Genomic DNA, 144,179 nt, shown 5'->3' with positions numbered 1-144,179 from the left:
GGGTTGTTTTTTTTTTACTATTAAAGTTTCCTTTTTATTATTATTTTTTAATGTTTCTTTCTTTACTTATTGAGCTGAGCCAGATCTTTGTTGTGGCATGCAGGATATTTAGTTGCATCATGTGGGATCCAGTTCCCTGACCAGGGATCGAAACCGGGCCCCTTGCACTGGGAGTGCAGAGTCTTAGCCACTGGACCATCAGGGAAGTGGTCCAGTGGTCCAAAGTGGAAGTGGACCAGGGAAGTGGTCCAAAATCCCTGGAGGGGTCCAGGGATTTTGATTCTGCTGCAAACTGCTTATTTCCTAGAGTCAAAGATTTACCGGATGACACCAAGAAAAACATTTTAGCATTATCATTTTTATTAATTAATTGAGAGTAGCTACCACTGAAGAGCCTGGCGTGTTGCAGTTCATGGGGTCACAAAGAGTTGGACACACACACAACAACCACTTAAGAAGTCAGGACAGTGTGAGGGTTGGCCTGCTTTGGAACCCCAGCTCTGCCCCTTCCTGACTGTGTGATCTCGGGCAGTTGCTTAACCTCTCTGTGCCTGGCTTTTCTCACCTGTTAAACAGGCACAGTGCCATGAGGTTGTCATGAGGGCCACATGATCTTATCTAGATCTAGCCCCTGGTCCTGTGCCCGGCACTGAGCAAGCACGCAAAAAAGGGTGGGTAGGCTCCCGTGGCTAGTGACCACTGCCATCACCCATTCACCCCAGCTTTCACACATATTAAAAATTGCTCAGTGCTCCCCACACACCAACAAGCCTGCCCAGTTATTCTGATCCCAGAGGGAGAAAATTGAGGCACTCAGGACTCAAGTCATCTCAAGGTCACAAGCCAGGAAATAGAGCTGGGACAGGAACCCAGGAAGCTGGAGCCCCGGGCCCACATTCCTTCCCTTCCCTACATCCCCCAGGCTTCCATTTCTCAGAGTTCCAAGACAAGACCTGATGCACATTTCAGGCTTGGCAAGCCAGCTAAGAAAGGCACCACCATTTATCACACCTGTCTAAACTAATAGTCATGTGTTCGTATTCATTAATAGCCAGTTAATTACAGTAATTAAGATATTAGTATTTATATCAACAGGTTCTGCTCTTTGCCGACTTAACTTCCAAGAGTTTCAAGCAGGCCCTTAGGTACCAAGACGCCTACAATCACACCAGGTTTTTTCATCAAGGTTCAAACACCAGTATGTCATGCGTCTGGCAGGCACATACCGCAACTTTCACCAGCTTGGGGAAAACAAGCCCATCAGTCATGCCGGCCTGCCTGGCATTCCAGGAGCCCCAGCCCACAGGCGGCAGAGCTAAGGAAAGGCAGGGTGCTCTGGGGCGCTGAGGGAGGGGCTTAGGGCACTCCTGGAATGTGGGCTTCAACAGATCAGGTGGGGAGAGGAAGGCATGGAGGTGGGGGGCGGCGGGAGGTGGGGCAATGACCAACACCCGGGCTCGTCAGGCCCGCCTTCAGAGAAAAGTGTGGGCTTCCCTGGTGGCTCGGATGGTAAAGCGTCTGCCTGCAATGCGGGAGACTTGGAGTTCAGTTCACTTTCTTTTCTTTCTTTCAAAGAAAAGCAGAATCTTTCAGAAGGAAGGATCTGCTCAGAACCCCAGAAACAAACGTGAAGGACAAAATAACATGAAAGAAAGTGAAGTTGCTCAGTCTTGTCTGACTCTTTGCGACCCCATGGACTATAGCCTACCAGGCTCCTCAGTCCTCGGAAACTTTCCAGGCAAGAGTACTGGAGTGGATTGCCATTTCCCCCTCCAGGGGATCTTCCCGACCCAGGGATGGAACCCGGGTCTCGCGCATTGCAGGCAGACGCTTTACCATCTGAGCCACCAGGGAAGCCCATGTGAGGCCAAGGTTAATGGCCCCTCCTCTCTTTCCTAACGGTACTTAAACCAGACACTGAGCTGTCTCGAGGCAGAATAAGGTTTCTCTTTTCGGGGTGCCCGTGAGAGTCCTCTGAAGTTAGTCTGTTTTAAATTTAAGACACAGGGACATCCCTGGGGGTCCAGGGGCTAAGACTCAGAGTTCCCAGTGCAGGGGGCCCGGGGTTCAATCCCTGCTCAGGGAAGTAGATCCCACACGTGGTAACTAAGAGTTCAAGTGTCAAAACTAAAAGATCCCACATGCCATGACTGAGACCCGGCACAGCCATGTAAATTAAATATTTTAACTGTAAACAAACAAATAAATATTTGAACTTAAAGAAATAAGTGAATTTAAGACACAGACAGACATCGACGTCCTGTTACCGACCTGGGTGTGAGTGACATCATTCGGATGCCAATATACTTCTTCTTGGTGATGGCTTTGCCTGGTGGGGCCACAGAAGGAAGCAGAAGGTCAGCCCAGTTGGCGGCTGTGCCGGGGACACCAGGAGCAGTGGGGTTCCATCCCCCCAGTTTGTCATGTGGTCAGGGCCATACAGGGATGCTCTCAGCTTGTGGTTCAAATCCTGATTGGGACACTACCTGCCTCCTCTCTCCCCCAGGTAGAAGGTAAACAGCACACCTGACAGGGACCCTGTTGAGCTTCGAACCCCCAGCCTGACACTGAGCAGAAGAGTCACTAAACATTTGTGGACTGAATGAGCTCCTTGAATCTCAGTTTTCTCATCAGTAAAATGGGACTAAGTCCCACCTGATCAGGCAAAGGAATTAAATGACATTAATGAATGATGCAGTGAAATGATGTACAGAAATCACCCAAGATCATGCCTGGAACATAACAGATTGAAGCATATGAAACATGCATGATCATAGGCCAAAAAAAAAACAGTCAGACATCGATGACCTCGTGACATGCATTCCTTTCCCTTCTTGATAGGAAAGGTGTGGCTGACTTCAGGGGGTCACTTTCCCTGCCCTCCAGTTTCTGAGGGGCAGCCAAGCCCCAGGCCTAAAATCTCTGGTGGGCTGCCGGGGGCATTTGCTTTACCTTTGGCTTGTCGGTCATGGGATTCCGTTAGGAACTTTTTAATCTTATCAGATGGAATTGCAAAGGAGATTCCAGCTGTCACTTTCAGTGTGTTAATTCCTATCACTTCACCATCCTGAAAAGCAAAAGGCAAATTGCTTGCTGAATCCATGAAGATTCACCTGAAGATACCCACCGAGAGAGAGTGGAGAATTTGCACGGAAGGAGTCTTGGAGCTTCTTCAGAGACATGATTGGGGTAGGAGGAGACGGACGGATGGGGCTTCTGCATCGCAGAGCGAGAGGCCTGACTCGTGCACAGCATTAAGCTAAGCTGAGCAGTGGAAGAATCAGTACCCACTGGACTCAGGACTGAGTGATCAACACAATGAAAGCACAGCATCAGAAAGTTTCAAAATGCACAATTGCTCCTTGGGCAGGGAATACATGTCCAAAAGCCCCAGAGTCCTACTAATATATAGCACAGTGGACTCTGCTCAATGTTCTGTGGCAGCTGGGACAGGAGGGGACTTTGGGGGAGAATAGATACATGTGTATGTTTGGCCGAGTCCCTCTGCTGTCCACCTGAAACTATCACAGCATTGTTAATCAGCTATACTCCAAGATAAAATAAAAGTTAAAAAAAAAAAAAACAAAAAACCTCAGAGACCTTTAGGTAGCTATCCACACCTTCCTGCTTCTCCCGTTTCCAGGAATCTTAAGATTCCTCTGCTGACATCAGGGAGGAACCATCTACTGCTCAGGGAGGACAGATTTCATCCCCAGGAAAACAAACCCTCATCTCCAAGCAGCCTCAGGGATCTGAGAGAGGCGGAATCTCACAATCAAACCTCATTTCCTCTGCTTGTTGCAAACCAGCTTTAAACCATGGAGGAAGCCAGTGTGTGTGCTTCCATTCAAGATAAATTCACAGTTTAGCGAATGCCACACTGAAACCATCCTGGAATAGGCTTGCCTCATGCCATCCAACCATTATTTTGAACACTATTCTTAAAGGTTGTCCAACTCGGGCTTAGAGGGGAAAACTGCCAGGAGTGGGTAAGTCGCTCCTTGCACACTTCCAGTAGCACTGAGAATTCAGTCCCCAACTCCGAGGGACCATCCAGGAGGCACTGCCCTCCTGGGCTTTGCTAAACAAAGTGGCTTAGATTTCATCATCTGTAAATGAGGGCTGGGATATGGGACCCTGAGCTGCAACCTGGCTCTGACAATCTGATTCAAAGGCTTCCCTTTTCATGTTTAAATAAAATACAAACTTAGGTGACATCTTTGTGAGTGGGGTAACTCCTCATTCCAAGCCAGGTCTTAAGGGAGGCTCCTAGCCAAGACAAAGCCTATGGATGAGCCAAGTCAGCTCCTCAGGCAACTGAGGGGCAAACCAGAACTGCTGACACCTTCAAAATAAAGACTGGCTCCTTTAACTGGTCCTGGATCAAACCTGAATTCCAATGCCTTTACTTGTAACGTGGAGACACAAGCATGTCCGCTGGCATAGCATTTCCAATCCAAACACCAGCATGCCTTACTCTTTCCAGAAAAGATAAGAAGAGACATTTGCAAGGTACAGTGCAGTCACAGATTTCAATTTGAAAGGATTAGATAATATGCTTTGGCAAGTTCATATCTGAAAAGAAATCAAAAGGGGGGAAAAAAAGACATGTAGATAGATTTTTTGAAAGCCTTACCAGGTTTACTAATGGGCCTCCGGAGTTTCCATACTGAAAATAAGCAAAAATTAAAAGGTTATGAGTTTATATAATTACATGGTCCAATCTACCTCCCTGCCTGGCAGGCCCCTGAGTGAAAATTCTTTCCTGACATTTCTTCCTGTCTACCTAATATTTTGCTGGCAAAACAAAGGACCTTAACAGTTTTCAGAGAGTGTTAAGTACCATAAATGGGGTATTTACATATTGATATATATTTTTTTTTTTTTCTCCAAAGCCCAGAGGCCAACAAAAAATTCCCAAAACACCTAATACATCTTCCCTCTCTCGACAATAAGTTGGCTACCCACTTGCTCAGTGTCATGGTCTTTCAAATCTGTGCCATCTCCCTCCACGTCTATGTGACCCCTACTTTGCTGCTGGGGCTGAAAATCCACACAGTTTGCACTATTTCCATTACTTCATGCAGATCACAAGAAGGTTTGGGAATAAAGCCTACTAGAGGCAGTGAGTGCACAAAACACGCTGTGTTTCTTATTTATTAGACAGATGGAGGGGAAAATGCTTTTTGAGAAACGTCAGTCCTAAAGGGAAACAGCTGAAGTGGAAAAATGTGACTTAAAATTAAGATTCCACTGATGAGATTGTGTGGGACAATCCCTGACCTCACTGGACATCGAATGGGTTGGCCTGGTGCTCAGACTGTGCCCCCCCAAAGACAGCGGAAACACCTCTGGGGGCTGCAGAGCCTGTGCAAAGCTGAGCATCCCTCCTTCCACAAGGTTGCACAGGCAGCTCGACACAGGGGTGGCTGACCCTGGGGCAGGGCAGCGGGAGGATGGAGAACTTCTCCAGGCCGCAGACTTGGGCAAATCTCAAGTGCCCGTCACAGGAGTCCCTGGAGACTGCCAACAGTCTGAGGACCAGCCCTCCTGTCTTGTCTGCTTTAGGGGTTCAAAAGGACCCTATTGGAAGCACCATGAAGATCCTGACTCCACCCCGGTGTCTGAGCCCAGCCTAGCTTCCCAACTGCAGCCAGACCCTGTGGCAGACGGGCTCACGTTGATAATGGCGTCTGTCTGGATGTAGTCCATGTCTGAGTTCCGGAGCCCCAGTTCTTTGCCACCACGCTGGGTGGTGCTGACGATCCCCGTAGTGACGGTGTTTTGAAGAGAAAACGGGCTTCCGATGGCGACCACGAATTCTCCCGGCCGCAGCTCCGAGGAACGGCCAAGCAGTAGCACGGGCAGCTTTCCCTGGAAACACAAGGTTGGCGTTGCTGTGTTGGGTTAAGTGAACAAAACGGGTAAACGCACGGATGTCACAGAATACCAGGCACCAGGGGCCACTCGTATTCACCGGGCCTTGCAGGAAACCGAGGTCGGGCGTGACCTCCCTTCCCAGCTGAGGACTAGGGCAGGTCAAGTGCACACTGCCGCCGCATGCCAGGAAAGACGTGGGATGGATACTGGAGGCCACCAGCTCAAGGTCTCAACACATCTTGAACCTGTCAGCACAGATTTGCTCTGAAACCTTGAGGCCAAGAGACAGAGGGGGACGAGTATAGGATTGGGGCAAGCCTGACCGCAGGCATGGTAAAGATTGAAGTCCCAAGGAAGGATCTAGAGCCCACAGCCCCGGGGGAGAGGAAGAGTGGATCGGCCCTCTCTTATTGTAGGCACGTCCCTCCTAGGTCTTGAACAATCAGGAGCTCTGAGGGCTTGGAGCTGCCCTGACTCAGTCCGGGGCATCTCTGTGCTAATCCTGGTGACGGGCAGAGGTGGGGTTGGGGACAGCAAGGCATCCAGGGCCACTGGACACCAAGACCCAAGAGGCGGGCTCTCTCCTCTCCTGGTAAAGTCTTCCGCCACTGTCTCTGCTCCCTCCGCCCCTAGGCAGGCTGATTAATCCAGCAAAGCCTGCTTGATCCCCAATGACCTGTGACGGCCAGTAGAGTCAGGAGCCCCAAACTACTCTTCAAACCAAAACAGGACGAAACAAAGCCAGCTCGAGTCACAAGGGCTGAGGAGCGCGGGGCTTCCGTCCTGGAGAGCTCTAAGCTCTCCTCCCTCCCTTCCTCCCTAGGGCCAGGCAAACCTCCCAGTCCCTCTCGCATTTGCTTCCTGAGTCAAAATGAGCAGCTGCTCCGAGAAACGGGGACCAGCCCAGAAAGCAAAGACCTGGCCCAGGCCTCATGCTAATTGCAATGTAAGAGTCCTCCTGTTTGTCTGCCTCGAAAACAAAGGAAAGAGGAGAGGAGGCTGGGAGGGCGCGGTGGGTGGAAACCAGCGGTTATTTCAGCATCGCCTCTGCCAGGGACAGAGCAGAAACCAGGTAATAAGATGGGGAGGTCACTGGGCCCATTTCACTGAAGAAGAAACTGAGGTTCCAAGCAACTGGGTGACTTGAGATAGGCCAGGGGCTTAAAACTACAACACTGAACCCAGACTCTCATCCACTACAAAGGTACTGAGCCACAAAGACCCCCTCTGACCCCAAATAAGGAAGATGCTGGTCAGGAACATGTTGGATCAGAAAACTCAAGGGCTTCCCTTGCGTGGTTCAGATGGTAAAGAATCTGCCTGCAGTGTGGGGGACCTGGGTTCAATCCCTGGGTTGGGAAGATCCCCTGGAGAAGGGAATGGGAACTCACTCCGGTATTCTTGCCTGAGAATCCCATGGACAGAGGAGCCTAGAAGGCTGCAGTCCACGGAGTCGCAAAGAGACATGACCAGGAGACTAACACACACAGAGACACGTGAAAAATGATCCCCCTCAGATCACAGACACTAAGAGGCCTAGAAGAGCACCACAGTCCAGGGCTCAGACCACGCGGCCTGATTAGACTGTGGCCGGACCTTACAGCCATTCTGGTCCTCAGTGTTCTGACCTGGAAAACGGGAATAATGCAGTTCACTGATCTCATCAGTTTGATGTGAGAATTCAGCGACTTGGGATCTGAACAGCTCTGTGAATGGTACCTGTCAGTGAAACATCATGTAAGTGGAGCATATAAGCATCAGCTGTGTTACTGTGATTAACGTCAGAGTCTGTGCAGACTCTGTGGGGGAAACCCCACCAAGTAAACTCCCATAGAGTAGGCCATGTCTCCCAGCCCTTACTGTCCCCACTCCCCACCCAGGAGGAGGCTGGGGGCACAGGTCTGCCCTGACAGTAACACTGTGCCCTTGTGGTCCCCCAAGGCTGAAGTGCATGGCCCTGCTCTGGAGTGGGGCAGGCCTGCAAGCCCCCACTCCCGAGCTCATCTAGAAGTGCGCCAATGAGCTCAGCAGGGCCTGTTTACCCTGGGCCCGTGCCAGCTGCCTCTGCCAGGGATGACTTCATCCAACAGCCACAGGGGGTGAGCGGACAGGAGTCAGAGCTGGTGATGAGCACTCGGCCGCCCTGGGGGAAGCCTGCCGGGTGACACTGCCACTCCTTCGGGACCCAGGGACAGCCTTCAAAGCTGGGCTGGAGGGCTGGACAGGGCGGCCATGGCTCCCGGGCTGGGTTCTCCAGTTGCTTTTCACCAATTTCAAGGTGAGAGGTCAAGTTCAAACCCAGAAGGTGGGCCCAAACCATATCAGTGCAGCAGCAAGCCGGGAACCACATCAGAAAGTTACATGGGAGGACTCACTGTGGGGTCTTAATTAGCATCCGCTCATCTTCCAACCCTGTCCCTTCACCTCCACCCCCTAGGAAAGGGGGCCAGACTCAGGGGGCCACATCACAGTGGGTTTCGAAGGAAGAGGGGCCTGAAGACAGCACTCCCTAGAACTCCTGTCTCCAAGTCTGAGCTCAGAGCCAGGCACCAAGGAAAGCAGGCAACGCTGTGGGAGCAGAAGCCGTATGGATGAAGGAGAGAGCCCCCGGGAGGAAGGAGAGAATCGAGGGCCCACGTACGGCTCAGGTCAGCTGCGCTCCCTGCAGAGGAGCAGGCCTGCAGCCAGGAATGGGGCCCAGAGGACCCCATGTACCAGCTGGGCTCCAGTGCAGTAAAGTCGTTCACTGGAGTGACCATGCAGGCTGGGACCGGTGGGCACCAGCAATACAAGCCCAGAGTCTCCCCAGGGGCCACTCCTCACTTCAACACAAGGGAAGAAATTCAGCTCACAAGCCATCATGGGCCAAACCTGCACCAATGGCAGCACCGGGTGTCACCTTGTTTAAGTTTTATTCACAGAAGCATCTCCTAGATTCTAAGGGACAATCATTAGACAGAAATAAGCAAGTGGACATATCTCAAGGGGGATTCTTAGACTATGAAGCTTGGACTGATGTGGAAGGAATGATTTTTTACCCCTCAGGTGACAAAGCCCTTTTCCACAACCGCCTTGGCAGTTAGTGCATATTTTTCCCCATTTTACAGATGTGGAAACTGAGGCTCAGAGCCGAATTGACTCTTCACAGCTTGCAAACAGCCTGGCTAAATGAGAGAACAGGCTTCCCACCTCTTAGAGCTTCACTCTTTGTCGGTGTTAATCTGCATTCTAATTGTAGGCAGAAATCTTTGCAACGGAGTGACAGGGGCTGGAAACGTGGGCCAGGCCAGATTTACAGCCCTTCAGGAGGTCAAAATGCCTCCTGTGGGCCATTTGGCTTCTGCTCTCCGCAGGTGCTGGCTGGCCCTGCGAGCGCCAGGCTCTCCAGCCTGTTTTAGATACAACAGGGGCTCGTTCTCAGCCTCTCTCCTCATCTTGGGCCTGTCTGCTCGGTGCAGCGATACCTCCGCTGGCCAAATTCCTACTTGGTAATTGAGCATTTTATTCCATAGCTGTCTAGACACACACACTCCACGGGGGGACCTGGGGAAGATACAATGCAGATACAGTGGGAAATGCCAAGACATGCCTCAGCCTAGACCCGGGGATGGAAAACCCTGGGGCCGACCCCCTCAACCCCCTCCCAATTCCCGGTTTAACCCTGCGCTGCAGTCCACAGGCTGGTTCCCACGCCGCCCACATCAAAGCTGTCTCCAGGCTCCTGGTGGCAGACACTCTGTCTGAGCCTCGATCTGCAGCGAACCGGCCACAGGCCATCTTGGAGATGCCAGCCTGGCTCCTGACAGCCGCTGCCCACATCTCATCACCTCACTGGAGCCTCGCAGCATGCCTGTTAAGCAAAGGCGCGGACATTCATCCTCCGTTTGGCAGGCGGGAGGAGGAGGGGAAGGAGGAAGAATGGGCAGATGCACAGCTCCTGTTCCTTGTCTTCAGGTTCTCCAGCTGTTGCAGGGGGAAGGTGAAATGCAGTCGGGCATGCAGCAAAGCAGGCGTGGAGAGCTCGTAGTGGCAAAAGCTCAACCCCAAGGCTCCAGACCAGAGCCGAGCAAGAGCCCTTGGACCTCACCAGGAGAGCCTCATGTTATCCCAAACCCTCCAGCACGAAGGGCATCCCAAGGTGAGTCCATCATACTGCTCGTTCTCAAGGTCACGCTCTTGCTGATGACAGGGAGGAGGCTGGGAGGCCAGTGGGAGAGGCAGGAAATCTAAGTTGAAAGGCACGTGGCCCTCAGCCTGCAAGTGACTCACTTGTGCTAAATCCCGGACCCACAGCAGAGTCAGCAAGAGGGGCTGGAAGGGAACATGGATCCCCCGGGTCATCGGCCATGCCACCCAGGTCAACAGAGAAACAGCCCAGACGAGGGTGTCAGAGTCTTGTGTGTGGACTCCAGACACGCCATGTCCACGTTAAGTCACTAACAATAAGCTGTAGGCAGGATATGAATGGTGTGATAGATTTACTGCTAAAGCATGGAGGCATGTTTTACTGCTAAAACATACATAGCATGACTAAAGAAGGCTCTTACCATTCGTTTAGATGACAACAAATGAAGGACCCACAACCAGCAGCCCTGCCAATACGCCTCCCATGAAATAATGCCTACACTGAAAGAGAACCTTCTCAACAAGTATTCACCAAGGGCCAGGCCTGGCACAAGGATCACAAAAAATCAATGAAATCCACCCGTGCCCTCTAGGCTTACTGTCTGACGGGTGGGTAGACACACAAATCATCAAGACACACATCAAGGCAATAAGAAGAGCTAAAATCCATCTCCCTCCCCTAGGGCAACTCAGCAGAGACTCTTCCGTAAGGGCTAAATATAGATCAACACTAAAAAATGATTTGAGTGCATTAATTAGGGTGGTTTTTTTTTTTTCCAGCCGCAAGTAACAGAAAAACCAGTGCAAATAAAATAAACATCCACCTGCTCAAGGGCAGAGTGGTGGGAGGACTGATCTCTTCCAAGGCTCAAGGGCAAGGGCGAGAAGCAGCTCCTTCCTTCCAGCTCATCAACAACAGCCTGTTTCACGGCCACAAGAGGGCCACCATCATTCCAGGCAGGACATGAAGATGCGACAATACCAACTGGAAGTAATAGGCTCTCTGCTCCCTTGTGTGTCTCTTCAGAAGGGCTGAGAGTCTAGAAGGGCCCAGCACATTCCATTCTTCCCTGGGGGTCAAGGTAACCCTCAACCATACTTTGGTGGGGGCTGGGGTGATCATGGCCCCCATGGCTGCCTTAGCCCCTCAGGATGTGCCTGAGTTAGGTGCTGGGGCGGGGGCGGTCAGGACTGGACTGAAAACAAACTCAGGGCTGTGTCAGCAAGACGGAGGAAGGCTTCGTGGTGGGTAACCATCAGTGTCCACTGAAGCTTAGGGAAAAAATGGTTCTTTTTACAGTGGTGATCCTAATACACGTCTGAAAAGGGCTGCAAGTATATATTGCTTCAGGCAGATTTTTGGGGAGTGGAGGGAGGAAGAGGAGAGGGAACGGAAAGCATTGTTTCAAAGGAAAGCAATGATCACAAAGCGCCAGGGCCGTCAGCGTGAGATACGAGTGGCTTGTAGACAAACCTCCCCCTGTCCACATGCCCTACATGCGTCATGCTCTGTCCTGAGGGCGTGAGAAATGAAGTACTTCCTGCCATATCAGTAAACAAGGATGCCACAGTCATCAGCGGATACAGCCCTCTAAGGTGAGCTAGAGAGCCCTAAGGGCACTCAGGAAGGAGAAGGATACCAGCCATCAGATTGCAGCCACTCCCTATGGTGAGCCCCAAAGCAGCTCACAATGTGAAAAAAAAAAAAAAAAACACACACAAGAAACACCCAGGATGGCAGAGATGCATAAGAAAGGAATGATTTCAGTGAACCCAGACTCTTGCACCATCCCATACATTAAAAAAAAAGCACTCAACTCCCTAACTTGGGATATCTGGTTTGCCTTTATTAACAATAATCTTTTGATGTGAAGACTTTGCTGTTTAGTTGCTAAGTTGTGCCAGACCCTTTGTGACCTCATGGACTACCAGGCTCCTCTGTCCTCCACCGTCTCCTGGAAATTCACATCCGTTGAGTCAGTGATGTTATCTAACCATCTCATCCTCTGCGGCTCCCTTCTCCTCCTGGCCTCAATCTTTCCCAGCATCAGGGTCTTTTCCAATGAGTCAGCTCTTCAGTTGATACTCAGGGTTGTGACAACACTAACTGGAAGTAATAGGCTCTTTGCTCCCGTGTGTGTCTCTTCAGAAGGGCTGAGAGTCCAGAAGGTCCCAGCACATTCCATTCTTCCCTGGGGGTCATCAGCCACCATCTGGTCACAAGGTTACCCTCAACCATCCTTTCATGGGGGCTGGGGTGATCATGGCCCCCGAGGCTGCCTTAGCCCCTCAGGATGTGTCTGAGTTAGGTCCTGGGGAAGGAGGGCATCAGTCCTTCCAATGATATTCAGGGTTGATTTCCTTTAGGATTGACGGGTTTGATAAGTAAGACTACCTGCCTTTTGTTGCAAAACTTCCATATAATCTGGCTCTTCCGCTCTCCTCCTCTGAGCAATTCCCTCAGGATCACTTGAGATGCTATCTCCCTGGACTGAAGTCCTAAAAATTCCCACCCAATAAAATGTAAGTCTCAACACCTAGGTTGTGACTATTATTTAAGTCAACAGGCAGATGGGACAGGCATTGTACCCAGTCTACACACTAGGGGACCAATGGTCCCACGGCTGATGGCAGTGATCTCACTGAGATTGCAGGTGTTCTCACCAGCCCCCTCTGCCCACTGCCCAGATGCAGCACTAAAGAGCTGCTAGTGCCAGACCTTGTCACAGAGCAGGAGGCGGGAGCAGAAATGACACACAACAGGGCCGTGGGAGAGCTGGGGGCAAGTCAGAACAGAGGCGAGACGGAGGGAGCCGAGGCCACGCGTCCTCAGGGTGAAGACCCAGGCCACACTGCTTCTCCCAGTGGGAGCCCAAGTTACACTCAGCCAAGCCTGGGCTGGGCTTGGAGGCAGTCTGTGGGGCACCACTTGCTTCATGAGCCCTCTGTGTGGCCTGGCCTCCCCCTTCAGGGTCATCACAACTCTGATTCCTGCAGGAAGAAATGGCCTGTGGTGAGCAAGCACCCTACCAGTGGCTGGCCACAGGCTTATCCCCCAGCATCCACAAAGGGTGGTGCAGAGTGAAGACACAGACAAAACACACACACACACATGGCCACCCTCGCTCTCTAGATAGACTGGGAGCACAATTTCCCAGGGAGCAGGATGTCTGTATTAACTCACTCTGACCTTGGGTCACTTGACAGACTTCTCTGGGTTTCAGTTTGATCACTTCTAAAATAAGAGAGTTGAGCCTGGTGATGTCCAAGGTCACCCCAGCTCTGACAATTAGGGATCTTTCCAGAAGACCTGGTAGATTTCCAAAAAACCTCTTAGCAGCCAATGGTTAAATTGGTGAGATCAACACAATCCTCAGAGCCCTTAATAAATCTCTTCTCATACGACTCCCCAAAGGGGTCAGATGATTCTTGCAGACTCTCACAGCCCAAAAGGAAAGGGGATTCCTGGAATTCTCCAGACGCTGGCTCAGCCAGTAATCATCGAGAGCAGACCTCAAAACAACGATCCATCAACATTTCAGCTTCTGGCCACCCTGGGTTTCGCTTAAAAGCCCTTGAGCGCTCCTCTCATTGCAACCTCATTCCCCAAAGCTTGGAAGGAAGGGCCATAAAACAAACCAATAAAACTAAAAGAAAATTGGCAACTTTTTTTTTTAACCTCATGACGCAAGCCAACAACTTCTTTCTCTTCCTTACAGAGTACAAAGTGCTCCTGTTACAAAAATATTTTTGTTGCTGAATCTGCAGAAGCCACCATGTCTGCCAGCCGCCCAGCACATGCATTTCCAAGGGGCTGAGGCTCACGGGCTGGTCCTGTGTCCGATGAAATTTGCTTCAAAGGCTGATGTTGCAGGAACTGGCTGAGACTCAGCTAAGTGATTCAACGTGGTCTTCTGGAAGCAGTTATGCTAACGTTTCATTTTCTTTAAAAAATATGCAATGGGAGGAAAAGGGCATGTACCCCAATCACAGCAAGGAGCGATGCCACTGAACTTGCGTGCTTCCTCGGAACGGCAAAGTAGACCATCGAGTTCAGGGGGATGTCAGCAGCTAAGACTTGCCTGAGACATGGGGATCTGGCAAGGAGAGAAGTGAGCCCACGAGGGGCTGAGGGACAGTGGATGAACCAGGGATCTGCTACATAATTTGCAGAGCTCAGGACCAAATAAAAATGTAGACTCCCTTGTTCACAAAGTACATAAGAAGTGCCATTAAAGGCACAAAAATATAAGGCTTTTTTCTCCCTTCCGCATGCTCTCTCTCTTCATCTGTCCTGATGTTTTTCTTTGCTCTTTAGTGTTGTGCTCCCTGGGGCATGGAGTTGTTCATGGGGTGAGTACAGACCCAGAGCCTCAGACTCAGTACTCTGCTCACCAGCTACTGGACAGACCCACGCACCGTGCCCCAAGCAGGGGCTCAGAAGTTGAGCCAGCCCTCTCCCCATCCCAAGGGCCCACTGCCCCAACCCACAGAGGACAGACTACCCCCAAGGGTGCTGCAACTTCCTTTGGCGCCAGGATGCACCAGGTACCTGGATGGGGTGGGCAGGGCTTGGCCCTGCCTTGTTGCCAGCAGAACGAGCTATAGAGTCATCTATCTGCTGCCCAGGATGCTGCAGGGTATACGTACCCCATGTCTGTATGCCCTGGGGAAGGAGGGTAGCTGTGACTGCCGTGTGAGGCCAGGGGTCCCAAGGGCCAGAGGAGGAGGGTAGCTGTGACTGCCGTGTGAGGCCAGGGGTCCCAAGGGCCAGAGGAGCAGGGTAGCCCAAGAACCCATCCTGGGGAAGTGGGGAGGCAACAAGAAAAGTGGGAAGGCTCCAGGCACCCAGCATATACTCCGCTCATCAGACTTCACTTACAAAGCACAAATTCAAAGATAAAACCCAAATGGAGAGGACATCCCTGGCGGCTCATGGTAAAGAATCCGCTTGCCAGTACGGGGGACACGAGTTCAACCCCTGATCTGGGAGGACCTCACATGCCGCAGAGCGACTAAGCCCACGTGTCACAACTCTGGAGCCGGTGCTCTTGAGCCCAGGAGCCAAAACTACTGAAGTCCTCCCAACAAGAGAAGCCGCTGCAGTAAGAAGCCTGCGCCCTGCCGTGGAGAGTAGCCCCCTCGCCGCAACTAGAGAAAAGCTCTAACAGCAATGAAGACCCGGCACAGCCATAAATAGTAAAATCATTTAAAAAATTAAGAGACCTCAGAGCGTTAATTGGAGAAGGCAATGGCAACCCACCTCCAGTATTCTTGCCTGGAAACATCCCATGGACAGAGGACCCTGCTAGGCTACAGGGGTCACAAAGCCTACCAGGGAGTCCATGGGGTCACAAAGAGTCGGACACGACTGAGTGACTTCACTTTTCAGAGCGTTAAACCCTCAAGCAGGGTTCTCTTCTGTGAATGCACAGGTCCTGTGATCACAAAGCAGCGGTGCCAGGGGAGGAGGAGGCGGACCAAGAATGAGAAGCTTGGGATTCAGATCAGAGAGGGCGGAGGTTATCAGTGATGACAAGGTCAAGGGTACAACCAAGGGAGGGGGGGCTGCAGGAAGCAGGTGAGTCGAGAGGCTGGGCCAGGAAGGATCTCCTACATGGCACTGAGATCACAGCATACACAGAACTCGGAAGGACAGTGTCATCAAATTACCACCATCTGTTTCCACAAACTGACATCTTATTGCTGCTGTACCGGGAGGGGAGGAGAAGAGGTTCGATGTGCGAGGTGGCGGGTGGGGGTGACTGGAGTGGGGGTGTTCAGGTGGGACAGATAAGAGAAGTGATGGAGAAGGAGGGAAGGAGAGAAAAGAAACAGAGGATGGTTACGGAAAAACAAAATAGAGAAAAAGCAAATCAATCAACCTAGTCCTCCTCACTGTTTACGCACACCACCATAATGTTTCGTCTCCCTTAAGCTATATCAAGAAACGCGGGCATTTCAAAGATCCCCTTCCTCTTGCTGTTTAAACCGCAAAAGTCAACATTTTGATATGGAAGCCCAAGGGCCAGCGACTGTATATATTCTCTGGCATCAAGAGGAGGAAAAACATTGTCTCATTGAGTGCAACTTGCCTTCCCCATCCGCCAGCTCTTCTGCTTCTATCCGATGACTTCAAGTTGGCTAATGCTGCTACAGTGGTGTTTGACCAATAAATATTTATGAAAATCAAGGGATATGAAAGTGAATATATGAATGAATACACAAATCAGATCTTAAAAGATCCACCAGGATTCTACAATTGGGATTAGGCCAATACCGGGGGTTAGCCAAGGCCTGGCATTTCAGTTTGGGTAACTGACTCTGGATGCAGCCTGGTTTTCAGTCGTCTATGAGGCTGCAGGCTTGGGGCTCAGGTGATAGGAGACAACTTATACCCACCAGTTCCACAAAGGGAAGGGTGTGGCTTCACTCTGTTTGGTAGCTTCAGTGCTCAGCTTCTTGGTATCTGCTGAGCTGAATTGAAGGCAGAGTGGATCCCTCCTACCCAGGACCACTTAGGGTGTGTGTGGCTCCAGAAGCAAGGAAGTTGCCCAGGATATATCATTTTCATATTATTTATTCTAAAAAAATCTTAGAGACGTATGCATGCTAAGTCATTTCAGCGATTCTAGGGACTATAGCCCGCCAGGCTTCTCTGTCCATGGGATTCTCCAGGCAAGATTACTGGAGCGTGTTGTCCTGCATTGGCAGGTGGGTTCTTTACCTCTAGCACTACCTGGGAAGCCCAAAGATGTATAACTTTCTCTATATAAAAATAATTTGGGTTGGTCAATGACACAGGGCTTATTACAATAAATTAATCCTTACATATCCATGATATAAAATGGCAGCATAAAAAATATTCTAGCCACAGGGCCAACAGTTTCTATGAGTCTCCTGGCAGCCAAAGCAAAGAGGGAAATACCATGAGTCACAGCTTCTCATTATCAGATTGTGGTGTCTTATTTAATAAAAGTGACTCATTAATTAGCACAATTATTATAATAGCCAGTCCTCAACTCACCAGAATGTCTTATTTATGCCTTGCCATGGAAAATGGTTGGTTTTAGGAAAGCACTTTTGGGAAACTACTTCCATCCTGCCATGAATGAGAGGCAACCAGCTCATTATGAACCCTCTGCACTTCTAGACTCTCAGAAACTGACTGCATAAGAAAGTGGAGCTTTCCAGAGTGAGACCAGGAGCCCCAAGGCCAATAAGAGACACAGACAATATGCAGAGGAACCAGTTAACTTGTGTTCCGGAAGCCTCTAGTAAACTCACTGGGAAATAAGGTTGCACTTTGTCCAAGGTCCACATCCTCAGGCTGGGCAGAAAAGGAAAACTAATCAACTCTAGGCCTCCCACTCTTTGCCTTGGCTGGCCTGTCTGTTCTTCACATCTCAGTGTGGATGTTATCTGCTCAGATAAGCTGACAATACCTTCAGAGGGCACCCCAGCCTCCATGCCTCCTACTGCTTTCTCTGTTCCTTCATTGAACCAATCGCCATATTTATCCAATCTGCCTGTTTCTACACCAAACAGTAAGCTCCATGGCTTCTGCCCATTGCTTTTACATCTTCAACACAGTATTTGGTCAAATACATGCTTATGTTAGAGGCTCAGTCCTGGCTGATTCTTTGTGACTCCATGGACGATAACCCGCCAGGCTCCTCTGTCCATAGGATCCTCCAGACAAGAATACTGAAGCAGGTTGCCATTCCATTCTCCAGGGTATCTTCCCAACCCAGGAATCGAACCCAGGTCTCCTGCATTGTAGGCAGATTCTTTACTGTCTGAGTCCCCAGGGAAGTCCCCAAAATAGATGCTTAACAAATATTTATAGACACCATGTATGAATAAAGAATAAGAGAAACAATGAATAAACCAGACCTTAAAAGATCATTAGGATTTAAAACTAGATAATAATTCAGAATTCACAAAATTCCTCTCTATCAATGTTACAGAGAAAGAGGTTAAAACTAAAGCCTCTCTGCTTAATACAGCAAGACCAAAGCATCTTCTTCAGCAAAGAAGCACAGTCCCCACAAGAGCAAATGAGATCAGCTTCTCTGCCCTTTCCCCTGTGTTACATCGGGCTTCACCTCACTTGGATCTAAAGAGTATATTTCAGTCCAAGCACAGTTGGCTCCTCTAGAGCAAGGTGTTAATCATCTCACATTGGAGTTGGCAATTTTTATCTGTGAAAGGTCAAAAAGTAATAACTGTTGGCTTCATGGACCAGGTGGCTTCCATTCCAAGTACTCAACTCTGCCGCTGACCAGTAAGAGCAGCTGTAGACTCTACCAAAGCAAATGGGTATGGCTGTGTCTCAATAAAACTTTATTTACAAAAGCAAATGGAGGGCCGGATTTGGACTGCAGGCCACAGCTGGCCAACCCTGGCTCCCAACACACTGCTACACACTAACAAAACTAGCGAATGGAACCAGTGCATGCCCTCCCCCTCGGTGAAGGGGACGTCCCCCATGGGACACCTACAAATTCAGTCCCAACAACCTGAGAACTGCTTTGCCAGAACCATAAATAATAGTCTTGGTTGAATTCCCTGAAGAGAAATCACCAAAGTGAAAAAAAAAAAAAGCATTACCATATTAAGAGAAAAACATAGCCAAAGAATTTCCTCAACAATCAACTAAGTTCTTGAAATGGGGCCAGAAAACACACTAGGGCTCTGGTTTTTGATGGTTTGGGGAACTGAAATATTTTCACATTCCATGAGAAGCTGCAATCAGAACAACGAGGAGCCTCGTCCCCATGAGCCCCTGGGGGAAGGCCGACCCAGAGCAAAAATGCCGGCTTCCAATCCAGCGTCTGGATGGACATCATCTAATGAAATATTGATCTGCATCCCCCAAAGATGGTAAAAAAAAAATCAATAAGGTAACAGGAGCCTCTTAACATCGAGAAGAGTCTGCAGCCTCTTTAGCCAATGCAATGCCAGCCTCTCAGTTCAGGGAGAAAAAAAGAGAGACCACAGGACGCCCAGGACAGAGGGAGTGGAGAAAAGAATTCAAAATGGAAAAACACAGAAGCAAAATACCAGGGTAGCTATGATACTGGGAGCCGCATTCCAGCCCCTGGTTACTTTACGAGGGTGAGTGACAGACTCCAGAAGACGGGGAGCCGGTCCAGCCCGCGCCCTGTGTTATCTGATTCACTTTTGGACAAGCTCGGGCGGCTGAGTCAGCGCCCTCTGACAATCAGGTTGTCTGAGGACTGGCTGGAGGCGGGGGCGGGGGCGGGAAGGGGCATGAGTCACGCCTGCACCCGCCGCTCCCCTCTCTTGCCACCGTTCCCGGGTCACCTGGACCCTCCTCGCTCCGAGAAGTTGGGGCAGGTCGCCACCAGCGGGCCAGGCTCTGAGAGACACGCCTAGAGAGAGACAAGAGCTGCTCAGCAGCTTCTGAGACTCGGGGATGAAGGGTCTGGGACCCTCACTCTCCCAGAGCCATCCGGGTTCTACATTTCACAGTCAGGGGGCGGGGGGCGGTCAGCTCTTCTGGCCCCAGCAGCCAGCTCAGCAGGAAAAGGACCCTCTGCCCACAGAGCAGCCCCCCAAGCCCAGAGGTGTCACCTTCAGCCACTTCAAACAGCAGTAGGTGGCATCTGGCCCAAAGATGGCGGCGGACAGTTGCAGGCCTGGCCTGGAGGTGCAGGGAGAAAACCATTTCACAAGACAGGACAAGCCCACTTCCAAATATCCCCTGGGGGTGCTGGCGTCAGGGAGAAGTGCCCACAGAAAACCTCACTGCTCCCAGGGCTCTGAATGACCAAGGACCACAGAGCCCCCAGGGCCCGGCAAGGCCACACGTTGTCCCAGCACCAGGAATCAGACGAACACTGGCCTCATGGAGTCTGAGGTGGAGTCGGAGGTGCTGCTCTGCAGTCTGCCTGCTGCGTGGTCACCTCCACCTCTGAAAGTGGGGAGCAGCCACTGCGGGAGCCCCAGCACCTTCCAGCCCCCCACCCCACCCCCCAAGCCCACAAGCAGCCAGCCTTGCCTCCTCTGAGCAGAGGACTCTGAATTCATCCTCTGCACACGGCTGCTGAGCCCCTACAAGAAGACAAGTGACTAAGACAGCTGTGGCCCTCACACCCCAGCATCAGAGAGAAACTGGAGTCCACAAGTAAACACGACACCTGGGAGGGAAATAAGAACAGTGACGTGAGATCCCCTCTGGGGTTATGCATCCCCAGAGTGAGGAGGGGAGACAGCGACATGGACCCTCCCGGGGTGGGTGTCAGGGAAGGACTGTCGGGGGCAGAATTTAACCTGAGGCCTGAAGGACTGGGGGCTTCCCAGTGGCTCAACGGTAAAGAATCGGCCTGCAATGCAAGAGCCGCAGGAGCCACAGGTTCAATCCCTGGGTCTGGAAGATCCCTGGAGGAGGGCATGGCAACCCACTCCAGTATTCTTGCCTAGAGAATCCCCATGGAGCCTGGCGGGCTACAGTCTGTGGGGTCGTGAAGAGTTGTACGTGACTGGAGCGACTTAGCACGCACACAAGCTGAAGGACCGGAAGGCCACCTATGGAGGAGCTGGAAGGGGCTACACCCCGGGGAAGGCAAGACCAGGGCCCCTAGAGAACAGCCCTGCTTTGTGGGAGGCGGTGGGGGTGTGGAGCAGTGGGGGGTTAGCAGAATGGGGGATGTGTAGAGAGGAGAGTACAGAGGGGAAAATGGGACCCCCAACTGGGTACACCTTTAAATCTCTGGTTAAGTCTTTAAGTTTTCTCCATAAGCACAGAGAGAGTGTGAGGGGCTTTGTACAGGCAGACAGGACCTGATCTGAAAGTTGCAGTCCTGGGACAGGGTGGCGGGGGGGGGGGGGGGGCGGCACAGATGCTTTTCCACTTCCTGTTTCCTAATCAACACAGCTGGAAAAACAGCTGCAACAAAAGTTACTTTCTTACCTTCTTCAGTATATCCCCAGTACTTATTTCTGTCCTTCACTCTGACCTAAAGAAACCAAATTTTTTTTTTTTTTCTCTTTCTCTTTTCCTGAACTACTCAGCAAAATAACGCTGCATGGACAAAACACGGCCTCTGGAGAAAAACATTTTTAAGTGTTCTGCACACACGGCCAGCGTCATGTTCAACACATTTTGGAATCCGTTTTTATCTGAGGCTGAACTAGTTTGCCCTCAAAGCTGCTTTCTATTAAACTGTTTGCAGGCACACTGTCCTTCCTTCCTGCAGCTGGCACCACCTCCCCAGCCCCGGGCGAATGCTGGCCCCCGTCCGTGGCCCCGAGGAAAGGGCAGTGGAAAGACATGTCTGGGCAGGCAGGCTGCCTTTGGAGGGGACCCCCTCCTTCTCCAGCTTGGCGGGGGCAGCCGCCCTGTTCAGGGAGGTTCCCCCCAAAGGTTCTCCCCTGCTCAGACTCAGCAGGGGAAGTGAGTGCACACGAGCCCGCTCAGCAGTGAGGAGCAAAAACGGTCTTTGGTCACAAGCCCAGAAATGTCTCTGGCAAGCTCAAGCCAAGGCGGGTTTACAGAAGATGTGAGGGGGCCTTGAAGAATGAAAGGGAAAGTAGGCTGGCTGATCAGGCTCTGAAAAGGCAGGAGCTCAGACAGCCCTGGGGTCCCCGGCGGCAGGGGCCATACCGGCTTCCCCGTCATTTTCCTGTGGTTGGCATCCAGTTCCTGCTCCAAGTGAAGGATCTGCTTGGTCTGATGGATCTTGTGTCCCTTGGCCCCAGGGGGGTTGCGGGGGGTGTGCCATGACTGGTGCCCCCACAAGACTGTCTGGTGGGGGGCAGAAATAGATCCAGAAGGAGATGCTGGCCTCTGCGCCCAGAAGACGTGGGCAGTGACCACAGGTGTCCATAGTAATTTCCATTCATTAAAAGTGGCAGGAATAGCACACTCAGGAAGGAGGGTCTCAGTGTTATTGATGGAGAGCCTTTCACATGAAATCCTGGCACTGGAGGAGGAAAGGGGCCCACATTATAAGGCACCAAGTTAGCCACTGGGCCGGCGTATGTGGGGGGCAGTCACCCCAGTTTCACTGGGTTATGAGCAAATAGCCCTGGGGAGAGTGAGCCATGACCTCAGATGGCAAGCACCATTCGGAATGAGTTCGATCCTCAAGTTCAAGTTTTGCTGGGTCTGTTCTGCCTCCTCTGAGATTCCCTGCTCTGTTTCTTGCTCCCGAGGTGACACAGTGCAAGGTAAGCTCACTGCCCCCCAACCGCCATCCCCAGCACTGCAGACACATTTATAAAATTCTGCACTGGGGCACCATAGTCGTCACTGAATCAAGGGGCTCCTCCCAAACTGAGCCTCATTACAAACCAGTCCCTGCCCCCCTCTCCTAAATAATCAATCCTCCGACTAAGGGAACAAAATGGAAAGAGCTGGAAGAGATGTTTTCACTTTCCCCACTTCCAACTACTATCAGCAAAAAAAAAAAAAAAAAAACAGTTTAGTCATTGGAAACCAGTCTCTTGTGTGGGTGTCTGCAATTTAATATCCTTTCATTTCCGATTCCATTTTGCAAAGCCACATTAGTTCAACTTTAAATTTTCAAGCTCCTTTTTCTGGGGCTAGAAACTCATCTCAAATAGCCTGCTGCTGGCAGGAAGGCTAGCCTCCCGGGAACAGCAAGAGCCAGGTCAGAAACACCCTGCAAAGCTGGTCCATCGAGATAATCCACATCCTGCCGGGACCTGCCAGGGATGACAGGAGAACCCGCTCTCCACCTCGGCTCAGAAGCTGAAAAGAACATCCCCCGGCCACAGCAGCTGCATGGGATGCGCCCACGAGTGCCAAACATGAAATTACTCAGCGGGAGCAGCTCACGCAGGGTCCAGACCAGCGCCCTGCCTGCAGAGAGAGCCCGCATGGCTGGCTGCCTCCCCAGGGCTGGGGGAGCTGAGTCCTGCGTGTGGCCACAGGATGTGCTATTCTGGCCAGCCTCCTTCCGGTGAGACTACCACATCCTGGACACCTTGCGAGCTGTATGATCCTACACCGGGGTGTGCCAGCCTCCCCATGGGTTATTTAAAGCTGAGCCATCTCATCACACCAAAAGGTCAGGCTTCATCCCTCCGTGGCACTTGGGGAGCCTGGCAGGCTTGCCTGTGTGTGCCCAGTCACTTCAGCCATGGTCGACTCTTTGCGACCCTATGGACCACAGCCGGCCAGGCTCCTTGGTTCATGGGACTCTCCAGACATGAATACTGGAGTGGGTTGCCATGCCCTCCTCTAAGGTGATCTTCCCGACCCAGGGATCCGAACCGCGTCTCCTGTGGGAAGCCCTCTGTCCAGCTTAGGAGGCTATAATTTCACCACAGTATTAGCTATGTGGTCTCAGGCGGGTGACTTAAGCTCTCTGAATCCCTATTCCTTCCTATGTAAAATGGGAATGATAAAAGCCACTGACAGAACAGGTGAAAGTTATAAATGAAGGCAGAGCCTGGTCCGGTTTTGGAGCTTATCAAACAGAAGTTAGTATGACTATACTATGACCCATAAACACATTTTGAAAGATGAGTTGTTACAGAAATCCCATGGTAACCTAACAGAAATAGTATGCAATCGAGACCTCTCTAGAGGTCAGTTACCTACGCTGGGCACAGGGCCTGTTTCTGCTCTGATCAACAGCACAAACGAAAACAGCCTGTGTTATTTCACCGTGGTCTGACTTCACAGCTCAGATCAGGTAAAAGACACAGAGAGCCGGAAAAGAAGACCACTCTCTGCCTCTCAGTTTATGACCTTATCCTGGTCCAGAAACAAGATTCCAATCTATCCCAATTTCTCCTTCCAGATGAAGTCTTAAAAATGACAAAGTGTGGAAAAAACAGAAAATTCAATCTCACTAGGTACCTGCCGCTTAGCAAACCAAACCTCTGTTATCAACATACCAACAAGTGGAAACTGTTGATGGTCTGATAAAAACTGGACTTGATTTCAGCCAAGATTTTGGGCTTCCCAGGTGGCACTAACGGCAAAGAACCCGCCTGTCAAATGTAGGAGCTATAAGAGACACGGGTTCAATCCCTGGGTCGGGAAGATCCCCCAGAGGAGGGCATGGCAACCCACTCCAGTATTCTTGCCTGGAGAATCCCACGGACAGAGGAGCCTGGCGGGCTGCAGTCCATAGGGTCGCATAAAGTTGGACACAACTGAAGCAACTTAGCATGCACACATGAAGATTTTGCTAAACAAATCAACAGAACAAAAATGACTACAAGGAGAATATTTCAACAGAAAGCAAGCCATTTCCCAAACTGAGTTCTTTACATCTCAATTTAAAAAAAAAAATTCTATGCTCAGATAGTTGTAGTTCAGAGTCACACTCTTGCAGGAGGGTCCTATGCACATCAGCATATGAAAAGCTTTGAGGAATGCTATGAGGACAAAATCTATTAGCTTTAATTCAAGGTTTCCGAAACTTTTTTGAGTGTGAAATACTGTTTTAAAACAGATCTAGTAACTTTGCAAAAGCCCAGTGTGGGAGACCTGGTTTGTTTTCAGAGTAGCTGTTTCCATGCTAATGATGGTTAACTTCAAAACCCAGTAAATTCTTTATACATGGTGAGTGCACGGAAGAACACAAATCTGTAGCAACAGTTGCCTGAGGGGTAGGAATGGAACGGAAACTCAGTTTTCACTGCTTACCTACCAATTTCTTCATAAGCCTACTGCTTTGATAAAAATTTAGAACACTATTATTAAAACTCTGACCTTATAGCCTGCTTATTCAAGAAGCTTCCGCGCAATCCCACCCTTTCCCGACCCCAGGCCACACTCAGCATCTCCCAAATGCTCTCCTTTGATCCAGACCTAACTGGCTCCGTCCCACTTGAGAAACTCACAAAATCAGGGAGTTCTGGTGTGTCTTTTGAACTCTCCGGACTTAGCCAAGCGTCAGCCAAGGCACCTGAGAACTTGGTCCTGCAGGTGGGGAACACACCTACCTGGTGGTCAATTTTGATAAGGGCAATGTCCGCCTTCTCGTCCACGTCTTTGATCTTGGCCTCATAGGTGGCACCATTCTTCAGCTCGACTTTGACCCGATGCTTGTTGGTTACCACGTGGGCGTTTGTCACAATCAGTCCATCTTCGGACACGATGAATCCAGACCCACTGGCCACCGGCACTTCCCTCTTAGAAAAAGGAAGCCTAGAACCAAAAAGAGTACCTGGTTAAAGCTGAAACATTTAAAGTCAACCCTCTGACACACTGATGCGTCAGTTCTATAACAGCAACAGACACTTATCACTAGCAATTGTTACTCTGCACAATGGCTTTATTAAACTTTAAAAGATAGTATGTTAGACTGACTTTTATTCACATCTCAAACTTCCACTTAGAAAATATTCTTAGGGAATCTCTTCAGAACCGGAGGCTCTTAAAACATCTTAGAAGGGTCAAGAATGTAGATTTCAATAGGCAAACAGGAAAACATCCCAAGGGAGAAGAGCTTATGTTCTTGTAGGACTGTATTCAGTGACACTTTAAAGTGTCTCAGAAATAGCTCTGATGTTTTGCTTATGGCAGCAGTTTTGGTGGGAGCTTCAGAGACTGGGGGAAAAAACGGAAGGCGCTCTTTACTTGCGAAACAGTTCGATGTGAACCACGGCAGGAGCTATCTTCTCCACGACATCGGCAATAAAGTTGTATTTATGGCGCAGACTGTTGGGATCTTCCTGACCTAAGAACAGAAACAAAGGCAAGACACTTAAAGATCCTGTGCTCTGTGTTGTGGGTCAGAAGAACTGAAAAAGGAGGGTGAAGACAAGATCCCAGACCTGGGCTCACAGACAAAGATCTTTCCAGCACTTGAGGAAATTCCCACTCACATGCACGTGCGTCTGTGCTGAGTCACTTGCGTTGTGTCTGACTCTTGGCTCTTGAACTGTACCCTATGAACTGTACCCCACCAGTCTCCTCTGTCCATGGGATTCTCCAGGCAAGAATACTGGAGTGGGTTGCCATGCCCTCCTTCAGGGGATCTTGCCAACCCAGGGATTGAACCTGTATCTCCTATGGCTCCTGCATTGCAGGTGGATTCATTACCACTGAGCCACCAAGGGAAGTCCCAGATGAGACAGCAACACCCACCAAAGATGACCGTTTACTTGGCTTCCTTGGTCTCAACTGTTTCATCACAAAAACGTTGACCCAGAGGCATCAGCAGATACCTGGGCCACCTCCAACAGCGGGTGGCCCAAGGGTCACCTTGACATACCATCCACCAGTGTCCCTTCCCCGACTCCCCCAGAACCACACAGCAGCCCTTCTCAGCATACCACTGCCATCGAGGGGAGGGTTGAAGCTGTTTCTGATGAGATGCCCTTCAGATGTTAGAGATTTAAGAGGCTACTATGAAAAAGCACTAAGGCAAAGGCACAGATAGTGTCTTCCCCTCTGTCTGTCCCCACAGCAGTTTTCCATCTTAATCATTCACTCCACTCCTCCCACCCCAGGACATCCCAGGCCAAAAGATGCCTTGATTCTATTGGGGGAAAAATCCAGTGACCAAAATTCTCTATGTAAACATATGCACTATAATTAGGGAATCCCCATACCGTGGGCATTTACAAAGCCACTTTCAGACAAAGCTATCACAGATCCCACATAGGGTTTCGAGGAATGCAAGAAGTTAGCTGCCACCAACCCGATGCACGCACCCATAGCACCTGACTCAGAAATGAGCTACTGGAGACTCAGGGTACCGAGTCCCCATTCTGCGGGTACCTGAGTGGCAGAGGCAGTCTGAGCCTCTTACTTTGACCCCAAACCTGAGCCACCTGGTCATACCCCTAGTCTTTCTGCTTAGATGGCAGAGGGGGTCCAGGTCAGTCTGCAGCGAAGAATCCCACACCCTGCCTTCCCCTCCTCTCTGCCTCAGCCATGAGTCTAGCTCAGGGCTGCACCCAGCGCTCTGCCAGCCACATTGCCACCCAGCCCGGGGGGAGGGGACTCACAGGGAGATTCCAGAAACCTACAAAGAAATTTGACAGAGAAATCTAAAAATTTTTAAATGGGGCTGGTTGTGTCTTTTCTTATTACATCTTGGTAGTAATTCATTTTTAGCGTATGCTATGAACATATTGATCCATGATGGGTAGGAAATAACAAGGAAAGAAACCCTGATCCTTCACCACAGATGGTCTGAGAGGCCCTGGTCTGCCTCTCTGCCCATTCACACAGTGGGGTTCACAAGAAGCCTGAAGTTTCAAAGGAAACCACTGGCCTGCAAAATTGCCACTCACGAACAAAGGGTCTGTGCAGCCCACCCCCAACGCACACACACACTAAAGCCCACACCTACACTTACACATACATGAATACATGCTCACACACACATATACACACACTCACTCTCATACTCATGAGCACACATACACACACTCACATGTACATACATACACACACATATAAAGACATCCACACACCCTCATGCACACACATATATACAAACTCCATCTGACTCTTACAGAAACACAGCTTCATATACACACACACTCTTACATTCTCACATAGACCCAGTTATGTTCACATATACCCACATACATGCACTCCTACACTACATACACACAGAATGCTTCCACGCCTGGGGCACAGCCATGGCTCCAGGCTGTGAAACCTGTGACATTCTCAAGTCCTCTATGGCTCTCAGAACTGTATATCCACAGGCATCCCCAGTGGCTGTGTGACCCCACCAGAGACCTCAGTTCTCAGCTCTATACTCCTGGGCACAGGGACATCTTGGGGACCAGCCTGCCTCTCCCAACTTTCCTTCCTGGAAGTGAGAGACCATCAAAAACCAAAGGGCCCCTCTCTGTCCCAGCTCCTGGACTCTGTACTGCTTTGTTTCAGGGCTGGAATCCACTCCCCTTCTCCACAGCTTGATTTTTCTAAGGTACAGGAAAAGGTCTGCAACTACTGGGCAAGATTAACTAACTCAGCATATTTACAGTAGCATCATTTTTGTTATTTTGGTTTTCAGGGCCCTTTCATATTATACTATCAGAAAACCTTCCCTCGTGATCCCCTCGGAGAAGGCAATGTCACCCCACTCTAGTACTCTTGCCTGGAAAATCCCATGGACACAGCAGCCTGGTGGGCTGCAGTCTATGGGGTCGCAAAGAGTCAGACACGACTGAGCGACTTCACTTTCACTTTCCACTTCCATGCATTGGAGAAGGAAATGGCAACCCATTCCAGTGTTCTTGCCTGGAGAATCCCAGGGACAGGGGAGCCTGGTGGGCTGCCGTCTATGGGGTTGCACAGAGTCGGACACGACTGAAGCGACTTAGCAGCAGCAGCAGCATGATCCCCTTTCTGTGGAAGAGGAAAATTGGGTATTGTTCCCATGTGCTTTAGAACTGTGGTGCTAGAGAAGACTCTTGACAGTCCCTTGGACTACAAGGAGATCAAACCAGTCCATCCTAAAGGAAATCAACCCTGAATATACACTGGAAGGGCTGACACTGAAGCTCCAATACTCTGGCCACCTGATGTGAAAAGCTGACTTGTTGGAAAAGATCTGGATGTTGGGAAAGATAGCAGGCAGGAGGAGAAGGGGTTGACAGAGGATGAGATGGTTGGATGGCATCACCGACTCAATGGACATGAGTTTGAGCAAGCTCCAGGAGATGGTGAAGGACAGGGAAGCCTGGCAAGCTGCAGTCCATGGGGGTCACAAAGAGTCAGACACAACTGAGCAGCTGAACAACAACAACAACCTTTAGAGAAACTCAGGCTCACAGACAATAAATGACTTCTACATAGACACTAAATTTCCTTCACAGAGTGTATGAATCACAAAAAAACCCGAGCAAAAATACATTTCCAGCCCCAAACATATCTGCTGTCCTCCCAGGATTCCAGGTAGTGGTGGTGATTTAACTGGTGTGTCTCCCCAAGTTCTCCAATGGGAGAAATAAATAAGGGCATAGAAACATTCCTCCCCGACTCAGAACCTGGCAAACATCACCCAGAGACAGCTGTAAACAAGTACCTCTGGGCTTCCTTGGACCTGCTCCCTGGGAAAGGCCAAGAGAAGGCTTAACTCCAACAAGACCTGCAGCCCCAGGGAAGTGTGGAGATTCTGAGAACCTCACAAGAAGGACAGTTACTAAAGCCCTGCCACTAAAAATCATCCCCTCGCTTCCTCTTTCTACTTCCCACAAAGGCCTGGGAGAATCTGCCCACATCAGGGATGAAAATGAGCATGGGTTTTTCCAGCTAAAATGAGAAGCAGTTGTTTTCTCACACCCACTAGAGAAAGGGGCTCCAGGGTCTATCCACCTGGGACAGCAACGTGGGAGAGCAGTGTCCAGAGCTAGCTTGGACACCAGAAGGCCCGGGTTCCAGCCACAGCCTACTGGGTGGTCTCCATTTCCCCATCTGTAAAATGGGGCCAATTACCTCTAGAATGAGCTGTGAAGTCTATTCCCACTCCAACCTTCTATGATCTAATCCCTGTCTCCCTCTCATTCCAACATGCTACAGCAAGAGAAAGAGATAGTGGAATCTGAGATTGGGCACAGTTCAGTTCAGTTCAGTCACTCAGTCGTGTCTGACTCTTTGCAACCCCATGAATCCCAGCACGCCAGGCCTCCCTGTCCATCACCAACTCCTGGAGTTTACCCAAACTCATGTCCATCAAGTCAGTGATGCCATTCAGCCATCTCATCCTCTGTCATCCCCTTCTCCTCCTGCCCCAATCCCTCCCAGCATCAGGGTTTTTTCCAATGAGTCAACTCTTCGCATAAGCTGGACAAAGTACTGGAGTTTCAGCTTCAGCATCAGAGGACTCGCCTAATTCTGCAGATGAGTAAACAGAACACAGGGGCAGTGGGAATACAGACCACACTGAGAAGCCCAAGGGACAAGTCTTAATTGTGCAGCTTAGATGAAAATGCAACGAGTTACCTCTATTATCATTGGTGGATCCGTGTCAAGGGAGAAATAAATAGAGCAGAAACAACTGAACCAAAGCAGAATCAACCAGTAGTCCAAAGATGGGCAAAACGTCAAGCCAAAGAAGTGTTTGCCTTCTCCAAACACAATTTTCAAATGAGGAATAAAAGGGTCGCTGCACTCAATATGCCAGCAAATTGGGAAAACTCAGCAGTGGCCACAGGACTGGAAAAGGTCAGTTTTCATTCCAATCCCAAAGAAAGGCAATGCCAAAGAATGCTCAAACCACCACACAATTGCACTCATCTCACACGCTAGTAAAGTAATGCTCAAAATTCTCCAAGCCAGGCTTCAGCAATACATGAACTGTGAACTTTGAGATGTTCAAGCTGTTTTTAGAAAAGGCAGAGGAACCAGAGATCAAATTGCCAACATCCGCTGGATCATCAAAAAAGCAAGAGAGTTCCAGAAAAACATCTATTTCTGCTTTATTGACTATGCCAAAGCCTTTGACTGTGTGGATCACAATAAACTGTGGAAAATTCTGAAAGAGATGGGAATACCAGGCCACCTGACCTGCCTCTTGAGAAACCTATATGCAGGTCAGGAAGCAACAGTTAGAACTGGACATGGAACAACAGACTGGTCCCAAATAGGAAAAGGAGTACGTCAAGGCTGTATATTGTCACTCTGCTTATTTAACTTCTATGCAGAGTACATCATGAGAAATGCTGGGCTGGAAGAAACACAAGCTGGAATCGAGATTGCCGGGAGAAATATCAATAACCTCAGATATGCAGATGACACCACCCTTATGGCAGAAAGTGAAGAGGAACTAAAAAGCCTCTTGATGAAGGTGAAAGAAGAGAGTAAAAAAGTTGGCCTAAAGCTCAACATTCAGAAAATGAAGATCATGGCATCCGGTCCCATCACTTCATGGGAAATAGATGGGGAAACAGTGGAAAAAGTGTCAGACTTTATTTTTGGGGGGCTCCAAAATCACTGCAGATGGTGACTGCAGCCATGAAATTAAAAGACACTTACTCCTTGGAAGAAAATTTATGACCAACCTAGATAGCATATTTAAAAGCAGAGACATTACTTTGCCAACAAAGGTCCGTCTAGTCAAGGCTATGGTTTTTCCAGTAGTCATGTATGGATGTGAGAGTTGGACTGTGAAGAAAGCTGAGCACCGAAGAATTGATACTTTTGAACTGTGGTGTTGGAAAAGATTCTTGAGGGTCCCTTGAACTGCAAGGAGATCCAAACAGTCCATTCTGAAGATCAGCCCTGGGATTTCTTTGGAGGGAATGATGCTGAAGCTGAAACTCCAGTACTTTGGCCACCTCATGCGAAGAGTTGACTCATTGGAAAAGACTCTGATGCTGGGAGGGATTGGGGGCAGGAGGAGAAGGGCACGACAGAGGATGAGATGGCTGGATGGCATCACTGACTCGATGGACATGAGTCTGACTGAACTCCGGGATTTAATGATGGACAGGGAGGCCTGGCATGCTGGGATTCATGGGGTCGCAAACAGTTGGACACGACTGAGCAACTGAACTGAACTGAAGAGCAGCTTGACTCAGTGTTAGAGTCTGTTTCCATTTAAAAGTTGTCCATCAAACTAGAGGAAGCTGCTGCTGCTGCCTCATGGTCTTTAGAAGCCCTGGTTGGCCCCATCTGCTGTGATTTCAACTGTGAGTCAACCACCTTCCTCCCAGAGGGGTCAGCTTGGGTGGAGAATTCCAGAGATGGACCTGTCTCTGCCATGACCCACTCTCTGAGTGATGGAGACGGACAGAGACCTGGGGCATCCAAGCCAGTCAGCATGGGGAGGATGGGTCACAGCACCAGCTCTGGTCTCAGAAGGATCAGAGTGAGACACCTGGTCCAGGACTTCCTGGCTGTGTGACCTTAGGCGGAAGGCTCCTCCAAGTCTTATCTGGTGGCCTAGTTGCTAAGTTGTGTCTTCACTCTGATTCTTGTGACCTCATGGACTGTATAGCCCTCCAGAGACCTCTGTCCATGGGATTTTTCAGGCAAGAATACTAGAGTGGGGTGCCATTTCCTTCGCCAGGGGATCTTTCTGACCTGCATCCCAGTCTCCTGCACTACAGGAGGATTCTTTACCAACTAAGCTACCAGCAAAGCCCATCTACTTCCGTGTGTATGTGATTTTTTATTTCAAAGATTTTTTTTGATGTAGACCATTTTTCAAAAGTCTCTATTGAATTTGTTATAATATTGCTTCTGTTTTATGTTTTGGGGTTTTTTTTTTTGGCCCCAAGGCATGTGAGATCTTAGCTCCCCGATGAGGGACTGACTGGCACCCCATGCATTGGGAAGTAAAGTCTTAACCACTTGACCGCCAAGGAAGTCTCCTACTTCCACGTGTTTTTGTCACTGACTTTATGAGCTACTGTGTATGATAAAGTGCTGGGCCAAGTTACAGCACAGCTTAAAAATAAAAAAAATTTTTTTAAAGAACTGGCAGAGCTGCTCAGTAGGCAGCTCCAGATAGGGTTGAGTCCCAGTTACCTCTGCAACACAGCAGAAAAGTAAAGAGAGAGGTGAATATGTCCAGAGAACCCCTCTCCCAACCTCGGCAAATTTGTGCATGTCTTAGGAGACTCCTCCTAACAGGGCCATTACGGCCACCAGCGCAGAGGCAGAGATCAAAGGGAAACGGTGTGGTAAGCCAGTTTTTCTGGCTTTGATGTGTACCTCCATTCCCCAGCTTGTAAGAGCACCCCATAGCCACTGCAAAGCTAGATGAGAGCTGGGTCAGCAGAACAGCCTCACCTGAACCGAAGCCCAGTTGCACTCTCAGATTCCCATGGAGCAACCAAGCTGCCCCAGAAGACAAATATAACTCCCTCTGCAAAGTGAGGGCCTTGTTTAATAAGGCCAGAACTGACATGGCAGAAGGTAATGAGGTTGGGAAATCTCAAGCAGAGTCAAGACCTGGAACTTCTAGCTGCTCCCTTATCACAGAAAGCTAGAATTGGCTGGCATTCAGTAATGGCCAGGCATTTATAGAAAGCTGGCAACTCAGAAGCATGAAAGTAAGGTATTATCTACATTCCTGATTAATGTAAAAAAGATAAAAGACAAAAAATGGCCAACGTACGGGGTCCAAAAGGGAGCATCACTACAGATCCTACAGACATTTAAAGTATGATAAGGAAACATCATGCACAGCATCATGCACATAAATTCTACAGCTCACATAAAATGGACCGATTTTTTTTTAAGCCATAATCTATCAACACTCACTCAAGAAGATACTGATAATGCAAACAACACTATATCTAGTAAAAAAAAAAAAAATTATATCTGTAGTTAGAAACCTTTCCACAAAGAAAATGTCAGGCCCATAGGACTTCACTGGTGCATTCCACCAAACATTTAAGGAAAAAACAATACTAACATTTCACAAACTTTCTCCAAAAACAGAAGAAGGAAACTACTATCCAACTTATTTTATGAACTCAACATTACTCTAATATAAAAGCCAACAATATCATAAGAAAATTATAGGCTAATATCCAATATGAACATAGACTAGTATTAGTTGCTCAGTCATGTCCCAATTTTGCAACCCCATGGACTGTAGCCCACCAGGTTCCTATGTTCATGGGATTCTCCAAGCAAAGATACTGGAGTGGGTTGCCATGCCCTTCTCCAGAGGATCTTCCCAACATAGGGATCAAACCCAGGTCTCCTGTATTATGAGTATTCTTTACCATCTGAGCCACAAGGGAAGCCTGAACAGAGACTAAATGTCCTTAAATTTTTTAACAAATAGAATTTATCAATATAATAAAAAGGATACCATATCATGATTAAATGAGGCTTATCCAAGGAAAAGATAAATACAGTTGGTGTAACATCTGAAAATCAAGCAAGGTAATTCACTATTCAGTTCAGTTCGGTTGCTCAGTCATGCCCGACTTTTTGCAACTGCACATATTAACATATTAAAAAAGAAAACCTGAACAATCATCTCAATAGATACAAAAAAAAAAAACACTCTACAAAATTGAATATCCATTCATGATTAAAAAAATAAAACCAACCTCAGCAAACTAGAACTAAAAGAGACTTTCCTCAATTTGACAAAAGGGATCAAAACAAAAACCCCTAAAACTAACATCATACTTAATGGTGAAAAAATAGATGCTATGCAAGAGACACAGGTTCTATCTCTGGGTCTAGAAGATCCCCTGGAGAAGGAAACAGCAACCTGCTCCAATGTTCTTGCCTGGAAAATTCCATGGACAAAGGACCCTGGCAGGTTACCATCCATGGAGTTTCAAAGAATGGGACATGACTGAGTGACTAAGCATAGCACACACAGCTAAAGATGAGAACAAGGCAAGAACATCTATTCAATATTTTATTAAAGTCTTAGAATAATTAATTAGAAAAATAAATTTAAAGGCATAGAGATTGGAAAGGAGAACATAGGACTGTCTTTATTTGCAGATGACATTAAGGGTCTACAAAAAAAAGAATCTATAAATATATTACCTAGAATAAGTGAGTTTATCAACATCACAGGGTAACACATCAATATGTACAATTAATTGTATCTTTATGCATTATCAGTACACAACTGGAAACTGAAATTTTTTTAAATATCAATTATACCACCACCAAAAATATTAAATACTTGGGTGCTGTGCTTCGTCACTCAGTCATGTCCAACTCTTTGAGACTCCCATGGACTGTAGCCCACCAGGCTCCTCCATTCATGGAGTTTTCCAGGCAAGAATACTGGAGCAGGTTGCCATTTCCTTCTCTGGGGGATGACTCTGACTCAGGATTGAACTCACGTCTCTTGCATCTCCTGCATTGGCAGGCAGGTTTTTTACCACTAGCACCACCTGGGAAGCCCATTAAATACTTAGGAAAATGTTTAGTAAAATACGTGCAAGACCTGTACACCAAAAGCTGCAAAGCACTGCTGAAATAAAGAAAATGTAAATAAATGGACAGAGACATCATATTGTGTCAGAGGACTCCCTCTTATTAAGCTATCAATTTCCCTAAAATTGATCTATGGCCCAGGTTTGATCCCTGGTCAGGGAACTAGATCCCACATACCTCAACATAGTCCCAATGAAAAACCCCAGCAGGAAATTTTGCAGAAACTGACAAGTTATTTCTAAAATTTATGTGCAAAGCAAAGAATGCAGGATATCAAAATGACTCTCGAAAAGAGAGAACTGAAAGGTTCACTACGTGATTTTATTTCAAACAGAAAAATTTCCAGTAACTAAGATTAGCAGAATGATGTCATGACATTTTACAAAGACGGAGCTTTCCACTTACCTAGTAAATATTTATCATTACTGATTTTCACATAACCAATGACCCATTAAGAGTAGCCATTTCCTATAGTTCTATGAGTTTTAAAATAGATTCCCATCCAAAGATAATAAATGATTCATCTTTCTTCTTTATAAACCACTGCTGCTGCTGCTGCTAAGTCACTTCAGTCGTGTCCGACTCTGTGTGACCCCAGAGACGGCAGCCCACCAGGCTCCCCCGTCCCTGGGATTCTCAAGGCAAGAACACTGGAGTGGGTTGCCATTTCCTTTTCCAATGCACGAAAGTGAAGAGTGAAAGTGAAGTCACTCCTAGCGACTCCTAGCAACTCCATGGACTGCAGCCTACCAGGCTCCTGCGTCCATAGGATTTTCCAGGCAAAAGTACTGGAGTGGGGTGCCATTGCCTTCTACTATTAGTCATGCACAAAACTCCGCAAATGTTGCTTCCTTGGAACCCTCATCTCTGGGGTTTTACAAGTAATACTTCTTAACTATTTTCAACAACCTCCTAATAGGAGGAGAGGGAAACGCACACATACTATTGATAAGTTCCAATGTTTATTATCAAAATTAGAATAACAGGGACTTCCCTGCTGGTCCAGTGGCTAAGACTGCATGATCTCAATGCTAGAGGCCCAGGTTTGATCCCTGATCAGGGAACTAGATCCCACAAAGCTCAACAAAGAGTAACAATCCCCTGTGCCACAACTAAGACCTGGCACAGCCAAATAAATATTTTTGTAAAAAAAAAAACTAGAATAGCAGACACTTCCATTATAAAGTGTTTACTGAAAAAAGGCCAGGCAGTAAGTTAAGTATTTGACATACGTTATCACATTGAAGTTATCACACTGGCTGCAGTGAAAATGAAAATCACAGTGAGGGGGCTGTGAATCAAAGGACAGACTTTTATCCGTGTTTCTCTCCAAAGATTTGACACACAACCGCACATGTGCTTTAAATACATTAAAATATGTGCTTCTTTCATCTTTAAGGCAAAACAGTCAGGTAAAGATAAGGTGTGAAGCAGGAAGCAATCTTTCCAATCCTAATGCATTCATTTTCAAACTCAGCCCAGAGACACCCCAGAGTGTCATAGCAAACTCCCAGGATATTTCAAGTTTCCTGGGAAAACACTGTTGGACACCTTGTGAACAAGCTCTCGGCAGTTTACAATCTCAAAATCACATTGCATTACATTTTTTCAGCCATTCTGTACGTTTGTGAATCTGGATGTCGGGTGGTGGTGGTCTCTGTGATTAAAAGCAAGTACCATACAAAAATCAATGTTGAATTGGAAATGGGTGGAACTGTCCAATCTGAATCTAAGATTTGAGAGGCTGTGTGGCTCCCAGTGAGTGTGCATAGATCATTTGTATTAATTTTGTAAGTAATTGTGGAGAGTGACTAGTAAGATTAAAATGTCGTTTTTCTTTCTTGTTTATTTGGCTGTGCCAGGTCTTAGTTGGGGTACTCAGGATCTTGGCGATCTTCGTTGCAGCCTGCAGCATCTTTAGTTACAGCATGCAAACTCTTAGTTGTGGCATGTGGGACCTAGTTCCCCTGAGCTGGGATCAAACCCAAGCTCTCTGCACTGGGAGGGCAGAGTCTTATCCACTGGACCACCAGGGAAGTCCCTCTTTCTTTTCCTTTTTTTGTCAAATGACTACTATGCTACAAGGACACAAAAACTTATTAAGTTGTTGAGACCTAACTATCAGATAAATGGAACTGTCAGCTCCTTTAGGCCCAGTGTTGTTGTTCAGTCACTCTGTCCTGTCCGACCCTTTGTGACCCAGTGGACTGCAGCACACCAAGCTTCCCTGTCCTTCACCATCTTCTGGAGCTTGCTCAAACTCATGTCCATTGAGTCAGTGATGCCATCCCACCAACTCATTCTCTGTCTCCCCTCCTTCTCCCGCCTTCAATCTTTCCCAGCATCAGGGTCTTTTCTAATGAGTTGGTTCTTCGCATCACGTGGCCAAAGTACTGGAGCTTCAGCTTCAGCATCAGTCCTTCTAATGAATATTCAGGGTTGATTTCCTTTAGGATTGACTGGTTGGATCTCCTTGCTGCCCCAGGGACTCTCAAGAGTCTTCTCCAACACCACAGTTCAAATGCATCAATTCTTCGGCATTCAGCCTTCTTTACCGTCCAACTCTCACATCCATACATGACTGCTGGAAAAACCATAGCTTTGACTAGGTGGACCTTTGTTGGCAAAATAATGTCTCTGCTTTTTAATACATTGTCATAGCTTTTCTTCCAAGGAGCAAGCATCCTTTAATTTCGTGGCTGCAGTCACCATCTGCAGTGATTTTGGAGCAATTACTAAGACACCCAGTGTCCACAAACCATGAAACTATGGGAACCTCAGCCTGGTCTCCTGGGCTCTCTCCAGTGGATAATGCTGCAATCCAGCACAGCTACAATAATCAAAGTAGAAGAAGATTTATAGGGAAGGTAGACAAGGTTTTGGCCTAGAGCCTGCATTTGCCCCATGAGGGCCCTAGCAAAGCATTCAGTTGTCAAAAGCTTCTGGAAAATCTGCAGAAGTGAAATATTTAAACTGCAGTTGGTTAAAACCTTGTCTTCTTCACTCTGTCATCTCCCATCCTGTCAGAGTGCTGTGGACATTCAGGTATATGGCTACAGGGAAAGTAAATCTAGAAGGATCATTTTTTCTTTGGGTTTAGTTAATAAATACAGCTAGGTGCTTTGAAGCCACTTCCGTGTCTGTTATCTACCCTAGGACAGAAATGGTTTGCAGGGGGACTTCCCTAGTGGTCCAGTGGTTAAGACTCTGTGCTTCCAATGCAGGGGGTTCGGGTTTGATCCCTGGTCAAGGAACTAGGGATCCCACATGCCAGGAGGCCAAAAAATAAAATAAAAATAAGTAAAATTTTTAAAATATAAATAACAATTTTTTAAAATTTCAAAAAGAGACGGTTTCCTGGGAAAGACAAGAAGACCAAGCTGGACTCCAACTCCAGAACATTCCTGAATGAGAAACACAAAAAGCGCTAAACCCACCCCTGTGTCGGGCCCACAGGCTGGGTTATCACTTCCCAGCTCTCCACCCTACACTCAGCCTCCCAGGTACATCTCCACACCTCCCAGAGTTTCCTCCGCACTTCTGAAACTTTTAAGAATCCCACTTGCACATTCTAATTCAGGCAGGTCAGTTTTCAACGTCTCCCCTCAGTAATTACCACTTGGGGTGCATGAAGTTACTGCAGGGCTCCCACGGCCATCCCCATCTCATCCACAGCTCCCTCCATCACATGAGCCCCCAACTCTATCTCCCAAGATTCCTTAATGCACGCTCTCCACGCGTGCAAACCTCTCACCAAGCCTCCGAAAACACCATGCTCCACCCCACGTCTTGCATTCACACACACATTTTCCTTCCTGGTCAGCATACAGATTCTCCTCCCCAACAGCAAGTCAAATCCCACCCAGCTCTCAATCTTGGCAATAAATAGCAGCAACAAGAATACGACTATATATTTACAGAGCATCAACTATGCATGTGTCAAGCGCAAAGCTAGGCACTGAATACCCGTTCTCTCTAATTATCCCCGCAAGCCTGCAGGAGGCTGTTACCCCCAATCTACAGAGACGGGGAGGCGGAAGATCACAGAAGTCAAGCACAATGCTCAAAGTTTCAGAGCTGGCGAGCAGCAGAGGCGGGAGGCCGACCCCATCTGTCTGGCTGCCTAGCTGGAGCTCTTTGCTCTGCCTCCGCGGTCTTTCACCCAGCCTCCAGCCCCCCGAGGCCCCTGCAGTTGTGGGAACCAGCTTCTCACTTCCAGGCCCAAGAACTCAGAGCCAGGATTTAGGATTAACAAGCCAACCTTCACTTCCAGCAAGAACAATCGTGCTTTCCAAATTCTCCACAGGGTTGATAAGTAGGGCTAATTTGGAAAACAGAACGCAGTGTATTCTAAGGAAAAGAAATAAATCCCCCTTTATTCAACAGGAACAGCATGTTCTCAAAATTCAAATCAGTTGCAGGAGCAGATTGGTCAAATCACTGGCATTTTAATGCCCTGTCCCACACTGAGAACCAGCTAGATAATTTGCAGAGCCCAGGGCAAAAGGAAAATGCAGGGACCCCTTGTTTCAAAATTATCAAGAACTCCAGGATGGTGAGCAGAGCATTAAGTCGGGAGTAGGGGTCCTTCTGAATAGATTACACACCCATGAAGCAGACCCTGCCTATATTCCAACCTCATCTGATTTAAAATCCAAAGTGCTTGTGAAGAGCTGAGAAGCATCAGTAGCTCCCTGATCTAGAGGCAGCGACAACACGGGGATCTCACTGTAAAGACTAAGAGGTGAATTCTGTCCACAACCAGTGGGCTTGGAAGAGAATCCTGAGCCTGGGCAGTGTCTCAGTTTCAGCCCAGGGAAGCGATGAGCAGAGGGAACTGTGCCTGAGGAGCTTTTCATGTAACTCGAGATAATGCCTTTGGGTGGTTTTAAAGCTGCTTCGTTTGCGGTCCTTTATCACCGGCAATAGAAAATTAAGACGGGCAGGAGTGATGGTCTCTAAGACATCCCAACCCTGTGAAAGCTCCAGACAACTAGGGAAATCCACCAAAACTTGAATTACAGACTACAACAACACTGCTTTGCTATGATGCCACTGCTCAGGACCTGCTGGAGATGACGTCTTCATCTGGCTGAGCCTAGGCAGACTCAGCCTGCCTAGGAGCCGAGGAAGTGCCCCGTGTGCTGGAAGGCAGGTGTCTATCTCCCGTGATCCAAGGTGCCTGGCCCAGTTCACTCTCCACGAGGCAAACCGCACAACCTCAGGCAAGCCCCTTGAGCTGAAGATTCCTCCACTGTAAAATATGGAGGCTCAACTGGGGGCTTTCCAAGGTCCCTCCTGGCTCCACAGAGAAAGGGAAGAATTCATTTGTGATTTTTCACCTAACTTCTTCGACTTTAAATGCCACCAAATTTTGTCATGAAGGTTCGTGCATGCTCAGTTCAGTCGTGTCTGATTCTTTGCGACCCTATCGACGTAGCCCACCAGGCTCCTCTGTCCATGGGATGTTTCAGGCAAGAATACTGGAACAGATTGCCATTTCTTCTTCCAAGGGATCTTCCTGACCCAGGGACTGAACACACGTCTCCTGTGTCTCCTGCATAGTCACAGACTTCCCTGATGGCTCAGTGGGTAAAGAATCTGGCTACAATGCTAGGAGATACAGGAGACACGGGTTCAATTCCTGGGTCGGGAAGATCCTCTCGAGGAAGAAATAGCAACCTACTCCAGTGTTCTTGTCTGAAAAATGCAATGGACAGAGGAGCCTGGTGGGCTATAGTCCATGGGATGACAAAGAGTCAGACATGACTGATCACAAGCACACACAAAGACAGTCATACTTCAAAGACTACTAATCATAGCACAGCCCAGTCCTGACAGCTGACAGCATATAGGGGAAAGGAATACCAGATCACCTTACATGTCTTCTGAGAAACCTGTATGCAGGTCAAGAAGCAACAGTTACAATTGGACATGGAACAACTGACTGGTTCAAAATTGGGAAAGGAGTATGACAAGGCTAAATACTGTCACCTTGCTTATTTAACTTCTATGTAGGGTAAATCTTGTGAAAGGCCAGGTTGGATTAATTGCAAGCTGGAATCAAGATTGCCAGCAGAAACATCAACAACCTCGGATATGGAGATGATAACACTCTAATGGGAGAAAGTGAAGAGGAACTGAAGAGCCTCTTGATGAGGGTGAAAGAAGAGAGTGAAAAAGTTGGCTTAAAACTCAAGATTCAGAAAACTAAGATCATGGCATCCAGTCCCAATCACTTCATGGCAAACAGAAGGGGAAAAACTGGAATCAGTGACAGATTTTATTTTCTTGGGTTCCAGAATCACTGTAGATGGTGACTGTAGCCATGAAATTAAAAGACACTTGCTCCTTGGAAGGAAAGTTTCAACAAACCTAGACAGCGTATTAAAAAGCAGAGAGATCACCTTGCCCACAAAGGTCCATATAGTCAAAGCTATGGTTTTTCTAGTAGTCATGTACAGATGTGAGAGTTGGACCATAAAGAAGACTAAGTGAGGAAGAAATGAGGCTTTCAAATTGTGGTGCTAGGAGAAGACTCTTGAGAGTCCCTTGGACTGCAAGGAAATCAAACCAGTCAGTCCTAAAGGAAATCAACCCTGAATAGTCATTGGAAGGACTGATGCTGAATCTGAAGCTCCAACTCTTTGGCCACCTGAGGCAAAGCACCAACTCATTGGAAAAGACCCTGATGCTGCTGGGAAAGACTGAAGGCAGGAGAAGGGGACAACAGAGGATGACATGGTTGGATAGCATCACCTACTCCACGGACATGAATCTGAGCAGAGGTAGTGAAGGACAGGGAAGCCTGGCATTCTGTAGTCCCTGGGGTCACAAAGTGAGACACGACTCAATGAGTTAACACCAACAAAGGGGAAAGGACAAAATAGGAAGACAGGAACTCAGACAAAATGATGGCTGGATTCGTCCGGGGTCTACTCGCCAAGGGGCTGTGGCAGACCAGTCAGGGCAGCCACTGTCCTGCACGGCTGGCTCTCCTGCACTTGACGCAGTCCCCCGAGCACTTTGGGTCCAGCCCTTCCTTGAGAGCACCTGGGCGTAAGTGATCAAAGTTCTTATTAAGGCAAGGGCATAAATCCATTGTACAGAGGTTGGAAATGAAAGCCAGTAGAAAACCTTTCCATTTTCATTGGAAAGACCAGAAAGAGTAATTACCCCTGAGATGCCAGCTTGGACCCACCACTGCTCTCTGCCCAGAAGCCTTGGGAAATTTCTCTCGGCCACCAGCAGACACAGCCAGCCAGTCTCCCATAGGCTCAGAAATGGTAAATAAAGGAGCAAGCACAGCAGGCTTGCAGTGGGTGTCAGGGAGAGTTTAAATAGCCTTAGGAACAGCTCAGTTGAGTAAGGGGTCAGGGATGCACTCCCCGCCTGTCATCAGCCACCCTACCCCAGTCAAAGCACCCCAAGAGGGTGCTCCCCATAGGAGGCCTGTCTCTGGAGCCCCCATCTTCCAAGGACCAGCCTAGATTCAGGCCTAGAAACCAGCGAGCCCTCGGAATGCACTGCCAGCGGATGTATGCCCAAGGCTATCCCCTTATTCATCTGTAGAGGGTCCCAGGGTCACATGTGAACATTTCTTTGTCCCTAGTAGGGCAAGATTAAAAGTAACTACGAAGAGGCTACTTGCTTGGTAAATAAATCCAGGCCCAAGTGCAGAAAGGATTCCTCATCCCCAGGAGGAAATTATCACTCGCACACCATCTGAATGGGCCCAGCGGCCCAGTCTCACTGCTCAGCACCTTTACCACGAAGCCAAATGGAGCCTGGCAAGGCTGGGGAGGGGTGGGGGACAGGGATGTCGGGCATCATACTGCCCTGAGCCAAAGGACCCCCAGCCCCTGACGGAGCCAGAACAGACCCGAGAGAGGGAGAGGGCTGCCAGCCAAGGCAAGCCACTGGCACCGTGGAGAGAAAGAAGCTGAAAGACTGAGCTTTACCGTAAGCGATGAGCCCCGCCACGCCGCCCCCCACATCAGGACTTTGGATGGCGGGTGTCCACACTTCTGGCTGAGCGCGAGCACCCAGGGCCCCAGCTGGACCAGGTGTGTAGGCACGTGGAGCCGCACCGGGAGGCAGGCGGTTAAGTAACCTGACACCGCACAGCTGGGAGAGCGGCTAGTCCACATCCCGGGGAGGCACAAGGATGCTTTTCTCACTGAGCAAAGCTCTCTTTGTGAGGGTGCACGATGGATTGAGCGCTACCTCGAGGGGCACAGGAGGAGAAAGACTGGCCAGCTGAGGGGGAGAAGGAAGAGCAGGCAGGTGGCAGTTAAAGGAGCCGGGGCACCAGAGGAGCTCGGGATGCCTCCTCCTCTTCCACTGAGCTTGGACTCCCTTCCCCCTGAGGGTCAGGAGAGACATTGACTTAAACAGGTTCCTAATGGATAATGACATGGGATGTGAAAAGGGGACTGTTGTTTAGTTGCTGGGTAGTATCTGACTCTTTGCAACCCCATGGATTGTAGCCCACCAGACTCCTCCATCCATGGGATGCCCCAGGCAAGAATGCTGGAGTGGGTTGCCATTTCCTTCTCCAGGGGATCCTCCTGGACCAGGGGTCGAACCTGTGTCTCCTGCCCTGGCAGGCAGGTTCTTTACCGCAGAGGTACCTGGGAAGTCCGCAAAGGGGATGGGGCCTCCTTTTTGGCAGAGCACTTGCCTGAAGGAGAAGAAAAAAGCATCACCTAGCGAAGGTGGCAAAGATGCCCTGCCAGACTCATTTTCTCCATGTTTTCAGTTTGAGCGACTGCATTCTGTCTGCCCCGCTCCATTAGATTCCATGGACACGTGTCAGCCATGGCTACAACGCGGAGTCTGGCCCCGCGCTGGTCTGGAGCATGGAGGCAGCAGAGACAGAAGCGAGACCTTGCACATTCCAGGAAATCAGACCCCCATTCTAATCAGTGCTGTGACTGCAAATTCCAGGGCAGAGGGGCCCATGCAGCTAGGTTTCACTGAGCCCTGCAGGGAAAACACACAGGAGGGAGACAGAAGCATCTCTTGACTGAGGCTGAGGCGGCCAACTGAGGTCTAAAATCCACCCGGAAATACTGTACATCATCAGGGCCACTGTCTGCAAACGTCAGGAAGCACGCAACAGAAAAAAGACACAGCTTTGGAACCAAGGGTCCTAGGGCCAAAGGCCCTAAGCCCCATTCTTGTGAAAAGAAACTGAATATTCACAGGTAGCAACTGTTTTTTGTTTTTGTTTTTGTTTTTCTTAATTCACAAAGGACCACTACACTCTCTCTTTTGCAGAGAAATATAAAAGCAAAATGGAGGAGAGTTACGTGTGACCCATTTTTCGGCTCCTACTGAATAAAGGAGGAAGATGGGGTGGAGCCGGGGAGCCTGGCCTCAATTTCCAGCCCGCACTGGCACTTTCAAGGCCTGGCAGCTCCTGGCTTTCCGGCACAGTCTCCCAGACGGCTCAGAGTGGGAAAAGCTCGCCTGACGCCAGACCTCAGACTGCAAACCCGTCCCCCACCTCCATGTGCCCTGAGAGAGTGCCTGTCTGCAGGGGCTGGGCTGAGGCTGCCACCAGTGATGCTGGAAAAGGCTCGGGCAGGTGAAGTGAAGAAGGAGAGAGACAACCCAAACAAGTCTAAGACAGCCTCCTCCTCCGAGGAGGAACGGCTTTCAGGGGGCACCCGGCCAGCTGGCCAGTCAGCCATAAGCAAGGCCCAGTTCTCTGCAGTTTCAGCTTTACTGGTAAAAGGTAAAAGGCCTTTTCTAGAACAATGCATCTATGTTTAAAGGTGCCTGTCATTGGTAATCACTTTTCAGTCTCACTGGCAAAAAAGAAAAAAGTCCTCGCTTGCATACCCATGCTGAATGCTTGGGTTTGCTGGGTATTGTTGCCTTTCATAGTTGTTTTTTTTTTTTTTTTTCTGACCTGTTTGACGTATTAGTAAAAAAAAAAAAAAAAAAAGAAAGAGTTAAAGAGTTTCCAATCCATTCCATCGCACAATTTCTTTTTTCAGAAGTCTCCTGAACACCCAGCATGATGTGTCTATTATTATCTTTGGGGAAACGGCTGACTGCTCAGCTCACAAAAACACTATTAACTTTCCTCCTGATAAGCATCTGGCTCCGGTCTTGACCTTCCCAGATTTCTCAGCCCAATTCTTTTCCTGCTCCAGCTCCTCCTGCTTGTTGTGTCTGAAGTGGCCAAGGCAGTTCAGGCTTCCGCGAAGCCTCCAGCCTCAAGCAGCGGGCTGGGAGGTGACCGGTCTGTCGATGAAGGGCCTGGGACACACTCCTGAGCTGTCAGCAGCCATCCTCCTGCAGGCCCTGAAGGAGAGGGGTGGGCCTGGAACTTGGGGTTAGAAGATGGGAAAGTGTGGGGGAAAGGATGTGATGGTGAGCCAAGACCCTCCATTTGGGTAGGGACTATCCAGAGAGGTACCCCCTCTGCCCATTTGCTGATAGGCACTATCCTCGAGCTTCCCAGATGACTCCGTAGTAAAGAACCTACCTGCCAAGCAGGAGATGCAAGTTCAATGCCTGGATCGGGAAGATCCCCTGGAGGAGGGCATGGCAACCCACTCCAGTACTCTTGCCTGGGAAATCCCACGGACAGAGGAGCCTGGCGGGCAACAAAGGGGATCGCAAAGAGCTGGACCTGACTTAGCGACTAAACAGTAAACCGTCCTCTGTTTAAGAGGAGGGGAACTTGCAAAACTGAGCCAAAACTCAGAAGAAATCTTTGGGTTAAGTGAGAAGCAAAAAGTGGGTCTTAAGACCCAAGATGAGCCACTGCCCTTCTCTGGGCCTCAGTTACCTCATCAGTAAGATGAGGAAGATGACCAAACCATTTCCAACATCCTTTCCAGCTCCCGAAAAAATTATACGGTCTAATATATATGAAAAGTGCATTTCCTGATCTTTCCCTTTCAGTACGTAATTCCCATTCTTATAGAATATTCTTATTTTCCATCTTGGCTTCCTGCAGCCTGTGTTCCAGCTTCTTCTGGGCCGCCTCAGCTGTCTAGACTTTTAAAGTGATGTTTGGGGCTGGGATTAGGGAAACCCTAATCAGGAAGAGGGGATAAAATAAAAGTCTGGCCTTCCTATATTCACACAACAGAATATTATTTGGTCATAAAACAAGGTGAAGCACGGACACCCACAAGATGGATGAACCTTGAAAATATTACAGTCAGTGAAAGAAGGTAGTTACAAAAGACCACAAGTGTATGATTCCATTTATATGAAAGGCCCAGAACACGGAAATCCATAGAGATAGAAAGCAGATTCATGGATCTGAGGGCAGAATTCTGGGAAGTATAGAGTGACTGCTAATGGGTACTGGGTTGCTTTTTGGAGTGATGAAAGTATTCTAGAATTACACAGTGATGACAGTTGGCACTACTCTGTAAATACACTGATCGGTCTGCTTTAAAGGGGTGAATTTTTTGGTAGGCGAATAATATCTCAGTAGAACTGCATTACAAAAGGGGAAAAGTCAGTTTCTTTTTCCTTCTTTATTGTGGCTACTGGAAAATTGTATTTTACATATGCGACTCCTGTTGTATTTTGGTCTATGTGTAACCAAACATTCCAGTAAACATATTGTTCATTTTTCCAAACAAACACAAACAGTCTGGCCTCCTCCTGCATCCTGAACTGAGTCGGCATCCGGGAGACAGAGCAGAGAGCCCTGGGCTGGGCGTCCAGGGACTCCGAGCCTCTGTCACAGCCTGGTGTGTGACCTTGGGCTTTCACAGCCCCTTGCTGGTCCTGGCCCCGCAGGGAAAACACAAATGTTGGCCCACACAATCCCCATTAGGTCAGACAGCCCTAGTGGCTCAGATGGTAAAGCATCTGCCTGCAACGTGGGAGACCCGGCTTCGATCCCTGGGTTGGGAAGAACCCCTGGAAAAGGGGATGGCAATCCACTCCAGTCCTCTTGCCTGGAAGATTCCACGTATGGAGGAGCCTGGTGGGCTCACGGGGTCGCAAAGAGTCGGGCACAACTGAGCAACTTCACTTTCTTTTCTTTCACGTTCAGCAGGTAAAATCAAATTTTAAAAGTTCTCATTCTACCCCATACGTTATTTATCTCCTAAAAGTTGACCTGGGAATAAAAGTCACGTAAAGACAGACCAGGTAATTTACTGATGGAGTAGAGTGGTTTAGTACCATTGTATTCCATTTATCCTCATGGACTTCTTTGGGGACAGTTTCTTCCTGGTTGCCGCAGCTTTCAGCGACTTAGGAGATTGTTAATTCTATAGCCAATGGCAATAAATATGGATACAATCCCCTGGAAAATAATTTGGCAACATACACCATGGGCCATAAAAACTCTCACCCTTTCATCCAGTCAGTGTGCTTTTTAGTATCTATCCCTAAAGAATAACCAGATACAGAAAGCCATAAACACAAAAATGTTCGGTTTGGGGAAAGCACGGCCCAAATGAACATAAAAAGGACTAGCTAAGCAAATGGTGGTAACACTCGGGACAGAAATGATGAAGCTGCTGGAATAACGGTGGAATCCTAGATCTTTTTATTCTTTTTTTTTTTTAATGTGATTAAAGTGTAATTTTCAAGAACTGGTATAGTGTAATATGCCATCAAAGCATTTCCCATGATGTCTAAGCAGCATGGTGAAGAGAAATTAAAAAGAGCCTTTATGCTGAGAGAGGAAAATCTTGGTATATTCGTCCCAAAGAAAATCAAACCACAGTGAAAGGATATTGAAGCATCTCAGCCCTGACTTATCTGGCATATCTACTATGATATTTATACTGACATTTTTCTTTTTAGCAGGAGGACTGTAATTATGGTTCAAGGGCATTAATAGGTGCTTAGAACTCTTGAGAGGAGAAGTCAGTCATTATATGGATAGCCTTTTGATCATCTTCCAATCCAAGCAGATTATTTTGGGCGGGGGTGGAGGAAGCTTTCTTTAGCATCGTTTTGTAATGAGAGACTAAATGAAAGTGCCCACTGTCTCCCTGCCTCATGGAAATGGTGTGCGTGGACCCCAACCTCTCCCAAACAGCCCCCTGTTTTAGCAGGAAGGGACAGCTGAGGAGTGAAGGGCTCCAGTGTGGAACCCACACCAGCCCACCAACCCTCCTGCCCCATTGAGCTAAGCAGCTTGTGAGAGTCATGTTCCCTTTGGGTGCCTCTCTCTAAAGTGAAGGATCGGGCTATGGGACCTTCAAGAACCTTCCACTCTCAGATTTCGAGCTCTGGGATTCTGTCCACAAGCCAACTGGTGGTTCTGACCAGTCAACAGCGTCTCTGCAGGAAAAGAGGGTTCTTTTTCCACAGGATCCCAGAAAACATGAAGGTGGAGCGTTGATGTGGTCAGAGATGGGCTGTGGAAGGTGTATGCACACAGTTGTACTTGTCAGAGGATGGAGGAGACAGCACTAGCAGACAGCAGTTCTGAGCTCCAGAATAAACCCTGGAAACATTAGCACCTATCTTTCAGAAACCAACAGACCAAGTAGGCAGAAAATCAGTAAGGACGCAGTTGACCCAAACGGCATTATCAATCCACCAGACCTAAATGATGTTTACAAAACACTCCATCCAGCACCAGAAAATTCTGCTGTTCACGTGGACCATTCACCAAGAGACACCATGTTCTGGACCGAAGAAGACATCATAACCAATTTAAAAGAACAGAAACCACGCCGAGTATGTTCTTAGACCACAGAGGAGCTGAACCAGAAGTCAATAACCGAAGGCGAGCTGGAAAATCCCCAAGGGTTTGGAGATTAAATAACATGCTTCTAAGTAACATTTGAGTCAAAGATGTCTCAAGAACAGTTGGGAAATGGGGCAGACTTGGGTTCAAATTCTGGCTCCACCTCCCTCTCCTGAGTAGCCCTTGAGAGTTATCACTCACTTCTCGGAGCCTCATCTACTCCTCAGTTGGACAATGAGATAACACTGCTCTCTCCCTGGGTGGCGATGAGGGACACACAAGGTGGGCCCGTGACACCAAGAGCACAGCACCCAGCTCCCAGGAAGCACCCAGTTCCCAGGAAGCACCCAGCTCCCGGGAAGCACCTGGCAGTGGGAGGTCCCCTGGTCATGGTTCCGTCCAGTGCTGCTGCCCAGCACCTGGCTGTCCAGGAGAATACCGACCCTTCCCCCCTCTCCCCCAGGCTAGCTCAGTCTCTGCCAGAGAGAAGCACTTGTGACTGCCGAACGCTGAGCCTTTGCTCCTCTGTATCCAGTTGGCAGCCATCGGCCTGGGCAACCCCAGCTGGCGAAACCCTCTGTGTCCATCCATCCCCACCAAGTAGTGACGACCACCTGGAATACTGGCAACAAAGAGAGGGCTCTCCTAGTCACGGGGTGTGAGATGACTCAACTGTTGGATGATCAAGTAAAAGCTCGCCTGAGACTGTATGCAAGGGAACTCTACTGCAGATCTTGCCAAACTTGGAGGGAAAAAAATTCATCAGGCAGACAGGCCTACCGTCTTCTTCTTGAGATCAGATTGCACAAGTAACGAGAAAGATGTTTCCTGAGGTTTGAAAATATTGCGCAAGGCTCTGACTCATTAAGACAGAGCTTATTCAAATTTGAAAACTATCGAAAATTCCAGCCACAACAATGTACCCTCTGAAACCACCATGTGCCCAAGGAGACATAATTACCTCCTGATGAGGGCCCAGCTGCTGTCACATGACGCTGGGTAGGACTGCTTTTATGGCAAGTGCTGACATGACAATTTGTCCAGGGGATCTAAAATAATAGGCCACTCGTGGACTCTCAATTTTGTGACCAATCTTTCCTCATAAGGAATGCCTGAAATATGGAAAACAAGCGAAGTATCAGTCCAGAGGGTCTCAGGGTATCTATGTACTGCTCTGTCCTGGGCATCACAAACCCTAGGAAGGGTGAGCCAGATGACATTTGGAAAATCCCAGGTGTTCCAGACAGGCAGCTCTTCAGTCCAGAGAAGTCACAAGCTTCTTAGGTGATGCAGACTGTGACTGGGGGATTCAAAGGGTGACAGGCAAGGTGGCGTCTGAGTCCTTCTGTCCAGAGAAGTTTTCCTAACATATTTGTTAGCGAACTCCAAGTCAGCCTCCGGGACACGGGCCTGGCGTCACCCTCACCCTCTGTGAGGCCTCCCTTTAACCCACCCACACACTTTATCCCCAGGAGGACACCATGACAGCGCTACCTCCACTGAGCTGACTCCTCATTGGCTAGCTCTGTGAAAACGATGACGATGATGATTACGACAACTAACACGGGTCCAGGTCTAGTAACGCACTGGGTACGATTCTAAGCACTAAGTTCATATAATTAGCTGCTTCCATCTTTCAACGATCCTATGACATAGGTATGTAGGCACCATTATTTTTATTATGATTTTTTATTATGATTTTATGATGAAGAAACTGAAACTGAGAGAGTCTGTCACATAAGAGACATCATCCCTTTAGAAAGTGGTAAGCTGACTCAAGAGTTCCAGAAAAACATCTACGTCTGCTTCATTGACTATGCTAAAGTCTGATCTGACCGTGTGGATCACTACAAACTGTGGAAAATTCTTCAAGAGATGGGAACACCAGATCACCTTACCTGCCTCCTGAGAAATCTGCATGCAGGTCAAGAAGCAACAGTTAGAACCAGACATGGAATATCAGACTGGTTCCAAATTGGGAAAGGAGTTATGTCAAGACTAGAGATACTTCCAAACCAGAGTGTTGGGCCCCAGACTGTTCTGTATGTTCTGTTCTGTATGCTGTCACCCTGCTTATTTAACTTACATGCAGAGTACATCACGCGAAATGCCAGGCTGGAGGAAGCACAAGCTGGAATCAAGATTGCCAGGAGAAATATTAATAACCTAGGATATGCAGATGACACCATCCGTATGGCAGAAAGCGAACAGGAACTGAAGAGCCTCTTGATGAAAGTGAAAGAGGAGAGTGAAAAAGCTGGCCTGAAACTCAACATTCAAAAAATTAAGATCATGGCATCCAGTCCCACCACTTCCTGGCAAATAGATGGGGAAACAATGGAAACAGTGACAGACTTTATTTTCTTGGGCTCCAAAATCACTGCAGATGGTGACTGCAGCCATAAAATTAAAAGATGCTTGCTCCTTGAAAGAAAAGCTATGACAAACCTAGACAACATATTAAAAAGCAAAGACATCATTTTGCCAACATAGGTCCATCTAGTCAAAGCTATGGTTTTTCCAGGAGTCATGTATGGATGTGAGAGTTGGACCATAAAGAAAGCTGAGCACCGAAGAACTGATACTTTTGAACTGTGGTGCTGGAGAAGACTCTTGAGAGTCCCTTGGATAGCAAGGAGATCAAACCAGTCAATCTTCAAGGAAAGTAGTCCTGAATATTCATTAGACTGATGCTGAAGCTGAAGTTATGATTCTTTGGCCACCTGATGCGAGAAACTGACTCATTAGAAAAGTCCCTGATGCTGGAAAGGTTGAAGGCAGGAGGAGAATGGGTTGACAGAGGATGAGATGGTTGAATGGCATCATCGACTCAATGGACATGAGTTTGAGCAAACTCTGGGAGTTGGTGATGGACAGGGAAGCCTGGCGTGCTGGAGTCTATGGGGTTGCAAAGAGTTGGACACAACTGAGCAACTGAACTGAACTGAGCAGACTCCTTAAGCTGGGTATGATACGACCTACTACAAACTCCTTGACATCATGGACTACCCAGCCTTACTTACCTCTGACTCCTTCTACCTGGACCCTCTGAGTACACAGTAGGTGTTCAATAAATGCTCTGAATGAACTTAGAACTCACGTTATTAATTCTAAAAGCTGAAATCTGAGCCCTTCCAGCAGCAATAGACATGCCTCTTCAATGGAAGCCTTTCGGAAAAGCATTTGGGATGGCTACACTTCACAGTTTCTCTGTTGACATTAATTTTCTTTCTTTTTAATATCAGAGAAGATGGGGAAGGAAAAAGAAAAGACTCAGGAGGGATCTTGCTCCAGAGGACACCAGCATCCCAGCTTCAGAGCCCCTGGGGCACAGGGAGGACAACCAGGTTCAATGCAGCTCACCTCCTGCGTCTAGGCATGTCTCCACAGTGGTCACGGCGGAACTGCAGCAGCCGCACAAAGCTGCAGTACAAGGCCCCCAGGCCCAAGATGGGCTACAGGCATCAACGCCAACCTTGGCTTTAACTCTCAATAACTTAAGGAAAAGAAATAATTCTTGAAGAAGTTACTCAAACACTTGGCTTCTAGACACTTGGCTTACCAACTTTATGAAACCTTAATATTTTAACTCTTCAGTGGCTCAGCCAGTAAAGAATCTGCCTGCAGTGAGAGAGACCTGGGTTCGATCCCTGGATTGGGAAGATCCCCTGGAAGAGAGCATGGCAACCCACTCCAGTATCCTTGCCTAGAGAATCCTCAAGGACAGAGGAGCCTTGGGGGCTACAGTCCATGGAGTCGCAAAGAGGTGGACACGACCGAGCAACTAAGCACAGCACAGCAAGACCAACAGGGAGCCAAAGAAGATAACCAATCGGAGTGAGCAAAGCCCTTATAAATCACTCCTAAGCCAGTGGTGGCTCTTCACCAGGAGTGTGTGGCCAGCCTCCACCAGAATCCCTTCCTTGTCAGGCCTTAGGTGGGACCAAGATGGGGAGTCCCTGGGCTTCAAGACCTCTGGGCTCAGGGCTGCTGTTTGAGGCAGGGGTGGGGTGCTTTCCTGGACTGTGTACGAGGAGGAGAAAAAAGATTAGGCTTCTGATACTTGGGGAGTCTTTTTTTGGGCCTCTTTCCTGGCTTCCTGTCCGTTTTTCAGCAGAGACTGGTCAGAGATCCTGGCTAGTTTTTTGCAATGTCTGGGAATCCAAAGAAGCCTTTCTCTGCCTAAGAACAGTCTGGGGCCTAACGCTCTGGTTTGGAAATATCTCTAGCACAGCTCCCTCTGTGCTTTTTTGCTTTCATTTATTTTTTTTTTTCCGGCAAGAGCTGCCTCAATGGCATCTGGGGGTAACCATGTCCTCCAACTGCTGTGCTGGTGGAGCGAGTGCCGTGACGTGTCCTCTGTTTCATCGCAAGGCCACGGCCATCTGGAGCTCTGTTTATTCCAGCTATTTGCTTCGGCTTAGCTGGGGTTGGCTTATGATCTCGGTTTCTCTGTCAACAGCACAGAGTGATTATGAATGGGCTGTGGACCAGATGCCTGGGTTCAAGTCCTGGGCAAGGCACAGTTCTGCGACTCTCTCTCCCAGCTGTCACCCCGGGAGGATGACAGCACACCCCTCATGGGGTTGCTGGGAGGATCAAACAGGTTGGCACAGGGCTGGCACAGAACAAGCACAAAATATATATTAGCCCTTATTATCAGATTATTATTACTTACAATCCCTTTCTTTTTTTTTTGCTTGTTTTTTTTTGTTTGTTTTTTTTTTTAATCCCCTGACCAGTGTAGAGTTTCTGCTTTAAACTAATCCAATCAGTTCCTGGTGGAAGACACCAGCTCTCTAATCTCTGGTATAACTGTACACTTTCCCAGCCATTTGACAGCAGCACTGATTTCTGAAATTGATGATGCACCCTCATTTCCAGAACCGTGAGTAGAGACCCTCTCTGAAGTCTTTGTGAAACAGCACCCAGACGAAAGTGCTCCGGGATGGGGTGGGGAGGGAGGTGGGAGGGGGTTCAGGATGGGAACACGTGTACACCCACGGCTGATTCATGTCAATGTATGGCAAAAACCACCACAATATTGTAAAGTAATTAGCCTCCAATTAAAATAAATAAATTTTTTAAATAAACATTTTTTTTTTAAGTGCTGTCTTTTGAATGGGAACACATCCCACCATCCAAAGATCCTCCGTGACTCCCACGGGCTGCTCACCAGCCCCCACTACCTCCCCTGCCCTCTCTCTCTCTGCCCCAGTCAAACTCTCCTTGTGATCCCAGGACTGGCAGAGGCGCTCCTGCCCAGGGAGCTCGTTCCCCACATCCTCACGTGGCTCACTCCAACTCCAGGCTGCCAGTCCAACGGTGGCACCTCCTCCAAAAGACCTCCCACAGCCACTCCAGCTAAAGGAACACCCCGGCCAAGCCTCAGAGTCAGAGCCGGCGGCCAACGCACCGCGCTGAACAATGACTTCAGGTGACCTGCTAGTGGGCAAGGCTTCGACTGAATGAAGCCAGGCTCCGGTCCTCAGAGGTACCTCTGGAAAGTCAAGGGCAGCGGGCTGGATGCGGGGATGGCGGCAGGGAGGTGGCAGGGAGGGGTGGGGAGCGGAGAAGGGCAGCAAAGGCAAAACCTTTCATTGAGGAAAGAAAGACTGGGTGGCCATGGATGTCCAGTGCCTCTGGTTTCCTCTTCCATTCATTTGTTCATTCAACATCCTCCCCACACACACATCTGCCAGGGGCCTCCCATGTGTCCAGCAGACACACACAGTGCTGGATGCACGGTGGAGCTCAGTAAATATTTGCAGAAAGAAAGAAAGAAAGAAGGACGGGGGAGAACCGCTCTGCGCCCTCTGTTTCCCTCTCCTCTCACCACGCTCGTCCTCCTGGGGCTGTCCCCTCTCTGGCTCTCCCTGGAGCCTGCTGCGGGCTTGCTGGCCGGCAGCAGACGACCTGTCCTCCGCACACACACATGGTGACTCTCAATGACTCTGCCAACTCCAGGACTTGCTAAGTGACTCCACCTCGCTGGCAATCAATCTGGGGCTCCAATAGTGCCAGTTATTCAGGATCCTGTGCCGTGAGACTACAAACAGTAACAGCTGGCTTGTTTTTGACAAAAAAAAAAAAAAAAACATGCAATGTGCTTATTTAAAGTCATCACCTCACACCCAAATTACGGCATGCATCATGCCTCCGCGCCCCGGTGTGGTCTGCTTTCCACCGCTAGCTTCGTCCTATCCAGCTTTTTTGTTTTGTTTTGTTGTTGTGAGCTGCCTGGCTCAGGAACACAACCCAGCCCGTCCTCTCTGGCCCTGGGACTCTGCCTCCCCAGCCACACCAATCTACTCACCAAACAAGGCTGGGCTCAGCCTGCCCCCCAACTCCACTTGGGATGCAGTTTGGGGCCTCCCAAAACTTCCTTTACCCTCCCCAGTGTCTGTTCCCCCAGCCAGGTAAAGCATTGGGTTGCTTCTGAGTAAGGCTGTCTGGGTTCAAATTCCAGCTGAGTGACTTTGGACATGTAATTCACCCTTAGTTGTCCCACCTGTTAAATGGAAATGACTTCCCTCCTCTTGAGGCTGTGAAGGCCGAGTGTGGTCACACGTGTAACACACCTAGTCCAGGGACTGGGGCGCCGAGTGGGCACCCAATACACACGCATTGTGGTGCCCAAACCCAGAGTGGGCAGGTTCACTTCTCTCTGGAATACGTCTCCTCCACCCTCTAACTAGGCTGTTTCCTGAGGGCACAGGTTCTGCGTTTCACCCGTACGGCTCTGGCACCCTCCTCCCCAGATCGGTCAGCCTCTGCCGGCCCCGGTCGGTCCTAGACCGTTTGCCTACCAAGAAAACCTAGCCCAGCTGCCCGGTGCTGGGCTCCCCTCTTCCCGTTTCCATGCACTGCCCGCGATGAGGAGGCAGCCTTCAGGCTGAGGGCAAGTGCCCTGCCAAGCAGGGCTGGCCCGTCCCCACACCGCTGGATTGGCCGGAGCTGAACTCAGCATTGTTTTTCCATATGGTCTCTGGGACTGGAGAGAAGCATCCTTCGGGAAGGTCCCGCGAGAGAGTTAGAGGATGGCTCCACCCTTCGCTCCCCCCACCCCCAACTCCCTGGCCAGGACGGGTCTTATTGATACAGAAAAGATGCTTCAGGAGGGAAAGGGCTCCACTTTTCCCTCACCCCTAACGCGCTCCCCTCACCCTTGCCTCTGCCTTTCCCCTGATCCACGCTCAGCTTATTCAAATCGAGCCACTTTCATTTTTGTGCGGTTGGCTCAAAACCCGGGAAGCGACGCTGGCATCAGTGCCCGCTACACCTCCTTAAACCTGTACTTGACCGGGAAACCCTGGGGCGGGGAGAAACTGGGGAGCCCCAAGGGCATGGCCACCTCTTTCAAATAAAAAGTTAAAAAAGTTTTCAACCAGGAGATCGCTAATGTGAAACATGAACCCTGTTCATCTTAAGGGGGTGGAGGGGGGGCTGATGAAGAGAAGGAAGGGAAAGCCACAGAAATGAGACTTTGTGGTCCCAACCCCGGGTCTCACTCAGCACTGGACACTTTTCCCAGCCCCGAACTTCTCAGTCCTCTTTATGCCCACATTCCCGTCTTGTTTGTCCCCCAGGCCCTGGCACGGTGCGGTTCCCCGCGGGGCAACCAGCAGGCGGCCATGGGCCGGAGGCCCCGGCACCGGGTTCCCCGAGAAGGGGGGGTGGGCTTCGGGATAGAGCAGGGCCAGGGACCGCCAGGCGCGGAACGACCTTGGGCTGAGCGCAAAAGCTCGGTCCCGAGGGAGCCCGCGGATCGCTACCACCCCGGGGGTCGGTGTCCGCCTCTCCCAGCCAGTGGGTGCCCCCGGAAGACCCAACAAAGCTTCGCGCCCCCTTTCCCAGCCCGTCCGTCCCTCGGGGCCGGGATGTCGCGACCCAGGAGCTCCCGGAGCGCCGGTACCTTGGCCGCAGGCGCCGCGCTGCAGGACGATGACCGGCGGCTGATGCAGCCGCTCGGAGCGACGGCTGGCGGCGCGCAGCTGGCACAGGTTGGTGTAGGTTTTGGCGTCGCTGCCGCACACCGGCTCGTTGCTGGCGCACACGCAGAGACCAGATTGCGCTCGCCGCCGCACCGTGGCCGAGCCGGGCACCCCGAAGGGCACCACGCACTGCAGCCCCTCGCCGCAGGGGCCCTCTTGCAGGCCGCACTCGGCCCCCTCGGGCGCGCCGCACACTTCGCAGCAGCCACACGCGTCGCGGACGCGGCCGCCCTCGCAGGATCCCGGCGGCGGGGCGCAGCGCGTGGGGTCGCAGCGCTCGGGACACACGGCGGCGCCCGGCGCCGAGCGGCCGGCCCGGGCCGGCTGCGCCGAGGCGGGAGCGGCTAGCAGCAGCAGCAGCAGCAGCAGCAGCGGCGGCGGCGGCGGAAGGAACGGGGCGCGCGGGGGCTGCATGGCGACTCCGACGGCGGCAGCGGCGGCGGCGGGCTGGGCGAGGGCCGGAGAGCGGCTCCGGGCAGAGCACGGGAGGGACTCGGGACGAGCGAGTGCGCGCGGCCGCGCGGCCCAGCCCATTGGCCTCGCGGCGGTGACGAGCCGCCTTGGGGACGGGCACGGCGCCCGGGAGGGGGGCCGACCGGATGGCGGGGGGGCGGTGCGGGCGCGGGGGGGCAAGCGGGCGAACCGGGGACCGCCCGCGGCGGGGCAGGGCGGGCGCGGCGGGGCTCGTGGGCGCGGGCGAGCGGGCGGGGCGGCGCGCGGGTGGGTCCGCCCGCTCGCGGGGCTCTGCTTCCCGGTCTCCGCTCCCCACGTATCCGCTTCTCGCGGCTTTCTCCCCCGCCACTCGGGACCTTAAAACCAAAAAGAGGCTTCGCACATAGGAACCCGCGCGGGGCCGGCGCGCGAGCGCCCGGGAAAGTTCCCGCAAACTGCCGAGTTGGGGACCCGCCCGGCCGCGGGAGGGGCCGTGGCTCAGACCCCGGACCGGGTCACGCGCTCCAGGGCAGGAAGGCGAACATCTCTCTGGAACTGACCCCCGCGCTCAGCACGCGCGACCGTGACCACGGACACCCCCCAGCGAAGAAGGCGGGGCTCGCGGGGCTGGCACAAAGCCAGCGCCCAGACCCGCCGGCAAGTGAAAAAAGCAGAGAGCAGAAATGGTTAGAATATAGTCATGCGAGCCATTTAAAAAGTTACGGGTGGGATGCGTGCTTGTGCCTGCCCAGAAGGGCTAGGGAAGGAGACGCGAGAGACTGCGAGGGGGGCAGGGGGGGCGGGAGTTGGTCGCCGGCGGGAGAGGGGCTTTGTACTGATTGAGTCTTTCACCACGTGCGTGATTCTCTCCAAAGGCTATCAAATAAAAGGGCTCGCCTTTGATCTCCCACTCGAGTCTTCGGTGCATCATTTGGGACAGAAGTTAATCTAGGCGTGCCCAGGAGGAGCAAGGGCAACTCCGGAGGTGGTCCCCGTGCCTGGGAGGTGCTAGGCCCGCAGATGGGCAAAGCTGGCCCTGGAGGAGCCGGGAGGAGGAGGGCTTGCGCAGCCCTGAGCCAGGGCAGAGGCGCCCAGGGGTGGCTGGTTGGGCACTGGGCTGGCCTTAGAGGGGAGGCAGTAGTGGAGGCTTAGCAACTTTTTGCTGTTCTTCTGTGTCTCATTGTTCCCTTGGGTACGGGGTACTTTTCCAACAAAAATAGTTTACCTGTAAAATCTGAACATGTAAACTCCCCCACCACCACCATCGAGAAAGCACCTCCCAAATGTGAGACATGTTAGCGTCCAGGGTCCAGAGGGGTCCCTGGGCCCAAGAAACCGGCCAGCAGGAGGTCCACATCCTGGGGCATGACAAGATGTTTTGGTCTTGTCCTGAGTGTCCGGACCCCAGGGCAGTATTTCCTGAAGCCAGGACCTCACCTTGTGGGAAGGGAGGCCTGCGCTCAAAATTGACTCAGCCCTGGATTTGGGGGGTGTGGGAAGGGGTAATACCTCTGCCGATTAGAGGCTCCAAGTGCTCAACTGGCTGAGACTACCCGAAAAAGAGGAGCTTGGCCTGGTGTCACAGAGGAATAATATGCAAAGTCTATCAGGAAATAAAAAGACTCTCCCTGCTGTAGTCCAGCCAGCAGATGAGATGAACGGGCTCACCATGGTGAGGAGATTGGTGAAAACTTCTTTTCATCCAATACTTGTATTTTACAGATGAGAAAACTGGAGGCCAGAAAGGGTAGGCGACTCCCAGGAGCCAGCACCCCTTCTAAACAGGCCGTGCTCAGTGGCCCCCATTCTCCACCTTCCAGCCAAGTGGCCAGGCCGCAGAGTGAACTAGCTGATTCCAAGCAAGACGTGACCACAGCTTATGCAAGCTCCTTCCTGGCAGAGAATAAGTCCCTGAGTGTCCCACTGAGTCCCCATCACCCTCTCCCCCCAATTCTTCACTCCGTTCCTCCCCGCTGCTTATACTTTGCTCCCCCAGTGCTGAATAACTTGCATTTTCTGGACCATACCTTCCTGTTTAAGGTTTCTCTGACTTAGCTCAAGCTCTCCTATCTGAAGTATCCTTCCTCCCCTCCCAAGGTAAGTTAGCATGACCTAGTGAAGCAGGCAGGAGCCATATCACCTGATGGGCTTGGATTCAGAATCCCACTCTGGCCCTTCATTCTGTAACTTTCTGCAAGCTGGATCTCAGGGACGTTCAGGAAAATGGCAGTGATCTTGGGTCTCCCTGGAGGAACTAATCAAAGCGTATTTTCAGCAATGAAATAACTCCTGTGATGGTTCGCAACCTAAAAGAAGCTTTTGTGATGGTGATGATCAGAAGTGCAAGCCACAGAGGCTACAGAGCTGATCCACCAGGGAAGGAAGACAGCACCTCTTTGCTGTTGGAAACCACGCTGGTGGTTTCATCACAAGGGGCCAACCAAGGGAGGAACAGAAGACCGAGCGAAGCCTGAGAAGCAGAATTGGAGAGACTCTGGTTCAATTCCTGGATTGGGACGTTCCCCTGGAAAGGACTATGCTACCCACTCCGGTATTTTTGGGCTCTCCTGGTGGCTCAGACAGTAAAGAATCCACCCACAAAGTGGGAGACCTCAGTTTGATTCCTGGGTTGGGAAAGTCCCCTGGAGGAGGGCATGGCAACCCACTCCAGTATTCTTGCCTAGAGAATCCCCACGGACAGAGGAGCCCGGCAGATTGCAGTCCATAGTGTGGAAAGAGTAAGACACGACTGAGCGACTAAACACAGCACAAAAGGCTTTAGAAGGACCAGGATTGCATCACGATCACCTCCCAGGTGTGAGTGCAGCTCACCCTCCTGCTCCGAGGATAACATGGGTCACCAAGGAGACAGCTTGAGTCAGGGACCCCAAGAAGACCATGGATGCCGAGTTAGAAAATTAAAGTCCCCCCAGAAGGATTAAGCAGAGAGTTGGACACGACTCAGGGACTGAACTGAACTGAACTGAACTGAACAGAAGGATTATGGGGACCTGAACTGTCCACACAGGAGGATGTCGTGTCGTGTGTGTGTGCCACCTGTGTGAAGAATAGGGCACAGCACAAGGCAGGTGAAACCTGGCCCTGGGGGCCAAGCACTGACCTTCCCTTTGCCCCAACATCTTCATATTTAGAAAGAGTGCTTTTGATCTGAAAGGGTTACTCCCTTCTTTCTCTCTCTCTCTCTTTTTCTTCCCCCTCTGATACCATTTATAAAGACAGTTTCTTAAAAGATGCAATTTTTGGATACATTATGAAGTCATTTCTCACTCACTGGGTCTTGGCACAGATTCCCAGAGAGGATTTTTCCGGAGAAAAGGGGCCAGTTCTGGAGCCACACAGGCGAGTTCCCGGCCATCCCCTCTGCAGGCCAGATTTGCTGCATGGAAGCTTTAATTCCGAACCAAGTCAAGTCTATTCATGAATAATGAACAATGAAACACCAGGGCTGCCAAAAACCTGGGTTAGGAAGTGCGGCTTCTGAGCTGGAACAGATCATCCATGTCCGCACTTCCCAGAAGGAGAAAGATCTCCCGCCTGGGGCCTCCCAGGTACACGAAGGACCCCGCGTGGCGGTGGTGGGTGGGGCGGGGGGTGGGGGGGAGATTCTACTTCCTTTGCTCACCCCAAGGACCAGAAGCTAAGAAGCTGTGGCGATGCTTTTGACTCTTCCTAAAGTCTTACCACTCCCCTAGCCCCTACTTTCCCAGCCTCCCCATCACATGGAGCCCAGACTCCCGGCCTCTCCATCTCAGTCACATGGAGCCCAGACTTCACACCCCACACTCTCCCCCATGCTGTCCTCTGGCCCCAGGGCAGCATATATCTGGGGCTCTCCCTGACATCCATTTTCACCCTCTCCATAGTAACAGAATCCTGGCTGGGACATGCCACCCAGAAAAAAAGGAAAAAAGATGACTGACCTCTGCGCTGGTTTGGGCTCCCTTCCCTCTGAGTACCAGCCACAGTCCCACGCCTTCCCTCCACTCCACCATCAGAACACTGTGACCTCTGGTGACCCAGGCCCCTTGAGCCTGCTTCTCTGAAGACAGTCTCATGTCCAGTCGGTTTGGTTTGGTTCAAGAGAAGCTTCTTGAGTGTCTGCCACATGCTGGCCACTCTGCTGACCACCAGAGAAGTGATGGTGAATGACTGAGCCCCTCCCCACCAGGAGCTCAGCGTCTAGAATTCCCTGCCGTGATGGAAGGCTTCCAACTGGTGCCATCCAAGGTGGTCACCACCGACTGCATGGGTTGCTGAGCATTTGAAACACTGCAAGTGGCAGAAGGAACTACATTTTATTTGTCTTTCATTTTAAGTCATTTAAGTGTAAATAGCCACTTGAATGCAGGCCATGAGGTGCGTGAAACTAGTGCAGGAGAGAGAAGGATGAGAAGAAAAATGCTCGGGGTTTGAAGGAATTCTGCGAGCGGAAAATTGGGGCGTTAGAAAGATGCTAACTGAGCTCCATCTTGAAGGAGGGGGAGGACCAGGAGACACATTGTGGGGGAAGGGGGTTGCAGAGGGGAGGGAATATTATAAGTCCATCCAGACGAGGAAGTTCTCTAGTATGGCTGCAAAGAGGAAAGGGGTCCCTCTGGGCAGGAGAGGCAGCTGAAGTGGAGGGGCCAGGCTGTGAAGGGCTCTGGCTGTCCTCCAAAGGAATTTGGTCCGGCACTGATGCTGATGAGAAGTTCCGCGAGGCTTTTAAGAAAGTGTATTTTGGCAAAATCACCCTGCTGCAGTATAGATGGTAGACTGAGTTAAAAAAAGTGGATTCAGCAACACATGTTAAGACACAGATACGTTATTAGATTTTAGGTGAGGGAGTACTCAAGTTATATTGACGATGCAGTTATCATAACCTGATAGGATGGAAAGAGATTCCATCAGCTCTCTAATAGTTCATTCACTTCAGCAAGGACCTCTTCAGTGCAAACCCCGTCTTCAGAAATAGTGCAAATGGTGTGGATGTTTCAAGTATTCTGGAAAACTTCTGAAACGCTTTCAGAATACTGAAGTGAACTGAAAGTTGCTCAGTTGTGTCCGACTCTTTGCAACCCCATGGACTATACAGTCCATGGAATTCTCCAGGACAGAATACTGGAGTGAGCAGCCTTTCCCTTCTCCAGGGGATTTTCCCAACCCAGGAATTTGAACCCAGGTCTCCTGTATTGCAGGCGGATTCTTTACCAACTGAGACACAAGGGAAATTTAGGATTTCTAATATCAAATCGCAAAACATTCATGGCTATTTATTCAAGAAGGATCCTCTAGAAAACAACCTCAGACCTCGTTGCTGCTCTGTTTTCCTTTAAGCCTTCAGGATTTGTAATTCAGAATTTCCATTAATTTAGGCTAACCCATCCTCTAAATCAACTACAGGAGATAAACAGCCCGTATATGCCCCAATTGGCTCTTTCCAATATATTTGCTTTAAAAAGTAAAAGCGCATGGCACATGACCAGTTTTTTCCACTCTTCGTTTCACATATTGGACAGACACAAGTTCAAATAGATCCACGGCCAGCCACCAACGGGTAATGAATGACGGCTTGTCAATTTGCTGTCATTCAGGAGCAGCATGAAAGGCTGACCAAGGTCACATGTAGAACATGTTGCCTTTTAGGCAAGATTGTTTGCCTTTTCTCCCCCCCGAGGGGAAAAAGGGGAACAAGCATTTTTTTTGAGCATCAGCACATTCCCAGTAGTTTAAATATCCAAATCTTACAACAACCCTGTAACATAGGTATTATTATCACAACCTTGCTTTTTAACAAGGAAAATTGAGACTTGGAAAAATCCACTAAATTATTGAGGTCATAATTGCTAGAGGGCTTCCCTGGTGGCTCAGTTGGTAAAGAATCCGCCTGCAATGCAAGAGACCTGGGTTCAATCCCTGGGTTGGGAAGATTCCCTGGAGAAGGGAAAAGCTACCCACTCCAGTATTCTGGTCTGGAGAATTCCATGGGCTGTATAGTCCATGGGATTGCAAAGAGTCAGGCACGACTGAGCGACTTTCACTTCACTTAAGTGTTAGAGGTGAGAATTGTCCCCAGATTATTCTGTCTCCTCCCCACTGTGTGTGATTAACTCTTCCTGGCCAGGCTGGAAAGAGTTTCATGGAGGAAGCGACATTTGAAGGAGGCACAGGACGAGTGTCCTAAGGTACGGATCTATGATGAGGCTGTTGAAAGTGCCATGAGGAAGCAGCCCATTTGTCTAGACAGGTAGGAAATAAGAATGGGAAGGGAGGTGGGGGCGAGACTGTGAAAGTACATATGCTTGCTAAGAAGTTCATATGAGTCAACACAAACCATCACCTCGTCCCAGAAAGCAAACCAAAATGTAACCCCCTGGTGGTGGGGGGGAGGTGACGATGGTGATGATGATGTCATCTTTAGGTAGAGAAGGTTGCCCCCTTGGGTTAGTCACAAAATGAGCCCTGGAAAATATCATTCAGAAATCAGCTGGAAAAAACTCTTACTGGAAAAAAAGAAATCCGCCTTCCGAAAAGGGATTTTCTTATTTTTTAAGAAAATATTTTTTTAACATTTAGGAGGCTTTTCAGGATGTATAGTATTTTTAAGGATATTTCATTTTTTATTGATGTATTTATTTTGGACTTCAGGTGCCGAGGATTGAATAAATCATATTTTAATATTTTTCCATCCCAGGCCCCTGTCTTATGTATTTATTTTCACTTATTCACATTATCTACTTCTCCAGCTTCATTCCACCATCAGTCATTCTGATGGTTCATTTGTATCTGTTTACTCGCACGTATTAGTGTAAATGGGTATTATTTTCGGTGCATGCATTTTTTATTGAAGTATTATTAACATATAACATCATATTAGTCTCAGGTGTACAATATAATGATTCAGTATTTGTGTATATTATGAAATGATGGCCACAGTGAGTCGAGTTAACATCTGTCCATCATCATGGACAGTCACAAAAAATTTTTCCTGGGATGAGAGCTTTAAAGACTTATTTTTGTAACAACTTTCAAACATGTAATACAATGTTATTAACTGTAGACACCATGCTGTATGTACATTACATCCCCAGGACTTACTTATCTTATAGTTGGAAGTTTATATATTTTGACCCCCTTCATCCGCTTATGAACCACACATGATCCCCTTCACCTACATGGGATCAAGGTCACATGTAGAACCTGCTATCTTTTAGGCAAGATTGTTCGACTTTGACTGAAGGAAATAAAGACTTTTTTAAGGGAGGGGGCTTCAACCTTTGAGTTATCTCACCACGTAGACACTAGAAAAGAAAGTGTTAGTCACTCAGTCGTGTCTGACTCTTTGCCACACTGCAGACTGCAGTCCACCAGGCTGCTCTGTTCGTGGAATTCTCCAGGCAAGAATACAGAAACTATAAAACTCCTAGAGGAAAACATAGGCAAAACACTCTCTGACATAAATCACCGCAGGATCCGCCATGACCCACTTCCCAGAGTAATGGAAACAAAAGCAAAAATTAAAAAATGGGACCTAATTAAACTTAAAAGCTTTTGCACAACGAAGGAAACTATAAGCAAGGTGAAAAGACAGCCTTCACAATGGGAGAAAATAATAGCAAACGAAGCAACTGACAAACAACTAATCTCAAAAATATGCAAGCAGCTCCTTCAGCTCAATTCCAGAAAAATAAACGACCCAATCAAAAAATGAGCCAAAGAATTAAACATATATTTCTCCAAAGAAGACATACAGATGGCTAACAAACACATGAAAAGATGCTCAACATCAATCATTATCAGAGAAATGCAAATCAAAACCACAGTGAGGTACCATCTCGCCCCGGTCAAAATGGCTGCTATCAAAAAGTCTACAAACAATAAATGCTGGAGAGGGTGCGGAGAAAAAGGAACCCTCTTACACTGTTTGTGGGAATACAGCCACTATGGAGAATAGTGTGGAGATTCCTTAAAAAGCTGGAAATAGAACTGCCTTATGACCCAGCAATCCCTCTGCTGGGCATACACACCAAGGAAACCAGAATTGAAAGAGACACGTGTGCCCCAATGTTCATCGCAGCACCGTTTATAATAGCCAGGACATGGAAGCAACCTAGATGTCCATCAGCAGACTAATGGATAAGAAAGCTGTGGTACATATACACAATGGAGTATTACTCAGCCATTAAAAAGAATACATTTGAATCAGTTCTAATGAGGTGGATGAAACTGGAGCCTATTATACAGAGTGAAGTAAGCCAGAAAGAAAAACACCAATGCAGTATATTAGCGCATATATATGGAATTTAGAAAGATGGTAAGGATGACCCTATGTTCGAGACAGCAAAAGAGACACAGATGTAAAGAACAGACTTTTGGACTCTGTGGGAGAAGGCGAGGGTGGGATGATTTGAGAGAATAGCACTGAAACATGTATATTACCACCTTGAAACAGATCGCCAGTCCAGGTTCAGTGCATGAGCCAGTGTGCTTGGGGCTGGTGCACTGGGATGACCCTGAGAGATGGGACGGGGAGGGAGGTGGGAGGGGCGTTCAGGATGGGGAACACATGTGCAGCCATGGCTGATTCGTGTCAATGTATAGTAAAAACCACTACAATATTGTAAGGTAATTAGCCTCCAATTAAAATAAATTAACTTAAAAAAAAAAGAATACTGGAGTGGGTTGCCATGCCCTCCTCCAGGGGATCTTCCCAAAACAGGGACTGAACCCAAGTCTGCTACATTGCAGGTAAATTCTTTACCATCTGAACCACAAGTGCCCATAAAGTGGGCAAAGTTCTATAAGCACTAAAAAGCATTTGCTAAGTTTACTTATCAGCAGAATTTCTAATGTGCTTGGAAGCCAAAGTTTAAATTAACTTGATCTAGAAGACCCAGATTCTTTCTTTACAAATTTGAATTGTTACATATAACTGCCAAAATTTTTTTGTTTTTATTCTTACACTAATAGGAACCATGAGATATCTAAAGCTGTGAGAACATGAAAGAATCATGCAACTTTCCCATGTCGAGTCTAATTAACCTGGACCAGAAATTGCAGGCAGCTGAGGTCTTGGCTTCCATCAGTGCAACCCCAAGCCCTGCCACCAGCTTGAGTGGTTCCCGAGATGGCCTTCTACAGGCTTTGGAATTCCACTCACCGAGTCACATTCTCCCACCCAGCCCATCTTCTTGTTTCCTTTGTCTGACACATCATAGGCACACTGGTCATGCCTAAGTGGTCTAGTGGTTTTCCGTACTTTCTTCAATTTAAGTCTGAATTTGGCATTAAGGAGTTCATGATCTGAGCTCCTTAGTTCAAAAAACTAAGATCATGGTATCTGGTCCCATCACATCATGGCAAATAGATGGGAAAACAATGGAAATCACAAGAGACTTTAACTTTGGGGGCCCCAAAATCACTGCAGATGGCGACTGCAGCCATGAAATTAAAAGACGCTTGCTCCCTGGAAGAAAAATTATGACCAACCTAGACAGCATATTAAAAAGCCGAGACGTTACTTTGCCAACAAAGGTCCATCTAGTCAAAACTATGGTTTTTCCAGTAGTCATGTATGGATGTGAGAGTTGGACTATAAAGAAAGCTGAGCGCTGAAGAATTGATGCTTTTAAACTGTAGTGTTGGAGAAGACTCCTGAGAGTCCCTTGGACTGCAAGGAGATCCAACCAGTACATCCTAAAGGAAATCAGTCCTGACTATTCATTGGAAGGATGGATACTGAAGCTGAAGATCTAATACGTTGGTCAGCTGATGCGAAGAACTGACTCATTGGAAAAGAACCTGATGCTGGGAAAGATTGAAGGCAGGAGGAGAAGAAGGTGACAGAGGATGAGTTGGATGGCATCCCCAACTCAATGGACATGAGTTTGAGCAAGCTCCGGGAATTGGTGATGCTGTGCTGCAGTCCATGGGGTCACAAAGAGTTGGACACAACTGAGCGACTTCATTTTCACTTTTCACTTTCATGCATTGGAGAAGGAAATGGCAACCCACCCCAGTATTCTTGCCTGGAGAATCCCAGGGATGGGGGAGTCTGGTGGGCTGCCATCTATGGGGTCGCACAGAGTCAGACACGACTGAAGCGACTTAGCTGCAGCAGCAGCAGCAGCAGCAGACAGACGTCTTTCCCTAGGTCACATAAAGGTGCCCTGGGGGATGGGACATTCTGAAAACTCTGCTCTAAATCAATGGTGACCTCGGGGAGGGCATTGTCCTCCCTGGAATTAATGGTCCTCATTGATGAGAAGAGGTGACAGAGATCCTGATATCCAACAGAATTATCTGTAGAGCTTTTTTAAGATGCTGGTTCCTAGAAATTTGGCAAAATTTGGAAACATTCAGTTACCGATAGTATTGAGTCGATGTTGATTTTCTGATTTTGTTTTTTTTTAATTGTATTTTTTTAACACCAAAGATATTTTGCATTGGGGTATAGATGACTAACAGTGTTGTGATAGTTTCAGGTGAACAGCGAAGGGACTTTGATCATTTTACTGTGGTTGCATAAGAGAAAGCTGGTTTTTGTTTTGTTTTAAGAAAATACACACTGGAATATTTAGAGGTAAAGAGCCTTCATGTCTGCAAGTCTTAAATGATTCAGAGATGGAGAATGATCAAGCATGTGTGGTTAACATTTGGGGAATCTAGGCTAAGAGTAAATGAGAGTTTTGTACTATTTTTACAATTTTTCTCTAAACCTTTCAAAATTTTTAAAGTTAAGGAAAAAAAGCACCAGTAAGCACATGAAAAGATTCTCAATATTGTTAGTCATCAACAAATCAATGCCATAATGAGATGCCACTTCTTGAAAAGTCAGATGATAACAAAAGATGGCAAAGATGTGGGGAGATGGGACCCCTCATATATTCCTAGTGGAAATGGAAATTGGTACAGTCATTTTGAAAAAGAATCCATCTGTTGCACAAATAATTAAATGGAGTTAGAGACAGCACTTTGCCAACAAAGGTCCATATAGTCAAAACTGATTTTTCTAGTAGTCATGGATGTGAGAGCTGGACCATAAAGAAGGCTGAGCACCAAAGAACTGATGCTTTCAAATTGTGGTGCTGGAGAAGACTTTTTTTTTTTTTGGAGAAGACTTTTGAGAGTCCCTTGGACAGCAAGGAGATCAAACCTGTCAATCCTAAAGGAAATCAGTCCTAAATATTCATTGGAAGGACTGACGCTGAAGCTGAAGCTCCAATACTTTGGCCACCTGATGTGAAGAGCCAACTCATTTGAAAAGACCCTGATACTGGGAAAGATTGAAGGTGGGAGGAGAAGGGGATAACAGAGGATGAGATGGTTGAATAACATCACCAACTCAATGGACATGAATTCGAGCGAACTCCAGGAGACAGAGGAGGACAGAGGAGCCTGTCATGCCGCAGTCCATGTTTACACGCTATAACATGGATTATCCGTGTGAAAGATTCACAAGGCCTTCCCTGGGGTTCCTGGATACATTGCCCTAAATGAAAGAAGTCAGTCACAAAAGACTGTATTATATGCTTCCATTCACATGAAAAGCCTAGAACAGGGAAATCCACAGAGACAGAAGGTAGATTCCTAGCTGTGAGGAGGACAAGGAGATAGAGAGGTAATAGCCAAAGCATACAAGGCTTCATTTTGAAAATATTACAAAATTGACTATGGTGATGATTGCATGTGTCCACGCAGATACTAAAACCCACTGAATTGTACACTTTTCTAAGGAGAATGGGATGCTATTTGAATTATATCTGAATAAAACTGTTTAAAAAAAAAAAACCCTCCGGGACCTGGTTGAAAATCCCTGGTGTCTAGTTTTCAGGGTCTTCCAAGAACTCTAATGAGCAGCCCAGCTGACAACCGCAGGCCATTCCTATATTTTGACGCTATGCGAACACATGTTTAAACCATCCAGTTATTCTATAATCAGGGCAATATCCCTAGAGATCCAAAATTCGGTGGCACTGGGAATTCCATTTGTCTAAGCCACAGCCCTTCTTTAATCAGCCAAACTGTTCGATGGGTCGTCCCATGCCATTCGTCCGCCCTACTTCAAGACTGGAAGCTTCCTGGATTGGCCACCTGGCCTGCCCATTGAGCCAGACAGCGCCAGCCACATAGCAGACACTGGGCTCATGCTGGCTGACTTAGAGATGCTCACTCACAGCTGAAGCCAGGTATTACCCTGAAGTGGTACATTTTCATCTTGATTTTCCTTTACTTTCTTCCCTTCTGCGTGGTTCTGTCTTTGATGTGACCTCCAGCTGTCACTGCCGCACTCCTGGATGCCGATGGCGGGGCACCAGCCACGTGTTATCCGTGATGACTCACGAACGAGGTACTTTTCCACTGGGCCCGCGGCCACAGCCCCTCCTCCACTCCATCCTTCTGTAGTCACCTCACCCTGCAGAGACTTCCGTCTCTCTCTCCTCCTGGACTCCACTTCTTAGGGACAGTTTCTGGGCGCTCAAGCCTAGCCATTGCCTGGCACCCTGTTATTAAATTGATTCTCTATTCCTTTATAAAAAGAGAGAGAGAGAATAACCACCACTTTTAGAAATCAGACCCACAAGCTGAGTCTCCCGTCTGCCTTCCTGACCTGCAGTTTCATAGGAGGGGAGGGAGAAAAAAAAAACAGAACTCTCAACTGGAAGACTGAGCGCGACTCCTTCGATCATTCAAAGGGATTTCAGGAAATCCTTCTGCTAACAGCCCAATTTCCCTAGCTTGAGACTCAAAAGAAAACAGAAGAAAGACCCCAGGGGATTACTTATACCCCGAACAAGAAAGGCAGGATATAAAACTGTGTGTGCTGTTTGCCCCCGATTGTTTTTTTTTTTTTTTTTAAAAAAAGATCATCAGACTCAAACCTAGAAGGAACAAAGCCTGAGTTTTAACAGTGTCCATTCTGGGTGGAGGCGTGATGAGGGATGGAAGGTAGTTTCTGCTTCTTTTTATTTTCTGTACTAACCATTAATACGAGGGGAGAGAGGAGTCAAACGAAGGAAGGAAATGTCAAGAAAGCCAAGCTCTGTAGGGGGGCAACCAGCCCAGTCGTGTTCTCCTTATAGCCAAGGGTCCTTCTCCTGGGGCCTCCCAGCTGTGGGCTGTGCTCCTTCCTGGGGTCACTCCTAGTCCCGTAGGCATTTCAGACACCTTGTCACTCCTCTGAGCTCAGCATCTGCCCCATCCATGACTGCTTTCCATCCATGACTGGACACAGAGTAGACAGTGTCAAGTGCTTAGCACCGAATGAATACAAAAATCTTGCAGGGTGTTCCAAAACTATATTTTCTGACATTTTTAACACGAGGGTGCCTTTATAAGTTTTTTAATCTACCAGAACATATCTACATCTTTTTTTTTCAAGATTTGTTTGGATGTGGATCGGTTTTAAAGTCTTTATTGAATTTGTTACAATATTGCTCCTGTTTTTTGTTTTGGTTTTTGGGCCAAGAGTCATGTGGGATCTCAGCTTCCCAACAAGGGATCAAACTCACTCCTGCTGCTCTGGAAAATGAAGTCTGAACCACTGGACCACCAAGGAAGTCTTTATACATCTTTTTTTTTTTTTTTTTACTTTATTTTACTTTACAATACTGTATTGGTTTTGCCATGCATTGACATGAATCCACCACGGGTGTACATGCGATCCCAAACATGAATCCCCCTCCCACCTCCCTCCCCACAACATCCCTCTGGGTCATCCCCATGCACCAGCCCCAAGCATGCTGAATGCTGCATTGGACATAGACAGGCGATTCGATTCTTACATGATAGTATACATGTTCCAATGCCATTCTCCCAAATCATCCCACCCTCTCCCTCTCCCTCTGAGTCCAAAAGTCCGCTATACACATCTGTGTCTTTTTTGCTGTCTTGCATACAGGGTCGTCATTGCCATCTTTCTAAATTCCATATATATGTGTTAGTGTACTGTATTGGTGTTTTTCTTTCTGGCTTACTTCACTCTGTATAATCGGCTCCAGTTTCATCCATCTCATCAGAACTGATTCAAATGTATTCTTTTTAACGGCTGAGTAATACTCCATTGTGTATATGTACTACAGCTTTCTTATCCATTCATCTGCTGATGGACATCTAGGTTGTTTCCATATCCTGGCTATTATAAACAGTGCTGCGATGAACATTGGGGTACATGTGTCTCTTTCAATTCTGGTTTCCTTGGTGTGTATGCCCAGCAGTGGGATTGCTGGGTCATATGGCAGTTCTATTTGCAATTTTTTACGGAATCTCCACACTGTTTTCCATAGTGGTTGTACTAGTTTGCATTCCCACCAACAGTGTAGGAGGGTTCCCTTTTCTGCACACCCTCTCCAGCACAATCTCTTTAACAAGTGGTGCTGGGAAAACTGGTCAACCACTTGTAAAAGAATGAAACTAGATCACTTTCTAACACCACACAAGAAAATAAACTCAAAATGGATTAAAGATCTAAATGTAAGACCAGAAACTATAAAACTCCTAGAGGAGAACATAGACAAAACACTCTCTGACATAAATCACAGCAGGATCCTCTATGATCCACCTCCCAGAATTCTGGAAATAAACGCAAAAATAAACAAATGGGATCTAATTAAAATTAAAAGCTTCTGCACAACAAAGGAAAATATAAGCAAGGTGAAAAGACAGCCTTCTGAATGGGAGAAAATAATAGCAAATGAAACAACTGACAAACAACTAATCTCAAAAATATACAAGCAACTTATGCAGCTCAATTCCAGAAAAATAAACGACCCAATCAAAAAATGGGCCAAAGAACTAAATAGACATTTCTCCAAAGAAGACATACGGATGGCTAACAAACTCATGAAAAGATGCTCAACATCACTCATTATTAGAGAAATGCAAATCAAAACCACAATGAGGTACCACTTTATACATCTTTAAAAAACAAAAAAAAGCTTAACGTCTTTCAGATATCTGAAGTATCTGAAATATCAGTTATTTTGATATCTGAAAGAAAATCAAAATGTTGCTCAGTCGTGTCCAACTCTTTGCAACCCCATGGACTGTAGTTGCCAGGCTCCTCTGTCCATAGGATTTCCCAGGCAAGAATACTGGAGCGGGTAGCTATTCCCCTCTTCAGGGAAGCTTCCTGACTCTGGCAGGGATCGAACTCCCATCTCTTGGGTCTCTTGTGTTGTGGGCAGATACTTTACCATCTGAGCCACCAGAGGAGCTTTGGTATCTGGACGTGGTTTATCCCTCCAGTTCTGTTTTCCATGTTTCACTGTCCCCATTCCTAAGGGCCAGTGCTCTATGTCCCGATGCAAGGAATTGCCCTTGCAAAATCTATAAAGGTGGCAACTCCCAGGATACCTTTGAAGATGGTGTTTGGATATCACAGCATAATTTGACAATAATCAGGACTGCTGCGTATTGACATACAAATGAAAGTGTAGATCAGTGGACCAGAAAGGAGCCCAAATCAGATTCATGTAGAAATCACCTGATTTCACAAAGGCATAACTGCAATTAAATGTTATTTTCAATAAATGGTGCTAGATTAATTGGTTGTTCATATGGAGGGGGGGAAATTAACATTGGTCCCATACAGACATGAAATGTAATTAATCCAAAGTGGATCATAGACCTAAATTTGAAAAATAAAAATAAAGAGGCAGGGATTGTATGGAGAGCCTAACCATTTACTATCTGGTCTTTTACAGAAAAGGTTGCCAACCTCTCACTTAGACAATCAATAAAAGAGTAAGTCAAGGCCTAATTTGTAGCATTTGCCAGTTTCCATGGTGTAAATACCCCTGCCAAGCTGCCAACATGACGTCACTGAACGTGGAATTGGGGTGAGAGAGGGCACAGCATCCCCTCAGGTCCAGGAGTGGTAAATAAGCCCTAGAGCATGGGCGAAAGCAAAGTGGGGTAAAACTAGAAAGTGATGAGCTTGAGTTTTTATTACCTTTGTTCCTAATGAAATTTATGTAATAACTTTATAAGTCTGATTTTCAACTATAGCTGTTTGACAACAGCCAGCTTGCACAATTCCCCCAAACTCAACAACTGACTCTCCGAAGCCAGCCCCAGCACCTCACCGACTGGAGTGACTCATGGCCTGGCAGACAGACCTCAGCCCTCTGGGCCGGGTCCACACCAGGTTCTGCAGAACTGGGGAGAAGGCCCTTGTCTGTACCCGCTCTGCCGTCTGGCCCTAAAGCAGAAGCATCTCTTATCATCCTATCTCCAAAGGCAGATGTTACTCACAGCCTTCTCTGTGTTCAGAGCCCACACCCAGCCTTCCTCTCTCATGGTGCCCAGGGCCTCCTATCTGCAACCTCCTTCCCCCCAAATGCAAACAGCTACCAGGAAGATCTCTGGGGGCGGGAAAGACTCACCTGCCCAGAGTCACCAAACACAGGCAGTGTCTCCTCAGGTGTAACAAGAACTAGCACCTCACAATACTATCAACTCGACGTAATTCCAATTTTTTAAAAAAGGTAGGATATTTTTGAACTCCAAAATAAAGATCCTGAAGTTCAAAAATTGAATAGAAAAATATGTGCTATTAAAATGTATTAATTGTAATTGCTCATATGATTCTGGCAGAGAAATACCCATATTCAGGTTACAGAAAGTTCAGAAATGTACTCCACTATGAGGGAATTATGAGGGGTTGGGAAGATCCGCTGGAGAAGGGATAGGCTACCCACTCCAGTATTCTTGGGCTTCCCTTGTGACTCAGCTGGTAAAGAATCCACCTGCAATGCTTGAGACCTGGGTTCGATCCCTGGGTTGGGAAGATTCCCCTGGAGAAGGGAAAGGCTACCCACTCCAGTATTCTGGCCTGGAGAATTCCATGGACTGTATAGTTCATGGGGTCACAAAGAGTTGGACACAACTGAGCAACTTTCACTTTCATGAGTGATTAGTGTTAGAACCTGAATGTCTGTGTTCCTCCAAAATTTATGTCTCAAAACTTGACCCTCAAGGAGATGTGCTAGGAGGTGAGGCTCTTGCAATCTGATGTCATGAGGGCTCCACTCTCACCCCTATAAGAGATCCCTGGGAGTTCCCTCCACCACGTGAGAGAAGAGCCAGGAGACCCGCCTATGAACCAGGAAAATGATACTAGACACTGAGACAGCTTGATCTTGGAATTCTCAGCCTCCAGAATGGTGAGAAATAAATTTCTATTGTTTATAAGCCACCCAGTCTAAAGTATTCTGTTGTAGCCGCCCAAGCTAAGACACTGATAAAAGTCTTATTTCAAATCAGTGGGAAGAAATAGATTTTAAATACTAACCACACAGAGAAAACTGGATGAACTCCTGTGTTTGTGTTAAGGATATTGGTCCCATCTCACTCAGCGTCCCTTGCAACTTGTAACACATCCACATGACAGGAGCTTCTGAATATTCTATGTCAAGAAGGTTCTCTGGCTCTGAAAAGGTGACATGCCTCTTTCCATCAAACAACAAAGACTTTTAGAACTCAACATCTGGTTCTTCCATTGCCAGGAGGCTGAACTAGATGGTGTAAGCACCTTTTTAGATTCTTGGTAAAATTCTGTCTCTATAGAAGATATCAGGCTTCCCAGTTGGCACTAGTGGTAAAGAACCCACTTGCCAGTTCAGGAGACATAAGAGACTCGGGTTCGATCCTTGGATTGGTAAAATCCCCTGGAGAAGGAAATGGCAACCCTCTCCAGTATTCTTGCCTGGAGAATCCCATGGACAGAGGAGCCTGGTGGGCTACGGTCCATAGGTTTGCAGAGTCGGACACAAATGAAGCGACTTAGTATGCATAGAAGATATCAAACAAAGAAAATTTTTATTCCTATTTGAGTGTAATCTCTCAAAGCAGGTGGCTCCAGGTAGCCTTTCTCAGTGGGGTTCCTTAACTGAACCCCAAAACCCAGATGGTGATGTGGGTTGACTGTTTTCTCAGCTCTCCTAAGGAGATGCCTAGGAGAGAATTCATTACACACAATGGATGCTTTAGGGCAGTGATCTCAAGCTACTGGCACTAGAATCGCCTGGAGGTGTTAAAACAAATTGTTGGTCCCCTCCCTACAGGCACTGAGGAGGGACAGATAAGTTGAATGTCAAGTTCTCTGATGATGATGATGATGATGTTCAACCACACTTTTAAGAGCCACTGCTTTCAAGAATTAGAGTTTACTTTCACTGCAGGCTCAGAAGAGTCATTGGGTGATTATGGGTGACCTGAAACTCGATATAAAATTGAATGTGATGAGTGTGAAAGGGACCCTTGACCTCCAACAGCTGGGCATGACTGCTGAAATCACGCATACTTGAGTATTTTTACAGAACTGCCATTAATACCAGGATCTGTTTAAATTTTGCTTCCTGTCTTATGTGCTTCTTTTTGGGGCCAATCTAATCAACAAAGAGCTAGATTGGGGTCTGTTTCCATTTTCTAATCTCTTCCAAATTTTGAAGTCATTGGTTTTTTGGGTTTTTTTTTTTTTAAAGACTACAGTGGTGAGAGAAAAAGCTATATAATCAGCCCAGAGTCTAAGAACAAAATCTTAAATTGAATTCCAGTTCCAATTAACTGAATTGAACATTGGCATGGGAAGGGAGAGGCAATCAGGTATTTTGGGGTCATCATGGCTTGTGTTGTGGGGAAGATGAGAAAGCAAGTTCAGCATCTCAAGGAGAAAGTTGCATCTTAGTGGAAATTGAACAATGAGTGGAATTAAACATCTAGAAGTGGTGTTCAGGCAGAAAGACAGCAAGAATGACCGGGAGGTGGGAAAACCAGCAACTAAAGAATGATTCAGTGGACCTGTTGTGTACGAGACACAAGCAGCAGTATTAGGAGGTGGAAATGTGAGGGCCTGAAGCTAAGAAGTTTAAACACTTTCCATAAGGAGAGTGTTTCTCAAGTGGGAAGCCCAGACTTGTTCTCCTGGGATCACTGGTTCCTTATGAGAAATTATACACGTCACACTTGAATTTTTAGAAGACCCTGATATTTGAAAAGACTCTGATCCTGGGAGGGATCGGGGCCAGGAGGAAAAGGGGATGACAGAGGATGAGATGGCTGGATGGCATCACTGACTCAATGGACGTGGGTTTGGGTGAACTCCGGGAGTTGGTGATGGACAGGGAGGCCTGGCGTGCTGCGATTCATGGGGTTGCAAAGAGTCGGACACGACTGAGCGTTTGAACTGAACTGAACTGAACTGGTATTTGATTTGGGCTTCCCTTGTGGCTCAGCTGGTAAAGAATCTGCCTGCAATGCGGGAGACCTGGGTTCTATCCCTGGGTTGGGAAGATCCTCTGAAGAAGGGAAAGGCTACCCACTCCAGTATTCTGGCCTGGAGAATTCCATGGACTGTATAGTCCATGCGGTCACAAAGAGCTGGACACGACTGAGAGACTTTCACTTTCCACTTTCACTGACATTTGATTTAGATGCCTTCTTCATACCTGAATCAGTTCAGTCCCTCAGATATGTCCAATTCTTTGCGACCCCATGGACTGCAGCACATCAGGCTTCCCTGTCCATCACCAACTCCCAGAGGTTGCTCAAACTCATGTCCATCAAGTTTGTGATGCCATCCAACAATCTCATCCTCTATTGTCCCCTTCTCCTCCCATCTTCAATCTTTCCCAGCATCGGGGTCTTTTCCAATGAGTCAGTTTTTCACATCAGGTGGCCAGAGTATTGGAGTTTCAGCTTCAGCATCAGTCCTTCCAATGAATATTCAGGACTGATTTCCTGTAGGATTGACTGGTTTGATCTCCTTGCAGTCCAAGGAACTAGCAAGAGTCTTTTCCAACACCACAGTTCGAAAGCATCAATACTTCAGCACTCAGCTTTCTTTATAGTCCAACTTTCACATCAATACATGACTATTGGAAAAACCATAGCTTTGACTAGATGGACCTTTATCGGTAATGTCTCTGCTTTTTAAAATGCTAGTTGGTCATAGCTTTTTTTCAAGGAACAAGAGTCTTAATGTCATGGCTGCAGTCACAATCTGCAGTGATTTTGGACCCCCCAAAATAAAGTCTCTGTTTCCATTGTTTCCCCATCTATTTGCCATAAAGTGATTGGGTCAGATGCCATGATCTTAGCTTTCTGAATGCTGAGTTTTAAGCCAAATTTTTCACTCTCCTCTTTCACTTTCAAGAGGCTCTTTAGTTCCTCTTCACTTTCTGCCATAAGGGTAGTGTCATCTGCATATCTGATGTTATCAGTATTTCTCCCGGTGATTTTGATTCCAGCTTGTGCTTCATCCAGCCCAGTATTTCACATGATGTACTCTGCATATAAGTTAAATAAGCAGGGTGACAATATACAGCTTTGATGTATTCCTTTCCCAATTTGGAACCAGTCTGTTCTTTCATGTCCAGTTCTAACTGTTGCTTCTTGAACTGCACATAGATTTCTCAGGAGGCAGGTAAGGTGGTCTGGTATTCCCATCTCCTGAAGAATTTTCCACAGTTTGCTGTGATCCACACAGTCAAAGGCTTTGGCGTAGTCAATAAAGCAGATGTTTTTTGGAACTCTCTTACCTGAATACCTGAATTCTCATACCTGAATACCACCACTTTATTTTAGGGTCCTTGTCTGTGTCTGTAATTATCTTGGTGCCAAATAATCACAAATTGTCATATAAATGAAGTATTCGTGTTAGTTCATTTATTTTGAAGACAAAGTGAGTTCTTGTCCTGTATATTTTGCTCAGCTCATGCAAATACATTTGAGAACTTGTCTAATTTTCTAGGAATATCATTTATTAAAATTAATTCTAGAAAAGATTGGTTCTAAGTTCATCAGTTTTCATGGAGGAAATGAGGTTGTCAGGATGCACCCCCACAAAAGGGTCTAGAATGTTTAATGGGGAAAGTTCACCAACTCTTTAATCATTCCAGTTCTTTTCAAGTCATTCCAAAACAGTTTAGAACATGATAATCTACTAAATTCTTTCCATGAAGCTAGTTTAACACCAGAAAACCTACAAAGACTAGACCCATACAGAAGAAAAGTACAAACCAGTATCACTTGTATTTATGCAAAAATTCCTGATAAAATTATAGCAAACAGAAGCAGCTTATTTAAATATAACTTATCCTGACCAAATGGTATTTATTTCCAAAATGTTATGATGGATAATAAATGAATTAATATGATTCATCAAATTAACTGATCTAAGGAGGGAAACAAGATTATTTCCATGTTAGTCACTCAAGTTGTGTCAGACTCTTTGGGACCACATGGTCTGTAGCCCGCCAGGCTCCTCTGTCCATGGAATTCTCCAGGCAAGAATACTGGAGTGGGTTGCCATTCTCTTCTCCAGGGGATTTTCCTGACCCAGGGATTGAACCTGAGTCTCCTGGATTGCAGGCAGATTGTTCACCCTATGAGCCATCAGGGGAACCCAACAGATACTGAAGGTATTTAATAAAGTTTAACTGCCCTTCTTCATTAAAAAAAACAAAAATGAATAGTTGAATCAAATATTCCCACCTCAGCCCAAAGCCAGCACCATGCCCTTCAGTGGGAATCTAGAGGGCTTTTCAAAACAGGAGCATGAAAAAAATGACTGCGATGACCTGTTATTTAACATTAACCTGCAATTTGTGAGCAGAGGCTCAAGTGGGCTCTCAGAACTGCCAAGATGTCCTGTATGTCCCTGGTCCCTTCCTTCTCCACAAGCAGGGACAATTCACATCTACTCTTTCCTCAGCCTCATAATACTGCCTTCCCCATCTCATTCATCGCTGAGGATCACTTCCTGATTCGCTGAGACTGAAGCAAGTGGACTTTCAGAGACTTGCTCCCACCCATGCCTCCGCTTACTCTGCCCTCCTACCACAAACATCGACGTTGTATAAAAAGCCAAGCCCTCTACTTGTGCACTAGACCGCATTTCATCTCCCCGCCAGACTTGGTTCCAACAATCCTTCTCATCTCCTACATCATCAGTCTTCCTTTTGTTATTGGGTCATCCCATCAACCGAATGCCACTATTCCATCTTAAAAAAAAAAAAAAAAACTTGACTCTGCTTTTGCTAACAGCAAGCATCCCACTCCTCTGGCTCCTGTTACTGCAAAACTCCTCACGGTAGCCGTGTTCGGCTCCACCCCACCAAAACTGCTCCTGTTGATTCCCAATGGCCTCCACGTTGACAAACCAAATTTCTCAGCTGGCTTCTTACTAGACCTGTGAGCATCACGGACACATCTGACCCCTTCCCCTTGACTCATCTGCATCTCTTGGCTTTCAATTGACCAGTAATCACACCTTTTCATTTTCCATGGTTCCTCTTCTGAGCTCTTAGCATTGGGATGCCCCATCCATTCTTTGGTCCTTTTCTTCTCTCTCTCTATAGTCCAGTCTCGTAGCTTCAAACACCACCTACTATGCTGAAGGCTCCCCAGTTTTTATCTCCAATGAAGATTTCCCTCCATTCCAAATTTGTATAGCCAACTGCCTTCCTGATGTTTCTCCTTGGTATCTAATAGTCATCTCAAACCATCACACTCAATCCTTCAGCTACAACCTCTGCATCCAAACCTATTCTACCTGCGATCTTTGCTACCTCAGATCATGGACTACACGCTTCTCCAGTTGTTCAAGCCACCGGACTTGCCTTTACCTCTAATACATCACTTCCTTTCACTCGCCATTTCTAATCCATTAGGAAATCTTCCACCTTTGCAATACAGACAGGCAAAAGGAGAGTGAGAAACAAGGAGAGTGCCAATGTGGCCCAAGACGAGAAGCATGGTGTATACGAAAGTCACAAAGGAAAAGATGTCATTTGGACCAATGGTCTCTATTTGGAAATAACAATAAGGATCCACAGGGAACAGATTAAGTTCCAGTCGTGAAGTTACCAAAGACAGGCAAAAATGAGCCTGAGGTGGTTAAGTTCCTAAATCATGGAATGCGTACGTGCACTCAGTCATGTCCAACTCTCTGCGACCCCATGGACTGTAGCCCGCCAGGCTCCTCTGTCCATGGGATTCTCCAGGCAAGAATACCGGAGTGGGTTGCCATTTCCTATTTCAGGAGACCTTCCTGACCCAGGGATGGAACCCACCTCTCTTGCATCTCCTGCATTGGTAGGTGGATTCTTTGCCACTGTACCATGTGGGAAATCCATGGAAGTGCCCCACACTCCCACCCACTCAGCCATTCTCCTGGCTCCCCCACCCAACACTGATCGCTGCTGAAGAAAACCAGTATGACAGGGTAAAGGGGAAGGGAGAAAGGGGCAATGAAACTTCAAAGAACAATTTAAATTTTATGCTTCAACTTGGATACTTCAAATTTCAGATCAACATTTCCAAATTTACTGTCTGGTCCCATAGGTTTTACGTATCAAGAACTTTTTCTCTCCTGGGACCTTTCCAAGTCCCCATCATCTTCTTAGGTGTCCTGTGCACTTCATATTGTACACTGAAGACACCAATTTGATCTGAGTTTATCAGAAGTTCCAAAGTTTCTCCACATGGAAAAACACCTCATTCTTACCTTACACCCAGTGACTATAACCAGTTTCCATAACTCTTTCCAATTCAAGAATTCAACATCCTAAAGCACAGAGGTTAAAGCATCTGCCTCTAATGCAGGAGACCTGGGTTTGATCCCTGGGTCGGGAAGATCCCCTGGAGAAGGAAATGGCAACCCACTCCAGGATTCTTGCCTGGAGGATCCCATGGACGGAGGAGCCTGGTGGGCTACAGTCCATGGGGTTGCAAAGAGTCGGACACGACTGAGCAACTTCACTTCACTTCAAAGCTTTTTTAAAATCCTTATTTTGGTAACCTTATTAATTTATATCATGGCAATGTCAGGGCTTAAAATCTTTCAGGGAGGTTATGATCAGGATATTTATCTACTATTGATTCTCAAATATCAGATGCAATTGCATGTATAAAGAAATCTATCATTTGAAATATCGTGGTTCTGAAAAACACTGAAAATAAGTTGAAGGAAAGTTCAACTCCTTGGAGACAGGACACTATAAACAGAGCAATTTTCAAGACTTCTACTGTGGCAGCAATACCATAATGGTTAAGAGCCCAGATCTTGGAATAAAAAAAGACTAGATCTTAAACCTAATAGGAATGTAAGCAAATGACTTTTATTTTCCTCCTGTAACATGGGAGGTAAATGTGATTATAAAAGGGCAACAATGAGAGATCCTTGTGGTGATGGCATTGTTCTGTTTTATGGGTAGAACTGAGTGAAGGGTATATAAGAACCCTGGATTATTACTTACAACCTCATGGGAATCTATGATTATTTCCAAATAAAAGGTTTAAAAAAGTCACTCACAAATGTTGCATTAAGTTTTATATTAATTTCTAAGTCATCCTAGTCAATTACATGTTTTCTTTAATTTTCTAAGTGAAATAAAGTGATTTCAAATTACTTCAAATTTAACAATGATATAACCAGAAGGTGGCGCTATTACTTCATGAATATACCACATCACAGACCTAGTCACTGTCACAAAAATAACACACTAGGACCTTATGGATCAAAATTGTAAATGCGACAGTAAATTGCATTGAATACTGTAAATTCAGCAGTATTAATATATGTCTTAAATGAGGTTTGACAAAAATTTGATTTTCATAAGTCATTAAAAAATAGACAACTCATACAAACAATCAGTTCTAGACCTACTTAACAGGGAAGTTTACGTATGGCAAATATAAACCCATCTAAGTGAGTTTACAGCCATGTCCTGTGTGAAATGTCAAACCCCCCCATAAGAAGGAAGATTGTTATCCAATCTGGTACTAAGCTGTTACATTATTCCATTTTTATATGAACATTTTCTGCCTCACTGTTAGAACTGTTCATACAGACACAAGTACAGCTTTAACAAGTAAAAAGACGACTGAGAAAGGGATCTCTTTTTTCCTTTTTTGTAAAAGTAGCGAAGTTTTTAGAACTTTCTCATTTTTTTTAATTAAAAACATTTAAAATACTTTTCAGAGAAAGAAATTAAGTTGCACCAGTTAATATATCCTTACCCAGTTTCATCAGATGCTGGATACCCAGCAGAGGTGGACTATTTGTTATTAGCAGCGGGTTTGCGAGAAGCAGCCTCTAACACTTAGTGGGGTGTTTTTACGAGTCGTGTCCACAGCCCACGTGTGGATCAGCACGTCCTCTGCACTCATTTTTAGTCACCTCACACCCATCTAACTAATAAGCAAGCAATACAAGTGCAGCCCAGATGATTCAAATGATGCTTTGAACCCAACATAGCTAATTTTGCCTTTGAGAATGTTTTCTAATTAAGCAAAAATAAGCTCATTTTCCCCAAAACACTCATCTTTCCTTGCACAATTTCTTATCAAGTAATGCCTTTCCAAGGCTATCAACTAATTAGCCTATTCTTAAACATGTAAATTCACATCAATTAACCAAACATATTTTGTATTGTTTTATTTCATTGTTTACACAAGAACTGAATCAGTCCCGAGAAATAAGTTAGAATTAATTCTGAGTTTATTTTGAAGCATTACAGTGTTTAACCAGTTTGACGTATAAAGATACCAGACATAAAAGTAAACATCGGGAAGCACACATATATTCCCATTCTGAGAGAAGACATGTTATATATACAGAAAAAAATGCAGCAAATATTAAGGTATTCAAAGTAATTCTTTGACAATTCGGATGTGACATATTTACAAGAAAAGTATATGTTTTAAAATAATTAAATAATTTTCATAGAATTATAAAAGTATTGAGATAAATATTAGAAGACCCTGACAATCACAAGAACATTTTCCTATGCTACTGAATGCAAGGGTAGTTCTATAAAAAGTCCCAAAATAGAGCTAATATTTTGCCACTATGAAATATATCAAATTACCAATACCAAAATATTAAAATGAACATGCAGTGTGGAAGCTGTACCAAAGAAAACAGCATTAGGCTCCTGAATATCGTCAACTGTCTGCACAAGACTTCTTAGGTGTGCCCATGAAAAGAGCTTTCTAAAAGAGCCAATGAAATGGATGCATCTGCAGAGAAAATAACAACTTAAAACCTTTCCATTCTACCATTTTCAAATGTAGCTGCAAAAAAAGAAGAAAAATCTAAATGTAAGTTTCAAAAATAATAGCTTATGAATAAAAATGTTGAGTGGTGCATTCTTTATGCATTTGGATTTTTAAACTGGTGCTATTAATTCTAGTGTAACAGATAGTAACCTCTGGACCCCACTCTGATTTAAGAAATCCACTCCCACTTTCTCGCTCTCAAACAAAAAGTCATCTGAGAAAATGAAAAGGAGAAACAGCGACATGTATGAATTTGAAACAAAACAGTACTGTAATATGGCAAAATATCATAAAAAATAGCAGCATATGAAATTCAAGACTATTTTCTTAAAGCGAATGTTTAAGACTGAACCGTAGAAACAGTACTTGGTCAAACTGGTCTATTATTCAACACCTGAAACTAACGGTATTTGTTAGAGAGGAGCTTATATTTTTGACATCCCCATGATTAAATGTATACTCAAATTTGTGCTTAAAACATGTATTGCACAGATAGTAGAATAACAACATTCTGGTATCTCTAACACAAAATGGTATGCTACTTAGCACATTAACTTATGCTACTAAAAATTAATTTTATCCCAATTGTTTAAAACCAATCACATAGGACTTTTGAGCACATTAATCTCAAAACATTCCTAAACAAGATGAACACTTGACTACAGGTTTACTAGTGACAAAAAGCAGAGGCTACAATCACATGACTAAGGGCAGTATCTTTACATATAAATGAGGTCTTCTACTGATTCAAATATAGAAGAACTATTTACAAAATTTTGACAAGAAAATCGGACCTCCAAGAAATTTCATACCAAATAATTTTCACTGAATAAAAACCAATGACTGTGCTGTACATCTTGACTAAGATTTTACAAACAAATGTCCAAGATATACCTGTCTGAATTCTAATTCTCCCCTTTTCTCCAACAGTACAACCCACAACCCTCACTAACAGTTCAATAATACCCTCTCTATGCAAAATGCACTACTCACCTTGAGATCCAGAGCATCAAAAATGGTTACCGTTTCAAAACTGTCCACACTGTAGTATAAATTTTACAGCACCACAGACGTCATGAGTTTAGACATCTTTGTCTGGCAATATTTCAATCAATAATATTAACCAGTAAGAATGTGTAGAACTGAACACTTAATAGGAAGTCACAGTAGCATTTTTAAAACAACCAAAGTAATTAATAAGCATTTTTTCATCTTTTAAATTGTGAAGCGGTTAAATTGTCAAATTCACTAGGAAAAAGTGTCTCACACACACACACACTTTTATCATCCCAATGAGAACAAAGCTTCAGACAGTTGATACTAACAGGGCTTTTTTCTTTCTTTTAAAGAAATTACATTTCGTTTGGCCACTTGCTAGCTTCCTGGCTTACCAGCTTATAAAGAGGATGGCGATGAGGCAGGATACTCTACACATTAAAACCCACTTCCCCTTTATCATCTTTGGCGAGAAGCCTTGTGAAAAGGACACTGAGGGCTGATGAGGCGGGTCAGGCTCCACGAGCTTCCACCTCACACGTCACTGACTGGAAGGCTTGCGTCATCCAAGTCCACGGGGTCACAATCTTGTTCCTGAGGGCCATTTTTGCTTCGAGGTCTTAGCAGAGCTTGTTCGGTCACTTTGGAAGCTGGTTCTCTTGGAGAGACAGTCTGGACCTTGAAGTTCCCTGGCTTGACCTTGGCAAGAGATTCGTAAAATCCTCGCTTCTCCATGGGAAAGCTTGAGACCAGAGAGTTGCTGCGAGAGGCTGTGGAATGTGGGGCGGCGGCGGCGGCACTGCCAGGGAGGAGAGCGTGTTTGGGCTCGGAAGGACTGTTGGCATGCTCCTGCAAAGAGGAGTGGTGGTCAGACACAGGCAATCAATAACGACAGGGTTAGTAACTCAGTGTGAGACTTTATTCTCTGAAAAACAAACAGAACAAGACACACACAGAGCAGAAGCATGAGCCGTGCAGCATACGTGTGCAAGTTCTTCCCCAAAGCAGTGCATTTTTAGGGGTGAGTTTAGAGCGATGACAGCCAACACTCATTTCCACTGAGAAACCAGTTCTGTCACCACAGTCAAATCTGGCAGCTTTGACACTTGAAAGGCTTATTCAGCCTAGACTGGAATGCAGTGTACCAACTGCAACTGAACTGTGTTTAACAGGGGGCCTACCAGCTTTACCATTTTTACCTAAGAGTTTATTCTCAATAAACAGTAGGAATTATCCCATATGTTTAGGAAGATTAAACAATGAAAATGTAGAATATAAAAATAAAAGGCAATTACTTTTTTAATAAGCAGAATTAAACATTTTTCAAACCTATTATTTTGTTTGGTAGCCTCATAAACTTAGTTTTTGCTTCCCTGAATTTCACCTGCAACCAATAATATCATAGTCCTTTTGCTTCTTATTTAACTGCATTTGTTTATTTTTGCATATGGCATACATTCACAAGGCTTGACATTTTAAAGAGAGCAAAGGGCACATACTTAAGCATTTATTAAAACTGTCATAAGATAATTTCAGTTGTGAATATTCAATACTCTTCTGACTAAATTAAATCTGAAGTTAACCTTACATATGACTATACCAAATGCAATGCCATACAGTTCCTAATTTATTGTGTTCATTTGTGACATTGGTGGCTTTGAAAAAAAAGTGCTACAAACAAACCACTGAAACACTACAGATTCCCATTGGATGGCTAAATTTCACCTAAGAGCTAATATGCCATGCAAACTATAGTAATATAGAGTTTATCCAATGCGTATGCACCTGTGAGTTTGTACATATTACCACAAAGGTGCATTTCAAGTGGTGTAGCATAAAAAAGTTACCAAATACATGAAATACAGAAATCGAAATTCTTGTGGCAACTCAGGAAATTAAGCTTTAGAAAATAGACAGGACTTTTTAAATTAGTAAAGTTCTATTTTTTTTTTCATTTTTTTAAATAGACATATCCAACCTGATGACTATAATCAAATTGTTTGCGTTAGTGTTGACAAAGTCAGTTACGATAACTGCAGAAGGCAGTTTGGTTAACTCAACTTTCTAGAATCAGCTGTGAGTAGTGAGTAAGTCCGGGCCCTCTAGTAAGAAGGCATGTGTGCGTGAGAGCCCACATACGTGCTGCATTCCCCAGTTCTTGACGTATACCTCTGTATACAAGGGTTCGACAGCCTTCTGGCCTGCCGCATCTGGAACACAGTGCAAAGCTAAGATTAGAGTTAACCTATCCTGGGGAGGGGAGGAAAAGAGACAGTTCTGCTGACAGTTAGAGACAGAGAGTCCACTTTGCCCCCACCACAAAGCACAAAACACAAACACCCTTCTCCAGCTTTTCCTCTTCCCAACAGATATTGTTTTTGCAGAGAGTCTCATACTTGCCTGCTGAAAGGTCACATAAAACACAGGTGGTTACAAAATTAACACCTCTAAAAATAATTTCTGAGCTATTCCAAAAAGGATATAAGAACTTTAAAAGTGAAAAAAGATGGGCTTTTTTGTATTTACTGACCTAGAGTCATTTCTAACAAGAAAAGATTAAAAGACAGCATTACTGCAATACTAGCACTCCAGGAAAATACTAGAAGTGCAGAATATCAGCATCGACAATGAGTCCTGGTAATAAAGGCTATCATGCTATGTATCAGTGTTAGACTGCCTTCTGTAGACAAATATACTGCATTTGAAGATGCTCGCAAGTTTTTCATTCCTTAGTAGATTTGTATTTTCAGATCAGAGATCAGTGACCAAAGTATCCTAAAGCTAAATCTTATTCTTATGATGTACATGGTAAATTAAAAAGTAAAAACATATTCCTTACTGAGAATGTTTAGCTGGTTTAATCTACTATACTGCCACAAAGATAATTAACATAGTGAAAAGCAGCCTTTTAAATTAACCAAGTGAAAAATGAGCATGAAATGGAAAGAGAACATTATATTTAAGGTTCAAGCTGCTCAGCTGTCTTATGGCACTATTAAGGCAAAAAACCTAAACTGAAATTACAAGAAGTTAAAAAGGAAACTGAGAAAACTTCACAAAATTGTGTAATGCTACAACTAAAGGTGTCTTAAATGATTAGGTCAAATACCACACTAAGAGTTGGCGAAATTATACCAAATCTGGACCTACTAACAAGTAAGAACTCCTAAAACAAAACAAGGAAATGTTCATTCTTTAGTTGCCCTGCTTGTGCATTTAATACAATACAATGCACAGAAAAGTTATGTATACATAACACTATAGGAAGCATTAAATTAGAAATGCATTATTATTTTTTTTTTTGCAAGTCCAATCGGTATGAAAGTCAACATGCAGATAAATCTCAAAACAGAAAGAAACCAAAAGGATTAGGGGGAGAGGAAGAAAAAGAACTTGACAGGATCGGGGCTCCAAGGGAGTATCACCCCAGAGAACAGGAAACATACAGAAGACGCTGATCTGCCAGGTCCCCGCTGAGCTACAATGGCACCCGAGACGGCTTTAATCCAACTGTGCATCTCTTCAGGGCTATCAGCCTAAGGGGAAGGAAGGATTCATTGAAGTTTTCCTCAAAATCAGCTCTTTTGTCTATAAATCCAATGTGTTCATCTTGGTAATTAACAGTGTCAACAACAAAATCAGCCTAAGGCAATGGTTTCTAAGAAATTTTAGAAATCACTTTTTTGAACCAGGTTTTGCCAGGTAAATTATAACACACAGAAGTAAGTTGGGCGCTTTTTTTTTTTTAACATAAATTTATTTTAATTGGAAGTTGGGCACTTAATGTTCTAAGATGAGACACGTCAAAAAGTGTCAACATGAACAGTTTTGGAGAGAATACAAGAAGAGGAGGAAGTCAAAGACCTTCTCATTTTGCTCTCCAATCGTTATACTTGCCTGAATTTTCAAGATGGATATTTATGGAATTGTGCAGTAAAAAAATAAACCACTGTGACGTCATTTTATGTTATTTTTCTAAAAACAATTTCTAATTGTACCCTAAAATCCTAAAAGCGGTGTTGGCAGGCATATGCCAAAGCAGGCTCTTCCTTGATAGGACTGTGGCTTCCAATGTGCATTAGAAAAACCTTCCAATGACTTCAATTAAACAAGGCCCTCAGAGGGGTGGCGAGGTAGGGCCCCTTCTAGATTAAGTTTAAAAATTTTAAAGACACAAGTAATATTTTTGAACCAATGATAATAACAAAGAGTTTTTAAAAGGGAAAAACTCAAAGCAGGCAGAGGTAGAGTATACTTTCGTTCACCACAAACAAGAGCACCAGTCTAGAAATCAATTCGGTAAAAGGCAGGTTTAAAAAAGCTCATGCTCTAACAGTGATTCCTGATCTAGAAACTGATCAGAAGGAAGTAAGACATCCAGACAAATTTATTTCACAAAATGTTCACTAACATGTTATACCACAGTAAATGTACAAAAACTATGTTAATGAATGATCAGTAACAGTACAGAAATAGTTTAACTGTAAAACACTCATAGAAAATGACATAGTTCTAAAAGGCTTTCAGAGAATTCTTAATGATGTGGGAAAAAGTGACCATAATATAGTAAATATGCAGGATATAACACTATATTGCATATGACCCCACTTGGTATAAAAAGATATAGCCTAATAAGAACAAACAAACAAAAGAACAGCTGCCTGAATGTAGACTTCTATGTTTTATAAAGCACCTTTCTCTTCATATTTCTGTATTTTTCTACATTTTCTGCAAAAAGCATATGTAATAACTTTTAAAAACAAAACTAAATGTTCTTATAAAAAACTTTTAAGTAAATTAATGTGTTAAATAAAAAGCGTATTTTAAACTTAAACATAGGATACCTAATTAGTGAAGTAAGATCTACTATTTACTTTTATTATGGATATTTGAGTCTCCCTTTTTAGAAAATTACCAGAAAGTGATATAATTGAAATTCCAAAATATGTGCAAAAATAATCCAAATTTAAAATACAGACTTAGCATCTAAATAGCACATTTCCCTTCCTCCATATAAAACTTAATTCGATTCAATTAATTTATAGCGAAGAATATCACTTTGCTGAACATATGATCTACCAATAACCTTAGATACAGCATCATCTTTATTAAGTTGGCAATTACATTTGTCATATTTTTCCTTACTTCTATGACCAACACGTTTATTTATGTTTATTTCACCTCTAAAATGATTCATTCCTTGTTAGGAGGATTTGTAATCTCAAAAGAAGTATCTTACCTGCACATAGAAAGTTCGAGACGATGTTACAATTTCAAAGAGGTTGTCTCTCATCATTATGTCACTGTTAACGAAACAAATTTTCCAATTGTACTCAAGCAGCAATTGTTTGATAGCTTTCTTTTCACTTATTTACCCAGTACCAAATACGTGTCAATAAACATTAAAGGTAAAATATTAATTTAATTGAAAAATGCCAAATTATCATTTTTCAATTTATTCTTGCATTGAATTCTATGTATTTTATACAGTTACATGTATTTTTAGAAAGGTGCAAAAACAACTTTAAAATCCAAAGTTTTCAACTGTGAAGAAAGAGTGTGCTCAAAGAAACAGTGGTACAGTTAACATATTTTCTTATTAAAGCTCTATTTTGCAGCAACCTTGAAATACTAAAATTAATAATACATCTGTCAAGTATGACAGAAGTTGTTCATATTAAATTCCGTCCTTTCCATTAATAAGCTTAAGAATTGTTCCCTAATTTGCAGTTTTCAAACAAACAAACAAAAAATCTCAACATTTAATCTGAAGGCTTTGAAAGTTTTAGCAAAACTCACTGGCAGTAATAAAGAAAAATATCATCTGAAAGTACATCAATTAAACTGAGGAACTATATACTGTGTGCTAACAGTTGTGTTAGGCACCAAGTCTGAGGTGGTGCTTACCTTTGCTTACATTCCTGGACTTTATGAACTTCCTTAAGTGGTATTACGCGGAGAGGTTCCTTTTCCTATTGGAAAAAAAGCAAATAAACAGACATACACTTTAAAAATCTTTCCAATCATTAGCTGTCTTATTTGGAGATCTATTGTGAAAATCATGCTTCCTTCCTGACGCACATCTAAGACATAAATCTACTTACTTGAACCATCTAGCATTAGAAGGGCAAAAATATTATAACCTTATATACACTGTGGTTTGAAACAAGGAAACTGACATATAACCCATGTTCACATTACTGATGTCCTAAATGATAATGTGCTTATTAAAAGCCAATAACCATCCATCTTTTCCTCGATGAACCGCTATGGACCCAGTGAGTACTTCCTCAGAGTACTTCTTTTTTTCATATAGAAGGGACCAGAGTAGTAAATAGCCAGCTTCTGAGTTAAATTTGTCATTTTAAAAAACACAGTTTATTAAACACGTACTAAGTGGCAGGACTTTAAATGTGCTGGGTTTTAAATGTGTCACTTTCTACAATCCTAGAATACATGCACTATTATTCACCTGAGCAAACAGGATTAGATATACTAATTACCTCAACTAAGGCTACAAAACCAGATACAAGATTCGAGTATGACATAACTAGTTCCCAGTTGGCATAGTATTCACAGTATTAAACAATTCATGAAATACTATACTGTATTTCACTGAAAATGACATACCACTGAGTTTAAGACATACCATTATTTTATGCAGCACTAAGAAAATAATCAAACTAAGCACAAGTACAGCTTCTGAGACACCAAGGCTGGTACTTTTTGAACCAAGTAGCTACTGCTTCCAGCTAAGACTCTTAGATTTTGAAGTCTAAAAAAGGGTCCCAAGCTAAAATGGCTATTCCTGTTATGCTATGCCATTTTTCAGTTCATTCAAAAATACTTGTTGATTATTTTCTAAGTACCAGGTGCTGTGATGATAAAAGGTTCCAAAAGAGAATCTTTGCCTTCAAGAAGCTCGTGCAGTTAACTGATAAAGACAAATATGTACACAGTAACAAACCACAGTGGGACGTGTTATGCCCGAGGTGGGCATCGGGTACCACATGTGTAAAGGAAAGGCATACAAGTTGTTCAGAGGAAGAGACACCTGAGATGAACCTTAAAACATGCCCTTCTTATTCTCCAGTGCTCTGTTGTCCACGAGGAGTCACTAGCTCTGCCTAACTATTTGAATTAAAAGAACATTAAATATGGCCAGTTTTAACTTTAAAATTAAATACAGTCAGGATCCTCAGTCACAGTGGCCATATTTCCAGCTGTATTTTACAGCCACAGGTGCTACTAGCTCTGGCCAAGGGAGACGGCAGAACATCTCTATTAGTGCAAAGTCCACCTGGACAGTGCTGCTCCATGCCGTCATCAAGGCATATGGTTCCTCTGTCAAATGTCCGTCAGAGAAGAGGTAGAACTGCGTTCAATTTATCCAACAATCTACTGCAGAACACAGATCACGTGACAAGAGTATTTTAAATAAGGATGCTACTCAAACAAGTGAAAGAGAGAACTTCAATCTTTGATTCTACCTTCAGATGGGACAAAAACATCTTATGTGAAGAAACAAAAAAGTCAATCTGAAATAGGAAGAGAAAATGTCAAGGGAGGGCAGGGAAGAGAAGGCAGAAATACAGAGGGTCAAATGTGAACTTTTTCCCACTTCCTACACGGCCCCTTTAAAGGAAATGTGTAGACTGAGGGGTTCCGAAGTTTTTAATTCTTTCAGAGTAGAATGCCTTTGAAGGTACTCTCTTTTTACCTAAGATGTATTGAACGAAAATACCGTTAACCAAAAGCATCACAACAAAATACACTGAACTGCATATATCTCCAAAAAAAAGAATTTAATTATTTTAAAAATAGAAAACAGGACAAGAAATTATATAATTACCACAGTGTAACACTTCTAAAACCTTTTTAAAGCAACATTTATGACACAGCAACATACCAGTTCAGATTTGAAGTAGCCTATTGTGTTTTCATCCAATTGAAAATATCTTCTCTTCCAGTTTTTCATCTACCAGAGATGAACACAGACATGAGACTTCTGATTCTAAGATGTCAAATGTTAATAACCACTTAATTCTTCTGATATGAACCCACAATCAGAAATGTCAAGCACCGGAAAACCTCACCACCCTCCCTTAGAAGAAGAGATACAGGAAATTTCATCTCTTTTGCTACTCAGGCCTTGAACTTCTAATTCAACTTTGGTGCTTGGCTTTTAGCTCTTATTATATGATTTTATAATATAGTCTACATTTTTGATGCTCTGAAAGTTAAAAAAAAGGAAAGCACTCCCCTACCCGCTCCACCCCAACACAGTAAAGCCTGTCAAGAGTTCAACAGCATGCACAGGAAATGTTATTAAACTATATCAAGCTTCTTCATCTATAAAATGCATGAATCCTCAACAGGTACTTTATAATACTAACTAGTAAAGTAACATGTTTAAGAAAGTGAACCTACTCTGTATAAACATTTTTTGTCAATGAAATATAGTTTTTGTGAAAGCACTTCAGATTTTCTAAGGGTCAGTATTTTGGATTTAAGAGTACAAGAGAAAGGAATGTCTCCTTAAGAGGCCTAATTAACACACAGCCTGATGAGAATTCTGATTTGATCTACAGACATGCAAGAATGAAAAACCTTCAGCTTTCACCTTCATTTCCTGTAGCCTAAAGAGGGTCAAACAATTAGGAGTGAAAGAACTTGCCTTGGTTGGCCTGAGCTCATCAGAGTTGCCAGAAGTTATTATATAAGATCAAGCAGAACTGCCAGTAGATATTTAAGTAATTTTTTTTTTAATTTTAAACTTTATTTCTGAACTTTGAAGTTTATTTTCTCATGAAAATCTATAGATTTAGTTCATATTTTAGAAGGGTACTTTGGAACTGAAACAATACTGGCAAATGTGCTTGCTCTTTCCACAGTTTCTTATCACCGATCTGTTATCTGGGCCAACCAGTAACAGCTCTTACTAATGACGAGGCGCTATGCTGTGAGCTCTCTCTTCAAAAAACCTTCTGGATGGTAGGCTTTATAAAACGATTTTCTACATACACACACACCAAAAAATACAAAAACAAAAACTGAGAGCCCGAGATGTTAAGTCAGTAACGCAAGGTCTCAGCATTTTCAACTTGGGTCAGCCCAACCCTGTACCAAGTAAGTGATCCACACCCCACCCTCCTTGCCCTCCTTTTCTGCCATCTCCCTACTAGAGTTCCCTTTCCCTGACCCACTCCCAAGGGGGTAAAAAAGTCAACAGAAACCCTTCCTAGAATAAATTTAAATTGTTAGGAAAGCTCACTTAAAATTGCAGGTTAGTTGTAATGGGCATTAACTTACCTAGCCGCCTACAGACCAAGAAAATAATAGCACTGAGTTTTGAACACAGAATAACCCCTATGGCCCTCTCCTGACTCCTGGTCAGCAAGCTGGTCTTTCACAAAACAAAGCAAACCATGTGTATGTTGACAGTTTTCTAAGGCATACTCATTTTTCATTATTTCACATACTGTGTTAAACTACTCACCACTGCTCCTTGTTTTACACAATATCCAGCTTTGATAACTGCACTATCTGAAGGTGGTTTAGGAGTGAAGTAAGGAAGATGGCTTTGTGACCGCTTCAAATTATTTCTGTCAATAGTTTCACCACATTCATTTACTTCTTCTTTCTAGAATGAAGCAAAATAAAGTCTTTTTCTTGCTTGTTTAGCTTAAAAGCATACGTGCAGTTCATGCTGTTATCCCAGCAATCTTAAAATCCATTAGTCAGGAAAACAGATCTTCAAGTATTTTCTAATTAATTTGAGATACTTAATCATAACCTTTAACAACATTGATTAAAACCGATTTCTATCTCTCTTTTTCTGCAAAAGTCTTGCCACCAGCACTTTTTTTTTGTAGGGGATGCTGGGGTTTAACTTTCTAATTTGAAATAATTATAAATAGTCACAGGAAGTTTTAAAAACATAATGTACAGGAGGTCTTATGTGCCCTTCAACCAGTTTCTCCAAACAGGGAAAACTATTCTATGGCACATTATCAAAACAGACACTGAAACATGTCACAGACCTTGCCCACATCTCCCCAGTTTCACACGCACTCACCTGTCTCTGCGCATGTATCATTCTAGGCACTTTTATTACCAGATCTGTGTTCCCGCCACCACCAGAGCACAGAAGTGTTCACCACCACAAGGCTCCCTCAGGCTGCCCCTTTAGAGCCTCCATCCCCAACTGCTTGGCCCCCACTAATCTGTTTTCCATCCTTATTGTTCTGACATTTAGAGGATTTAATACAAATGGAATCATACAGTAGGTGGGCTTTTGAGATTGGCATTTGCCACTCTGTATTATTCTCCTGGGAATTCATTCAGGTTGGCCCTTGTACCAATTGTTCGACCCTTTTCACTGAGAGCAGTAACGTCACGGTTTGGACATCCCATTGGCTAAATTACCCATAAAGGGCACTTGGGTTACTACCACGTTTGGGTGATTAGGAATAAGACTACCACATAGTCATGATAAACGATGTGAAATAATTTTTGGTGACTTAGAAAATGTTTCAGACCTAAGGGAAAAAAAAAGCAGTTTACAAAGTATTTCCATTTCTAGGGGGCAAAAGGGCCTGGAAGAAAGGCTCAGAAGAAAACATGTAAAGTGTTAAATGCTGTTTACCTATGCTTTCCAGATTTTTTACAATAAAAACATACTTCTGAAATAAGTATAAAAGTTTTATGTTTTAATTACTGCATTTATTCAATAAAGATGTACCATCTGACTTTTGATAACAATACAAAAATCAATATGCAGTAGCTAAACCATCACACAATAGAAGAACTGATTTCTTACCTGAGTTGGGGTAATGATGGGCACACCACCAACAATGTCAGTTCTGTAAGAGACCTGCTTCTTTCCACATTCGCCTTGGCGACTTGGGTTATCAGGATGAGGCTGTGAGTCTAACGGCTTTGGGACCTAAAACAGTAACTTCATGAATCATTTTGCAAAGAGCATTATCTGAGATCCTCTTTTATCACAGAATTTCCAACCAATCATAAGTCTGTATACAACTGGTATATGTAAAAATTATATATATATAACCCTTTAAGTTTTCATACTGATTTTTCTTTTACAGTATTTATGACACAGCCATCATTTACCATGTGCTTACTTGGGCAGGTACTATCTCATGTATTTTCCCTTTTAATCCTCCTATCAATCCTATGCATAGCAGGAGCATCACCACAGCAGTAAGAAACCAGGCTCAAGAGGCATCAGGGAATGTAAATCCAGATCCTGGCTGGTCCACGCTCTAGCTCAGCTTGTATAACTCTCTTTCTCATTTAACCACTGTAACGACATCCCCACTTTATCAGAGCACTCGAGAATGGATCACAGCTCTGTGCTGTCACCTCTCCCGTCCCTCCACTCCTGCCCAAGACTGTGCAACATCCCGAGGACAGGGGATCCGTCTCTTTAGATGTTCCCCTAGTGGCTTTCTCCCCAGGCCTTAGGCCAACCCTCCACTCTCTCATCCATAATTAAACTATAATACCAGTCATGGGCAGGAACAAAAGAATGAAGGAAATAAGAAGGACAGGGGAGAGAAATGAACTCTGGAGGGGAAAGTTTCCTGAATTCTTCTAAGAGATTTTATCTAAGAGTTTGCACATTTTGGAGAGCTTTTTAAAGACAATATGACTATAGACAGAATTTTACTTGCCAAGATCCGCAAAAATATTTAAGAGAGAAAGGGCTATATGAAGTTCACTATACCCAGAAACAACCTGCTTAAGGAAGTCCCAGTGTTTTCTAGTGAAGAGCATCATCTGCTTCAATTATTCTGACAGAGAAAATGTGGCCATGTTAGCCATAAGAACAGAAAAATGTACTAGAAGAATTTGAAACCAGAGAGAGAATTAGCTCTCCAACATTTGTATTAGCTGCAATGTGCTGCTGAAAGGTGACCCATACGAAAAGTGGCTACTCCCTATTTTAAGAAGTTGAGGGTTTAGTCATATGTGAGAATTTCCTAAGAAAATACCTTTAATATCTCCCTAAAAATATACTAAAATTTACATTGTTTTTTTTCATTTTTCTTCTAGAAATGATAGTATATTAAAAAACCCTTGCCTATACCATTAGACCCACTGTTTCTCATTTATCCTTATAACAGAATGCTAAGTACAGCAGCGTAAGTCCAATGTTATAGTTCAACAACTGACTTAGAATTGCATTTTACAAGCAAAATTATCTACATTGCAAACATTTCTAAGGGAAGAAAAATATAAGCAAAATACTCATGAATATAGTAACTCCCTTAAAAATTCTGAATGAAAAGCTAGCTCTCAAGGCAGTCATTAAAATAAACACATTTTCAGAACCAAAAAAACCAGTCAGGCAACTTGTAATGAGAATCAGAAAAGTGACCTCACTAGACAGATGGGAAATGTCAGACACTGAACATTCTTGGTTTCACTGCTGACTGCTTATCCCCTCTTCCCTGCTTCCCATCCCTGATTGTTGTGATGGTTTTTCTGCGAGAGATTTGCATGTATTTTTGGCAAGCCTCTGCACATGATCCTAATGATAGGAAATTCTAACAGCAGAAAAAGAAAAGGTAAAAATGACTAGAGAAAAGATGAACAAAATGGCAAGCCTGAAGACTGAAACCTAAAACATTCAAGAACAAACTCCTGGATGTTAGGACCTTTCTGAGGGCTCTACCTACAGGCTGAAAAACACAAGTATAAAGTCTTACACTTTGGATTACATACATACACCATCTTGGTAAGACAGAAGTCCTGTATTCAGGTTATCCTATCTACTCCCAGCTGCCAATTAAAATGGAAAAAAAAAAAAACTGTGGAAGTTTAGCCATAAGTTCAAAATACCTATTTTTAGATTAAAATCAAATACTGATTTTTTAAATCAAAACCTACAAGTGGGAAAAGACACTATTTTTAAAAATAGTAGGTTTCTATCTAATAATATGCCATATGCATCTTGGATATTCCTTAATAATCAACAGGGGACCAGCCCCACCATATTTATAGTTATCAATATAAATAGTTGAAAGTGTACTTTGAAAGTTGACTTTCCAAATTCCAGTCATCAATACTTCCTTCAAGGCTGGTTCCTCTCAGTTCAGTTCAGTTGCTCAGTCATGTCCAACTCTTTGCGACCCCACTGACTGCAGCACACCAGGCCTCCCTGTCCATCACCAACTCCCAGAGTTTACTCAAATTCATGTCCATTGAGTTGGTGATGCCATCCAACTATCTCATCCTCTGTTATCCCCTTCTCCTCCTGCCTTCAATCTTTCCCAGCATCAGGGTTTTTTTCCAATGAGTCAGTTCTTTGCATCAGGTGGCCAAAGTATTGGAGTTTCAGCTTCAACATCAGTCCTTCCTATAAATATTCAGGACTGATTTCCTTTAGGATGGACTGGTTGGATCCCTTGCAGTTCAAGGGACTCTCAAGAGTCTTCTCCAACACCACAGTTCAAAAGCATCATTTCTTTGGCACTCAGCTTTCTTTATAGTACAACTCTCACATCCATACATGAACCACTGGAAAAACCATAGCCTTGACTAGATGGACCATCGTTGGCAAACTAATGTCTCTGCTTTTTAACATGCTGTCTAGGTTGGTCATAACTTTTCTTTCAAGGAGCAAGAGTCTTTTATTTCATGGCTGCAGTCACCATCTGCAGTGATTTTGAAGCCCCCCAAAATAAAGTCTGACACTGTTTCCCCATCTATTTGCCATGAAGTGATGGGATCGAATGTCATGATCTTAGATTTCTGAATGTTGAGCTTTAAGCCAGGTTTTTCACTCTCCTCTTTCACGTTCATCAAGAGGCTCTTTAGCTCTTCTTCACTTTCTGCCATAACGGTGGTGTTATCTGCATATCTGAAGTTATTGATATTTCTCCCAGCAATCTTGATTCCAGCTTGTGTTTCCTCCAGCCCAGTGTTTCTTATGATATACTCTGCATATAAGTTAAATAAGCAGGGTGACAACATATAGCCTTGATGGACTCCTGTCCCGATTTGGAACCAGTCTGTTGTCCCATGTCCAGTTCTAACTGTTGCTTCCTGACCTGCATATAGATTTCTCAGGAGACAGGTCAGGTGGTCTGGTATTCCCATCTCTTTAAGAATTTTCCAAAAAAAAAAAGAATTTTCCAGTTTGTTGTGATCCACACAGTCAAAGGCTTTGGCATAGTCAATAAAGCAGATGTTTTTCTCGAACTCTCTTGCTTCTTGGTTTCTCTACTATTGCTCTTTCTCTCTTTTTTGTAAGTAAGGGGAAAGTTGTTTTAATGACAGCCACCAATACATAGTCACACAGAATTCATCAAAGTGAGGAAAGCCATGAACTATGATGCTAGAGGATGGTCCATTAAAATGGCATGGTACCATAATTAATAAGTAGACAAATAATCACCATTCCCTTACCCACTGTCCTCTAATCACCTCTATTCTGAAACCATATACTTCCAAAACCTAATTTTGAATTTCCAAAACTTTCAAGTTTATATATTACATTGTACTCAGCAGACTACTAAATTACACAGTTTACCAAACGTCACTTGGAGTGATTCCACAGAAAGGTAAACTACACATATATTAAAATAGAAACTTGAAATTTACAAAGAAATCTACATATAAATTACCAGCAACTTCCATAGGGAAGTACACCAGGTTAAAGCTTCTGCACTTAAATGCATATGGAATTAACACTGGTAAGATTTTTTTTTAAAAGAACAGTGAAATAAAATGTTTCTTATTAAAGCATGGGAAATTCTTTCATTGCTATCCTGTGAGTTAATGTGTACCTATATAAAACCAATTTTTACTAAGTGATACCGATTCTATACTCAATTTAACATAGTTATAACCACTTTGTTGATAAGCACGGATCTCTATATCTTAAATTTATATTTTTAAAATGTGAATTATAAAAACACGTATACAATAGATTCATCTTTAAACTATAAAATTTTCAACAACAGCTGCAAAACCACAAAAGCTATTTAAGAATCCACATACTTTGACACATTACCCATTTGAGTAAGCTTGAAGTGTCACTTGTATAAGACAGTTTCAGACAATTAATAAATTAGATACAGCAATTCAAAAGACCTCTCACATGGTAAAAAGTCTGAGACCATTCAATTCACTACTTTTTCTTAAAGCACTAAGAAACTAATGCTGCTGCTCATTGCAAATTGTAAAAAAAAAAAAATAATAATTACTTCAGTGAAATTACTACATATTGTCTTTACAAAAAATTTCCCAAATAGGGAATATTTGCAAAGAGTCAAAAACAATCAGTTAAAGCCTTTTAAGAAAATGAACTTCTGCATCAGTTTTTTTAAAATTGCTTTCCTGAAACTGCACAAACCTAAAATAACTTCTGCTTCATGCACAGATCAGATGCCGTGCGTGGGTGTTTTCTGTCATGTGGTAACAAGCTGTTCTGGTGCAAGACCCAAAAAAATTGACCTAACTCTGAGAACAGCTTTAGTTATATTAACTCTTTATTGTGTTATGAGATAAATATGGCTTATTCATTTAAATAGAAACAAACATATGCTGAGTGTCAGAGCATATGTTTTTAAAGAGTAAGTCATATTGGGTCAGTAAATAATCTCATTTTAGTAAAAACACCCTTCCATTTACACAGCCTCACCCAGGACCTCCTTCCCTATCCTTCCCATATGGGCCTGCCGTGTGCGCCTCTCCACCAGTGTGTAAGAGGGGAAAGGGAAGGAGAGACTTCATCAGGGAACAGTTCCCATCACTTGCTCCGCAGCAGCAGTACTAAACTCTCCCAGAAATCTGTGTTCTGCTTCAGGGGTCAGAGAAGAAGGATGGAGGCTCATTCTTTCAGGAAGCAGTGAGGCACTGAGCTTCAGAGGTGGGCTGCAGAATCAAGCAGATGGTGTGGCTCACAGCTCCACAACTTAACAGCTATCAAACCTATAAATGTCACTCGATCCTTCTAAGCCTTACTTTCTCAGGTGCTTTAGGTAAACCCTTCAGTGCAAGGCCTGGCACACTAGACAAACAATACATATTAATGTTAATCAGAAAACCAAGAAGAGAAGCCTGAGTTGGAAGCAGGAAACTGGAGCACAGGAAAATGAGTGCCCAGGAACTGGAGGGGAAAACAGTGTGGCAAAGAGTGTCAAGCCTAAGACAAACCCCCAAGGGCCACGTGGGCACGACCCTCTGGCTATTACAGTTCTTTACTCTTCAGAGCAGTCCCCACCCCTGAAGTCTTTTCTAAGCCCTTCACTGTCTTGTCCTGCTCCTATCTTCAACTCCTACCTACCTACGACCAGTCCCAGTCATGGCTTAAGAGGCAGAGAGAACGCCATTTCTATTCCCTGGGTAGGTGGCAAAAAGTCTTTTAATCATCCCTGTGGGGAGCAGGGGGAAACATATCTGAAAGGTAGAACTCTACCTGCATTTTCCTTTAGAAACACTAGTGTAAACAGCAGTTAAAATCTACAGTAATACAGACCTTTATTAGGTACACAATGGGTTAACAAGGCATCAATGGACTGATTTTTAAGGGCCAATAGTTACCATGTATGAAAACAAGAAAAAGCATTCATATTATAACCTGTCTTTTAAATAAACTTTGAGGAACTCTGGGATAAACTGTTGGTAAGCTACGGACACTCAGTAGGTATATTGTAAAATCTGTAAAGATCACGTAAAGATAATAAATTTTTTTCACACAAAAAAATACATATACTTACTGTAATTTTAATAGCTTTGTTCAACACATTCACCCATTCTACTAGGTCCTGCTGATCATTGGCTTGTAGGAAATATTTCCTCATCCCTGCATTCATAACTGTTGAGAGAAAAAACAAACTACAACAGGTGAAATTGTGTACTTATTACCTAAACTTACGTCTGTGGCAGCTGAAAAACCTTGCCGGCTTCAATACTGTGACTCTTGAATTTGACAGAATGTTAGACCATGTATGATATTGCTTTCATCACTATGTATGATAATACAGGGTATTATCAATAAGACTCTAATTTGTAATGGTAACATTTCTCACTATATGTAAAAATACCACAATATAGTTAGCCAATCCTCTAATGATGGACATTTAGGCTATTTCTGATTTTTGAAACTATGTAAAATATCCCAATGAAACATCACATACGTATACTTCTCCACACTTCGGCTAGCATTTCTATAGATTTCTTACCGTAGGCTTCAATAAGAATAAAATTCACATTTAACATTTTTACAGATATTAGTAAACTGTCTTCCCCAAAGGTTGAATCTGACCAATACTGTATCCAAAGACCTAAATTATCTAATATTCCTCACTAGCACCTCTTTTGTTTTCAGCCCTGAGACACTGTGACATTATTTCCTAGACTTCCTTGCCAGCCTGGGCATGTCCTGCTAATGGGTGGTACTGGGGAGGACACAAGAGGTGGGAGGACAGTGGGAGAGGGGACTGCTCTTGCTGACGCCCCTCCAGTAGCAGTGACACACAACCACCCATGGCTCCAAGCTCTTCTGCTGCTCCCTACACCAGCCTTGAAGTCCCCTCAGGAAGCCCTAGGTTCTGGTAATATCACCTCTTCCCTTTCCTCTCTCCAGCCCTGGTGATAGAAGCTGCTTCATACAGTTTTTAATCACTGGGTTACTTCAGCATTCCCGTCGTGCACCTTCAGCTTCTCAACATCTGGTCAACCAATTCCCTGTAACAAATCCCCTGGGTTTGAAACGCTAAGTGTGGTGTGTTTTTCTGACTCTCTGTCCACCTAGTTGGCAAAAAATTATAGCCTGTCTAAATCTGAATCTTTGATTACTGAGACAAATTAGTTTTATATGTTTACCGGTTGTCTACATTTGTTTTGTAAGCTCTGTTTATTTTCTTTACCCATATTTCTCCTGAGTCGTTCATTTATTTTTTCTTGATTTATAAAAGCTTTTATTTATAAGAACTTTTCTCCTTGGAAGAAAGCTATGACCAACCTAAACAGCTTATTAAAAAGCAGAGACATTACTTTGCCAACAAAGGTCCATCTAGTCAAAGCTATGGTTTTTCCAGTAGTCATGTATGGATGTGAGACTTGGACTATAAAGAAAGGTGAGCGCCGAAGAATTGATGCTTTTGAACTGTGGTGTTGGAGAAGACTCTTGAGAGTCCCTTGGACTGCAAGGAGATCCAACCAGTCCATCCTAAAGGAGATCAGTCCTGAATATTCATTGGAAGGACTGATGCTGAAGGTGAAACTCCAACACTTTGGTCACCTGATGCGAAGAACTGACTCATTGGAAAAGACCCTGATGCTAGGAAAGACTGAAGATGGGAGGAGAAGGGGATGACAGAGGATAAGATGGTTGGATGGCATCAGCGACTCAAAGGACTTGAGTTTGAGTAAGCTCCGAGAGTTGGTGATGAACAGAGAGGCCTAGCGTGCTGCAGTCCATGGGGTCACAAAGAGTAGGACACGACTGAGTGACTGAATTGAACTTAAGAGCTTTTACGTTAACCCTTTCAGTTGTATTTCAAGTACTTTTCCCTATCATTAGTCTTGTCACTTAGTTCATGGTATTTTGATGAATCAGAAATAGCCTATCAATCTTTTTCTTTTCTTTAAAGACTCTAGCTTTCACGTGGCACATAGAAAATCTCCCTGACTCAAGATTAAAAAATAAACCTTTATTTTTCTAGCACTTATGCATTTTATGTTTATAATCTTAACACATTTAGAACTTTTTATGCAGTCTAATTTACATATACCCATTTAGTAACTACTACACTTCTATAAAGCAAAGCATTCCTGCATATAGTTGTCAACAAACTACTATAGTCAATGTTCACATTAAAGCTTATTAATTATATATTACATGACATTTTTTTTTAAATTATTCTAAGAGCTCAGGCATCTGAACAACTACAGTGCTATAATTTTTTGTTTTTAGTATACTTTTTTTTAATGACTTAGTGTCCAACAAAATTTTTTTTTTAACTTTTTATTTTTACTTTACTTTATAATACTGTATTGGTTTTGCCATACATTGACATGAATCCACCACGGGTGTACATGTGATCCCAAACATGTCCAACAAAATTTTAAATAGCATACTAAAACTCAGCTGAACGTGACTAAGGCAAGGGGGGGGAAACACTTACTTCTCAAATACACTAGATTATGAAACTAAGACTGAGAACAAGATACTAAACCAGGGCCTCCTTGAATTGATACGAGTCTTATCTTGTGAAGGGCTATAAAACAATTAGTCTGGACCTAAAGAAATTTAACACACTATAAATCTGTTCTTTTATATTCTACTAGTGACTGGAGAAATTATAAATGCCATAAATATAAATTAAGTGAGTAACTCACTAGGCTATTACATATGTCAATATACAGTTTTTGTTTTTAATTTCCAACACTCAGAAAAGCATAAGCTTTTCCAACTTAGGCTGAAGCTGCGTTCCCCTCATAATGGCTTTTTCCCCCTCAATGTTATTCTGGGCATCTGCCTAGAACATCTGAAGAGTTTACAATTCTAAGCACTTGGTAATATACTATATGTGCTATAAAGAAAGTGCTTAATACATATATTTTTTTGAATAAGTAACATTTATAGAAAGGTATCTTTTCAGGGAAAGAAGAGAGGTAAATATACCTCTAAAAAGACGCTTAGCACAATTTGCAGTCTAAATAAAAAATCATGTGCTTTAAGAATTATTTTCAGGGAAGGAAGAGGCATAGTGATTTGACAGGAGGGAAAATCTGAGCCTGGAGCTAACTAAACCTAACTAGCTCATGTACCTACTAGCAATCCCATCTTATACAATCTGTTTAGTCTCAGACTCTTGTTTTCCTCATCTGTGAAATGGAGCAGAACCCATCCCTCCTTTGAGGGAGGAGGCGATGTGTGTAAAGCAGCCAGCACAGGGCCTGGGAGAGAACAGAAGCTCCCTGTCACCATCTTCATCGCCTCCATGATCGTCAGTATCAGCTGGAGATTTCCAAGTAAGGAAGCACTATGCAAAATGTTAGAGTAAATTATAAAAAAATTTACTAGCAGTGATGGGGACAGGCAAAAGAAGGAAAAAAACTTTTAATAAGAATAATGATAAACTGTATGAAACCTGTTAAGTTTCCACGCTTTTAAAGCAAAGGTTTCATTGTGTATAATGAATGCAGAGCAGAGGCTTGCGCACTTATCAGCTTTTCACTTAAGTACTTCCCTTATTTCAGTTCGAATCTTTACCATCAGAGTGAATGTACCAAATGGATAAAACCTGAAGCACAAACATTAGCTTGATTCTAAATAAAAATCACCTCACAACCAAGGATCAACTGCTATGGTTCAAATACAGTAATGAATCAAATAGTTATGAGACATTGTATCATATTCCTTTGCCAATTTTCTTCTGTTTTCTCTATTCCCTCTTTTCTTTCTCTGTCCGTTCTTTCTCTATTAGTCACACATCAGTTTTCTGAAGGGAGCCTCTAATTTAATTTTCTTATTTCTCTCCTACTACCTGCTTCATTTTTAGTTTTCTTTGCCTTGTTCTTCTGAGTTTTTCATAGTCTCATGTTCTTTTCCCTATTTGACAGTTTTTTCTTCTCAAATGTCATGTAATTCTGGGCTGGCCATTCATACTTAAAAACAAGATACCAAAAACTCTTTGGAAGTTCTCTTGAATATTATGTAGGGATTCTGATTGGTGGGCATCACTGTACAGCAAGCCCCTCTGGTGGAAATGCCAGCTGTCAGTCCCTACGGCTGTCTTCTCTGGGGTGTTCAGATTCTTGCCCCACTTCCACCTGGCTGCCTGATGCTCTGGGCCTGGACACAGGCAAGAGCTGCATTTGGTGTGCAGACTTATCTAATCCGCCCGTTTTCCGTTTCATGCCTCATTCCCCCCTCTTCTCTGGGACTACTGTCCCCAGGCACATAGCCTGACTGATGCTATTTTGGGAGATACTACACATGCCATTCCTTGCTGGGATGGGGGAAGGGTGGCCGCCCGCCTGAGCCAGCTGGAGGAAGGGACCAGAGGCTGTTTCTACAGAGACATGCAAACAAAGTCCCTGTGCTGGGTCCCTCCTCTCTGACGCTTCCCTAGACAGCATCCAGCACCTAGTCTGTCCAGAGCTGGCATGGGGGCAGGATATGGAAATGGCTAGTTTCCAGGGGCCTCTTCTACTCTGCTTTCCTCCTCCTCCATCCACTTCCCATCTTTTTACACTGTGAATTATAGAAATCTGCTCGTTTCAGGGAATATGGTTTGAATGTTTCTTGTTCTCACTGTTTGGGGGCAATTTGAGAAGAAAAGAGGGAGGAATAGTCATTGGAAGGACTGATGCTGAATACTGAAGCTCCAATCCTTTGGCCACCTGATGCAAAGAGTTTACTCATTGGAAAGGACCCTGATGCTGGGAAAGACTGAACGCAGGAGGAGAAGGAAGCAGCAGAGAATGAGATGGATAGAGAGCACCACCAAGTCAATGGACATGAATCTGAGCAAACTCTGGGAAACCGTGAAGGACAGGGGAGCCTGGCATGCCGCAGTCCATGGGGTAGCAGAGAGTTGGACACGACAGCAACTGAGCAAGAAGAACAAAAAGGGAGGAAAGTCTTTATGCTGCCATTTTTATGGAACTTGTTGGTCCATTTTAGAAGTCAGTGCTTCTTTCTGAAGGTAAACATTTCATGGATCCTTACTCCCTCTAATAGGGGCCTCCCAGGTGGTGCAGTGTTAAAAGAATCTGCCTGCCAATGCAGGAGACCCAGGAGATGGGGAAGGGTTGGGAAGATCCCCTAGAGAAGGAAATGGCAACCCACTCCAGTATCTGGCAGGCTACAGTCTGTGGGGTTGCAAAGACTTAGACACAACCGAGTAACACTCCCTCTAACAGAAGACTAATAAACTGCTGGCAGAGCAAGAGATAACCAATCTTAATCTCTGATTTCAACGAAAATCCCTCATGCTAAATACCGCGATAGCTGAATGTCAGATCTTTCCCTGTATACTGCTAGCCCTTCAAACTGTATGTTTGAGATTTTACGTTAACAAATGTCAACAGTGTGTGCATGATATACTCCAAAATACAACGTTCTCTGTCACGTGACTTACCCCAGAAGCCTTTCATTCAACAAGGTTCTGAGGCATTTTCCAATTTAGCAACCAGAAATTATAAATTTGTAAAAAATACATGACTTTTTATAGCTTCTTAGTGGTGATAAAAGCATTACAGAAGATCCTCATACTATATATATCCTGCTTGTATCACACTTTCTTACTGGACATACACAATGCCATCCCTACCATACTGCCTACAGAAGAAACCTGCCCTTCCCAAGCAAAAAAAAACATATTTAACAAATATGTTCTACTTTAATGTAAATAGTCTCTTCTGAGGTCAGCTGGAAACTCCTGCTAATTTTTGTCCCTTTCCTCACTAATGTCCACTAACACACTGAGGGCATACAGATTCTCCCAGTTTTAACTATACCCACTATGATAACAGATTCTAACGTTCTCCATTTTTGATCTTCAAGCTCCATCCAGTTCCTAATTACTGTCACCAGAGTATTTCCATGTGGATGTTTCTCCACCATTCAAACTCCATACTAAATATTTCCCCCTATACTAAATATTTCACCCTATCAAATCAGCTCTCCTAGATCCTCGATTTCTTTCCTTGAAGCAACCCTATCTGACATCTCTGTCTTCCCCTCGATTCCCACACGTCCAGTCACCAAGTCCTGGCGCTTTTCCTTCTAATGTTCTCCACTCCTCCTCTTTCCCCCAATGCCATTATCCTAACTCAGGCTCATGTTAGGAACCGTAGTTTAAAAACCACTTAACCCATCTCCTTGCATCAAACTCTATCAACGCAAAAAAACTTCCTCCACCTTCTCTTTTCTCTAGATGTTCTCTAATCTCTTACCTCTCATTTCCCAAAAAACGCGAAAAAATCAATTGTCAACATATTACACCCTAACTCCTGCCCTTTCACTTTTCAGTCTCTCACCACTCTCTCTACTTCATTCAGTGTTCAGATCCCCCCATACACCATGTTCTTCTCCCCTGCATCCCTCTGTCCAGGGGCCTCCCACCGTTTCTCCCCAGCGATAAAGGGTGATCATGTTAGTAGTGCGGCTCATGTAGTGTGGCTCCCATGACTCCCAAGATCCCCCAAAAAGGATCTGAAGCTCTTCTTCTGCGACTCTATTAAACAGATTGCCACCCTTTTATCTACTGCCTGTGATAAATGCAATAATTCCCTGGCCCTGTAGCTGATTTGGGGCTCCAAAATCACTGCAGATGATGACTGCAGCCATGAAATGAAAAGATGCTTGCTCCTTGGAAGAAAAGTTATGACCAACCTAGACATATTTGGAGAAGGCAATGGCAACCCACTGCAGTACTCTTGCCTGGAAAATCCCATGGACACAGGAGCCTGGTAGGCTGCAGTCCATGGGGTCGCTAAGAGTCGGACACGACTGAGCGACTTCACTTTCACTTTTCACTTCCATGCATTGGAGAAGGAAATGGCAACCCACTCCAGTGTTCTTGCCTGGAGAATCCCAGGGACGGGGGAGCCTGGTGGGCTGCCGTCTATGGGGTTACACAGAGTCAGACACGACTGAAGCAACTTAGCAGCAGCAGCAGCAGCAGCAGACAGCATATTAAAAAGCAGAGACATTACTTTGCCAACAAAGGTCCATCTAATCAAGGCTATGGTTTTTCCAGTAGTCATGTATGGATGTGAGAGTTGAACTATAAAGAAAGCTGAGCGCTGAAGAACTCATGCTTTGGAACTGTGGTCCTGGAAAAGACTCTTGAGAGTCCCTTGGAATGCACAGAGATCTAACCAGACCATCCTAAAGGACTGATGGTGAAGCTGAAACTCCAATACTTTGACCACCTGATGTGAAGAACTGACTCACTGGAAAAGACCCTGATGCTGGGAAAGACTAAAGGTGGCAGGAGAAAGGGATGAAAGAGGAAAAGATGGTTGGATGGCATCACCCACTCAATGGACATGAGTTTGAGTAAACTCCAAGAGTTGGTGATGCACAGGGAGGCCTGGTATGCTGCAGTCCGTGGGGTCACAAAGAGTTGAACACGACTGAGTGAGTGAGCTGAAATGAACTGTACCTGTCTGTGAGATTGTGGCCTGGGAGATTCTTAAGAGCAACAACTGCTTATCACTCTCACAGCCCCGGTGCCAAGCAAAGCGCATACATACTAGACCTTCATTAAATGTTTACTGAGCACTTAATCAAATCCCCTCAACTACCTTGCTCCCAAGCTATGAACTTCTCATTTCCCATAAGCTGTAAACTAAATCCTTTCCATTATTTAAGCACTGAACATCAAATAATAATAAAATTAATCTCTCTGGATGTGATCACTATAAATGCCTAGATAATAATTACACATGGGCAGAGTGGGAGGAGGTTGTGACTGGGATGGGACACAGGAAGAGGCTTCAGGGGTGGGGGAGCAGTTTTACTTCTTCACCAGATGGTAGTTTCAAGGCAGTCTGACTTAGAATAATTCATTAACCCACAGGACTAAGTCGTGGGCCTTCTGCGACTGTTTTCTCTTGCACTATGATGTAATTATATTAGTCTAACTTAAATTACTAATATATAAAATACAGCTACTCACCAAAACAGAACTCAGCCTTTGGCCTTAGTTTAGTTGCATCGCTAACCTAACAAGAGAGAGAAATGAATCACTCACTTCTTCATATGCTATTATAATCAACCTTAAACACTGTGAACTTCCACATGTACAATTTCCCAGTACCCACACACATTTAGCACACAGATCTAAAGTTAAACTTCAAGGCAAATGAAAAAAGAACTACAAATCAAATTTAGAACATGGGTCCCAAATGTAAGATGCACAAAAACAAATGATACTTCCATGCCCTCTTTTAACAAAATTGTTTTTTCTTCAAAGGAAGTATGAAGAAACCGAAAATAAACCAGTTAAGTTTTATGTCACACATACGAACATTTTTGGTTTCACGTAATTTTTAAAATACCCTCAAGGAATACTCCAAAGAAACCATGAATTCTTCCCAAATTGCATATTTCTAAATTAACTGCATGAGGAAATGGTTGGGTAAGGGCCAGACTGTATATTTAATAAAGTCCAAAAATCCGGAAGACACTAGTCTGCAATGATGAAACCAATGGCACTGGATCCTCACTTGCGCATTAAAGTACCCTGGGATAAGGGACCCCCTTTGCTACATGCAGCACAGGGTTCCATCTGGAACGTGAATGACCAGCTGCACCTGGCTGCTGCTAGCCCTGTAGATGAAGGAGCTCACGTGGAAGCCCATGCATGGCTGTTGGCCGTGCTGCTGCCCAGGGTCAGGACTTGCAGCATCTGTTCTACACCTTCAGAAGGAATTCTAAGTTTAGGTTTCCTGACTGATCCCAACTACAAATTCAGAGCACTGAATCACAATGAAATTTGTTCCAGGGATAAATTCTGAGGGAAAAGTGGCAAGTCTAAAGCACAGTACAAGTGTACAATTCAAACTTCAGTACGCTGCGGGGCAGAGACCAAACTTCACTACACAGAGAAGGTTATATTTAAAAAATGAAGCAATGGAGGAGGGGAAAGCAGTGGCCAGTCAGTCTGTCTGTTTTACTGAATTAATATCTTAATCCTTAAAAAGACCTCCCCTTTTAAAAAAGACCAGGCAATAGGCAATTGAAAAGATATAGGCATATGGGTAATTTCTACCTTAACTGCCTATTTCAATAAAATAGGCCTTTCCACATCACTTCACTAAGAGTCAAAAATCCCTGGCAGCATGTTTACACTGCAGTATATGTATACTGCAGGCAATCAAGTAAACTGATGAGGGGGTGGGGTGTTGGGGGGCATCTACAGTTTACTCTACAATGGAGTCCTACACTTCCTAACAAAAGTCTCTATAGAATTTAAGTTGTAAGCCACCCTGAAGTATTACTAAATGTCTTAAATTTATAGGAACACTTGAGGTATACTTAAACAAAATTTGTCTTCTGCAAATTTACATAATAACAATTTTAAAGTAAAATGGTTCCCTTTAAATATGTAATTTTTGTTGACCAAGGACTATTTTATTTTTTGGTCAATAAGGATGAATAGCTCTATTATGAAACTGATAACAAAGCTTTTTATTTATCAAAAATATCTTTTTCTTTTAAACAGAGGCATACTTGTAAACTGGTCCTCTGATGAAGACCTTTGCTAATAAATCCCAATATATGCATAATAGTATTTATATGCATATTATTTAATCATATCTCAAATCATCACCAAGCTTATTACTTTCTGTAAAACAAAACTATTAATAGTTCCTCAGCATCTATCTCAGTTCCCAAAACACTAATAAAAGATAATAAGAGGGGAAAAACTACCTAATACAAAACTAAATTTTTGAAAAGAAAAATAATAGTATTGCAAAAATTTCTGAAAAGTCAACAAACATGAAAAGAAATTAGTAGAGACAAAGTCAAATGAGGGAAAAATCACATTTCATCATGAAGATAGTTCATATTCTCCTCAGACTAAGACATAAAGAAACAAAGTCAAAGGTAGTGAGATTAAAAATTAGTTTAAATAAACACAGATTTAGAAAAATCTTCACCAGATTTCCCAAAGACAGAACCTGTTAACAGATCAGTTTCCACTTCTGACATCCATATGCCTAAGCATAAAAGCTAATGTTAACTTCCCAATTTGCTACATTCTATCATTTAACTCTGTATTCTTTCTAAATTTGATAAAATTTCCTAATTTTACCAAAGAACTTCCTAAACATAGTAATCAGGTACTGTTTTCAATGTGATATGAACCACAACATCATCTTAAATGACAAAGAAAGGAGTCGGCTCCTTTTACTCATACTCTCATTCTAAGGGATCCTCATTCAAGCATGCATGTAAGACAATACAGAGAGACTACCTTTGAAATGTAGGTAAGTTTAATGGCGCCAACACGTGATGATCCAGAAGGTAGGTTCTATAAACAAATTAACATATAATTAATATCCAACATTACAAATTTTTTTCACATAAAATGTCCTATACACACTAAAAAAAAAGTTAAGAAATCAGATGTTTAGATGTCACACTTTACAAATTAACTTTTCAGTTCAAGTATTTACTAGGTTTGAAATCAAGTGGACAACACGGATAACAACACTGAACTCTTTCTGTTCCACCACAACACATTCTGTTATAGCTAAAGGCTATTTTGTTATCATTATATCTAAACTTTTTTCATGAGTTTAACAAACCATAAACAAGAGCAGATTTTGTTTCAGAAAGCAATGGGGAAAAAATATTTAGACATAAAACAAATACAAAGGTAAGAAATTTCAAAAGAGTACATATATTACTTTGTTTTATAAAAATTATTAAATCACATATATCGCTTTAAAAAGACTGGATTTTCCCCGATTTAAATTATGTTAGTATTTATTACACCATTACTAATCTACATTGATACCATTTTTCAAGAAAATTATTGACACTTTTAAAACAGGGAATGTATATATTGGCACATTCATAGAAAATGTAATTTTTCTTCCCTTCTCAAGTTTGGGATATGGTATGTGTCTTAAAAGAAGGAGAATCATTTCTGGCTGAGGCTATCAGAAAAGACTCAGTGGAAGAATGAAAAGCATTGAAGCTGGACTTTATAAAGAAAAAGTTCGAAACACAAAGAACAGGAGAGCAAATATTCCGGACAGAGAAACAGATGAGCTTCACCGAGGGGATGAGGATGTTCTGTACTGAAACGGGAAAGAGACAGCTGAGCTGGAAAATGGGATCACACAGGGTTGAAGTAGGAAACTGGTTTAGGAACTTAAACTAACAACCTAATCATAGAGGACCTAAATAAGAAACAAAGTAGCAAGGAATTTATACTGTTAAGACTTGGAGGGAATTCCCTAGCCATGCAGTGTTTATTTAGGTCTCAGTCCTTTCAGTGTGGTAGCTGGGTATCAATCCCTGGTCAGGGAACTAGGATCCTGCAAGCAGCCAAAAAAAAAAAAAAAAAAAATATATATATATATATATATGTATGTATGTATATAAAATTGAAGCCATTAAAGGCTTGTAAGCAGTTCTGTAACCAAAACTGTGCTTTAATTAACATGTGCTGGACTATAATAATCGGGGAAGATGGAGATGGGAAAATCAGATAGAAAAATCTGTGAAAAAGTAATAAACATAAAGACTGATAGATGATTTCAAAAGTAAAAGTAAAACAATCCTGATTTTGAAAGCTTCCTCCACTATAGATTAAGGCTCAATTTTTAACTTCCTTTATAATAATGTACATCAAAGAAAAAAAATCTATGGGTTTATTCTCATGAATGATTAGGAGGTACCTGTCTTAAACCTCTGTAAGCTTAGTGGAAACAGTTAATGATATGGAAGCCTAGACATCTAAAAGACGGATTCTCAAACACAAACTGATTATTGTTTACAGGGACAAGTCTTTTCAAAACTGTCACTTCTATGCAGAGTAAAACTGCGTTATGTTTTGCTTTAAACTCCAGACTATATATTGATATAAACTTCTAAATTTATATCATAAATATGTACATAAAATTATAACTTTTAATGTGTATCTTTAAATGGTTGTCCTTATACAAAATGTTTTATGTTTAAAGGGTTTTTTCTTTTCAATTTGGATAAGGAAATGAAATGTTAAAATGTCTTCAAGCTCTTCTAACCACTATCAAAGAGTTTTTTTTCCCAAATACTGCTATTCCACAATTTGAAATCATTATTTTTCTTTTAAGTCCTCCATAATTCTATCATTTGAACTAGCTGAATATAGCTCTAATCCCATGGGTGAGAAAATGAAATGAGCAACTATGCCCTGACTGTATGACATAAAGGGTCATAGATAGTGACACGGTACAATGAAATATAAGTACCTGGCAGATAAAGGATATTCAAAATATCTGGTTTCTACAAAGTGGTATGATTGCTGCCAATTTCAATCAAAAAAGAAGTGGGTTTCAAATCTGTCACTTGACAATGAATAAGAAATAATAAACTAGTATGACATTTAAGATAAAAAGAGAAACAAACTATTTATTCTTATGAGTTCCTCTACTCATTTTGCAAAAATCCTCTTTCAGGTTTTTTCAAATTCACTTTCTAATAAAGCTACTTAATTAATTCTCCACCATTTCTCACACCACCAGCAAAACACAGAAAGCCCAAAACTGATTCTCTAGTAATACTCTAGAACGGATTTTTAAACCAATGGTTAATGTAAAGAAAGCAGTGATCAGAGGAACAATGGCTCCCTAAGGACAGGCTATTAAAATCAGTAAAACAGTGTTACAGCATGTAACATATGCAACCAGGTTGAATCATATGAAATCGCCATTTTTTCTTACTAGATCAAAATGGTAGTACAATGGCAATCTCATGTGGTTCAACCACCATAACCTTAGCAAGACATTTTACTAAAGTTTTCATGAAGAGGTATGTCTTAATACATTTTAAAGTGACACAAAGCTGGTATTGAAGGCTAATACATTGGATGATAGAACGCAGACTGTAAAAGATTCTTATTAGTTGGAATGAAGAGATAAAATTATTAAGAACAAACTGAATAAAACGATTTAAAATTCTGCACTCCATTCAAAAAAACATGGGCTAATTAATTACACCACAGAAATCTGGTTTTAAAAAAAAGAGTTCATGTGAAAAAGATCTAGCTAAGTATACACTTTAACATATATCCTCCCTGCTACAGCCAAAGCCAACTGTTTTCCAGGTACGCCACAGGGTTCCTTACTTTGATTTCCTGCCCCACGCTATTGGGTGAGCACTGAATACCCATTTCTTCACATCCTGGCCAAAATCATACTCTTTCTTCCGAGTCAATTTCAAATGTTACTACCACTTCTGGGAAGACTTTCACTCCCTCTGCTAGCTACAATCACAACTTTCCTCTGAAATCCAAGTTTATGGTTCCTTTGGTGTAATACACATAGTCTATTTTGTTCTTTTCCTTTAGTTCTGTTTAAGTGGAAAGTACTGACAAAAGCAGAAATTCTAAGAAGAACCTATTATATAAAGACAAAGAAACAATCAAGCAGTTGTAAAAAACATTCAGGAGAAACTATACAAGAGTCAACCAGATCTTAGGAAAGAGACAAATCAAGGGAAGCTCATAGGTAGAACTGAGCGATGGCTTGTGTGGGGAGGAAAATCAGAAACTGGAATCTAGTAAACTGTAATCAAAGGGAGTCAAGAGGGGCCAAGTTACTCCCCACCTTGGAAACGTGGAGTGGGATTGTGCTGCAGATTAAGAGATGGGCAATAAAAAGGAGGAAATGGATTCATGTTTTTTTAAAAAAGGAAAAAAAACAAGGTAAACATGAACTTTGGATTTCTGCTGACTTGCTCCTTCTCCCAGTGACTCTGGTCAAGTAAATAAAGGTATTAATCACGTGGCTGCTCAGACAGGTTACTATCACCCAAGGAAGTTGGTCACACTCAGAGATAAGGGAGTAACACAGGGTATCAATGAGTTCAATAAGGACAAGGGTAGAGAAGACACAGTTTCTAGCAAAAAAAGCCTCATACAAGGTCAGCAACCAAATAATGTAAACTGAATTAAAATACAAATAATCCTCCCAAATTTGAAAGGCTGCATGTGGATATAGCACCCAATGTATAGAGAATCAGAGGGTAAAAGTACATCAATGAATAGGAGATACAAAGAACTAGATCGGGCATACAGAACAATAATTAAAGCTGTCTCAAATATGGTAAATGCCTTTTAGTAATGCGTAGTTCAGACAACATAGTGAACATCAGGGATAAATGGGTCTCTTGCATTAAGGAGGAGACTGAATTAATCCTAAGGATTACGATCTCTTACAACTCAAAAAAATTAGTTTGAAGTTTACAATTTCTTATAATTATCAGTAGAAGTTGTCAGTAATATCTGGTATAGTAAATGATAAATGGATAAACTTCAAACCCAACATATATGACATTATATTTTCTAAAATAATGGCTGATGATAAACTTTCAGTTACATTGTGTGAGCTTGTGTACATTATAAACTCCTAGAGGCCTTGATTATCACCTTATTACCTTTCATATAAGAGAATTTTTTTAAAAAACCTATCACTGTCAAGCTCCAATTCACCATCTCTCCTTGGTCTGTCCCCATTAGAAGAGATGATGAGGGGATGTTTGCTTCCAGACTGGACTTGCTTTTCACAAAGTTCTGCTGGGATTACTCAGAACCCTGTGGCCTGTCAGGGTACTATCAACTTACTACTTCTTCAATTATCAAGTATTTATCCTACTCTCTTTTTTTTCTTTGATTTTTTTTACTGAAGTGTAGTTGATCTACAATGCTGTGTTAATTTCTGCTGCATATATATACACATATATATACACATGTGTGCAGAAAATGAACATATTATCTGCATGAATGAAGAAAATGAAAGAAAATTAATTCATTTTTATATTCTTTTCCATTATGGTTTATCTGAAAGTATTAAAGATAGTTCCCCACAACTCAAATTCTATATGAACAAATATAAATGTATTAGCAATATGCATTTTGCCTAATCTAAAATCAATATTGAAGAGAAAAAGAATACCACATTCGTTGTTAGGGGTTCTGGTTCCTTCTCTGTGAAACAGAACAGAACTTCCTACCAGTCCCTGCTCTCCTCAACTTTTCATTCCTCACCTGTAGAGGTCATCCCCTAGATCAGATCAGCTTTGAAGTTTGCTAGGGACTCATCTCTTGCTTTGCACATACTTCCTTGCAATATACATCTCAATTTGAATTAAGAGTTTCATGGGTAAAGAAAATTTAAAACTACTCAACAGATGATCTCCAGGCCAAGGCCTCTCACAGATCGTAAAAATGGGATTCTAATCTTTAATAGATGACATCTGCCCCCAATAATTTGAAAGGTAACCAAAAAAACCCATAAATTCACTAATGGCTGTCACTCAAATCTGACACTAAGAGATGAAAGGACTACACAAGTGCAAGAGTGTCAACTTGGTTAAGCAGCTTATTTACCAGAAGATAGTACTCTTGCCTGGAAAATTCCATGGGCGGAGGAGCCTGGTAGGGTGCAGTCCATGGGGTTGCGAAGAGTGGGACTAAGCGACTTCACTTTCACTTTTCACTTTCATGCATTGGAGAAGGAAATGGCAACCCACTCCAGGGTTCTTGCCTGGAGAATCCCAGGGACGGGGGAGCCTGCTAGGCTGCCATCTATGGGGTCGCACAGAGTCAGACACGACTGAAGCAACTTAGCAGAGCAGCAGTAGTCTATCTTAGAGACAGTATCTTAAATCTAAATAATCCAAAAACTTTCTACCAGAGTTAGAGTTGTTTCTCCCAAGGAAGGAAAAACAAACAAATGCCTAAATTTTTATCAAATAAACTGAGCTTCATCTTCTGAACTTTAACACAGTAGGATTTGGGGGGGAAGGGCAAGGAGAATAGTAGAAATAAGTAGTCAGTAGAAATAAATTTAAACATATGTTGTTTAGGAAGACAAATCCTAACACCTGAATAGTATATCAAATACTTTAATAATTAATAATTAAAATCCATATGCTGTTGAAGTGGGAATCTTTTGGATTTTACAAACCTGTGGATTATCCATGTACCACACAAAACTATCTTCTCTAGTATCCAGTATGAAGTACCTCCGAAGAAACTTCCCACTGTTTTCATTTTCTTCAATGTCTAGAAAACCACAAATGCGATTCTGACGATCCACATAAGGCATTTCTGGGCTTGAACATTACACTGTAAAAAAAAAAATTAGCAGTAAGTACTTCTCAGTGGACTTTAAGCACAAAATATGCTATGGTACAGTTAATTCAACAAAGAGTCTACTTTCCAACATTAGTTGGGAGCTGATTAATGTGAATACATAAAAGCAAGGGCAAAAATCACCTGAAATTAAGTTTACTGTGAGTGGTTACTATATGCAACTGTACACTGATGGGGACAAAAGAGAGCTATTCATCTCAGCTGAATAATTTACTTACTTTTTTCCCCATGAGTAGGCACCATCATCCCCTCTTCATGTTAACAGATAAGAAATTTAACACTGAGTAGGGGAAGTGACTTTCCAAAATCTGTGAACTAGTAGGTAATGAAACAAAACATGAACCAAGATTCTTGGACTCTAGAGTTTATATCTTAATCTTCCCATCTAAAACCCTTAGAATTATTAAACCAAAATGAATCAAAATAAAGTAAGCTAACATGATAAAAAGAGAGATAAGCAGGTATTCTCTGCTTAGTAACTCAGTCATGTCTGAATTTTTGCAATACCATGGACTGTAGCCCACCAGGCTCCTTGTCCATGGGGATTCTCCAGGCAAAAATACTGGAGTGGGTTGCCATGCCCTCCTCCAGGGGTTCTTCCCAACCCAGGGATCAAATACAGGTCTGCCGCATTGGAGGTGGATTCTTTACTGTCTGAGTCACCAGTAAAGCAAGTATTATGTGTCTCCTAACAGAAGACACAACATCAGCAATGAAGTGCATATAACAAAGTTTTATCTCAGTCTGATCAAGTCTTTAGATTTCTGTAGGGTCAACTCATAATGCATAGAAAATAAAGACCACAGAGGAACATATCAAACTGCACCAGTTATTCAATCAGCAAAAGTGGGAAACATTAGGACCAAAAGTCCATTTTATTCAGCAAATAAATATTATAGGAAAAAGAGAGGAGAGAGAAGTTACAGATGAAAAGGAACTTCAGAGGCATATCATATTTTGATTCTGAAGGACTGAAATTTTTGTTGTGTTGATTAAAGTTAAAAACCATAACTTGGGTAAAAGGAAGTGTTTCCATCCATTTTTCCCTAGAACTATAGATATGTGATTCCCTCCTGATGCGATCCAAATCTCTAGATTGTTCTTACTCTGGTCCTTCTAGAGCCAGTGTCAACATCTTGTGACAGATTGAATTATTTATGTAACTAGTTCTTCATTAAACTCATGGTGAAAATTCAGTTAGAATATGCCCTGATACACTGCCTATCTAAATCACTTATCTGTATGCAGCTAGAGAAATGGTGAAACACACCAAAATTTTTTAAACAAAACTATCCATTAAGTTTGTATACATGTATTACCATAAATCTGATACTTGGAGATGATTTTTTAATAAACCTACCCAAAGTTTTTAAAAACTTCTAAAACGTAACCAAAACTTGAAAAATTAATACACTGTGCTAACACATATTGACAGGTAAAAACTATCAACTTGTGTGGTATACTGCTATGAAGAAAGACACAGGCCAAAGGAACAGAATTAAGAGTCCAGAGACAAACCCATACATCTGTGGCTGATTTTCAACAAGGGTGTCAATACCATTCAATGGGAAAGAAAAGCCTCTTTAACAAACAGGGCTGGGACAACTGGCTATTCATATGAAACTGTTATATTTTTTACTCTCTGTCATGTCAGACTCTTTGTAACTCCTTTGTCTCCAGACAAGAATACTGGAGAGCATTGCTATGCCCTCCTCCAGGGGATCTTCCCAAGCCAGGGATTGAAGCCAGGTCTCCTGCATTGCAGGTAGATTCTTTACCACCTGAGCCACCAAGGAAGCCCCATTCATATGCTTTAGAAGAAAACTGGACCCCTATCTTATAGGGCTTCCCTGAGAGCTCAGTTGATAAAGAATCTGCCTGCAGATGGTGGACACTTGTCCACCTGTGGCTGATTCGTGTCAATGGATGGCCAAAACCACCACAATATTGTAAAGTAATTCAGTTCAGTTCAGTCAGTCAGTCATGTCCAACTCTTTGTGACCCCATGAACTGCAGCATGCCAGGCCTCCCTGTCCATCACCAACTCTCGGAGTTTACTCAAACTCATGTCCATCGAGTCGATGATGCCATCCAGCCATCTCATCCTCTGTCATCCCCTTCTCCTCCTGCCCCCAATCCCTCCCAGCATCAGAGTCTTTTCCAATGAGTCACCTCTTCACATGAGGTGGCCAAAGTATTGGAGTTTCAGCTTTAGCATCATTCCTTCCAAATCCCGGGGCTGATCTCCTTCAGAATGGACTGGTTGGATCTCCTTGCAGTCCAAGGGACTCTCAAGAGTCTTCTCCAACACCACAGTTCAAAAGCATCAATTTTTAGGTGCTCAGCTTTCTTCACAGTCCAACTCTCACATCCATACATGACCACTGGAAAAACCATAGCCTTGACTAGACAGACCTTTGTTGGCACAGTAATATCTCTGCTTTTCAATATACTATCTAGGTTGGTCATAACTTTCCTTCCAAGGAGTAAGCGTCTTTTAATTTCGTGGCTGCAATCACCATCTGCAGTGATTTTGGAGCCCAAAAAAATAAAGTCTGACACTGTTTCCACTGTTTCCCCATCTATTTCCCATGAAGTGATGGGACCAGATGCCATGATCTTCGTTTTCTGAATGTTGAGCTTTAAGCCAGGTTTTTCACTCTCCTCTTTCACTTTCATCAAGAGGCTTTTTAAAGTAATTAGCCTCCAATTAAAATAAATTAATTAAAAAAGAAAAAAGAATCTGCCTGCAATGCAAGAGACCCCAGTTCAATTCCTGGGTTGGGAAGATCCACTGGAGAAAGGGATAGGCTACCTACTCCAGTATTCTTGGGCTTCCCTTGTGGCTCAGCTGGGAAAGAATCCACCTGCAATGAGGGAGACCTGTGTTTGATCCCTGGATTGGGAAGATCCCCTGGAGAAGGGAAAGGTTACCCACTTCAGTATTCTGGCCTGGAGAATTCCATGAACTGTACAGTCCATGGGGTCACCGAGAGTCGGATATGACTGAGCAACTTTCACTTTCACATCTTACACCATATACAAAAAATAACTCAAAATGAATTAATCAAAATATAACAGCTAAAACTACAAAACTTTAGGAAAACAGAAGAAAATCCGTGACCTTGGATTTGGCAATGAATTCTTATGTATGACACTGAAAGCACAAGCAACAAAAGAAAAAATAAGACAAACTGGACTTCACAAAAATTAAAAAATTTTTTGCATCAAAGGACATCAGGAAAATGAAACAAAACCCTATAGAATGGGAGGAAATATTTGAAGTCACAGTCTAATATCCAGAATATACCAAAATAACTCCTAAACTCAAAAACAAAAGTACAAATCCAGTTTAAAAATGGACAAAGGACTTAAAAAGACATTCCTCTCAAAGAAGAGAAGCAAATGGCCAACCAGAACACAAAAAGATGCTCGAATTATCTGTCACTAGGGAAACGTAAATCAAAAGCACAATGAGCTACCACTTCACACCCACTAGAATGGATATAATTAAGAGAGGAAAACAATAAGTATCGGCAAGGAAGTAGAGAAACTGGAACTCTCCTACATTGCTGGTGGGAATGTAAATGGCACAACAGCTGCATAAAACAGTTTGGTGAGTCTTCAAAAGTTAAACACAGAATTACCATGTGACTCAGCATCTCCACTCCCAGGTATATATCCAAAAGAATTAAAACACTTATACATGAACTTATGCTTACACTTATACTCAACTTATACTCACTTATACATGAACACTGACGGCAATACTAACCACAAGAGCCAAAAAGTGTAAACAACCCATGTCCATCAACATGTATAATACATACAATGGAGTATTATCCAGACACAGAAAGGAATGAGCTATCAATACTTTCAGTCAAATTCCAACATATTTTATAAAAACTGATGAGGTGATTCTATTCTGTATGTTGAAATGCAAAGACCTAGAAAAGCTAAATCTATTTTTCAAAGAACAGACTTGTACTACTTCATTTCAAGACTAACCATAGAGCTACAGCAATAGAGAAAGTGTAGGATTGGTAAAAAGAAAACAATAAATACAGGGAACAGAATAGCATCCAGAAACAGACTCCTATATATACTGTCAACAGATTTTCAACAGATGTCAATGCAATTCCAAACATCTTCAAAAAATGATGGTGGAATAATCAGTGAGTCATGTGGAAAAAAATTAACTTGAAATGGATTGGAAACCTAATATACAATTAAAATTCTAACACATTTATATATACACATATATAAAATATATACCGATATATATTTTATGACTATATGGGATTCCCAGGTAGGTCAGTGGTAAAGAATCCACCTGTCAATGCAGGAGATTCAGGAGATGTGGGTTGGATCCCTGAGTTGGGCAGATCCCCTGGAGGAGGAAACGGCAACACACTCTAGTATCCTTGCCGGGAAAATCCCAAGGACAGGAGACGGCTACAGTCTGTGGGGTCGCACAGACTCGGACACGACTGAGCGTGCACACACATACATGAACATATACATATATGAATGAAAGTTTTCATGACCTTAGGGTTAGATAAAGATTTCTTAGGTAAGACACGAAGAGCCTAAACCATAGACATGGTTAATATAATGGACTTAATAAAAATTAAAAGCTGCTCTTTGAAAGACATCAGTAAGAAGTCAAATGAAGAGCTGCAGAACATGAGAAAATATTCAGTACACATATATCTATCACATAACACATATCCAAAAATAGGCAAGGAACTATTACAATAAGACAAACAAAAAAACTGGAAAATAGGCAAAAAAAAATCTGGACAAGTCAACAAAAAAGACAATGGTTTTTTTAAAATAATAAAAAGGGAAAAGACATACAAATAATAAATAAGCATATAAAGATGCTCATCATCATTAGTCAAGAAGATGTTACAAATAAAACCTGTGAGATACCACTGCACACCTACTAAAATGGCTAAAACAAAAACAAAGAAAACCCTGACAATACCTAATGCTGTCAAGAATGTTAAGCAAATGAACACTCTCTATTATTGAAGGGAATGCAAAATGGCAAAGCAACTTGGGAAGACACTTTGGCAGTTTCTTAGAAAGTTATACCTACCCTTAACAATACGACCCAGCAATCCCACTCCTAGGTATTTATCCCAGTGAATCGCAATCTTACGTTTACACAAAGTGAAGTGAAAGTGAAAGTCGCTCAGTTGTGTCCAACTCTTTGAGACCCCATGGACTGTCCATGGGATTCTCCAGGCCAGAATACTGGAGTGGGTAGCCTTCTCCTTCTCCTTCTCCAGGGGATCTTCCCGACCCAGGGATGGAACCCAGTCTCCTGCACTGCAGGCAGATTCTTTACCAGCTGAGCCACCAGGAAAGCCCATCTATATGCAAATGTCTAAAATGACATTATTCATAATTGGCAAAAAGCAGAAACAATCCAAATGTTCTTTAACTGGTAAATGAAGACACTGTGTTATATCCAATACAGTGGAATACTACCTAGCAAAATAAAGGAACAAAGTAGAGATATATACAATGTGTGTAAATGCCAGATGCATTTTGCTAAGTGAGAGAAGTCAGACCACAAGGCTATAGGGACAGAGAACAGATCAGCGACAGTGGCTTACTTCAAAGGGTAATTTATGGAGTGACAAAACTGTTCTGATCATGACTGTGATAGGACACACAACCATGCATTTATCAAAAATAGCAGGCTCACACACCACACAGAGTGAGCTGTACTGCATACAAAAGAAAAAAAAAAAACCTACAGTGACATAAAGCAGACAACAGTTGCTAGGGCTTGGGATAGGCGTGACTACAAAAGAACACTAGAGAAAAAATTTTTTGGCAACACAGATGTTGCATATCTAGACTGTGGTACAGCCTAAACAATTACATGCATCCATCAAAACTTATAGAACTGTACAATAAAATGGGTAAAATTCACTGTATGTAGAATTATACCTCAATAATGGTGATATGTTCTTGAAACATATACACTCACCCAGAATGGCTAAAATTAAAACAGACTGACACCATCAAATATTGTCAAAGGTGTTGTGCATCCAGAATTTATGTATTGCTGATGAGAATGTAAAATGGTACAAGCACTGTGGGAAAAGTTCTGGCAATAAAACCAAACATACACCTAACCCAGCCATTCTATTCCTAAGTATTTACTCAAGAGAAATGAAAGTATATTCACGCAAAGAGTAATTCATAAATATTCATAGCCACTTTATTCATAACAGCTCCAAACCAGAAACAACACAAATGTCCATCAAAAGGTGAATAGATTTTGAAAACATAGTATATTTATAGTATGGAATAGCACTATACAATATAAAGGAACTTGTAATGCATGCAACAATATGGTCAAAACTCATCAATTGTTAACTTTTAAAGTTTAGTTTATGTCCTTTAACTCCAAAATCTTTTGTAAATCCAGAACAAAAAATTCACTGATAAATGTGACTACAAATAATTTTTTAAAAAATATTCTGTGTGGCAAGTCCTGATAGTAAGTCAAAACCAGTGGAAAATACTTGCACCTTACATGACAAAAGGCTAATCTCCCTAAAAGTTAGCTTGCAAACAATGTCAAGGGAAATATATCAAAACTTCAATAAAGAAATCAGTTAAGACATGAACAGATATTCCACAACAAAAAACATAAAAATGACCCTTAAATATATGAAGAGATGCTCAACTTCACTCATATAACAAAACCCCAAAATAACATACAGAGATATAGCAGACATTGCTACTGACATCACAAAAAAAGGCAACAGACTTCATGTGCCTCCTTGTGGAATTTATACCATCTATCATTTATGTGGGGAAAAAAGTGTAAAAATACCCAAATCAAGATCTAACTACCAATTTACAGGAAACAGAGAAGACAGAGAAAAGAACATGTTCAACTATATCACAGATTCAAATAGAAAAAATTCACACTCTTGGAAGTTTCTCAGGACAAACAACATGGTTTCTTCAGAAATAAATTCCAAAGGAGCAGCGGGAAAGAAACTGGAGGAAGAGCCTATAGATTAAAAGACCTGAAAAGACATAATAACAACAGGAGGACCTTATTTAAATCTTGTTAATAACAACAACACTGGTTTATCTAAGGAAACTGGATATTTGAATACTGCCTCAAGATATTAAGGAAATAGCTAATTTTTTTTTCCAGTGCAATGATATTGTGGTTATATTACTAAGAAAATGGATCCTTATAATCTAAAGATATTTATTCACACAAAGTGTTACCTGAATAATCTGGAAGGAGGGAAGGATAAAGCAGGGATGGCCCAGGTTGATATCTGTTGAGGCTAAATGCTGGGTACTATTGTTATACCATTCTGTCTACTTCTGTGGATATTCACAGCTCTTCATTACAAAAAGAAAAGTTCCCCCCAAAATCTATACTGCACAGAGATACCATTTCTCATCTATGAGACTGGCAAAAATTCAAAAGTTTGATAATATGCTATAATAGTAAGGCTGTGAGAAAATAGGAACTCTCTTAAATTGCTGGTGGGAATGCAGAATGGTACAGCCCTACCAAGGTGAATTTGGCATCATTTAACAAAATCAAATGTGCATTTCTCCTATGACTGACAATCCTACTTGCTACTGTAATTCTGTAACTTTTTTATTTAAATGATAGTACTTCATGTACCTCAACAATAGGACAATGCAAACATATTGATGCTATGATTATATTTAAAATAAAATAAAACAATTTTTATTTGCTATTAGGAATCTGAATTTTCACAGTAAAAGAAAAAATATACAAATGCAACACAAAAGGAAAAATTCTACACAATGCATCTGAATTAGTATGATGGAACGCTATGACAAACCTCAGTTCAGTTCAGCTCAATCCCTCAGTCATGTCCAACTCTTTCTGAACCCGTGGACTGCAGCACGCCAGGCCTCCCTGTCCATCACCAACTCCCAGAGTTTACTCAAACTCATGTCCATTGAGTCGGTGATGCCATTCAACCATCTCATCCTCTGTTGTCCCCTTCTCCTCCCTCCTTCAATCTTTCCCAGCATCAGGGTCTTTTCAATAAGTCAGTTCTTCGCACGAGGTGGCCAAAGTATTGGACTTTCAGCTTCAGCATCAGTGCTTCCAATGAATATTCAGGACTGATTTCCTTTAGGATGGACTGGTTCAATCTCCTTGCAGTCCAAAGGACTCTCAAGAGTCTTCTCCAATACCACAGTTCAAAATCATCAATTCTTCAGCGCTCAGCTTTCTTTATGGTCCAACTCTCATATCCATATATGACTACTGGAAAAACCATAGCTTTGACCAGACAGACCTTTGTTGGCAAAGTAATGTCTCTGCTTTTTAATATGCTGTCTAGGTTGGTCATGACTTTTCTTTCAAGGAGCAAGTGTCTTTTAATTTCATGGCTGCAATCACCATCTGCAGTCATTTTGGAGCCCCCAAAAATAAAGTCTGACACTGTTTTTACTCTTTCCCCATCTATTTGCCATGAAGTGATGGGATCGAATGCCATGATCTTCATTTTCTGAATGTGGAGCTTTAAGCCAGGTTTTTCATTCTCCTCTTTCACTTTCATCAAGAGGCTCTTTAGTTCTTCTTCACTTTCTGCCTTAAGGGTGGTGTCATCTACATATCTGAGGTTATTGATATTTCTCCCAGCAATCTTGATTCCAGCTTGAGCTTCATCCAGCCAGGCATTTCACGTGATGTACTCTGCATATAAGTTAAATAAGCAGGGTGACAATATACAGCCTTGATGTACTCCTTTCCCTATTTGGAACTAGTCTGTTGTTCCATGTCCAGTTCTAACTGTTGCTTCCTGACCTGCATATAGGTTTCTCAAGAGGCAGGTCAGGTGGTCAGGTATGCCCATCTCTTTCAGAATTTTCCACAGTTTATTGTGATCCACACAGTCAAAGGCTTTGGTACAGTCAATAAAGCAGAAATAGATGTTTTTCTGGAACTCTCTTGCTTTTTTGATGATCCAGCAGATGTTGGCAATTTGATCTCTGATTCCTCTGCCTTTTCTAAATCCAGCTTGAACATCTGGAAGTTCACAGTTCACATACTATTGGAGCCTGGCTTGGAGAATTTTGAGCATTACTTTACTCTTGAGAAACCTATATGCAGGTCAAGAAGCAACAGAACTGGACATGGAACATCAGACTGGTTCCAAATAGGGAAAGGAGTACATCAAGGCTGTATACTGTCACCCTGCTTATTTAACTTATATGCAGAGTACATCATGAGAGATGCTGGGCTGGAAGAAGTACAAGCTGGAATCAAGACTGCCAGGAGAAATATCAATAACCTCAGTTACGCAGATGACACCACCCTTATGGCAGAAAGTAAAAAGGAACTAAAAAGCCTCTTGATGAAACTGAAAGAGGACAGTGAAAAAGTTGGCTTAAAACCTAACATTCAGAAAACAAAGATCATGGCATCCGGTCCCATCACTTCATGGCAAATAGATGGGGAAACAGTGGAAACAGTGTCAGACTTTATTTTGGGGGGCTTCAAAATCACTGCAGATGGTGATTGCAGCCATGAAATTAAAAGACGCTTACTCCTTGGAAGGAAAGTTATGACCAACCTAGATAGTGAAGTCGCTCAGCTGTGTCCGACTCTTTGCGACCCCATGGACACCAGGCTCCTCCGTCCATGGGATTTTCTAGGCAAGAATACTGGAGTGGGTTGCCATTTCCTTCTCCAACCAACCTAGATAGCGTATTGAAAAGCAGAGATATTACTTTGCCAACAAAGGTCCATCTAGTCAAGGCTATGGTTTTTCCAGTGGTCATGTATGGATGTGAGAATTGGACTGTGAAAAAAGCTGAGCGCCGAAGAATTGACGCTTTTGAAATGTGGTGTTGGAGAAGACTCTTGAGAGTCCCTTGGACTGCAAGGAGATCCAACCAGTCCATCCTAAAGGAGATCCAGTCCTGGGTGTTCTTTGGAGGACTGATGCTGAAGGTGAAACTCCAATACTTTGGCCATCTCAAGCGAAGAGTTGACTCACTGGAAAAGACTCTGATGCTGGGAGGGATTGGGGGCAGGAGGAGAAGGGGACAACAGAGGATGAGATGGCTGGATGGCATCATCAACTCAATGGACATGAGTTTGAGTAAACTCCGAGAGTTGGTGATGGACGGGGAGGCCTGGCGTGCTGTGATTCATGGGGTCGCAAAGAGTCGGACATGACTGAGTGACTGAACTGAACTGAACTTACTAGTGTGTGAGATGAGTGCAATTGTGTGGTAGTTTGAGCATTCTTTGGCACTGCCTTTCTTTAGGATTGGAATGAAAACTGACCTTTTCCAGTCCTGTGGCCACTGCTGAGTTTTCCAAATTTGCTGGCATATTGAGTGCAGCACTTTCACAGCATCATCTTTCAGGATTTGAAATAGCTTAACTGGAATTCCATCACCTCCACTAGCTTTGTTCAAAGTGATGCTTCCTAAGGCCCACTTGACTTCACATTCCAGATGTCTAGCTCTAGGTGAGTGATCACACCATCGTGATGATCTGGGTCGTGAAGATCTTTTTTGTATAGCTCTTCCATGTAGTCTTGCCACCTCTTCTTAGTATCTTCTGCTTCTGTTTGGTCCATGCCATTTCTGTCCTTTATTGTGCCCATCTTTGCATGAAATGTTCCCTTGGTATCTCTAATTTTCTTGCAGAGATCTCTAATCTTTTCCATTCTATTGTTTTCCTCTATTTCTTTGCACTGATCACTGAGGAAGGCTTTCTTATCTCTCCTCACTAGTCTTTAGAACTCTCCATTCAAATGTGTGTATCCTTCCTTTTCTCCTTCACTTTTGCTTGTCTTTTTTTCACAGCTATTTGTAAGGTCTCCTCAGACAACCATTTTGCCTTTTTGCATTTCTTTTTCTTGGGGGCAGTCTTGATACCTGTGTCTCCTGTCATGAACCTCTGTCCATCGTTCTTTGGCACTCTATCAGATCTAGTCCCTTGAATCTATTTGTCACTTCCACTGTATAATTGTAAGGGATTTGACTTAGGTCATACCTGAAGGGTCTAGTGGTTTTCCCTACTTTCTTCAATTTAAGTCTGAATTTGGCCATAAAGAGTTCATGATTTGAGCCACAGTTAGCTCCCGGTCTTGTTTTTGCTGACTATATACAGCTTCTCCATATTTGGCTGCAAAGAATATAATCAATCTGATTTTGGGACTGACCATCTGGTGATGTCCATGTGTAGAGTCTTCTCTTGTGTTGTTGGAAGAGGTGTTTGCTAGGACCAGTGTGTTCTCTTGGCAAAACTCTATTAGTCTTTGCCCTGCTTCATTCTGTACTTCAAGGCCACATTTGCCTGTTACTCCAGGTGTTTCTTGACTTCCTACTTTTGCATTTCAGTCCTCTATAGTGAAAAGGTCACCTTTTTGGGGTGTTAGTTCTAGAAGGTCTTGGAGGTCTTCACAGAACTGTTCAGCTTCTTCAGCATTACTGGTAGGGGCATAGACTTGGATTACCATGATATTGAATGGTTTGCCTTGGAAATGAACAGAGATCATTCTGTCATTTTTGACTTTGCATCCAAATACTACATTTTGGACACTTCTGTTGACTATGATGGCTACTCCATTTCTTCTAAGGGATTCTTGCCCACAGTAATAGATATAATGGTCATCTGAGTTAAATTCACCCATTCCAGTCCATTTTAGTTTGCTGATTCCTAAAATGATTCCTGCCTATCAGAACAAGACCCAGTTTCCCCCTCAGTCATTCTCTCCCATCAAGAAGCTTCCATAAGCCTCTTATCCTTCTCCATCAGAGGGCAGACAGACTGAAAACCACAATCACAGAATACTAACCAATCTGATCATATGGAGCACAGCCTTGTCTAACTCAATGATTAACTATGAGCTATGCCATGTAGGGCCACCCAAGACAGATGGGTCATGGTGCAGAGTTCTGATAAAATGTGGTCCACTGGAGAAGGGAATGGCAAACCACTTCAATATTCTTGCCTTGAGAACCCCATGAACAGTATGAAAAGGCGAAAAGATAGGACACTGAAAGATGAACTCCCCAGGTCAGTAGGTGCCCATTATGCTACTGGAGATCAGTGGAGAAATAACCCCAGAAAGAATGAAGAGACAGAGTCAAAGCAAAAACAACACCCAGTTATGTATGTGACTGGTGATAGAAGCAAAGTCCGATGCTATAAAGAGCGATATTGCATAGGAACCTGGAATGTTAGGTCCATGAGTCAAGGCAAATTGGAAGTGGTCAAAGAGGAGACGGCAAGAGTGAACATTGACATTTTAGTAATCAGCAAGCTAAAATGGACTGGCATGACAAACCTAGACAGCATATTAAAAAGCAGAGACATCACTTTGCTGAGAAAGGTCTGTATAGTCAAAGCTATGATTTTCCCAGTAGTCATGTATGGATGTGAGAACTGGACCATAAAGAAAGCTGAGTGCTGAAGAATTGATGATTTTGAACTGTGGTATTGGAGAAGACTTTTGAGAGTCCTTTGGACTGCAAGGAGATCCAACCAGTCCATCCTAAAGGAAATCAACCCTGAATATTCACCAGAAGGACTAATGCTGAATCTGAAGCTCCAATACTTTGGCCACCTGATGCAAAGAGCTGCTGACTCAGTGTAAAAGATGCCGATGCTGGGGAAGATTGAAGACAAAAGGAGAAGAGGGTGGCAGAGGATGAGATGGTTGGATAGCATTACTGACTCCATGGACATGAATTTGAGTAAACTTCGGGAGACAGTGGAGGCATCTCACACTTAACAAACTGGGTGCAGATATACCCCCTCGGCAATCTGTTCCCCTCTGTCCTTCCCATCTCAGTAAACGGTCACTCACTTCTTCCAGCTGTTCAGGCAAAATTTGGAGTCACAGTGGATCAAGACTTCTCTCGTTCCATGTCCAATCCATAAGAAAATCCTATTTGCTCCATCTTCTAAATACATCCAGAATCCCACCACTTCTCACCAGATGCATTGCTGCCATTCAGGCCCAAGCTACCATTACCTCTCAGCTGGATTATTCCAAGGGCTCCCGCTTCACTCCATTCTTCATAAAGCTGTCAGTGATCTCATTAAAACACATAGTCAAGTGTTTATTCAATATTTGCAAGTAAACATTCATTTGATTTAATCCTTATAACAACAATTTTACAGATGAGAAAACCAAAGAATAGAAGATTTTTGTTTAACTTTTTATTTTGTATTGGGGTATAGCTGATTAACAATGACATGACAGTTTCAAGTGATCAGCAAAGGATCTCAGCCATATATATACATGTATTCATTCTCCCCCAAACTCCCCTCTCACGCAAGTTGCCAAGTAACATTGAGCAGAGTTCCAAGAGTCTCTCAGTTCCATGACCAGGGATTGAACCCAGGCCCCCTACAGTGGAAGTGTGGAGTCCTAACCACTGGACCTCCAGGGAATTCCTTTCTCTAAGATCTCTTCCAAAGCACAGAAGGTTTTAAAAATAACTTGGCCAAGGTCACACGATTAAGAAGTAGCAGAGCCAGGATCCAAACCAGGGGAATCTGGCTCTAAAGCCCATGCTCTTCAATACTGTATGTCACTCTGCTCAAAAAAACTCTGCAACTTCAGCTGCTTATTAGAATTACCTGATGCCTAGACTAGAGCATCCAGACCAACTAAATCAGAAACTCTGGAGATGGGATCTAATCATCGGTACACTTTTAAAGCTCCCCCAATAATTCCCATGTTTGGCCAGGATTAAGAATCATTGGTTTAATTCAATCCCATCGCATTCAAAGTAAAAACCAAAGCTCTTACAAAGATACACAGGCTTCACCTACCCTACTCAACCTGTCCCAAACCCCCTTGATTAGCTACACATCTGGCCACTGGATGCCTACTACACTAGACAAGCTCCCCACTCAGAGCCTTTTCACTCAAATATCACTCTCTCAGTGAAGCCTTCTTGACATCCTATCGAAAACTGAAAATGCTCCAAATTGTCCTGCCACTTCCCATCTCCATTCCCTGCTTCATTCTTCTTCTCAGTATTTATTGCTAACAAACAATATCATTTATTTATTTATCTATTTCTTGTCTGTTTCCTGACACTGGAAAGTAGGCTTCATGACAGCAACATTTTTATTTTTCCTATTTACTATTGTTTCTCCAGTGCTTAAAACAGTGGCTGGAATATGGAAGGGACTAAGTAACAATCTGCTGAATGAAATATTAAGGAATCCATAATTATTGCATCAAATATAAGTTTCCAGACAGAAAGCTCCTTTTTCCTCATCTGATGAGAAATTGTTTAGATTTAACTGATTTGCTTAGATGATGGAACAGATAAAATTGTATTATTAAAACCACCACAAAGTCTATCCATCAGATTTACTTGTGCTCTTAGGAGTGGTTAGAGCATACAAACACTCATATAAATTGATGCACACAGTTAAAAACACTTCATCAGTCAGGAACCATGAAGTGAGTAAAAAATAAAAACAAAACAAAAATCAGAAAGAAAGAAAGAAAAGAAAAATTAAATTCTGCACAGTGAGACTTCATGAGGCCCACAGGATTTCAGTACTGTTTGCTGATTAGAAGTTGAGTGGGAGTAGTCTTGTCCCAAAACTGCTGACAAACACAAAGCCAAAGATATACAGACATCAAGGATCAAACATCCGTGAAGTCTGGCACCAACACCTGCCTCCACACACACATACAACTCAGGGCTGTGGTACCCTAACCAATGCCTTACCATCATTCCACTCTATACAATCAGTTCACAGAAGACAGGGGAAAAAATGTTAAGTATTCCAAGTGTTCAGGAAGAACACAGGGAAATGAAAATGCTGTCTACCCACAAACTGTGGAAGGGGGCCCCAAGAGAATCATTCACTAAGATCAGAAGCGCCCACGAGGAGACGAGAGCGTCACCTCATTCTCCAGTTCAATGTCGGCTTATGAGGGAGACTAAGTTACTGTCCCGGGGCCTATGTGAGCAGGGGGACAAGGAGAATTGCTGAGAAATGGCAGGCAGTGCACAGAAAGGGAGCAGACTTAAGCAGCCTGCATGCTGCCATCTGACATCAAGAGGAAATAAGCTTCCAGTGAGTTTAGTGAAAATTACAGAATGTAGCTGGACTTGTCTTTCTGTTATCAAAAAATCTGGACGGCAGAGTGAAACCTACCTCATCCCCAAACACTCATACGAATCAGCGGGCAGACTGAGAGGACAGGAACAAGGAGGACAGAGTGTAGGTTGGTAAAGGTCTACCCACAGCAAATTTCATATCCAGGGACTGTGCAGTGGGGAGTTTGCCTGCAAGATCTCACCAAAATTTCCAGTCTGGAAGCCTACCAGTCAACATTAACAGCCTGCCATTGTTAACCAAGAGAGAACTTTATTAAGATGGTGAGATATAGCTGCCTTTTCCCATTTTTCTTCTAACTAGTCCCTGTCCAAACAGACCGACAAAGAGGGAAAAGAGGTATCCAGGGAGCATGCAACAACACCTCCCCACTGCAAGTGCTTCGGGGATGAAGTGGCCAGATACTAGGGTAAAGGAGAAGGGGGGCTTTCATAGACTGAAGGTCTAAACTAAAACAGGTTAGACAGAAGCTTTTAAAAGCTGTAAATGATAGAAAAGCTACCACTTGCCCATGGAGTCATGAGGTAGCAAGAGGGAAGATCCAACAAAGCATGGTTGAAAGCAGTCAACGGTAAAAAATATTAAGCCTTAAGTCTGGTTCTCACCAAGCTCAGACTGCTCAATAACCTGAGGACACATGGAACAGCATCACTGCCCTCACTAATGAGAGGAACACCTGATGTGGAAATTCCCAAGGGGGATTTACTGTACCCGGTAAGACGCTACCTCTGAGAGTGCTTCCAATTCTAAGTGTCTGTGACTCTCCTTTCTTCAGAAAGAGGTTAAACTTCTTGTATCCAGAATCCAGATCTCAATGGTTAAACTATTAAAGGCGAGGTTGCCCAACAGAGTAAAACCACAACTTTTTGAACAATAAAACTCTGATTGATAAATCTGGTAAGAGTTTCATGAAGGAAAAAATAAGACTTCAATATCTTTAAAACTCTCATGACTTAAGTAGACTTTAGTGTTAAACATCCTAAATGACTTTGATTTTCTTTTGTATTCAACAGAAATTCCAGTTCAAAGAATGTTTACAATATAAAATCCTCAAAATATCATCTTCCTGAATCAAAGCAACTCAGCTAATCAAAGGCTTACCAAAATAAACAGCAAACACATGTTTGCTTAAATATCTTCTAGGAATTACAAACTCACATGTTCTTTATCATACAGCAGCTACTAGGAAAAGAAATCAGAGTTCAAATGGTTTGGTGTCCCTCATTAAGCACAACAAAGTCCTATGGCTATAGCAAATACCAACAATTTTTATTTTTATATTGGAAAAATCCTACACTTTTATGTTTCTAAGAATAATTAAGCATTACAGACAAGTGTCTAAAGCCACAGAAAGTTTCTACTCTAAGAACTCTTTCCTGATACCAGTCAATACATTTCCAAATGCTATGGACTTACAAATGCGCAAAAGAAGTAAAGCTAAATTTTAATATTTATCTCCTATCAAAGCCATTTTATTGTATTATTGTAGATCTAAATGTGAGGCGAATCATTTTGAAATTTTAAATCAAATTTTAATTATTATCAAAAGTAAAATGCTCAAGCATGTAAAAAAGCAATATTTGTATATTACCTCAGTGCACAACTCTGGCAGTTACTGCCACAGAACTTGGAATTTTCTTATAAAAGCAGAATATAACTACTGTCACATCTGACTACTACATTTTGTTCAGAAAACTATTTATCTCCCTCATTCTTAAATGACAGTTATTTAAACAAGAATAATTATTTAACATCAAGCAGTGCATCAATGTAAAAGCCCAAGTTAAATTACACTAATAAATTACTTCACAGATTTTATTCTGGATTACAAACTGTCATCAGCAGAAGTAACTGTGGGTTTGGCAGTAGGGCTGTAAAAACTTTCAGGCTTAAATAAAAGTCTTATTTTGTTACGGTGCATTAAATGTTTTTTGAGAGAACAGCCCTATAAAAAGATAAAATGTTTCCACCTTTCCCAAGTACTTTTCAAGGAGTCTTCAATATCACATCCTATATATTAACAATCAACCTGTGAGTATTGCCCACAGTGACTTTTTAAAGAAAATAACTCAATGCTATTCTTAATGTCCTTAGACAATTCTAAAAAGGTCCTTCCGGCTTATGAACTCATAGCAGTTTCCTAACAATTGTTTACTTATCCTGTTTCACTGTCTCTCCTAATCTATGACAAACTCAAATTTACACACCAGTTCTTTCCTATTTTGCTATGTTGCTAAAACTTAGGAGAGGGGGGGGATACAAACCTGCTACTTCCTGCCTTTACCCAAAGCAACAATAAAAATACTAATTAACAAGATAAAGTGAGGTAGAAAGCAGTTTCATACAAATCACATCTTCTCAATGTCACAAAAGTTATCCTCTGCTTACCACAAAGTCATGACCATATCCTTTGATACCGGTATACTTTTCAAGAGAACCCTCTCAATGGATACAGTGTAGGGTTTACAGCTTTACAAAATTGACTATTAACTCAAATTCTGCTAAGCTTAAATATTCTTGTTTAAATCTACAAATATTCTAACATGTCATTTCCCCTGGGGAGATATGACCAAATCAAGGAATATTTTAAACAAACTCTTTGGGGAAATATTTTTTGCCACAAACATGTTAATATGAAAATTTGAGTATGAAAAAAATGGGCTTTTTATTCAGAAAGAATCTTACTATTTTTTTATAACAATTCTTCAAAGTCTTTTGCGAAGAAAAACAGTTTTACAAAATTACTTTTTCAAGTTTTTGTCTGAATCATATAAAAGAGTACCCAAATTTTACTGAGAAGTATTTCAATGGCATTAGACTAACCCAGAAAGTTTGGAAGCCGAGTGCCTGGGGGAAATAAAGCCGACTGATCAGTAGTTCCAGGATAAAAGACAAAAGCATAAACCGCAAAGTGCGCTATTGGTTTCAGTCATTAAGCACACAGGAAATAAGATTTTTCTAGTTGAAAAACTAATTCACAAACGGCAATGGGTTCGTTAAAGCAAAGAAAATCGTTAACAAGACTGAAAACGATCAATAGTAAAGTAAGAAAACAAGCATTGTAAGACTGGAAGGTGAAATAGGAGGGGGAAAAAATGGCACAAATTGCCTACCTATATCTTCTATAACTTCCTCTTAGATCTACCCCCAAACAAAAGCGATCTAGTTTCATTGCTGAGGTGCCCAGCGGGGTCAGATGCCCTGCCGTGGGGCACAACACAACTAGAATTCTACCAAACACCACTTTCATTATGACAACACTCTCCCCTCTGATGGTCTGTCCAGGACGGTCAATAGAAAGCATTCGAAAGAAACCACAAACCATTCAAGCAGGTCCCAGAGCGGTGCGACTGGCAGCTGCTGGCCTCTTAAGGTTTCAAGACCTGGCTTCGCCTCCTCCGTCCTACCTGCGTGACCCTGGACGAGTCACTTCCAACTTTTTCCGCCCTATGGTCATTGCACCACGAAGGTGCGAGGGTGTAAAAAAAAAAACACGAATACTGCAGGATGCCGGCGAGGAGACACTGGGCGGAGTCGACTTCTGACTCGGCGAGTCCTAAAGCGAAAGCGCAGGAAAAAGAATAGAAAACCGTGCCCAAAGCAGCTGAGCACCCCCTCCGCGGGGTGGGGGTGGGCAAAGCCCCGAAAGTCACCCTCGCTCGACTAGCGTCGCCCGCCGGGAATCCCCACCACCACCCCCGACAGCTGGGCCAACCGGGAGGCGAGGGCGCGACGGTACTTTTGAACCGAGCCACCGCAGAGCTCCTCGGCGACGGCCGCCCGGGGCGCTCCCCACACCCTCCTCGGCCGGACGCCGCCGAGGGCCGAGGTCAGGAAAACAATGAGGGCTCGGGAGCTGCGCGGGAAGAGAGACCCCCGCCGCCCCTGACCTCGCGCGCGCAGGTGAGCCCGGGCCCCCCGCGGCCTCGCCCAGGTGCAGCCGCCCTGGCCGGCCGACCGACTCCGCCTGAGGAGGCGCCTCGGGGGGCAGGGGACCCCGCGCCGCCGCCCGCCGCCGCCGCCCCGCACTCACCGGCCCCTCAAGCCTCCCAGCTTTCGCTTCAGTAGGCGCCGCGCTCCGGGAGCCCGGCCCCGCTCACCCCCTGCCCCGGCGCCGCTCCTCACACTCCTCACGCCGAACTTCACGGGCGGCCCTCGGCCCCCGGAGCACCCGCACCGCCACGGTCCTGGGAGTGGGGGGTCTCCCACACGCACCCACAGCTGCCGGGAGCGGCGCCCACGACGGCCCGCCCGCGCACTGCGCACGCGTGCCCGCGCCGCCTCAGCCCCCCAGACGGCGGCCGAGATTCCGGAGCGGGCACTCCCAGCCGGCGGGGGGAGGACTACAAGTCCCAGCAGGCACCGCGCGGACCCCCGGAGGGGTGGCGGGCCGGGCTCTGGGCGTCTCCTGGGTTCCAAGGGGAGGGGCGCGCGCGGAGCTCTGGGCCCTCGCGCTGCGTTGCATCCTGGGATCCGTAGTTTTGGAGGAACGCGGGGGCTTGGCTCGCGAGTGGAGCTCAGGGTTCTCTTGTGTCACCGCCGAGAAATTCCAGGCACAGGGATCTTTAAAAATAGGCTTCATTCGCGGCAGACAATTTGTTTGCAAGCAATCCCATAAATCAGTCCGGGAAATGTAAAATTCACAGGCTGCTGGGTTACCTGAGGGAAAAAATGCTTTAGCAGCTCTTCAAGCCAATTCTTTTTTCTCCTAACAATTTCTCTCTTCCTAGAACTAGCTCCGCCTCCTACTTAGTAGGATAGGAGGCTTAAGGAAACTTAAAGAATGATTAGTCAAAATTCAGTTAGTTGATATTCAATTAGTTGACGGGCTGGAACATAGATGTCTTATCATAAATATTTATTCGTAAACCTACCATGCCATGCCAAATCCCTTGAGAGGCACTAGGCACACGCTTGAGGGTCGTCCTGCCCTCAGGGAGCCTGCGGTTAGTAGCTAGTCCTTAAACCTGTAGGATAAACACAGCTGTTAAGGAAATGGAGAAACCAAGCAAATAAAAGAGATAGTGGGGTAGTGGGGACGAGTTTCTCAGCAGTGAGGCCTGTGCTTTAGAGCCCACGTGCTACTGAAGCCCTCAGGCTTTAGAGCCCTTGCTCCACAACAAGAGAAGTCACTGAAATGAGAAGCCTGCACAGAGCAACCGGAGAGCAGTCCCGACTTGCCTCAGCTGGAGAAAAGGAAGACCCAGCACAGCCAAAAATAAACAAATAAAATTATATATTTAAAAAGAGAGCGATGGGGGAGACGGAGAGCTTCTTTGGACCGGATGGTCAAGGAAAGCTCTCTGAGGAAGTGAACTTTGAGCTGAAACCCGAGGGGGGAAAAAATCATTCAGGCACGCAAAGAGCTGGCAAAGGATTACATGTCGGCTTTCGCAGCACATGGCACACATTAGGCTCTCGATAAATATTTGTTCCGTTTGTGTCCTTCTTCCTTTCCTTCTCCTGCCCAGCCTTAGATCACATCCTTCCCCCATCAAAATCTTTAGCAACACCTTTCAGAACATCCTTCCTTATGTGAAGATGTCCAAGAGACAAATCAAGCTGCTGGGACAAAAGGCACAAGGTACATGCGGACGAGCCTGGTGACATGGATGGAACCTTGACGACTTAACCCCTTCTTTATTTGTGAACTGAGTCAGAAGTCTCAGCACTTGGCCTGGCCTCCTGACTCAATTCTGTTTATGAGGCAGAGAACCAGATTTGGAGTTTGCCTTCCTTAGGATCCTTGAGGGAACTTTGGTATTATCTCATCTGAATCAGAGGTGGAGTTAAAAATAGCCCTAGACTTACCTGTGGACATTCCCCTATGTGACCTTAGTGACACTCTACCCTTCTGATGCTCAGTGACCTCAGCTGCTCACCTTCCAAAATGTTCTCAGAGTCCTCTAAGCTGATAGAGAGGAAAATGCTCTTTAGACTGCATGGAATGGTCCTGCCCTGGCTCTTTCAGGCTGCTTGTCTTCAGCATTTCCAAGATGACTGTTCTGTTATCTTTGAGAAACCTTAGCTGGGTCTCCTTGCTGACACCTGTCTTCCCAAGGCCGCATTTCCTCATCTTTACAATGGTTGAAAGGCTTTGGCCTCATCGTAGTTTATAAACTGGCCAGAGCTATTTCCTTTTGTCCACAGAGTGGGTTTTATTTTTAACTGAATGGGTGGCTAACATTTAAAAATAGGGAGATTTCACCAGATGTCATTTGCCTGATCTCTCTGGACATTTGAGCTTGTTGTCTCTGGCTAGAGGGTCCAGAAGAGTCTCCAGCTCCAGAATCCTAGAAGATTCTAGACTGGACATATTTAAACTTAAGAAAAATATTCCTTTGTTTATCTGAAATTCAAACTTAACGTCTTGTGTTTGATCTGAAAATCCTAGCTCAGAGATCAGACCACTAAAGCGGAGAGCTCTCACTCCCTCCAGATGGGACCCAGAGCAAATCTTTCTCCTGATGGTTATTCTCATTTGACATCATTGACTGAGTGGTTTTAAATTATTCCTTTGCTCTTTTTGGGTAACAAGCCCCAAAGGTGGTTTGATTCTGACAGTCACCTTTACAGACAATGAGGAAAAACAAAGAGGTGACTCAAATTGCCTAAAGACACACAGCAAAGTAAGCCCAGGGCTACTCTGAGGCTGCAGTATAACCAGAACCTGTCAGCATCCTTCTGTGTGGAAGGCTCTGGATCAGCTAATAAACATGACGGTTCCCTCTCCCCCCGCCCCCCCCACCCCCCAAAAAAAAACAGAAAAAAGAAAAAGAAAAAACAAAACAAAAAAACACTCTCTGCTTTTCCTCCAGTCTTTTTTTGGATGGAGAGGTTCATTACATAACAGTGCTTTCGGTGTCATTTTAAAAAAAAGTATGTGGAATATTCCCTTGTTGAAATTACAGTCTGGGAGCAAACCAAGAACATTCAGGACCCACAGACAGCACTGAGGAATGCTGGAATATTCCATGGATACTTGTCATCTGAAGAAAAAGGATAGGAGGAGTCTGGATTCAAGAATCGGCAGTTTACCTTTAAAACATCCTTGTCATCACCATCATCCTGCCTTGCAGGTGTAAAGCACTTGTGTCCAGCAAAAATATTTATTAAGCCCCTCCTGTATGCTTACCTGCTGGGCTCTTGACCCTCCATATGGACTTTAGCTCCTTTGACAATGCAAATTAAAACAGTGAAGAGAAGTCAGGAGAAGAAAGCAAAGTCCCACAAAGAGACCAAGCACTTGAATTTTCCTCCTTTCGCAGACACTTTGTAGCTCTTTCCCTGCTCTATTTTTTTTTCTGCTTTATTTTTTTCTCCTTAGCAATGATCACATTCCCCCACATTATACATTTTACTTATTGATCTTGTTTATTCTCCGTGTGTCCCACTAGAATGTAACATTCACACCCCCAGGGATTCTGTTTTGTTTTGGTTTGTTTTTGGCCATGGGATGTGGCATGGGAGATCTTAATTTCATGACCAGGAATCGAACCCTTGCCCCCTGCAGTGGAAGGTACAGAGTCCTAACCACTGGACCGCCAGGGAATCCTCAGTGCCTAAAGTAGAAACATCTGTTGAATGATGGATACCATCAGTTCTCTTCATGGACAGAGTCAGAATCAGAAGTTAACGTGAAGGAGCAACTCCAGAAGTAAACTTCTGTTTTTACTAAAAATCAGAACTAAGAGACACCAAAATGCAAACATGAATCACACATTCTCTGAACCCAGCATTTATCCTTTCTTATCCCCTTCAGAAACTGACTAGCAGAGAGTGAAAGACGGTTCTTTCCTATTTTTCAGTGTGAAAACTCCCCTGGGAGGGGAGTTGTGGGAGTTGCTTTTGAGGTCAAGGAGTCAGAAGACTCTCCCACCCGTGTGCCTTGTCTCAGCCATGCCGCAGGAAGGGTGATTCTCAGTCATCACCCTGGATGGAACAGGATGAGGTGACCTGCTCAAAATACAGATAAGGTGACTGATTCTCCTTCTGGAGCTAATTTTTGTGTCCTGGGGGAGGACACAAAATCCTCCTTCAGGGAGGAGCTCTAAGGGACTGCTCATATGTCATACTTACTGAAGTTCAAGAACAGGATTTCCAAAGAGGTCAGCAACCAACCTGAATTCCAGGCTCACAAAGGGAAGAAAATTGAGAGTTGGAGAGGATGACTGTCTCCAAGATGTCTGGAAAGCAGGACCACCTGCCCTGGGCGCACTTTCCTGCCTTAGGACAATCAGGCAACAAAGAAGAAACCTGGCATGGAATATCACCTGATTCCACAGGAGCCCTGAGGGTCCCCAGCAACCCCTGTGATCTCTGGGGTCTGGTGAGGTCCCAGCCCCATTAGACACCCCAGTTAGGTCATGCATTAACTATCCTGACCATGTGTGGCAGGTCTGCAAATTCAGATAAGCCCCAAAATTGCAGAGCACACAACACCTGCATCTCCCAAACATGTGGACTCTTGCTCCAATGTTACATGAAAACTTGCAAAGGAGGATGTTCTGAAGCCAAACTTGTCCAGGGTCATACCTGAGTAGCTAATTGCCACACTGAGGTGGGGAACATTCTAGAAGGTGAAGGCTCTTTCCCGACAAAGCTGGGGGAGAATTTGGGAATGAGTCCCTCTTGGGCAGTGGAAATTCCTCCTCAGACCCTTGCCACTCACCTGTCTAAGGCTAGCTAGGGCCAGCTCAGATCAGAGGCCAGTGGTTTCTTTCATCCATGTTGCCATTTGTCAGAAGAATGTTTCCGTTCAACAAGAACGAATGCCTCAAGCATTTGGGAAGGCTGACATGTGCTGCCGTGCTGTGACCCCCAGGGGAAGAGAAGCAGATATCACGGCTTCCACCAGCTGACCCTGTGGACACCAGGAAAGACAAGCAAAAACCCTGGTCTCTGGAGTCCATCTGAGCTGACTAGCCATGACCTCGGGATTATTACCTTATTTCTCTGAGCCTCAACATTTCCTTAACACCTATCAAATGGAATTGGTAACAATTTCTACTTCACAGCCTCATCGTAAGTCTTAAGTGGAATAACGCATGTGAAACTCTTAGCTGAGTGCCTGGCACATACTACCGGCTCCATCAATGTGATCTTGTTTGGCCCACTTCCTGAGCCTGTCTGAGCAAGGCGGATGACACATTCGGAGTCTCTCGCCTGGGCAGTGAGTACGTTCTAGAATTATTTCAGTCACTGTGAACCACACACATAGCTGGATGACTGAGGTAGAAGTGGTCATTCTGGTCTAAGACCTTGGGGAATTCAATATGGCTGGGGAGCAGGGCCGTGTGGATATGGTGCTGGGGAAATAAAAAGGGCCTGATTTGGAAGGACCCGGGATGCCAGTCTCAGAGGATGTGATGGCTTATTTTATGCATCCACTTGACTAGGTTAAGGGATGCCCAGATAGCTGGTAAAACATTATTTCTGGGTGTGCCAATGAAGGTGTCTCTGGAAGAGACTAACATTTGAATCAGTACACTGATTCAAGATCACCTTCCCCAACATGGGCACCATCCAGTCCATTTAAGGCCTGAATAGAACAAAAAGGCAGGGGTAGGGTAAATTCACTCTCTCTACTTGAGCTAAGACATCCCTCGTCTCCTGCCCTAAAATGTTGGACCCCTGATTCTCAGGCTGTAGGACTCAGACTGAATTACACCACTTTTTCCTGGTTCTCCAGCTTGTAGACAGCAGATAATGGAACCTCTCTATAACTATGCAAGACATTTCCTATAACAAATATCCTCCCATATCTATGTCTGTATATGTATCTATCTATCCATCCATCCATCTCCTGTTTGTTTCTCTGGAGATCTCTAATATAAGGGAACTTCAATTTGCTTTCCCAAGTGCTCTTTCCACCCTGCTTCTCCTGGCTACAAAAATAAATAAATATAAATAAATTGACATAGAAAGATTAGAGCAGGATTGTGATGACTTCATCATTTCCCATCCTCTTTGCTCCTTTAGAAATCTTTCACTTATACCTAAAAACTGGAACCACCGCTCCAAGCCCTTCCCCCATCCACAGTCTTAACAGCAGGGCAACTCTAAAAATAACTTGCCTTCCCCGACCCCCTGGCGTGTAAATACGTCTTTGTTCCCGGCTGGGCATTTAATAACTGTACTTTATGGTGAAACAAAAGCTGTAATCAGAGCCCAACAATGGAAGCTGCAGTCAGTGCTGAACAATACCCAGAATTCCCATGGTGATCCCCCATCCGCAGCTGTGAGAACCAGAAGTCTCAAGCATGGATTCCATTCACAATTATTCGCCTGGTCCTAGTCCCACTGAGGCTTATTCGAATCCCCAGCTTTCCTGCCTCCTCGGCAGGGCTTTTGAGAAGCTGAAAGGGGATGCCAAGCCTGGGCCCCTGCCAAGAGCAGCCCGTGCAGGTGTGCACGTGGGGCTGGCCCTGAGAAGTCTGCACAGTCGCAGGGGGACAGGGCCAGACTGCCCCGAGGCTGGAGACTTCAGCAGCTGTCTCTCCACCAGCAATTCATGCAAGACTTCCTTCAGATAAAAGAGAGCTTTACACTGATTTTCTTATCCAGCACTGCAGTCTGTGCACCCCAGGGTAAGCCTGGCAGCCGGCTTCTTCTCCTGCACGATTCAAGCCCTAGAACCTCAGAGAGAAGTCTTTAAAAGGGACCACTCCAGTGAGTCTTAAGCCTTGTTGCATGTCAGGATCACTGAGTACTTTAAAATATTTCTTAGGACGAGACCCCACCCTAGACCGATTGAATCAGAATCTCTGGCAATAAGGAATTGACCTTAGCATTATTTGTTTCTTCTTTGTTTTTCTTTGAAATAAAACTTAAATATGATTTTTTCCAGTAGTCATGTGTGGATGTGAGAGTTGGGCCATAAGGAAGGCTGAGCATAGAGGAATTGATGCTTCCAACCATGGTGCTGGGAAAGACTCTTAAGAGTCCCTTGGACTACAAGGAGATTAGACTAGTCAATCCTAAAGGAAATCAACCCTGAATATTCATTGGCATGACTGATGCTGAAGCTGAGCTCCAATACTTTGGCCACCTAATGCGAAGAGCTAACTCAGTGAAAAACACTGATGCTGGGAAAGACTGAGGGCATGAGGATAAGGGGGCAGCAGAGGATGAGATGGTTGGATGGCATCACGGACTCAACGGACATGAAGTGAGTGAGTGAAGTTGCTCAGTCATGTCCGACTCTTTACAACCCCATGGACTGTACCCCACCAGGCTCCTCCATCCATGGAATTTTCTAGGCAAGAGTACTGGAGTGGGTTGCCATTTCCTTCTCCAAGGGATCTTCCCAACCTGGGGATCAAACCCGGGTCTCCTGCATCGCAGGCAGACGCTTTACCATCTGAGCCACCAGGGACTCCCCAGTGGGCATGAGTTTAAGCAAAGATATAGTGAAGGACTGCTGCTGCTAAGTCACGTCAGTCGTGTCCGACTCTGTGCGATCCCATGGATGGCAGCCCACCAGGCTCCCCCGTCCCTGGGATTCTCCAGGCAAAAACATTGGAGTGGATTGCCATTTCCTTCTCCAATGCATGAAAGTGAAAGTGAAGTCACTCAGTCGTGTCCGACTCTCAGCGACCCCATGGACTGCAGCCTACCAGGCTCCTCTGTCCATGGGATTTTCCAGGCAAGAGTACTGGAGTGTGTCACAGAGTCGGACATGACTAAGCAACTGAGCAACAACAACGATAACTTAAATACTATATTATGGGCTGAATGAGTCCCTCCAAAATTGTACATTGAAGCCCCCATCCCCAAGGTGACTGTATGGGAGCTGGGGTTTTTATGGAAGTAAATAAGGTAAATGAGGTTGTAAGGATGGAACCCTGATCCAATAGTGTTAGTGTCCATACAAAAAGAGACACCAGGACTTCCCTGGTGGTCCAGTGGCTAAGACTCTGTGCTCCAAATGTGGGGGCCTGGGTTTGATCCCTGGTCAGGGAACTAGATTTCACATGCTCCCACTAAGAATTTGCATGCTGCAACTAAAGAGCAAAGATCCTGCATGCTGCAACCAAGACCCAGTGCTGCCAAATAAATAAATACTAAAAAAAAGAAGAGACACCGGAAAGCTCACCTCCCCAAAATGTGAACACTCAGTGCA

The 144,179-nt window shown here is 44.3% G+C and overlaps 2 protein-coding genes across 6 annotated transcripts in view; both read right to left on the bottom strand.

The window, feature by feature from the left end:
• Window positions 1-56,950, bottom strand: part of HTRA1 (HtrA serine peptidase 1) — a 59,278-nt gene extending 2,328 nt beyond the window's left edge. The window contains exons 1-7 of the mRNA XM_068961459.1: window positions 56,458-56,950; window positions 25,595-25,694; window positions 24,958-25,162; window positions 5,680-5,874; window positions 4,637-4,669; window positions 2,953-3,067; window positions 2,272-2,329 (exon numbers count right to left, since the gene is read on the bottom strand). Coding sequence (XP_068817560.1) covers window positions 2,272-2,329; window positions 2,953-3,067; window positions 4,637-4,669; window positions 5,680-5,874; window positions 24,958-25,162; window positions 25,595-25,694; window positions 56,458-56,950 — 1,199 coding nt within the window. The remainder of the gene's footprint in view (window positions 1-2,271; window positions 2,330-2,952; window positions 3,068-4,636; window positions 4,670-5,679; window positions 5,875-24,957; window positions 25,163-25,594; window positions 25,695-56,457) is intronic.
• Window positions 56,951-82,485: 25,535 nt separating this feature from the next.
• Window positions 82,486-136,219, bottom strand: PLEKHA1 (pleckstrin homology domain containing A1). 5 transcript variants are annotated; one of them, XM_068961831.1, is made up of 13 exons: window positions 136,089-136,219; window positions 116,714-116,874; window positions 111,007-111,063; window positions 108,703-108,748; window positions 100,780-100,877; window positions 94,851-94,976; window positions 93,528-93,671; window positions 91,938-92,006; window positions 89,936-90,000; window positions 89,268-89,331; window positions 87,475-87,564; window positions 86,198-86,238; window positions 82,486-84,877 (listed from the first exon to the last, which is right to left on the bottom strand). In XM_068961831.1, exons 2-13 carry the CDS (start codon window positions 116,852-116,854, stop codon window positions 84,667-84,669), a joined length of 1,152 nt encoding a protein of 383 aa, XP_068817932.1. In that variant the 5' UTR covers window positions 116,855-116,874; window positions 136,089-136,219; the 3' UTR covers window positions 82,486-84,666. The 5 variants fall into 5 exon arrangements, with proteins under 5 accessions (XP_068817932.1, XP_068817930.1, XP_068817933.1 ...); XM_068961829.1 differs by lacking the exon at window positions 86,198-86,238; XM_068961832.1 differs by lacking the exon at window positions 86,198-86,238 and having other exon boundaries at window positions 108,703-108,743.
• Window positions 136,220-144,179: the final 7,960 nt, after the last annotated feature.

Source organism: Capricornis sumatraensis, chromosome 23, assembly GCF_032405125.1.
Source record: "Capricornis sumatraensis isolate serow.1 chromosome 23, serow.2, whole genome shotgun sequence".
NCBI lineage: Eukaryota > Metazoa > Chordata > Mammalia > Artiodactyla > Bovidae > Capricornis > Capricornis sumatraensis.
Note: the sequence above shows the minus strand (reverse complement) of the source record. Positions and strands in the feature narration are given on the sequence as shown.

Bases quoted from the DNA above. Each gene is read 5' to 3' on its own strand.
- PLEKHA1 (XM_068961829.1), bottom strand. From the start codon at position 116,854: ATGCCTTATGTGGATCGTCAGAATCGCATTTGTGGTTTTCTAGACATT. The intron at 89,332-89,935 runs GTAAGCACCACC...TTTCGTTAACAG, and splicing joins GTCCAGGAATGTAAGCAAAG to TGACATAATGATGAGAGACA. The intron at 87,565-89,267 runs GTAAGATACTTC...CCTTCCCCTTAG, and splicing joins CTCGAACTTTCTATGTGCAG to GCTGATAGCCCTGAAGAGAT.